This window comes from Globicephala melas, chromosome 20 (assembly GCF_963455315.2).
Source record: "Globicephala melas chromosome 20, mGloMel1.2, whole genome shotgun sequence".
NCBI classification, from domain to species: domain Eukaryota; kingdom Metazoa; phylum Chordata; class Mammalia; order Artiodactyla; family Delphinidae; genus Globicephala; species Globicephala melas.
In genome coordinates this window covers 16,328,083-16,472,261 of record NC_083333.1, presented here as the reverse complement: position 1 = coordinate 16,472,261, position 144,179 = coordinate 16,328,083, and the positions used below count along the sequence as shown (strand labels likewise).

The following is a 144,179-nucleotide window of genomic DNA, read 5'->3' as shown; positions in this document are numbered from 1 at the left end:
GCTTGCATCAGCAGTTCTTTCTTAATGCTATGTACTAGCCCATTGTTTGAATCAGCTATACTTTATTTATCCATCAGACTGTTTCCAATTTGGGGCTAACAGTAAAGTCACTATGATAAGTTCTGTGTGTGTCTTTGGGGACGCAGGCACCCGTCTGTAATGGAGTAGAACTGCTTTTGGACCACCGTCGCAGGAGTAGAATTTCTGGAACATAGTTCAGGTGTGTGCTCAGCCTGAGAAGATCTTGCCAAACATCTTTCCACGGTGGTAGTACCGATTTACACACACACCCACAATGCATTAGAGTTCTGATTGTTATGCATTCTCATCAGCACTTGATATTTTCAGTCTCAGTTTTATTCATTCAGGTGGGCATATAGTAAGATCCCACTGGGGTTTCAGTTTGCATTCCCCTGATGGACGTGATGTAGAGCACGTATTAATGTATTTATTGCCATTTGGGTAGTTCCGTTTGTGCAGTGCACATTTAAGTATCCTGCTCACTTTTCAACTGGATTTTCTTTCTTTTTAAAACTACCTATTTATAGGAGTTGCTCACATATTTTGGATACAGGTCCTTAACTGGTTATGTGCATTGCAAATATTTTGTCCCAATGAAAGTACTTAAATTTAATGAAGTCCAATTTATCCATTTATAAATAATTTTAATTTATTTTTAGAAAATCTTCTTTTACCGTTATTTTTAATATCCTGTTTAAGAAACCTCTGCCTTCTCCAAGAATATGAAGACATTATCATTTTTTTTCTAGAATATTCTATTGAATCCTTTGCTAGTAGCAATAAAGGCAGAACCAGCTACTTACTTAGCTTGGAGGAAGGGGAAAAAAGAAAATAAAGGAGAAAGTGTGCAAACATGGAATAATACCTCAAGATAGTATCTCACTGTAATTTTAGTTATGGGATTTTAGGCGTTTACTCATTCAACTGCATGTTCTCCTCTTTGCACCCAGTCCAATACCAAGCTCAGCTGAATTCAGTTTGTGCTCAAGTTCAGCCTCTGCCCTCCATCCAAAGAAAGAAAAGACAAGAAGAGCAAATATCGCAGATGATCGTGCAGAACTGGGGGAAGCCTTGGACATCATAGCCCAACCAGAGTCTCCCCATGCCTGCTGAGGAAGCACATGAGGCTCACCTGGGGCACACACCTAGTTAGTGGCAGGGCCAGGATTTGATCCCAGGACTCCTGCCCCCCTGTTCACAGACCCTTCCCACATCTCACAGCTTCCTGGAAAACCCAAGGCCTATTTTTTTTTCTTTGTTTTCTTGTTTCATTGGAGTATAGTTGCTTTACAATGTTGTGTTAGCTTCTGCTGTACCATGAAGTGAATCAGCCGTATGTATACCTATATCCCCTCCCTCTTGGACCTCCCTCCCACCTCACTCCCCAATCCCACCCATCTAGGTCATCACGGAGCACCAAGCTGAGCTCCCTGTGCTATACAGCAGGTTCCCACTAGCTATCCATTTGACACATGGTAGTGTATATGTGTCAATCCTAATCTAAAGAACCCGCAGGGGTTTCAGCCGTGAGACTGCTTTACTGTTGACTCGACAAGTAAGCAGAAGACTTATGTGTTTCTTATTCATTTCCTCTATTGAATTATGAACAGCCAACCAGCCAGACATTAAAACAACATAAGCTTGGTGGCAGGAGGGGAAGGGCAGGTGTGGAGAACAGAGGGGAAGAGAAAAAATATTGACATTAGGCGACACTTCAGGGCTTGCGGGTTTAGGACCAATTCTGAAAAGGGATTTAATTCCTTCCAAGCAGCCCGTGTTAGCTCCCCCTTGCTCCCCCTGTTTCCACTAGCTCCAGGCACCAGTAATGAGACTGTGAATATCAGCGAAGCCCTTGCTTCATCTTTTCTTCAGGCAAAAGCATTGATTTAGATCAGAGGTTTCAAACAGGAAGCCTGTGGGCTGGATGAGGCCCATAGATGGGATCGTAGGTATATGTGTTTAACAATTAAGCCAATTTAAAAAAAAAGTTTCACGCTGAAAAAACCAGAGCTTCCAGGGTCTCCTGAAAAGTGAATGTATATGGCAGTACTGGGTGTGCATTGTGACTTGGCAACGACAGGCTTGAGTTGGATTAACTTGCTTTCTGTCCTCCACTGCTTCACTTGTTCACATCACTTGTCTCCTCCGTGGACAGTTGATTTGGGGGCCCTGATTTAAACAATGACACGAATTAGATAGTATTATTTTCTGTTTACAAATACAACATGCCCTGAAATATAAAACAACTTTTAAATTATATTTCTTCACTCTCAGCTGATGCTGGTACTTGTTCCACTGGACCTGGCCACAGCAGAACTCATATAACACACACACACACGCACTACTGGTTAGATCCTTTCGGCCCCTCTTGATCTGCAGCTGGGGTGTCACAGATCCTGGGGTATTTCAGCTTCTAGTCCTGCGCTGGTTGGAATATAGGCATTAAATTCCTCATTGACATCTTCCTGCTACTTCTGAACGCTAAGTGCCTTCAAAAGGCTTTAAAGTGATATGGGCATCTCCCTTTCTCTAACGGAGCCAGTGGGTTCATCAGTGTCACTCTCAGTCTCTACTGGATCTGGCTTTCAGCTTTGACGTCAGCACCAATTTCCCAAAATGACTGAAAAGACTCTTGAAGGGGAACCATGCATGTCACAGCACCATCTCGACCTCAGTCGCGTCCACTTCCCTCTCTCTGGGCAGTGAGATTCACCAGGAAGGAGATGCACCTTGGGTAAAACAAACCACCCCAGAAATAACGATCAGACACTATTACTACAATTTAAAACAAAAACAGTCCTCTACCGTAAAATCCGAAAGGTTCCAAAATTGCATTATTTGAAAACAAACAAATACGCTTTTCTTTTAAGAGAAAGGAATGGTGACCTATTCACTCTCACCCTGAGGGAAAATATATTATTGGAAAGTTTTTACTTTTTTGAACTCGCTCCAGGGATGCGATGAACAAGACTCGATTCTGCGGCTGTATTTCCTGAAGTGTCATTATCCTTCTGCCAGAACAACTAATGGATGGCTGGGAGGAAAGATACAATTTGGAGGCCATTAATTCTGCTTCAAGTCCCAATTCACCAATGCTAAATAGCACTTGAATCCCGGTTCAAGATTTAGAGGCCAGTGGAAGTCAGGCTGGGCTGCTCTTCTTTGGGGCTCACTCTGCAAGGAGGCTGCCTTTTGTTCCACCTCCTCTTGGTCCTGTGCTTGGGGGCAATTAGATGGGTGATGGGGCCTCCTTTGTTCAGCTGACTGGGGCCCTGGGCTGCTTTTTGCCCCGATTTCTGGTGCAGAGGGAGCCCCTGGTGATCTGGTGGTGGTACTTGCTCCACTGAACTGGGCCACAGCAGGACTCATGCTGCCATCTGCTTGCAACACTGCAACAAAAACACAACAAGAGCCTGGTTTTGTCTCCCTCACCGATGCTGCTTGGTCCACTCTGCACTGGAGATGGACCCAGCGAGCCAAAGAGGCTTCACATGAGCTCACCAGCATCATCCCAAACCCAAGGCAGAGCCAGGGACAAGCCCGCAGATAACCCTGCTGGGGTTACAAACACATCAACTTCCGCTTATGATTTATAAACAAGTGGAAATTGTTATGGAACAACAGCTGCTGAGAGGTCAGCCTTCAGCCCACCCCTTGCCTTTCTCTTCTTCCAGGACAGAGGCGCTGCAAGCAGCCCTGGGGAGCAGGGACTCTGCTGGAAAACCAGCTCAAGGTCAAGTGGCCTCCCCTTCCATCAACGCCTTCTAGAAAGTTTGCTCGGCAAAACCCCTGCTTGCCCTACCTCCAGGGTCTCACATCAGACTTGGCCACTTACTCACCACCACGGGCAACTTACTCAGCATCCTTGTGCCTCTGTTGCCTCATCCTCGCACTGCATCTGTTGTGTGCGCTGTGAAGGATGTATTAAAGGGTACGCACACAGCAAAAGCAGGAAATGTTAGCTATCATCAGCAGGCGGGGCGTCCACTCTGACCACAATGGGTGAGTCAGGCTGGAAGCAGGGGATCAAGCAGATACAGGGGACAGAACCCCAGAGTTGGGCTTAAAGCCAGTCCTTGTTTTCCAGGCCCCCACTGAAATCACTGCGAGGTGGATCCACTCCATGACAAGGGGACCTCGGCTAACACGTGGTGGCCCTCAGTGCTTGGTGGAGCTCCACGCGGCTCACATATATTGACTCCTTGCAGATGTCACCAGAAACCTAGGACGTTGTAACTGTTTGTATCGTTATCTCCATTTCTCTGAGGAGGCTAAGGCCTGTGGACATGCCTCCCCAAGGTCACATGGGATCCTAAGGCTGCCCGACTAGCTCGCAGCGTGTGGTCTTACCCCCAGCAGCCTCCACAAGTCAGAGCTAAGGAGGTGGAGAGTCCTAGGGCTAGATGGTCTGTCCTGGGCTCACCCTTCTAGAGCTCCTTGCATCGAACGCCTTCATTTTGCAGAGGAGGAAACTGGGGGTGAAGAGGCGGGTTTGGACGAGGCCGTGTAGTAGGGCAGCCCGAATCAGAGAGGCTTCCCAGAGTCCTGAGTGGGCTGCCAACCAGCCGGTGACGTCAGGCAGCTTAGTGATCTCCAGGTCTCAGCTGGGTATGATCCCACACCTGGGCCTTGCCTCCTGCCTGCCTCACGAGGTGCAGGGAAGACCACCCGGGAGGGCTGGGCCTGGTGAGTGCCCCCTGGATGGTGATGGGGCCACAGTTCTTGCCCAGGTGTATGCAGCCTGGAGGTCTGACCCAAAGACCGACTGCAACTCCAGGATTCTTTTGCGGGCTGCTCACTGCCTGGAGAGCAGAAGCACAGAAGCAAAACCCAGCCAGAGGTCTGGTGAAGTCCAACCTGGACTCCACCTGACATGGTTCCCAGATCCTCAGCGCCCAGGAGGGTCACAGCAGTTGGGGCAGCAAGAAGCAGGCCTGCCTACGTAAGTCGGTGCAGCCGCTGTGGGAGACGGCGTGGAGGTGCTGAAGGAGCTGAAGGTGCAGCTACCATGTGACCCAGCAGCCCCGCCCCTGGGCAGAGGTCCAGACAAAGCTGCAGTTCAAAAGAGCCACGCAGCCCTATGTTCAGAGCAGCCCTATGCACGACAGCGCAGACCTGGAGACCACCTAAATGTCCATCCACAGATGAAAGGGTAAAGGAGATGTGGTGCACAGACACAGTGGAATATTACTCGGCCATGAAAGAATGAAATCATGCCATTTGCAGCCATGTGGATGGAACTAGAGATTATCATACTAAGTGAAGTAAGTCAGGGGCTTCCCTGGTGGCGCAGTGGTTAAGAATCCACCTGCCAATGCAGGGGCACGGGTTCGAGCCCTGGTCCGGGAAGATCCCACATGCCGTGGAGCAACTAAGCCCGTGCGCCACAACTGCTGAGCCTGTGCCCTAGAGCCCCAGAGCCACAACTACTGAGCCCGCGTGCCACAACTACTGAAGCCTGCGCACCTAGAACCTGTGCTCTGCAACAAGAGAAGCCACCGCAGTGAGAAGACCGCGCACCGCAATGAAGAGAAGCCCCCGCTCGCCACAACTAGAGGAAGGAAGCGCGCAGCAACGAAGACCCGACGCAGCCAAAAATAAATAAATTAATTAAAAAGAAAGTAAGTCAGAAAGAGAAAGACAAATACCATATGATATTCCACTTACATGTGGAATCTAAAATATGACACAAAAACTTATCTATGAAACAAGTGGACTCACAGGCAGAGAGAACAGACTTGTGGTTGCCAAGGGGGAGGGGTGGGGGGAGGGATGGATTGGGAGTATGGGGTTAGGAGATGAAAACTATTATATATAGAATGGATAAACAACAAGGTCGTACTGTATTCAGTATACAGTATTGAACTATAGTCAATACCCTGTGATAAACCATAATGGAAAAGAATATGAAAAAGAATGTATATATATGTATAACTGAATCACTTTGCTGTACATCAGGAATTCACACAACATAGTAAATCAACTGTACTTCAATTAAAAAAAAAAAAAAGAGGGCCTGCCTGTAGGAGGAGCATTCACAGGGGGCGAAGTCCTGAGTCCAAGCCCTGCCCCTCACCCCTTGGTGCCCAGGCTCTGCCCCAGAGAAATCAGTGAACCTATAGGCATTCTCCCACCTGCTTTTCCCAGATCCAGGGATTGGGGTTAAACTGGTCCTCATAGTTAGTTACCAGATGTCCATTCTCTAAGGCTCAGTTCATCTCAGTGTTCATTGCCAGGTATTAGAGACACACAGATGCACACAGAGAACTTAGAGAGGAGAAGCCTGGAAGGTACCCAATGACCACGCATGGGGGGTGGGAGGAGTTTAAGAGAGCTATGTGGGAATTCCGAGAAGGGTTTGGTTAACACGATTTGGGGAAAGGGGGGGTGACACCCAGCCAAGTGCTGAGCGCTTTGTGTATGAAAGCGCATTTCATCCTTAAAGCATTCTCAGAGACAAACACAGTTAATTTCACACAGAGAGCTTAAATGACTAAAGACACATACTCAAAAGGGTCAGAGTTAGAAGTTGGAACCTAAGTCTCTCTTGAAGCAAAAGTCCAAAACCTTGCTACTATAACACATTGCTCCTCGGCATTTAGGGAGCACCTGCTGTGTACCAGGTAGCCTGCAAAGGATTTTATCACCTTATTTAATCCTCCAAGAACCCTTTGGAGACAGATGTTATTTGTCCAGATTTCTAGTAAAAGGAGGCTTAAGTAACTTGCCCAAGGTCCCATAATAAGTAAGTACAAGGGCAAGGTTTGAACTCGACGTTGTTGAGCTCCAAAACCTGTGCCCCTTTTACTGCACTTTAGTTTTTCCCTTTCTCGTTTTTTCTATAATTTTTAAATGAAACATTCCCAAATTTGATCAGGAGTTTAATAATGCGTTGCCATCTTTGCAAATGAGCATATTCCTCACCGTCACTACCAGACCTTTTCTTCTTACCTTAGGGACCAAATACTACCTCTCTGGCCCTGCACAGCTGCCGGATCACATCACTTCCCGTGGTGTAAGACTTCTACGTCAAGTAGCATGCGGTGCTGTGACCTTTGCATACCTATCGCATAAGTACCCGCTCCAGTCCAGAGTGACCACGTGTAATCCTTCCTTCCACCTGTGTCTGGCATCGCATCAGTTTACAGATCCCTGACTTTCAAAGGCAGCTCTTCCCTTTCCATATACGCTCTCAAGTGCAGGGAACTCTCTCAAATTCTATCTCTGGTTTAAATCTCACCTTTAACCTCGGGGCCCAGATACATGACTTCCTAAAGAGCAGCAGAGGAGATAAATCAGGATGAAATAGGACAGCATCCTAACTGAAATATATAGAATGTATAATGGGGAGTATAAAGAATTAACTGGTTTAATGATTTTTCTGCTAAGATTATGGAAGGGTGACCAAGAATATATACCCTGTCATCCTGAGTGCAGGAAGAAGCTTCCGAGCCTTCTCTCTAAAGGCGGCACTTCCTTGTCAAAGGAGACATTTTTCATACAAAACCCACGGCCTCTGCATAGTTGCTGCCTTCTTTTCGTTGTTTCTTGAGCCCTCTGTTGTTCTTGCATTATGAGAACTCTCTCCTTTGGCTGACGGCTCTCGCGCTAATCTCTTTTTCTTTGTCCACTCCAACCCAGAAGGTGATGGAGCAGCAGGGCAGCAACAAACAGGTGGAAAGGCATGCAGGTCAGTCCAGGAATAATCAAACTGGCCCTGCTCCTCAGATAGGGTGACCAACTTGTCCCAGTTTTCCCGGGGACTTTCTCAGTTTTAGAATTGAAAGTCCCACTTCCTGGGAAACCCCACAGTCTCGGACAAATCAGGATGGTTGGTCACCCTATCTAAGATGAGAATAAAAACGGGTACGGGGGCTTCCCTGGTGGCGCAGTGGTTGAGAGTCCGCCTGCCAATGCAGGGGACACGGGTTCGTGCCCCGGTCTGGGAGGATCCCACATGCCGCGGAGCGGCTGGGCCCGTGCGCCATGGCCGCTGAGCCTGCGCGTCCGGAGCCTGTGCTCCGCAACGGGAGAGGCCACAATAGTGAGAGGCCTGCGTACTGCAAAACAAACAAACAAACAAAAAAACATGTACGGGTGTAAAATTACTGTAAAAAACGAAAAATTTTCCTAGAGTTTCTTTTCTTTGGAACTAAGGAGACTTTCTAGAGATGACAGTCCCCTGGCAGATGTCTTAAAAACACATTACTGAGCCCACCCCAGAGTTTCTGCTCAGGATGTCAGGGTGGAGCGGAGAATCTGCATTTCTGGCAAGTTCCCAGGTGATGCTGATGATGCTGGTCCGGGGACCACACTTTGAGAACCACCGCTTTCCAGTTTATGGGCCTTCCCTCCAGGAAGTGCAGGATTCCTCCGACTGTGGTCACACTGGAACCATCTTGCCACTAGGCCTGACCCTGTACATGCCCATTGAGCCATTTTATTCTTGCTAAAGTCTTTATTGTGCAGACAGAGAGAGTGAGTGCCAGACCAGCGACGTTGCCACCGTTGATTAATGAGTCCCCTGCAGCCCTTGAGCCTTCGGGGGACCCTGGCATGCAGCTTTTGCCCTCAGAGCCCTGCATTTGGGGGAGAGAAATAAGAGGTCTCTTTAGAAAGCCCCCGGGGTGAAGGCTTGGAGGGGCTGGGCGAAGCTACAGATCTCTGGAGAAAGACCAACCTGACCCTCTCCAAACCCACAACAAAACCTTTTCTTGAGTGATTAGACCCAGAGAACGGTGATTTGTTAAAGCCCTGGGTTCACTGCTTTTGTGTCCTGGGCCTAGGACATCTGGCAGGAGCCAGAGAGCCCTCTGATAGCGGGCTTGAGCCCCCATTCTCATCCACTGGACTGTGCATCATTGAAACACTGGCCACTCATTCTCATGCTAATCCGTGAACTCGGAGAGCAGATGTGAAACATTTGGTTCTGTTCTTGTTCACTTGTAAAGAACTAATGCAACTTTTTTAAAAGGGAAGGGCAGAGCTGGGCTGAGAGAGGGGTGAAGGCGAAGGGGGAGAGAGAAAAGGAGGGGACTGGGGTGAATTCCAGAAAGAAAGAAAAGTTTACTTGAATGACTTTCTCTCTTGGTGGGCAAAGCGCCGCAGCTTATGCAAACTCCAGCCAAATCGATATAAGACAGGAAATGCAAATTAATATTAAAGTTGTGGGACACCTCCAACTTGCAAAGTAGACAATATTTGTAGGATGCAAAGGCAGAAAGGCATAGAAGGTTCTCCCCAGTAAGCTCCCGTGAGTCTTTTTCTCTCTGTTTTGTGCAAAAGCTTTATCTTCTGGGGCATGGAAACTTTATTCCAGCTCCTAAAGATGTGCTTGACAAACTTGTGGCACACTTTATTTTATAGTTAGCATGCCGTTTGAAAATTGAGGTAAGTTTAAGGGGAAGCTGGTAGTTGTTCAAAGGAATATATCTGTATTTCTATATGCATTTCCTTTTATCTCTGTTGATAGAAAAATACATATAGATTTATAGAGCGAGGGACAGATATATAACTTCTAAAGCTGTCAGGCATTTAATACTGTTACTCCTATGTGGTTCATTTGATTAAAGTGCCTATATTATTGATTACATTGTAAATCTGTTAATGACAGCATTGATTCAGTGGAATATCTAGATTTGTTTCCTACACTATCATCAGGAAAATTCTTACGGAGGAAGACTTATGATACATTTGCTGATGGCGGACTGTCCCTCTTGCCCAGGATTTGTGGCCTATTTAATGCGTGCCACAGGCCCAGGCTGACATCGGCAAAGCATGCCAACTCGAAGTTGTTCACAGCTGTCACCCAAATATCCTCTCCGTGCCACCAGCTAGCATCACTCACTTTAACAGTTCTGCCGTGTCAATAGCCTCTATGTGCTAAGTGACCAGACTGCCACCTTCCACGTTGGCACCTTTCAAGAAGTCTCTGAAATTAGAGTTGTGCAGACTTCCTCAGTGGTGAGAATAACCCCTTCCCTCGGGGTACATGCTTGTTATTCAAAGGACTTTCTGGGCCCTCCACTAGAGACCCTTATTTAGTAGTGAGGGCAGGCAGGGCTTCCAGCACACCTAACAAGGGTCCCACGGGAGTCTGGCCAGCAGAAAACTCTGGGTCACATTGCCCAAAAGAGTGTGTTTGTGACAGTTTTGGTGTGAGCTGGGGTCTCACATATAACCTGAGCTGCATGCCTTCTGCCCCTTCTCTGGTGATGCGGTCCACCTTTGCCGTTCAGGTGTTGCGGGGACCACCTTTGACCTTTAACACCTTGACATGCTTGTTTCACTTTACTGCCATTACCTGGAGTCCTTGGCTACTTGCCTCCTGGTACCTGGTACTCGGTTCTCTCCCCTGTAGGTGGCTCCCTGTGTAGGAGGACGGGCACAGGGACACTGGGTGATTAAGTCCCTTCAGATTCTGCTCACCTCCCGGAGAGCAGCTTGGGATCCTGGTGAAACAGCTCTTTTCAGTTTTGCCACCCAGAGAGACCCTGAGAAGGGGCTGATTTGATCACAACGTGACACTGATGTCAGGGCCACCACCTCGTGACTGCCCTGTCCCTGAGTTGTCGTTCCTTCTGTCACTAACCGCGCCCGTTTCCATACCTGTAAACTAGATAACACACGCACATGCACACGCACACCCTTGCCAAAATTCTCAAACGTATTTGTAATAGCCCTACCTGTAGGTGAGGCCCAGGTACTTCTCGTAGGGCTGCTGGGCTCATCCAAATTAGAGGCTGTGAGGAGGCACCTGTTCAGGTGACCCGAAGCATCCACATAACAGATACAGAGGCTCCTCTTTCCTGAGCGCGAGGAAGGTCTCAAAGGACGGCATCGCAAACTGCACCGGCTACTGCGGGCAACGCGGCCACGGTACCACGCGCCACACCTTTAAAAAGAGTCGTCATTTCTTCTGGTTCGTTTCATCATCTCTGCCCACGTTTATCGCCACCTTGATGCTGTTACTTGTGCCGTTCCCCTTGCCTGGAAGTTCTCTCCTGTCCTTCCACCTACCCAAACTGTAAGCATTAAAAAAAGGAATCCTCTCCTCAGGCTTCTGATTCTTCCAGCCTTCAGTGAGCAACTTCTTCTCTGAATTTCTAATCCTGCGTGATCTTTTTTTTTTTTTTTTTTTTTACAACATTTAAAGTGGGATTTATTTGATGAATTGCATGAAGCTTTCAGAACATTTGCTGCAACTCAAGTAGAAGGAGGCAAGTGTTCACATAATATGTTAACCTGTAGTCAAGAAAGACATTTCAGCTAAAGTATGTCAGTCCCCCAATCTGAAATCACTTAAACGTCACTGATATAGTATTTGGAAGAATTTCTGTATACAAGATTTTTCAGACTGACATATAGTACTCAGTGCTTCAAGGGCTAGGTAAAATTAATTCTCTTTTGTTCAACAGTGCCTCCTTTCCACTAGATAAAGTTTGGTCTCCAGTCCCACTATCCAGTGCCTGCCTCACATTGAGTCGTACTTCACTGGACCACATAAAGTGTTTACATTATAAAAGGCTTCTAGATCACTTGGTTCAAGTGTAATAGCTGCTTTCATTAATGTCGCAGGAGCAAGGGAACTCTCTCCAATAATTCTCAGGTTGATACGTTTGATTTTCCAAGTATTCTCCACAAAAGGGCAGTGGATGAGTCCAAAAATCTGTTCAAAAATGCCCCAACAGGTGTTCCCTCGGTGGACAGTCCCAGCAAACTCTAACCATAATGAGACCATGGGGAGAAGTGCATTTCAGTCCATGGGAATTTAGGTTGGGACTGAGAAAAAGTTATTCTTCATTCACTAGTGACAGCAGACGAAGTCTCACAATTTCTGCTCCATGGTGGTCTATCACATTTTGTTTCAGATGTGTGGTAATAGAACCTAAGCTTGACGTCATGCCAGAAGTGCTGTGGCCCCCATTCTTCTTGACGTGGTCCCAGAATAGCATTCTGAGAATTAAGAAGTGCAGAGCACCAGTGACAGAATTCTGCGCCTAATCGACGAAAATCAAACTTTTCAGCTTTTCTATCTTCTTCCTCCTGCTGTTCAGAGAGTCTCATGTCCTCTGTCTCAACTGGCCCTGCCACTTCCTTCAGTTTCAGTTGTGACTGCTCTTTCTAGTAATCCTTCGCATGCTGAATAAGGTTGTGTTTTTCAGTAGCTGGAGGTAGAATAACCCACTGTGTCGCCAAGTACTTAAATATGATTTCTCGGTGGACTGTTTTACGCCTCAAAAGTTCTTCTGCACCTTGACTGTACACTAATATTTCACGAATGGCATCTTGGTGGTCCTCAGGCTGCACCAGGCGGTTGGTGATGGTATCGCATAGGGCCATGATCTCGTCGTTGTCCAATAGGCCGAGCAGGTTACGACAGCCCTCCATCTCTGGGTAGCTGAGCCCCGACTTCTCAACCCCCAGAAAGGGGGGGAGAGGATGCCAATAACGTTGCCCCCTTAGGCCCACCAGGCTGGCACCTTGGCAACAGATCCCCTAATCCTGCGTGATCTTTATTGCACAGTTTGCATTTGACTGCATGTTGCTTGTGTCATTAAATATCATTTCAATTATACATTTTCATTAGATCCATGAACATTATAAATTCCATTTTGGCATTCCTTTGGCCAAATTCTCTTTCTTTGATGGGTACTTATTTTCTTCCTTTTATTGTTAATGAGCTTTTCTAGTGCCTGCCTTCTGTTCTAACTAGATGGTCAGTTAGTATATCAGTCGGAAAAGACCTACTGAACACCCACCACGTGCTGGCGAAATGTGTTCAAGGCAGATTTATTTTCACTGTCATGGAGCTCACAGTCTCCCAGTTCCCTCCAGCAAGAAACCCCTATTTCCTCAAAGAGAATTACATGTTTTAAAGTCCTTTATTCCTGCTGTGGAGATACCCTCGCAAACAAGATATAAAGCACCCATCCCATAAGTTTGGCTACAAGAGGTTCCCATTGTCATGTCTAAAAGTAAGTAAAAGGGAATAATAGCAATTACATATTTACCATTTTTTGAGCAATTTCTGTGAGTCAGGCACTCTATAAAGCCTTTCATATGTATTAACTCATTTATTGCTCACATCAACTCAATCATGATAGACAATCACATTACTGTTATCTTCATGGCACAGAAAAGGAAACTGAAGCCAGGAGAGATTAGGTAACTTGTCCAAGATCAGGCAGCTGACAGATGGTGGAATCAGGGTTAACTCCAGAACTCAGCACAATATAAATGTTAGTTACTCTTTCATATAATCCCTCAGTCCCTCGTCTGTAAAATGGGGATGTTAGGTTTGATCTGATGTATCCCAGTTTATTTCTGTAACGGGTGTATGATCAGAAATTCATCTGTGTATAAATTCCAAGGATCTTTTAATGATAAATTTTACTGAATTAAGAGTGTCTACACTTAGTGGTTGAGTATTAGATACGACTCCACCATGATTCAAATGTACATGAAGGTATGATTTATACCTATTTTCCTTCTGTCAGCAGTCCTTCATTATGTCAGTTTGGTGATGTGAATTTAATGGAGTTAAACTGCAGCTGCTCAAAATTGTGTGACTAATGACACTGCACTTCAGTTATAATTGGTACTTGATCCAAGGATGCTAGAGGTACACCTGGCAAGGTTAGTTCTACAAAAGGACCAGCGGGGCTGGTGGCAAATGCTTGCTCTCCTGTGAAGTCATGTGTGTTGGCCAAATTGATAGAGAGCATTTGCTAACAAGCCTTCTGGGGCACACCGTTAGCCCCCAGATCACTGCAAGTGCAGTGGAGTGGGAAGATCACAGCCAGGCAGATCTGCAATGCATCCCCACTGACACCTGTTCAGCTTTCAGAGCCTGGCCCAGCACCTAAGATCCTGTAGGAGAGCTGTAAGGTTTAGACTTGATACAGATAAAACATCTAGCATAAAGCTAGTATTTTGGACTTGCCAGCCTCTATGATCATATGAGCCAATTCCAATAAATAAATAAATAAGATATATGGAGAGAGATGCATGTAGAGATGCATGTATGTATATGTGTATTGGGTTGTGATAAAAAAATGTATTTTTTACTCTAGGTCAAGGTCAAAAACTGTTTTAAAAGTACTGCCTTAGGTCTTATCATGACCAATAATTGCACTATCTCCAAAAGCCTTGTAACATCACATCTTATTTCTCTAGTCACTCACCTCAGATCCACTGGTTTTACCATTTCTCACTGTTTGATACACACTCACACCTTCCCTGTTCTCCCACTCAGCTTAGGTTCTGTCGTTTTCATACAGTCCCTCCCTTAACTCCCTTTTCTTCTTTGACTTCAGAGTATTTGTTTGACACACTCCACCTTGGTTCGTCCCTAATCTTGACGTATTTCAGCCTGGACACAGGCAACAAACTGCACATGACTCAAGAAAATACAACTGTGCTGATTTGTTGTACTTTAAGTTCATGGCCACAAGTGCCAGGTGGGCTGCTGTGCTACATTTCTGGATAAAGTCACTCTCCTGCTCTTAGGCAGTACAGTTTCACACCCTTGTGTTTGTTTTCAATCTCAGGCAAACTCTATCCACAAGGAGGCAAAGACACCTGTTTTCATTTTGTTATGTAGCTAAAGATTCCGTGATAAAGAGTGTATTTTTCTTCTAAGACTTAGTAAAAGTCTCATGAAAGGTTTTAATTAACTGGGTTTGGGTCATTGGCCTGGTTGTGAACAAATCACTATGGCCAAGTTCTGGCTTTTGTGTCCACGCCTGTAAATCAGGCTGGATCCAGGCTTCCCAGGCCACATGGGCTAAGAATGAGGGAGTGCTCGCTCCCCCAAAGAGATGTTTTGGCTCGCCCGTGTAAAATGAGACAGGAGTCTTGTGTATGAGGTTGTATATGAGGTTCATAACACAATGCCGAACCCATAGCAAGTAAGCATTAGCTCAATACAGACGGCACATAGAAAAGCTTTGGGATGCAGACAAAGTTCTACTTAGATAAAATCTATAACCCTAAAAACTTCCATCACTGAACAACAAAAAAATGAAAATAAATAAAATATGATCTCTCTTCTTGCTCAAGATTCTAGAACAGAACCACAAAATGCATCTAAGGAAAGAAGAAAAAAGGAAATAAACTTACAAGCAAAAATCAATGAATCAGAAAATAGAAAATGGTAGTTTTACTTCTCAGTTTTTTGTTTTTGAACAAAATAAATAAACGTACATAACTCTGGCAAGCTTAATTAAAAAAATAAAGGAGAGGCTAAAACACAAGTGTACTAAATAAGAATTAGAATCATGAAGTAAACAGATCCAATATTTTAAAAATTATAATTGAACACTATACACAATTTGAACACTGATGAATAGAATGATTTTAGCATGTTTTATGTTTATTAAGCAAATATTATACAAGTGAAACACGACCGTATTGTCATAGAAAGAAATCAAACAATTAAGTACAGCAAAACCAAGAAATCCCCTTTTCCATATCTCTTGAACTCGTCTTCTTAAAGATAACCACCGTCAAGAGTTGAGTGTTCATTGTTTTCCCCCACTGAGGCCTATACATATGTGTGTATTTATGTCTTCGGTGTCATATGGGAAAATCTACATGTGAGATAATATTATCCATGCTGCTCTGGAACTTCCTTTTTCACTTAAGCAAATGAGTTGATGGTAAATCTAGTGTTGACATGTGGATCTGCCTCATCCAATTTTACAGCTTCAGCGTGTTCCTTGGGAGGGTAGCCTTTTAAATTACTTAACCACGTCTCTGTTGATGGACATTTAGGATGTTAGAAACTTTGCTTTTATCAACAACATGGAAATTGAGCATCTCTGCATCTTTGGGCACAAGTACAAGCATTTCTTTAGCATAAATTCCTGGAAGAATTTATCATTTCTAGTTTGATAGAGGGTGGCAACTCACCTTCCTAAAAGTCAACACCAATATACTTTTCGCATTACTCTTTTAGATTTTTTTTTTTTTTTGCTCATTCTTGAAAATCTTTTCTATCATCAGTGTTTTTACTCTGCCAATTGGATGAGGCCACCCAGCAATATATCTCATGCTTTCACTGCTCCCCAGTAATTTCTATTACTTATTGATCAGAAGAGTCAAAAGATAAAGCTCCCTCCTCAGTTTTCATCTCTCCAGACTTGGGAATATTAGTAAAATTTCTCAGGTTTATGTCTCTTCACCAGAATGGTTTCTAGGGATTGAAACAGACGTAGGAGCAGAATCAAGTTTATCCCCAGCTCTGCTCAAATTGAATTAGGTCTCCTCTCTTTCTTTCCTTCCTCCCTCCCTCCCTCCCTCCCTCCCTTCCTTCTTTCCTGATACATTTTGTAATGGGAGAGAGGTAGCTTGTTTCTTAATTTTTACTCATTTCTTTAGGTATTGGCAAAGAGGTTTTCTGTGAAGAAATTTCAGTCTTAAGGCAGAAGTCGAGCTGATTCTTTTCTATGAATGCAGTGGTCTCTTGCTCATCACTGACAATAGTAATTTTACTTATTGAAAAGCGTTTTTGCTTCTTCTCTTTGCAGTTTTACCTGTGGATATTGTTCCTTCTTTTAATGCAGTTAAGTATCGATCTTTCCTGGTGGTTCAAAGCAGGTTGACCAAATGTTATTACTAATGTTTGACTATTTTGTAACCTACAAAAACAGTGAATTCATATTTTGCAAGTCTCGTAAGACCCTCTGTTTCTCTGCCTATGCTTTTCTATGTTGTTTGGTCACCGATAGGGTTACCGGGTGGGGTGGGCTGGCCCCTTGTGAACCAGAACCTCTGAGGGCTTCCCACTGCCGAGCCACACCGCAAGCGGGAGGGGCAGAGGGCGGAGGTTGAGCACTGCTTCCCATTTCATCACCCTGAGGAACTGCTCCTCCACTTTTCATACCCACCTGTTGACTGTGGCATTGAGACTACACGGGACCACGCTCATCTCTGCGACAGCGTCTCCTACAGCAGGGGTCCCCAACCCCTGCCCTGGGCCGTGCAAATGAAGCTTCATCTGCCGCTCCCCATCGCTCCCATTACCGCCTGAACCCATCTCCTCCCAACCACCGCCCCCCCAGCCGCTCCCCTCCGCCCGACACCGCCCCCCACCCCCACCCCAGACGGTGGAAAAATTGTCTTCCACAAAACGGGTTCCTGGTGCCAAAAAGGCTGGGGACCGCTGCCCTACAGCATGTTGGGTAGCACTTGGTTCCCTGTATCTACTCTATTCTTCTGTCTTGCTTTCATGCATTCTGCAACATTTCTGGTCTACTTGTTACACTTGTTACACTTTTTCCTTTATTTTCCTCCCCGTAAGGTAATGAGCATGCTCACTTTACTATATTGATCTAAATTCTCATGAATGATTTTAAGGAATAATTACTGACTCAAGAAATGTTAGAAAATCTGAATATAAAAACCATGATTTTTTTGAAATTGTTGATGAATATCCTTCCCCATTAGGGCTCCAGATCTGAATTGCTTTATGGATAATTTTTATATTACTCTCATATAAATTATTTATACTCTTGCCGAACACGGAAAAAATGTAGAATTTCTCATGTCCTTTTAGAAAGCCAGATTAATCATAATAAAAACACCTGACCAAAATTGAATACAATAAAAGTTTAGCCTTTTGAATGAATATAGATACAAGCATCCCAAATAAAATCTTAGCAAAACACATACGATGGCAAAATAAAATAGTAACAACAGTACAACATTACCAAGGAGGTGAATATGAGTACACTTCAACATTAACACAAATTGACGTAACATAAAATATTACATCACAGAAAACAAACCAAAAAGAACAGGTATCTCAGTATCTGTAAAAGGCCTTACACAAAATCTCATTTATAATTAAAGTGTATTTTTATATTAGAAATGAAGTTAGCTAATTCTTTAATAAGATGAAGACTCCATAGTGGAAAAAAGAACAAACGTCATACTTAAAGGTAAAATACAGAATTATTCCATAAATAGCATAAACAGAAGAAGGACATCTGATATTTTATCATCACTTTTGCATTATTTTTATAGTTCTAGCCAATGCAATGTGGCAAGAAAAATGAATGAGTTAGACTTTTTGGAAAGAGGATTTAAAATTTTTGTCAACTAGAGATTAAATAATTGTCTAACTGAAAAACATTGAAACTAGTAAGAGTATCCATTATGGGTGCCAGTTATTGAATATATGTGGGAAAGGTAATAACTTGCTTATATATCAAGGAAAAATCATGAAAAATATCTTGCGGAAAGATTCATTTACAAAACAATCATACATTTAACTCATACAGGAATAACCATAACAAAAGATGCAGGAATTTTATGAAGACAATGAAAAATTCTTCCTGTGGTCATGCAATATAATTCAATAGAACAGACTAATGGTGATGATGTAGCATAAGGCATACCATGTTCTTGGAAGGGACTATATTGTATTATATTATATTATATATACCTGAATTTCCCCTCAAGAAATCAGTAAATGAAATTAAAGTCCAGTAAAAATATAAACAGCATATTTTGGGGGGTAATTGATCTAATAAACTTAAATTTCTAGGAAAATAAAGGTGTGAGAATAGTCAAGACACTTTGGAATGGTAGTTTAGGGTTTGGAGTCTCAAAGTGATGGTACATAGTAAGTACTATCATGATAGTGTGGTCCTGAAAGTAACAGATGAATAGAACAAAATAAAATGTCCCAGGACAGATTCAAGTACGTATCAAGCTAAATATAAGAGAAACATGTCATTTCAAGTCAGCAAGGAAAGAATAGGTATTAGGAAAACTAGTTCATCATTTGGGGTGGGGGGGAAACATTGAATGGTTACCTTACAACACATAGAGAAATTGTTTACGTAAGAAACGTACTCAGAATAGCCCTTTCTTGGTAACTTTCCCTGGTCTCATTCATAATCTCTTGAGATGTTTAGTACACTGGATTGAATTCTCCTGTTTGTAAAGGAAAAAAAGAGACCTAATCATATACAAAGAAGGAACTTTTTTTTTTTTTGTGGTACGTGGGCCTCTCACTGTTGTGGCCTCTCCCGTTGCAGAGCACAGGCTCCAGACACGCAGGCTCAGCCGCTCCGCAGCATGCGGGATCCTCCCGGACCTGGGCCCGAACCCGTGTCCCCTGCATTGGCAGGTGGACTCTCAACCACTGTGCCACCAGGGAAGCCCCGGAACTATTTTTTAAAATCAATATATATCCATGTCTAAAACCGTTATTTTTTTCCTGGGCAAATGGGTCTATAAAAATCACATTCCTATATAGTCTAGGATTTGAATTATTCCAAATCCTTTAAAAGAGCGAGAGCCGTGTCAGAAGCTAAGCTGTAAAAAGCTCGGAGGTGAGCTTGGGCTTTTAGTGTTTAATTAGTAAAGATAAGCATTATCCTTGCAGCCCCAGCTACTATTATGCCAGTAGTTGAAGGGCAGAATGCTAAAGAGAAGGGACGATCAGATGGATAAAATGACCAAGTCAGTATGCAGGAAAATGTCAGCAGTGATGAACCTTGCGGTCTTGCCCTCAGTTGCCTAATAATATATCTGGAAAAGGTATATGATTGTCGAGAAATAATAATCAGAACTAAAAAGGAAAGTAACAACCTTTGTTGAAAGAGGTGCTGTGCATGGGTGTGTCAAGGCATGCCTTATACGTTCTGGTGAGTTAACTAAGCCTGGGGGGTCTATGCCTACTTCAGAGAGTATAATGAGCACACAGATCTCCAACTGGAAATCAGGTGTGCACAAAGTAACCGTCTCCTGCTTCTGAAGCTGGGTTTCCATTTTTAGCGCCTGTTTTCACAGTAGCAGAAATGTAATCTCAGTGCATTCTGGGGACCCTCAGGGTCTCCCCCTCCCTCCCCCTGCCCCCAGTCCTGCTCTCACTCCATATCTCTGGTTTGGTCTTAGAGATGCCAAGATATCATAGGGAGTCTGGGTTTCGGCCGTTGTTACCCATCCACTGGGCATCTGATGAGCTGTACTTTGTCCTTCCTGTCCTTGGTCACCAGCCCACGCCTATCACGGTTGCGTCATGCCTTGTTCCTGATCCCCAGGCTTCTCCAGACCCTGCTCCGTCTCAGCTGACTGATTCTTCTTCCATGCCTCTGGAGTTTTGAGGGGCCCCTAGGGAGTTGTTGCTGGTGCTTTCTAAGGAATCCACAGCCCTTCTCCTCTTCTGCTCTCTCTCTTTGAGGCTTGCCGCTTCCCTGGGTGCTCCCTGGGGACCGAGGCACAAGGCTCCTTTGCTCTCAAATTCCCTTGGCTCATCTAGGGGGTCGATGTCTCTCCTCCAGCTCCTGCCTTGGGAGGGGGACAGATAGGAAGCACCAGGCTGTCGCTCTCCTACTTTCCCTCTGACTCATACCTCCTTCTCCTGTAACATAAGGAAAGCTTAAAAATCTCTAGAGGTGGAGAACCAAGGAAACTCACTCTGACTCCCCTTATCCTTCAGGTCCATTATTTATGCCCCACATCCTTCTAAAGTTCACCTAAAATATAAACTCAATTTTGGCCTACTACCATAAAAAGTATGTGATATCTTTTAAATAAAAGAAATACCAATATTATAATAAACCAAAGAAAAAATTATGGACTCAGCATTCCTCTACTCTCAGAAGAGAAACTGAGAATAAATAAAAAATAACCGTATAGCCCTCCTTGAATCAACTTTTAGCTATTATTTATTTAAATAGGTCCTGCTTTTTAACTAACAGTTCTTATTTCTTCCTGCTTAACTTACATTGTAGCCTGGAGATTTTGAGAACTGAGTGGTCAGTCTACTGAAAATGTCCCTTGATCCTTTTGCATGCTAATTCACTTCTTAATAAGGTGTATCTCAAAACCTGCACCCATTTCTTTCATATGTCAGAGAATCTGAAAGAATTGACTCAGGACAGAAGCAAGACGCATGAGAAAATCTCTGTGTAATTATCAAGCTTTCCATTTATTTTTGGCTAAATCAATAATTGATGAAAATTACCCTTTGTCAAGACCTTAGTTAAAGCCCTATCCCTCGGGGGAGGTGGGTCCCGGGAGAAATAATAGAACAAAGAAAAGTCCAGATACTTGGTGAAATGTCCCCTACCTGGTCTCTAAGGAAAACAAACCCTCGCTATTTGTAGTTGAGTCCCCTGTGCGTTCAGAAAACATTTGTCCTTCGAGGTTCCTGACAACAGCAAGCCTTTGTAAAGTTTAGGGTTACATTTCTTGATACGTGTTCCTGAGAACAAGGAATATTACTGGATAGGGCATGGGTAGTGGGAGTCCGTGGTCCAAAAGCCTTGGAAAACATTGGATTAAGCAAAATTTAACTGGTATCTTTACTGAAAAGTCATTTCAGAGACTGTAACATGCTAATGTTTATAAGGAATGCTCAAGAGAGGGTAGTCTTTCCAATTTATTCTATCACAGAATACTTTGCTACGGAACATTTCCCAGGATTAGGGCTATATCTGGGGAAACTCGGGCCTCTTCCAGCATTAGAAATGGCAAGCAAAGACTTGAGCATCCACTCAGAGTGAGACCTAGTAGGAACGGCTCCAGCACCCAGCACAGTGTCTGGCCTTCAGGGGATATCACTAGTCTCTCTCTCTCATCATCCTTTCTTGTCCAAACTACAAAGACTATTATTGATCACCAACAGTGGTAAGAACACTTTTTAATATTGTCTTGTAATTCTGTTTATTTTGTTTCTCGGTCTGGAACTACCACCATGCTCGTCTCCATCTGCAAAACTCTTACTCCTTCTTCTACAAGGTCCTTCTTAAACTCCACTTACTTTGGGAATTCTTGGTGATCTATTTTATTGGAACTCTTAATGACTCACAGGATAGCCATTAATACATATTAATCAACATGTCACCTGAGATTGAGAAAACCATTTTGCCCCCCCCCCCCCACATGAGATGAGTAAGGATCATAATGATCAGAATAGTCACTGGGACCTCTTGTCAAGTCTGCTTCATCCTTTGGTGAGAACGGTCTTGTGTCCAGTGCTGTATCTTCAGTTCTGACAGTGACTTGATTCACCTCCAACTCCCACTTGGCCATTTGACTGCTACCTACTCAGCTCCATTTCTCCAGTCCTACTCGCGGGTCCCCGAGTCAGTTTAGAGCATTCACCAGCATGCCCAACTGCAAAGATAGACGAAAAAAGCTGACTAGCAAACACACGCCAGGCCAGCTGGAGAAGGACCCATTCAGTGGCGATACTTGGAATGGCTTCTGAGTATTCTTTCATCTGCGACATCTGCCCTATCACAGATTTTATGTTTCTTTGTAAGATATTTTAGATTTTCTCTATTTGTACCCTCTGCTAACATTACAGTTTGGGACTTTATGATTTCATGGCTCACGTCTAACTCTGGACTCTCCACTGGGTTGTCTACATCCAAGCTTTTCTAACCAATCCAGCATTCAGCTCGCAGAGTAATTTTCTAAAATGTTACCTTCACTCTTCCTGGACTGAGCACAAGAAATCAGCCGCTCGAATTTGAAGTCTGAAGATCGCAGACCCTAACATTTTTGTCTCTTAAGTTAAAAGAGAGAGCACTGAAACACTTCCTTACGGCTGAAATAAGTATAAATGAAGATTTGGTCACAGGGCATTACTCAACATTTATTGTCTGTGTCTTGCAGCAGACACCTTAGTGCTTATTCCTTGTGACCTAAAATATCATGTCCCCCCACCCCAGTCAGTTCCTTAAGACCCATGTTGAAATCCAGCCCCTCCACCAAATCTCCCTCCTTATTTCTAGCTAATTATCAGGACTCCTGCTTTCTTCTCTAGTCTTGTTTTTGTGCTGATTCTAGTCCCCCCAGTGCCTTCCCCAGGCCAGCCCACACTTGGTTCACACTGAACACAAGCGGTTTACACTGCACGATGCTCCCTCCCATCTCTTGGCTTCTAGGTGGTGCTCTCTCAGACTGGGATGCCCAGCCCCCAATCCTCTAGGTTCATTAGTTCATCAACAGATCTTCACCAGGCATCTCCTTGCACCAACTAATATGCTAGATGTTCCAGGTGTGCTACTGAGGAGTGGTTCCTGGCTCCTTGGAGTACTCAGCTTCTAACGGGGAAACACAGACATAACCACACACCTGTAACATTGCAAACCCTCATCAAGTCTGTAAGGAAACTGCCGGGAACTTTGAGAATCTGTACCAGGAGACATGATCAAACCAGGGACAGGGGATGCAGAGGGAAGGCATCCTTAAAGATGTGTACAGCTGACATCTGAGGGATGAAGAGGGTGTACATTCTGGGTCGAAACACCATGTGCTTTGGGACAGGAAGGGACAGGGCACATCCCGGAGCTGGATGTGAATCCGGTGAGTGGGCAGCACACCTGTGTTCAGTTGAACACAGTGTGATTTTGCATTCTCAAGAGTGTGTGTACGTTTTGTCTCATTAAGATCATAAGCTCCTAAAACAAGGAATGGGGCAGTGGAGCGCCGTAGCGTTGTTCCCGAGATATGTCAGTCTTCTGGGGGAAGGGTGGCAGTATGAAAGGTCCAGTGAAGCACCCAAAATTCTTTGAGGAGAACCATTCATGAATCCATGCACATCAACACCAGACACTCCTCTCACCAAAAACAACATCCTCATTCGTGCCGTCCAGCATGGGAGCCACTAGCTCTTGTGGTGACTGAACATTTGACATGTGGCCCATCCCTGTAAAGCAGTGCTGAGAGTGTAAAACACACACTGGATTTTGAAGACGTGGTGTGAAAAGAAAGAACATAATGACCTCAGGAATTTTATATTGACTGCATGGTAAAATCACAGTTTTAGGTATGTTGGCTGTATTAGTAAATTAATTTCACCTGCTTTCTACCGTTTTTAAGGTGGCTACTAGACATTTTAAATGACCTGTGAGGCTTGTGTTCATGGCTTCTATTTTATTTCTAATGTACAGAGCTGCCCTAGAGCTAGATACGGTGTGAGTGGTCCTTAGAACCCTGTCTCCTTCATAGTGTGGGTGTTTAATACCCACATAAAGGAAATACCTGTGCTGGGAACGTGAAAGCAAAACGCATAATATCCTACCGTGTTGGAGCTAGAAGGGAACTTGGCGACCACCATTTTCCAGATGGGAAAACCCAAGCATGTTTGTCAACATTTATGGGATTGCGTATACTTTCAGAATAACTTTAAAACTGCCTTTTTTTTTTTTTTGGTCTCACTTTTGCAAGTCAGACTGAAATACCAAGAGACAAACTAGAATATATTAAAGCTCAAGTTAGTATTAAACCTCAACTAGATTTCTGATGTCCAATTTTAGGACACAAAGAGGCCTTAAAGCTTGGCAGGATTTACTGTTCATCCTTGTACAAGGCCATTGCTCTGCGGCAGTGGAACCTAACAAGCTCTTCACTAGTTTACATAAAAGGCCATTGCTCTGCGGCAGTGGAACCTAACAAGCTCTTCACTAGTTCACATAAAAGACCATTGCTCTACGGCAATGGAACCTAACAAGCTCTTCACTAGTTCACATAAAAGGCCATTGCTCTGCGGCAGTGGAACCTAACAAGCTCTTCACTAGTTTACATAAAAGGCCATTGCTCTGCGGCAGTGGAACCTAACAAGCTCTTCACTAGTTTACAGAATAGGTTGGGACTGGCACTTCATAAACAGAAAATCATGTCCAGTCCTGGGTATTTATCCAACCGGCACAAACACAGCGATTCTACCCAGGCACCGAGTCAGAACCACCAGGTCCCCTTTGGAAGGTTAAAAAGGACTTCAATTCCACGTCAGATAGAGCACAGGAAGCAGAAGTTTCCCCTGTGAGTTTCCTGCATCCCTAGCTCTGCTGCCGCTGCCAGCCCTGGTCAGCAACCGCAGTGCGCCCCGAAAGCAGCCTGCACAGCTTGCAAGGGTGGGTACGAAGAGGTCAGGCTACCGCCCACATTGCGGGGCGTCCTGCCGAGACGAGGAAGCCAAGAAATCAGGAACAAATCGGACTGGAATTAAAAACCACCTCATGCAGGTTCCACGGGCCACCTCCCTCCATTAAACAGCAAGGCGATTTGTATCCCTTCCTGACCTGCTCTCCGAGGAGGGCAGGGAGAGGATATAGGGTCGGGGGAGGCCAGAGAAAGAGGAAACCGCTTAGGAAAGGACGTATAACTCCTTTAGCTTGGCGAGCGGGCGCGCGCGCGCGCACACACACACACACACACACACACACACACACACACACACACACTGTAAGCAACACTAAAAAAATCCCTCAAAAACTGGGCATATGGATTTGGAATTGTACCTGATATAATTTTTTAAATCTTAATTTCTCCCCTTATTTATTGGCTCATTTCCTAAGAGGTTGCTCCTTTCCAGGTGCTGGGGAACTCTGATCATCCTAAACGAATACAAAGGAAAACAATCAGATGAAAAAACAAAAAACACCAAAAACTGCTGCGGGGAGAAAAGGCTTTGCTTCGGAGCCGGCAGTGGACAGCAGAGTAGGTGGAAGGCGAAGCCGCAGCGGAGGAATTCGGTTAGTCCAGGACAAATGGGGGCGTGGCGCGCGGCTTGGTCCCGGGAACCTCCGCCAACAAAACTTCTGAAGGTTCGCGGAGGGGGCGGGGGGCGGGGCAGAGCGGGGGAAGGATGTAGCGACTCCGGAGGGAGGGAACCGGGGCTCTCGGAGGGGTCAGGGCTGCGAAGGGCAGAGCGGCGTCGCAGAGGTTTGGGAACCCCTGATCCAGCGAGCGGCTGGCTGGGTGGAAGTCAGGTCCCCGGGGATCCGGCTGCCCTGGCTGTCAGACGCCCCAGGAGCCGCCGCAGACCCGGCAGCGCTCCGAGGGGGCGAGGCCGCCGGCTGTGGTTGGCGGGGAGGGGTGGGCGGAGTGGGGAAGGGGCGTCGCCCCTGTCGCCCCCGCCCTCTCCGATGTCATTGGGCGGCCGCCTCGGGGTCCGCGCCACCTTTTCGCCGTCACACCCCGCCCTCCCCGCTGCGCTCGTTCGGGGGCCTGTCCGGCCCTGGCCGTTGACGTCACCTCCAAGTTTGCTGCCCTCGGAGCCCCACGTGTGGCTGCAGCGACGGCCCGGGAGGCGGCGAGCGCAGTGGCCACGGCTGCTGACAGGTCCCGCGCAGCCCGGCTCGTCCACGCCGCTCCCAGGTGGGGCCCGAGAGCCGCCGGAGCGGCTGGGTGCGCACCAAGAGGGTCGGACGGCTCGGCGCGGGTCCTCTGGCTCCCGCTCGGGTAGAGGGACTCGGGGGACCTCGCCCCGGGGCCGAGAGCGCGCGCCCAGGCGGGCCGGGGACCGAGGAAGCGGTGGCTGGGAGGCACAGTCCCCGCCGCGGTCTGCAGCGCACGGAGCTCAGCGGCCTCGGAGCCGCACGTCCCCTCACCGGGGCCGAGCGAGGGATGCACGATCGCTGAGCTGGGACTCCCGCCGAGAGGCCGTTTCGGCCCGGGTTTGAGACGCACGCCTTCGCCACCGCCGCCGACACCCCCATTCCGGCGACTCTCGGGGACCGGGGGCGCCGAGCGCGGCCCCGGGCTCAGGACTTGGGCGATTCTCAGACTATGGTTTCTTAAGCACGGCACCACGTCCCCCTTCCCGCCCCCTCGACCGGAGGCTGGGATCCAGCGCGGGGCTCCGGGGGCTCCGTCTCCCCGAGGAGCCTCGGCTGCCGCCGCCCGGGCAGCTCGCACGGCCGCAGGGGCGCAGGGCGATGTGGCCTCCGGCCAGCGCGCCGGCCCCCCCGGAGGATGCCACGGCACCTGGCGAAGTCCCGGCCTAGCATGGCCAGCGCGCTGCCCGACGTCGCCTCCGGCTAGGATGGCCCCTCCGGCCCCGGCCGGCTCCCACCCCACCTCGACCGAGCCGCTGTCCCGCAGCATCTTCCGGAAGTTCTTGCTGATGCTCTGCTCCCTGCTCACATCCCTCTACGTCTTCTACTGCCTGGCCGAGCGCTGCCAGACCCTGTCGGGCCCCGTCGTGGGGCGGTCGGGCGGTGGCAAGGAGGCGGGGGCCCCGGGTCGCGGCGTCCTGGCGGGAGGCGCGGGGGAGCCGGTGGCGTGGCCCGCGGTCGCGCGAAGGAAGCGCCTCCTGCAAGTGCAGCCGTGGCCGAGGCGCCGGCCGCCCGCGCTGCGGGACGACGGCGAGGTGGCGGCCTGGGAAGAGGAGACCCCTGGCCTGGCGGGGAGTCCCGGCGGCTCCGGGGCCGGGAGCAGCGTGGCCGAGACGCCGCCGGGGACCCTGGCCCTGCTGCTGGACGAAGGCAGCAAGCAGCTGCCGCAGGCCATCATCATCGGCGTGAAGAAGGGCGGCACGCGGGCGCTGCTCGAGTTCCTGCGCGTGCACCCCGACGTGCGCGCCGTGGGCGCCGAGCCCCACTTCTTCGACCGCAGCTACGACAAGGGCCTCGCCTGGTACCGGTGAGCTGGGGCCGGACAAGGCGGGCAGGCGGGGGCGGCCAGAGCCCGGGGTAGGGGCTTGAGGAGCCCGTGGTGACGCCCACCCAGTTCATCGCCTTCCCCGGTTTCATGCAGAGGGCAGAGGGTCATCGGTAGTTGTCCTTAAGATGAGGGGTTTCCTTCCCCACCCTGCCTTCTCCCGGGGAAGAGGGAGCGGGTCGGAGGGAAATTTTGGCCTTGCAGATTTTGTCTTTAGTTCTTGGAATTCCCTTTTCCCCAAATAACCAATCTCATCATTTTCTCCTGCTTTGTGAAAGTTGCCCTGTGCGTAGCTAAAGAGAGAAAAAAAAAAGAAACATGTGTCTTCCAAGTTAGAAACCTGTTCACCAATTACTAGATACGTGACCTAGTGGATCCCTTTCCCAAGGAAGCCTGTTTTTATTTCTTCTTCATCTTCTGGGCGATTCCCTGCGGTTAACGCAGGCTTTGCCATCGCCTGTTTATTTATTTACCTTAACTCTTTGCCTAATTGTCCTAGGTAGTAAGTAATATAGACACTGAGTTAAAGTGTCAAGAACTAGACTCTAGGTTTTGGGGAGATATATGTGAGAGCAGCGTGCTTTAAAGATGGCTTCGTTGGCAATAACTTTTGTTTGGGGCTAGGAATGACTTCGTATAAAATGCTTTCTGTATTTGTAGGGAAGAGTACCTTTTGATTCTGGACTGGCAGAAACTTTTCTAAAGATCTCCAAACAATTCCCTTTAAAAATGAGGTAGACAAAATTTTTTGAAAGGAAGAAACGTGGGGAAAAACAGAGATCCTGGTTACATTGTGAAAAACCCTCCTAATACAGTGTAGGAAACAAGTCTGATTTAGGTCTTAATCTTAAACTTACCAGTCTTCTCAAATTCAAACCACCTTTAATAATAGAATAAGCCAAACTCTAATAAATCTTAGTGTCACCTGGATTTTGTTTGCCATAAAATATTGGCCTTTTTTTCTTTCCTCTGAGTATATGGAAAAATAGGCCAGAATTTTCCATTTTATAAAGTTTTATCTTGTTCATTAAATTTGCAATCTCCTTGTTATCTTGACTGAAATCATAGGACAAAAGTTACAATACCATTTAAATATATTTCAAAAGCCCACTCAATTAACCATTCATCCCCAAAAGAGAAATGGATGTGATTTGACAAGTTTATTTACTCGAGGGTCAAGCACAGGAAGCAAATTTACAGTAACCCAACTCATGAGAAAACATTTGGTCCTAAAAGTCGAACTAGAACATTAAACATGTTTAAAACAGTAACTTTCCATTTGTTGGAGAGGAAGACAAAACCACCTTCCCTTACTATAGAATATAGATCATTTAAAATCATCAGCCACCTAAAAAATCCCCTTGTGTTTCTGTCATTTATGTTGTATCCTCTGGGAAGTTCTTATAAAAATGACCTGTTGAATCTGGAAACAACAGGTCCTTCTTCTTAGCACAAAGGCAGCTCTGTTTTTTCCATCAAGGACACAAGAAAGAAGTGATTAAAGACCCCTAAAACTCTTATCTATAGCAGTTTGCATTGTATGTGGCCTGGTACAGGGCTATAAGTGAACACATTTCAAGCCGACTGCCCAAAAACATCTAAGACAATGTTGGACTCAGAGGTGCTATTAAATATGGTGAAACATTTAGTACTAAAACCCTTTATTTTCATTTTGCTATATAGCCTTTATTTCCACAAAGTAGGACTGTTTCTTCCTCTTCCAGAAATGAGTATTTGGGGGCACAGTATATCCACAGAGCTGGATCTTATTTTCCGTTGACCTTTCTGAGCTTGTGCAAGAGAAGGAAGGTTTCAAGGTAACTAGAAACACAAGTATTTAAAAAAAAATAAAAGGAAAGGAAAAAAAGAAGAAAAAGTCATGAACTTTGAGGCTGCTGTCTCGTTTGGAAACTGGAGGCATGCTATAAAGTAAATATCTCCTTGGACTGTTTACTTCGGTAGAGGAGTTTTATAAAGCAGTTTATGGTGGTTACAAAAATAACTGCACAGTAGACTTCATGGTTTGGTGAATTTAATTTTCCAAGTGTTGGAGCAGTGTCTTTGTTTTACCATTTGCAGTGGTCTTTTATTGGACGCATAAATTTAAGTTTAAATCAATTACATGGAAAACTATTTAAGAAGTCCAACCTATGGGGCCTGGATTATGAGATTATTTAATGAAACTTTGCTACAGTTCTCTTTCATCTCGGCCCTGAACTTGGAGTTAGATGTTTGTGAAAAAGACTGAAGACTTACTTACCAATGACAAAAAATCACACAGAATGCCATTTAACTATTAGGCACGTTTTAGCTGCTTGTGTTTAGCCAGTATTTTAGGTAAAGGGATTCGGTAAGACCTTCTTGAGTCAGCCCCAAAATTGTAATATAGGGTTTCTAACACACATTTATGACCAGACACGCACACACACACACGAACAGAAAGAAAACCCTAGTATTTGAACCCTGAAGTGAATTATAGAAGAGAAAAAAATTTGTACAATATTTTTTACAATAATTAAAAAAAAAATTTGTACAATATTTTCTCTCATTGACATGGGAGAATCATGATGTCTAGCCTTGTTTTTTCGCCCAGTGAAAATTCTCTCAATTTGTCGTAATAGTTTGTTGTGGCAGCGCCCCCTACCGTCCTGACAATGGGACAGATCTGTTGCTGCTGCGAAGTTGGGAGAAAATCTCTTGGAAACTGAGTTTGAGAGTTAAAAATGGCCGTTGTTAGGATGTGTCAATAAATTTCTCTCTCTGGGAAAAAAATTAAAAGTACTTTATAAACTACATCCCAAGAACAGTGTAATCAATGGTTTCTTCGTTTGGACAAATGTGTAGTAAAGGCCAAGAAAACGAATTTATTTAAAATCTCTAAAAAGGAAGTTATTCTTATTGATTTAAAAATGTCCTAATATTACTCTAAAATAAATGAAATAAATGAACATTTTAATATGCCGGGAAATTTGTTGATGATAATTTAGGACGCTTCAGTGGACTTTTCCGGATATGAAACTCCGCTCTGATGCGGTTTAAAAAAACATTCCACATTACTTAATTTAGCTGACATGATATCAGGACAACAAATGTCTGTGGCTTGCGTGTCACAGGAAAGCAATCCTTCACTGTGAGCGGTCTCCATTTCCATCGGATGTGTGATGGGTTCCTCAAGAAAAGGGGGGAATTGTTTCATTACCTTCAGAACTTTGAGATCTTTTCTGGAAGTTAAGACCAAATGCGTGTGCTGTGGTTCAAGAGCAGGTGACCTTGGAATTCTAAAAGAAGCCCCCTCCCCTACTCTGCCTGTATATCTGCACCAGCTGGAGGCCATGGTTATTTTTCTCCTAAGACAAAAGATAACTGTTTATAAAGTACTTAAAGATATGTGTGTGCTTATATATACTATGTACATATATATATATTTATATATGTATATGAATATAAACGTTTGGATTCTGTAACACTTCAGTCTTTTATTTGGGGACAAGATAGTAAGCGTTCATCATCTAATCTCCTGTGCTAGCACGTATCTTTCCTATATTTTGACTCATTTTCTTTAGTGAGACTGGGTGATTTCCCCAGAGAAGAATGTCGCTAAACTTATTTTACTCTGTAGCATCCAGAAAGATCAAAGATTACTCAGCTTGCAGTTTAGGAGTTGGTCCTTTCCGTGGCTTCATCAGAATGTGAAGTTTTCTGGCCCTTCCTGATCACTGCCTTGTTTATCAAGTCCACGGGAGAGGCAGGCTGAGCAGAGGCACTTCCGGTTCCTATCGGGGGTGATCGGCATCTTGGAGCAGCTGGGAGCAGCTGCAGAGTACCTCCGTGCGTACTTTCCCACCCTCCTGAGCCACCAGCCCTTCTACATGAAGGGTTGGAAGTGAAATTCGAGCCAAGGGAGTCTGGCCACCCATGCAAGGTCCTGGGGACTGACATCCAAAGGGGCTCTGTGTCCAAAGGGGCTCTGTGTCCTCAGAGGGAAGCCAAGGACCTTGGAAGGGATAAGAGGTGGGGGGGGCGGATCGTGGAGAAGCAGCTTTGGGCCCTGAGTCTAGGGTACATGTCTGTGGTGGGGGGAGGGGAGGGCCCAATTTCTTTCATGCATTTGCTCCCTGGAGCCCTCAGTGACTGGACACTCTCCATCAACTGTGAGGTTGCAAAGAACCCCTTTGAGAAGCTACAAGCTGCCATTTTGTTTGCCCCGGGTTCATCTCCCCAGTAGACCAACCCAGCAGGACCAGTCCAACAGTCTCATTTCTGTGTGTGTGTGTGGCGCACGAGGTTCACGCATGAACCCATACACACATGTATGCAAGAGCAGGTACCCAGTAGGTGGGGAAAGTGATAGAATTGATCACAGAAAAGTTATTTAGTGGTTGGGGAACTTCTGAGCAGCATCAGACACCCAGGGGGAGCAAGGTCTAGGATTATTTAGTCCAGGCATTAAAAACAACAATAGCAAAACCATGTTTGGTGTAGCCTGGAACTGGAATACCTTGTGTGAGTGATTATGCCCTTGTAGTGATGAGGTTTATCAGGTGCTGATGTAGTGTGTGTGGAATGCATGGCCAAGTTGGAGCGAAAGCCCTCCACAATATTGGAATCTTCTGCCTTCCCCTTAAAAAAAATCAAGAAACGCTCTGGCCCAAATATTTGTCTCATAGAATTTCTGTTGATTGGCCCAGAAAGAGTACGTGCCAAATCTGTATTCTGGAGGGGTCATGAGAACAAAATAAGCCTGTGCAATTAATGGCAACAGGGGCTGACCTTACACAGACCAGATGCTCACATCATAGTAGGAGAGTGTCACGGAGCAAACAGACTGACTTGGTATAAACAGCAAAGGCCTGCTATCTCTACGGGATGCATTTGAAGGACTGCACATCACCATTACCATCAGCCACATTGCTGCGCTGGGTTGGGAACTTGATAGACGTAGCGATTTCCCTCAGGGGCACGTCTTCCTCCCCCAAGGAACAGGAACGGGGCTGATAAAGAGCATCCTTTCTCCGTGTGCTTCCCAATGATATTAGACTCGAAGCTTTTAGAAAGTTTGTTTTTCCTTAAGTGATGAATCATAATTGTGGAAATGAGGTTTCTTATTAAAACATATGCCTTTGATGTGTTACCAGGGGAAATTGCACCTAAGTAATATTTTAGCTCCCTAGTCTTTGCATTTTTAAGAATGTCTTAAAAATGTTCGGAAGCACTTTAGAATCCTTGCTCATTTGATACAGTTTAAAAAATCTATTTGGAGGGGGAATATTGATATAGTTAATAAATAAACTTGAGTGAAATGAACTTATGTGAAAGCAGAACGTAGAAACTGAGGAAATGCTGAGTTCAGAGAATTGAAACGTCTTCCCAGCTGCTTGCCTCCAATGATGCAACTGCTGATTTTATATATCACTCATGTGGTCATGACCCTTACGCCTCTAACATTTACATTTATTCTGTGATTCCTTGAAAGCTGGATTCCAGAAGTTCAGATTTGCTCAGTTTCAGAAGCTGTCAGATGGCAGTAAATGTGAAAAAGAAAAGGGGAACTGCTTAGTAAGAAGGAAGTTTAGTACTTGCAGTTAGTTTAGTACTTGTGATATTCTCACAAAGGTTAAAAAAAGAAAATCCTCTTCCTGGTCTCTTTTGAGAGCAGCCACTTTGAATGTGACCTGTAGCGCCACCTAGTGGGAGGGAGAGTCAGCAAGGAACTCAAAAGGGTGGACTTTGAAAACCTCATCATGATCAGAGTATATTTGGTCTCACTTTAAAAAAAAAAAGTCATCCTGGGTAGCACTTACAGCCCCTCTGCCTGAGCCGGCTCTTTCAGGCAGGGTGGTTATCCTTTGGAGAGAAATAGAAAAGACCTGCCTTGACAATAAACCTGAAAAAGAAGAGAGAAGTGATTAGGAGATTTATATTAGGAATGTGCGTGCCTGAAAGGAATGCCATATGCCCAGATTAGTTTTGTTAGTGTGTTTTGCCTCTGTTTCTGAAAGCCAGCTTCACGTGAAAACACTCCCAGATGATTTTATTTCAACATCAGTAATGCAGTCTTATTTCTATCCCCGCGTGGTATAGGCTCCGGAAGAGGGTCCCAGGGTTCTTAACAGGCAGCACCCAGAAGCCTGTTTAACCCTTAACACACCTGAGATAAACTTTGGGAAGGTCCACCACGTGGGACAGTTTTATAGGAAGGTGTTTTCGGAGTTCCAACGGGAGACTGTTTCCTGTGACTTTGGTCCAGGGCCTGGCGAGGGGGGGTGAGCAGGTACGCACTACTATATATAGGATAGATCACCAGCAGGGACCTACTGTAGAGCACAGGGAACTCTACTCAATATTCTGTGATAACCTATAAGGGAGAAGAATCTGAAAAGATTAGATAGATATGTGTTTACATCTGAATCACTTTGCTGTACACCTGAAACTAATATAACATTGTAAATCAACTATAATTCAATTTAAAAAAAAAAAGTAAGGAAGGGGGAAAGGGGAACATGGGAACGCTATGGTGGAGGAACCTGGCGGACCCCGCTGAACCAAGTGCTGAGGGTGACGTTCCCTAGTTGCCGTGTTGAGATCTTGTATCCCCTGGTGTAAGGCAGGGAGGAGGGCTTCACCTGTGGGGTTTTCTTCCCCTAAATCCTTGACCCCCATCTATCATGAGAAAACGTTAGACCAACATGAGTGGACGGTACAGCCGCAGAATACCTGACCAGCATTCTTCACAAATGGCGAGATCATGAATGACAAAATAAGACCGATAAACTGTCACCCTGGGAGGGGAAAAAAGAGGCTAATTGCTAATGCATAAATACAGTCTGGTACCGTCGACGGGATCCTGGCGCATAAAAAGGGCATTGGTGGAAAACTGAGGAACTGTGACGGATGTGTGTGGTTTAGTTCACAGTGTCACACCAAGGTTGATTTCTTGGTTTTGATCCTTTACCAGGGTTATGGAAGATGACAACCTCAGGGGAAACTGTCTGGCTGAAGGGGTCTCTGAGATTTTTCTGTACTGCTTTTTTTTTTTTTTTTTTTAACAGTTTTCTTGTCTAGAATGATTCCAAAACCAAAGGGAAAAGAAGACCATTAACAAAGAAGGCAGAGAGTGTGAGGGGTCATCCCGAAACTCTCCACCCAGCCAGCCCTTGACTCCTCTCCTCCCCAAGGCCCCCAGCACCAGCCCGCTGGCTCCCTCCACGCCAGCACCTGTTGCTCGAGGCATGCTGACCTCCCCCTCAGCTTATTGCATAATACCATTGGCTCAGGGCCCCCCTCCTACTCTCTTGTCTCTGAAACACGGACAGAGACTGTTTTGTCTTTCTTTCTCTTCTTTGTGGTTGGCAAGTGTCAAGTCGAGAAGGTATAAAAAGTCACCCAGCCCTGACTGAATCCCTCTCTGCCTGGAGAGAAAACACTTTGACGGCGGTGGCAAGTTCTTGAGAACACAGAGAACTGAAGTAGGGGTCAGAGGAAAATCTGACGTGGGCATCTGGCTTTTTTGCCTCCAGTGTAGGAGGGGCAGTTGTCAGGGCTGGGGAAGCAGGGGAAGCTGGCGATGCGCTGACGCGATGGGGCCGTGCCTGGGGACACTCCTTACAGCTAAGATGACAACACAGTCTGGGTCTTCTGGGTCAGCTTAAATGTTCTACCTGCTTACTTGCCCTTGTGCTTTAACCTTTGGTTTAGACCCTGGCTTACGGGATCTGCCACGGGAACGAAGCGGACCTGGAGCAATCACGGGGTTGAAGGAGAGGGTGGAAGGGAGAACATCCAACCTCCAGAGCGCTGGCGGACAGGACCTGGGCATCCTGGGGGCTCTTCCTGCTGCAGCAGCTAGGCCTGGGACGCCAGCATTATCAGTCTCAGAGTCCCTGTCCAGGTAGCGTGCTGGCATTTTCGGCCTCTGTTGTGCATCAGAGGCTCGGGTTTAATAGAGTCATGACAGTCTGCCTCAAAACATTTCCTTTGCTAGTTTTAAGAACTGTCAAAATTAAAATCAGGGCTTCCCTGGTGGCGCAGTGGTTGAGAGTCCGCCTGCCGATGCCAGGGACACGGGTTCGTGCCCCGGTCCGGGAAGATCCCACATGCCGCGGAGCGGCTGGGCCCGTGAGCCATGGCCGCTGAGCCTGCGCGTCCGGAGCCTGTGCTCCGCAACGGGAGAGGCCCCAACAGTGAGAGGCCCGCGTACCGCAGAAAAAAAAAAAAAAAAAAAATTAAAATCTTATTTTTACTTAAGTAAAACAAAACAATACCTGGTACGTCTTGAGACTCAGAGAAATTAACAGTACTTCCTCTTAATCGTTGGCTCACTTACCTTGGTCGCATCTGTCTTATGAACCTGTATCGTGCAAAGGACAGGCTACTAAATGCTTATGTAGATAAAAATAATTTCCGTGATTTAATGCCATTCTGGGCTTGTTGTTTGACATTTTTCCATCTTAGTTGGTATAATGCTTTTCTTCATGCATGTTGAAACTTTTTAAAAATAGCAAAATATTTGAACCCTGCAAAGTACATTTGACGAAATCTGTCATTTTAGTTTCTGTTTCATTTATTTTCACTCTAATTTTTGTTATTGCTTTCCTTCTTCTAACTGTGGGCTTGGATTGCTCTTCTTTTTCTGGTTCCTTAATGGGTAGAGTTAGGTTGCTTATTTGAGATTTTCTTTTTGTTTAATGTAGGCATTTGTCACTGTGAACCTCCCTCTTAGAACTGCTTTTGCTGCATCCCATAGGTTTTGGTGTGTTCGGATTCCATTTTCGTTTGTCTCAAGATATTTTCTGATTTACTTTTTGATTTCTTCTTTGGCTCATTGGTTTTAAGTAGGATGTTGTTCAACATCCACATATTTGTGAATTTTCCAGTTTTCGGCTTGTTACTGATTTCTAGCTTCATACCATTGTGTTCAGAAAAGATACTTGATATGATCTCCGTCTTCTTAAATGTGTTAAGACTAGATTCGTGGCCAAGCATATGATCCACCCTGGAGAACGTTCTGTATGCATCCTGCTGCTGTTGTATGGAATGTTCTGTATACGTCTGTTAGGTCTATCCGGTCCTAACTATTGAGCATATAGTTCAAATCCAATGTTTCCTCACTGGTTTCCTGTCTGAATGATCTATCTGTCATTTTAGATGTAAGGTAATAATAGCTGCATCTGTTGAGCCCACACTGGGTGTTGCTAGATTTTGCTGCATGACCTGCTGCATGTAGTCTGGATACTTTTTTAATATGACTAATATCATTAGGTAGGTCCTATTATTTACTACTTTTATAGCTCAAGAAACTGGGGCTCAAAAAGATGAAGTAACTTGCCCAGGGTCATATAGTCAAGTAAATAGTAGAACTAGTGCTGAATCCAAGTCCACCCACCTTATGCCAGTGCTTCACCGCTGGGAAGCATCACGTTCTCAGATGGAATTGCCCGTGTGTGGTTCCTGCCTAGCTATCCAGCCATCAGTGGCTCAAAGATGCTAGGGATTGAAAGCCTGTCCCATGTGATAGAAGGACTTGGACATGTTTGATTCTGGGCCTTAGACGTTTAGTTAAAAACTAGGCAACATATCAACATAGAGTTGACAAAGCGAATTTTTAAGTCTTTAAATATCCTTGTGAGTATATTGGCCTATCTGGAATAACTAAAACCACCTCTACTTTTTGTGTAATTCTTTTTTTTTTTTAAGAAATAATATAATCTGATCACAGAGCTCATCCTATTGATCATATCAGAAATCCTGAGCCTTTCAATTGATTTTTCACCCACCCACTGAAAAATAATCACCGTGAAAAGAACCTCTTTGTTTAGTGGTCCAAATGAGGAAGTTTCCTCCTTCTAAATGGCTGCATGGGGAAGCCAAGATATTGTCAGAGACATATGAGAAGGTGGCTGGCTGCTCCTGGAAGTGGGGCAAGGTGAGTTGGTGGTTGTACCCATTCCCTGGTGTCTTCAACTTTGTAGGAAACCCCCAACCAGCCATGGCCGAGTCATGCCAAAGTCCATCTTTCTCACTCTTTTCTGTATTTGCCCTTTATTTTTTAACTTTTTATTTTATATTGGAGTATAGCCAATTAACAATGTTGTGATAGGTTCAGGTGCACAGCAAAGTGACTCAGTCATCCACATGTACTTGCACTTTCTGATAGACACTCTTTTTCTTTAGAAATGTTAATATTCCCAATCAGGCCATAGCCCAATTTTTAGCCCCAGGCACTCTTCTATCTTCATTATTACTGTTATTAATAATTTTTATCTAATTATCCTGCCAACTGGTCATTAATAATGCCAAGCTCTTTACTGTACTGGTCGGATCATTGCCAAATAAGGCATGGTTGTTGATTTGAACTTTTCTGGCTCTAACCAGACAGAATCATAAACCGTAAAGGAAGTTGGAATTAGAAAGTATCTCAGAGATTGTCTTCTGCCTATGAGAAAACGGTGCCTTGCCCAAGGTTAAGCTAAAAGACAAGAGCTTAGAGCTTCCATTTTTCAGGGTAAAATTCTGGAGACTACAATTGGGAAACCATTGCATGCTCTAAATTACATAAATATCATTTTGGAGGATTTGTATCGATGGCAGAATTATTCCAGAGAATGGAACAATTGATAGCATTATTCTTTCTCCTCCCAGAACTGGTGAATTAAAGTATTGAATTGAATTTGGTCAGTGATCAATTCATCTTTAAATTGGTGGTTTTCATCTCGGATGTTTTCCCCAGTATTTTGGTGCTTATGGACTTTGGAACCCAGCTAGCACGATTGGCCTGTGGATCCTTGTAAGTAATTTGTGTTTTACGGTTGTTACCTGATTGTAAAAGATTAGTGGGAGAAATCCAACTACAGACAGAAAAAAAGTTTGCTTTTTCTCTCTCGAGTGTTCAGAGTAGGAAGTAATCAATCAAATTATGGGAATAAAATTCGTTTTCCCTTTTTCAGAGTTCTTACTTGGATTAGAGCTCTCCTTTCAATAGGAAATATCAAAGTTGCCAGGCTGGTTTGAATGACAAATTCAAAAGTGGTGTGTTTGTTACGGTCGTAAATCTTTGCAGATTCTCCTTAAGCTCAGGTATTTAAAAAGGGAACTGAATTAAGCCGCAACGAAAGTTACATTCCCAGGGCTAACTGCTGCGCCCCTGGTCACCTTTCTTAACTGAAGCCATGTTTGCTTGCAATCGATGTTTTGAAAAGTTCTGGCGGTAAGAAAAGGCTGCAGTGATGAAGTGATTTCGTTTTACAAACAAAGCTTTTGAGTAAACAAAAACTGGCATCTGGGTTTTTTCTTAATTTTCTGGTGGACTTTAATTATTGTAGTTTCTTTCATCAAATGTTGTGGGTTCTTCTTAAAGAAATAAAGGCCGCTTGTTTTTCTTTCTAATGAGGCCTTTCTGTTTCTTCTTGGTGTAGGAGGACTTGAGATTACAACAGTATCTGTTAAAAAGGCTTTCCCCAAAGCCAGAGGGTCTACTAGAATGCCTTGCTAGGGTTTAATGATGGAAAGAAAACACATTGGATCTGTTCTATATTTATATGGGGCGGGGGGAGTTCATGGGGAGCTAATGCTTGTGATGAAAATTCTTGGGATTTTCAGGTGCATTTGCCCTGTGGCAGAGGGTGGCAAGTTGGAAGCAGACATTGGAGAAACCACTTCTCAGCTCCAGCTGACAGTTACCAAGAAAGAAAGTAGACTCATGATTGCCCTGCCCTCTGATTTTTCTAAAGAATCTCGGGATACTGATTTTTTAAAAAACATATTGAGAAATAATTAACATATTAAAAACCAAAACTAACACAAACCAAAATTCTGCATAGAGGGAGTAAATCAATTTCATCTGGAGGAGAGGGGCTGCTAGTTTATAACCTTTGGCTTACAGTGAAGATCAGAGTTAGCAACAAAAAGCTGGTGTGTATTAAGAGATTTTCAAACTGTGAATCCCAAGACATTAGTGTATAATAAAACCAATTACTATTTTTTTAATGGAAGGGGCTATAACAGGATAAAATAAGAGAGCGAATCCCAGGTAGTAAGCTGGGCAGATATTATCTTGACAAGCTTGGTTCAGGTATGTACATACATAAATAGATCAGTGTGTGCTGAAAGATTGGATGTAAACGTAATTGTTATTAGTGGATTTCAATAGAAAAAAGTTTGAAAAACACTGGCGGGTGTGAGCAGAAGTCCTGTGTGAAGAGACTAAAGTGAACGTGCTTCAGGGTCCCTCGAGAAACTAACCTTGGTCTTTTTCAACTTTGTATCTCTGGGCCCTGGAACTGTACCTGTCACAGAAGAGATTCACTCTTTGTTTAATAAAAAAAAATGATGCCTTAGGCCATGGCTCAGTGATTTTTTTCTGGAAAGGGCCAATAGTAAATGTTTTAGGTTTCGTGGGTCATATGGTCTCCGTCACAGCTATTCAACTCTGCTTTTTAGCAGGAAAGCAGCCTTAGACAATATGTAAATGAATGGGTGTGGCTATGTTCCAATAAAAAACGTTGTTGACCAAAACAGGCCTTTGGCTCACTGGCCTGGTTTGCAGACTTCTAGGATAGGCTAAAAGCTTCAGATATGTCCCTGGACCTTCCCTTACTTTACTTAGCATGTGAGTATCCACCACGAACATTCATGGGAGGTGCTGAGGGTGTAGCTGAGGGACCCCTATGCGAGGTGCCGCTCAGAAATAACAGCTCCTCGAGGCTGGATGAAGCTAGAAGTGTCCATCCCAGGCAGTGACCAGTGGGAACTTTTTGAAATATGCAGACTTGTTCAGCAGGTGGCATTCCATGTAAAGGTGATTCCTATGCTCAATGACAAAAGTTCTACTTTGGAAGAGACATCATATAAGCACAAATCGGCAGTCTTTGGTCATTGTTTTTACAAAAGCTTAATAATGCATTTTGCGGATTCCTTGACTTTGTCTCGAGTACCTGTTTAGTTTACAAAGAGCTTCCCCTGCTTCTCCATTCTTCCGTCTGTCTTTTGGACGCTTGGGCATCCTGTGATGGGGTCACCTGACCTCTGTCCTGAGAAGCAATCCCACCCAGCAGTTTCAGCCAACAGTCTGAGTTTGCAGCTGAAGAGTGAGGTCTCACGTTGGGATCAAAGTGTCAGAAAAGATTTTTGAGACCATTCAGTAACATGTTTAGGGAGTTTGGACTTTATTCTAGATCAGCGTTGCCCAAAAGAAATGTAACGGGAACCGCATATGTCCTTTTAAATGTTCTGGTAACTTCTTTAAAAAAGTAGGAATGGGGCTTCCTTCGTGGCGCAGTGGTTGAGAGTCCGCCTGCCGATGCAGGGGACACAGGTTCGTGCCCCGGTCCGGAAAGATCCCACATGCCGCGGAGCGGCTGGGCCCGTGAGCCATGGCCGCTGAGCCTGCGTGTCCGGAGCCTGTTGCTCCGCAACGGGAGAGGCCACAGCAGTGAGAGGCCCGCGTACCGCAAAAAAAAAAAAAAAAAAAAAAAAAGTAGTAATGAAGAGGCAATGTTCATTCTAATAATATTTTGATTGAAGCCAAGTTGTCTGAAATATTATAATTTCACCATGTAATCAACAATAAAACATTATCAACGAGACATTTTGCATTTTTCGTCCAAAATCTTCCAAATCTCATACGTATTTTGTTTTATTTTATTTTTTTAACACTTTATTTTATTTTTATTTTTTGGCCGTGCCACACAGCATGTGGGATCTTAGTTCCCTGACCAGGGTTCGAACCTGTGCCCCCTGCCTTGGAAGCATGGAGTCTTAAGCACTGGATCGCCAGGGAAGTCCCTCATATGCATTTTATGCTTGCGGCATTTCTCAATTCCGAGTACCCACATTTCGAGTATTCAGTAGCTCCCTGAGGCCAGTGGCTACCATATTGGGTAATTACGGCTCTTGAGGCAGGGCCGGGGAGGGGTTTTGAAGGCTTTCCATAGAGAGCTGATTCCGTAGACGTCCTCTGATTCTGCCCAGGAAACCCAGTCCGAGGTGGCATGGGAAGGGCGGGGATGCACACCAAGCCCCTGGTTGTTGAGTCTCAAGGACAGAGATGGAGGCTTGAACTAGAACAGGGCCATGGCCATGGGAAGTGGTGGGAAGGAGATTTGCTGGACGTTTTGGTGGAAGGAATCATAAAACTTTGTGTGGGATGCTAGCAAGGAGGAAAGGGGGAGAAACTGGAGAAGACTGGAAGATTTCCAGCTCAGGGATATTTATGATTAACTGTGACTGTCATAGGGAGGGACACAGAAGGAGTTAACAGGTACCAAGGGGAACAGACAACTTTGTTTTGGCACATGAAGCGGATGGAGCCTCAAGGTGGGCTGGAGCACACAAATAAGGTCAGGCTTGGGACCCCCGTAGGCCTGGTGGCTGAGGCCGTGCCAGCGTCACTGTAGCCGAGATACGAAACTGTGCAGCAAGGACACAGGGGAGGAAGGGAAGGGCAGGAGCAGGAAGACATGGTTATGTTCTTGCCCCAAAGAAGGACCGTTTCTACAGTTTATGCTGTGCACATGCAAGTGTTTAGAGGGAAAGGTACTGATGTTTGCTTTGAAACACATTCAGAAGGATGAGATGAATTGATGGATGGGTAGACGGATGTGTAGATATGTGATAATAAAAGTGCAGAAAAATCCCTATTTAGAATCTAGTTGGTGGGTAGATGGGTGTTTGGTTGTACAATTCTTACCAATTTTTGCCACGTTTAAAATTTTCATAAGAAAATGTTGGCAGTAGCAGGGAGGAGACGTTTTCAAGGTCAGTGGTATGAAATGCTACAGAAGGTGTGAATAGAGGTCCGAGACCAAAGAATGTTTGTCTCATCAACTAGGAAGTTATTGGTGACCCTGAGACCAGGTGGGCTATGGCGTGTGACAAAGCAGGCAGTGTGTTGATGGGTAAAAGAAAGCTACTCGGAAGAGGCAGAGAGTGTGATGAACTTCATCCATGTGTCTGCCTGATCTTTGCTGTCTCCCTCTTTTTCCTGGATTGAGTTGGCCAGTGGGGTCCTCCTGCTTGCTTTATGACCATTATGGCTGGTCATCCGTGTACATAAAACTTCCCTATATAGAAAGGAGGTTTTTACAGTGTGTTTAGTACGTTTCTGTCCTGGTTACTGCATTTGTGTGTCCTGTTTTCTGCGTGGATGTCGTTACTTAGGCCTGGTGGCTTGATCAGCAGTTCCTTTATCACAAGGTCTTAGGAAAAAGCCTTTTTTTTTAAATTGCAGACTGTGCTCTTTGGCTGGATGCTTAAAACTTCCTGCGTTAGTTACTGAGCACAAGTAGCATCTGATAGACCTGTTTAAGTTTCTTGAACATTCTGGTGAAAGTGTAGTGGCTAACTTTCAAGGTAGTGCTGTACCAGCCTATTCTAAACTCCATTGCAAGGCCGGGCAGCAAAAGAAACTTGCTTTAAGAATCTCCGTCTTTTTGAAAACTCACTTGAAAATTCCCTGAAAGAATGAGGACTTGTGAATGCTTTGTGTTTTCTCTCACCAACACTGAAATTTAAAGTTTCAACCATGGATATTCTTTCACTGGTGACATCTTTTTTTTTTTTAAGATTGATTTTTATTTATTTGTTTATTTATTGAGGCTGCACCGGGTCTTAGTTGCGGCACGAGAGCTCTTAGTTACGGCATGTGTGCGGGATCTAGTTAGTTCCCCTACCAGGGATCGAAGCTGGGCCCCTGCACTGGGAGTGCGGAGTCCCACCCACTGGACCACCAGGGAAGTCCCCATTGGTGACATCTTATTTCTTCTCTAGGAATACCAAATTGAAGACATTCTTTGTAATGCTTCTAATATTTTCCTTTCTTTTCCCTGGAAATTCTGCTGCTGCTGAGAAAGCATTAAAAAAAAAAAAAGAAAAAAAGGAAAAACCTGAGAAAACCAAACCAACTTATTCCTACTGTCTGACTCACAGATCTATTGCTTATGGGGGGAAAAAATTGTTTTTGTAGTGTTTGTTTCTCATTTAAGTCAATGGCAGTCATTTCTCTCTGATTCATAGAGGCTCTTCGGGAAAGGACGTGAAGGACATTTCAAGTTGAAAATTGCTTAAAATAAGGGGACTCGCGTACCTAAAGTTCAGAAACTATTTTCATGGCATCTCTCTAGGTTTAGTCTTGGAGTATTGCAAATAATTCATCTATTTCACCATGATGGTCCTTTCTAGTCCACTCAGAAATTGAGGGTGGACCTTTAAACAGCCTGGTGGTGAGATTTGGAAAGTATAAGGGAGGAGGGAAGAGGGGGGTGAGACGTCCAGAGAACCGAGGAACTCAAAAGCTCGAGGGTTTAAGTGTAAACAAATGACTGCATGAAATCTTCACTCATCTAATATCCTGATTAAAATGAAGCAGGCCACCGTGTCGCCCTTTGCATTTGTGTGACAGAACTGGAGAACTTTTCATTGCGTGGCCAGAGGGCTGCATAATTGCAGCAGTGGCGAAAATAGAAAACTAGAAGGGGAAAAGAAAGAGAAGCACTGCTGAGCTAATGCTTCAGAGGCCACCAGTAAAGGGGCCCAGAGACCCACGAGGAGGGGCGTGGGGTGGGCAAGCGGGTTCAGACCTGGCTCGGATCTGGCGCTCTTGATGTTTTCGGTAGATACCTCTGGGGACTTCTGTGAGTCCTGAAATTCTCAGATGTGGAAATGTTCGCACCTGCCCCTCCTTGTGTGTCTCCCCGTCCACAATCCTTCCTGTGGCCATCGGCTTCCAGTAAAGGTCCTCATCATTCTGTCCACTTGATCTTTCTCGAAAAAGAGCATCTCCCCACATTCGCGGAGACTGAACGGCTATGTGCCTTCACAGGAATTCACATCATCTGCGTCTACAAAATTAACGCGTGTCTGAACCTTGTGAACTGTGCAGTCTGCTTACGTATCATCAGTGTGTCTGCTGGGGGTTACTATCTACGACAAACAGAGGATTTCAGAAAAATATGACAGTATTTCAAATATAGTTTCTTTAATAGATTATCGATTTCTTGGGGAGAGGAAACAGGAAAATCATGAGTCACATGATACAATGTATGAACAGGGGTATGCAGATGTAAAAGATGATTATTATGAAATACTTGGAAATCTGTTGGATGTGAAATGTCTCATTCCGTGGCCAATCCCCTGATGGTTCATCAAACTACATCAAGGGTTAGATATTTTATATATATATATATATATATATATACATATATATATATGGGTTCTTTTATTGACATATAGTTGATTTACAATGTTGTGTTAGTTTCTGCTGCACAGCACAGTGACTCAGTTATACATATGTATACACTCTTTTTCCTATGCTTTTCCGTTATGGTTTATCCCAGGACATTGAATTTAGTTCCCTGTGCTCTACAGCAGGACCTCGTGTGTCCGTTCAGATAGATTATATTTTGACTCTCTTCTTTCAGGCGTTGTTTCCCCTTCCTTCATAAAAGAAAGCAAATAAATAATAGTTTATTTAAACAGCTCCATTAGTACATTGGCTTGAACATGGGATGTATGTGTACCTATTGTCATGATCTGCAGCACAGTTTTAAAGGTTTGGGTGAAATCGTTGCCCTTCAAAACAGTAAGCTCTTGAAATTGCATAATAACTAAATATGTAAACAATTTCAGTGTATTGATTTGGGCGTCTGATTTCTGAGTGCCTCTTATCAGAATTTTGTAGAATGCTAGCTCCGTTTTGAAAGCGTGGGCAAAATCATTTTCCTTAAATAAAGAAAATTCTTTTCCTTACTCCCAAGGCCTTAAAAATCTGAACTGTTGAACCCAGCTTTGAGTAATGATGTGCTATACTTTGCCAAATGAGTCGTTTCCCCTTTTATCACATCCATCAGAAAAAGGAAGTGTTCTGTTGGACAAACTGTGTCCCAGAAAGGCCTTTTTGTGCGTGTGTTTGTTTGCTTAAGTCAAGGTAAGTTTAAAATCAGAGGAAAATTTCATATTGTTCTCAGGTGATATTTACAAGTTTGAGTCTGTGGGTTGTATTCTGTCGGCACAGAAATGCTAAGACAGTAGTTAAAGGAAAGAGGAATCCGTAATCAGAGGAAAGTAATGTAGACTGTTTAATAGTGTATGTTCACATAACAGTGATGGAAATAAGACAGATTTGCAGTTTTTTTTAAGACACAGCCACAACAAAATGTAAAATGTATCATAAACAGTTTTTGAAAACTTGAACTATTTAGGCTCAGAACAGTGTGACCGTATTTACTTTTATGATATTCAATTCCTGTTTGAGTTTCACGGACTTTGTACTAAATCTCAATTCTCTCGGCACTGAACTTGCTTGTTCTCACCCCCAAATAAATTATCTAATTATTAAGAAATAAGTACACTATCATAAAATCTCATTATTAGCATTAGAAATGACCTCCAGGTCATCTGGCCCAATACTTATCTGACAGACCAAAGTATATTAAATGAGTCCCATAGCTGCTCTAGTCAACAAATAATCTTCTGATATGTCTTCAAACACTGACGTAACCTGACTTATTTGAAGGGTAAACTATTTAGTCAGTTCTTGGCTTCTTTTGCCTACTGGTTGCCAAGCAGAATCTCATCTGTTTATTCTTTATTCACGTGACTAGTTGTTTTGAGAGAGTGCAGAGGGTGTAGGCCACTTTAGAAAGAGGATTTCAGTAGCTCATATTCACGTTTATTTATTTATTAGAAAGATGATACAGCAGTTCTGCTAGAGTGATTGTTTCGAACACGTTGAGTTTGTTCCAGTGGAATTCATAGTTTAGGAAAGCGTTTGCATATACTGCCAGTTTTAGATTTGTACGTTTGTAGCTCGTGTACATTTTCATCAGCAAGAAACACTAGATGAATGCAGAAAACTGCACTCAGCTGAAGTGAGCCGTGTAAGAACACACACACGTGCACACATTTGCACGCATGTGCCTCAACTGTCCACCAGCCACCTCAGCTCAGAGCCAGTTCTGAGTTACATTCATCTACATCTGCTGAACAGTCCCATTTTTGATAACCTGCTTTCCACCACTTCGCAATAACTCCCAAGCTGCAACGCTCCCAACGCGCGATTCCACTAGAAAACTTTAGGGCTTTTTCAAGGTCAAGTGTCATGTGTTTATGAATCACTTAACCAGTTGAAGTGTGAAAACTGGGGTACTGTTATTACTAGGTTCCTACCTTTCAAAAAATGTGCCACGGATAGATTTTGAGAGTGTTGTAGCTTAAGTCCATTTTCCCCATAAGCTCTGTGGTTTTTATTGTGTGATTTTATGTAGTGGAGGGATTTTAGGAATGCATACGTTGGAGTTGTAGCACAGCTGACTGGATACCATTACAGAAAATGTAGCAAATGCAGTACAGACAAGCCTTGTAACCAATGTGATGTATTTCCTCTCAGGCCTTTTACTGTGTGTCACATATTTTTTAAATTTGTTAATCTAATTAGGCTCAGGGCACATGTACAATTTGTTAGAAATTTTATCATTGAGGAATATCATATAAACATTTTCTAACTATATTGTTAGACCTTTTATAAATATTGTAATGACTTCTAAATCCCCTTTTAAGAATGTATCATAATTTACTGATCATTTGGGCTTTAGGCACTTTTTAATTTGGGGCTCTTATTCACAGTGCTTTGATGCATATCTTTGTAACGCGTTTTTTTATGTTGAATGCAAGTTGTTTGGAATGCTCTGCCAGAAATAGAGTCACAAGGTCAGAGGCTGTGAATATTTGATACCTATCGCTGAATTGATTTCCAGAAGGCTTGTGTGAATTTCTACTCCCAGCAGTATTGTACAGGTAGAAGTGTGATCAAGTTTCTCTGTTTCTGGGGTTCTAAAACAACAGAGAGACAATTTCATTGGACTGGGAAAATGTGAGCCCTGTATCCACAGAATCAGCTGCTCTGCTGCTCACATGTTGCCTCTGCTGGCTCTTGCCTTGTCCTTAGCACCCTGGCTTCTTTTAAACCTCCTTCTAAAATGTCCAGATGTGTTGGTTTTCTAATCCTTTCAAGGAATGTCCACAATACAGAGGTCCAACTGTCCATCTCCTAGGAAGGAAAGTGTCACAGTGTGATCTGGAAACTGGAGACGTACTCCTGAACCCACCAGGTGATGACTTGATTTGGGACAAGTCTGTTCCCCTTGGTAGGACCTCAGTTTTGTTTTCTTAAAAACTGGGTTTGACTCAGTGTTTTCTGAACATATTTGGTCATCTTTAGAGATGTGTTCTCAAGGAATCGTAGAGGTGAGGAAGACACGGTGAGGGGGTGAGGTGAAGAGAGATAAAGGCGGGTGAAAAAAAATCTATCCAGCAGCATTCTGTTACTTAGGAGAACACTAATCTTCAAAACAGCATTTTGTTATGAAATATTTCAGTACATAGTAAAGTTGAAAGACTTTTGCAGTAAACACCCATCTGCTCACTACCTCGAGTCTGTTCTTAGAATTTTATTGTGCTCATTTTATCACATAGTTTTCCATCGATGTGTCCTCTGTGCACTGTGGACTCTCTTCTGTTTGCACGGTCCCTTAGGGCATGGTGACTCTCCTCAGACACCACAGGGCCCTGGGAAGGTTGGGGTAAGTTGCCAGTTAGTCACTGAGACCACTGGAGTCAGCAGATTGGTACCCAGCGCCATCTTGGATGTCCTCTGAGGGAGAGTTTCTTCCTGCAGCTTCACAGAAAAGAGCTTTTGCTGAAATGATGCATCAACTGCACAATATAAAATATAAGAATAAGGAGACTGAATATAAAAAGGCACAGGATCTGTAGATCCAAATGAGCAGAGTTCATCAAAGCAGTCTCCAGTGGAGGCTATATGCCTCCTTCAGTGTTGCCATCACCCAGAGTATTTGGGGGGATTTTTTCTTTTGGAATTCCCCTCAGGACTATACAGCTCATAAGAAAACTGGCTTTCTTGCTCGGAACAGACAGACGCAGGTTAGACTAGTGACGCTACTCCTCCAAGCCACCCTTCGTCCCCCTTTCTCCCTCTAATCCCAGCTGTGGCTACTGTTCTCAGCACCCATGAGCTTGTGCGGGCTGAGTTCCCTGTGTTTGCAGACATCTAAGGAGAGAGCTTTCATGACAGCAAGCTTCTCTTGTCTCTCTGTGACGCTGAGCAGCTCGCCACCAAATAAACGCTTGTGCTTGTTTCTTTCTCTGTAAAATATGGCCAAGAATTTTCACCAGGCTCAAGTGGGAGGGTGGTTGTGATGAAAAAAAAATGAGATACTTAGGAACCCCAAGCTCCTGTAAATACATGAAAAACACATGGGGTAAAATGATTTTAAGTATCATTTTATGATATTGAAATAAAAGTCATAAGGAAAAAAAAAAAGACTGAAAGGAGATCCAGTAAAATGCCAGCATGCTAGAATTAGGGACCAGCGATAATTTCCTCTTCCTGTTTTCCAAAATTGTTTATACGGTGGTACTCCCTTTATCATGAAAAAGTGTATTAGGACTAAGCATCTGTTGTTCTCATCATTTTAGGACAAAAAGCAAGAAATGACTTTTGTAGTAGGTAGTGGAAGAAGGAAGCAATCCGTCATTTGGGGGAGAAACTGAAATCTCGCAGAAACGAACCTTCTTTGCCTACGAGTAGTACTGACTGCTGATCTATACCTTCTGTAGCCTAAGAACATTTGTTTACTTTGCATCCCTGGATAACAGCTGGGGTCTCACAAATGTGTGGAGAAGATTTGACTGTCAATGATTCTAGAAGATTTTATCACTTGGAGCTGTGAGAAGACTTTGAGAGGTTAGATTAACCGTTGGCTAACCTGCGAACTCCTGTCTTCCGCACTGTGCCACTTCCCAGGCGGGATTAGTGGCACCCGGAACAGAATTCCCAGGGCCCAGCTTCCGTGAGCAGGAAGGTGGGAGGAGCGAGGGACAGCTCAAGCCCCGTTTTAGGTTTTTAAGCAGAGAATGCGAACACCAGCGAGGTCGCGAGGGCAGGCGTCCTGGAAGTTCTTGGGTGCGCTCTTCAGAAGTTCTGTTTTGCCCTTTTCTTCCCCCCACTGTCTTTCCCAAGGGAAAGGGATCTGCATCAGAATTTTACTTCCAGTCTAGTTTCCTGCATTAAAATTTCAGAGGCTGCTAGTTGTGAGAAATGGACATCTTAAAAATCATGGCTGGTTGTGCAGAGAAAGAGGAACCGGAAGAGTTGGCAGGACGCAGCCTGGGAACAGGAGTGATGACTCATCGAATTCATTCTTGGGTCCTCTGTGAGCATCAGGCTTTGGGCAGGTGTTGCATTTCAGGGTCGTCTCCTTCGGAGGGCTCCTGTGCTGTATGCATCTGCCGTGTGTTCCTGCACTGCACGGAGATGCTGTACGCTTAGCCTCTCCGCTCGTGAGATGTGGGACTAATATAGCCTCACCATGAGAACCTTTATTTATCTCAGAAACACTTCCAGTGATGAGAAGGACTGAGCTGGGGAAAGATATGATCCCCTTCCCACCTCCCTCGGCCACTAACAATAAACACACAGGAATGTTGCAGAAAATATAACAACCACCACAACAAAAACAAGTACCCCCAGCCAGAGTCCAAAGGCAGGGAATTCTCCCGCCAGAGCAATGCAGGCCGAGGCTGTGGTACCCACAGAGGATGCCCAGGAGGGAGGGCCCGCAGGCGGAAGGCCGGGGTTCTGGGATGCGGCCTGTGTTTGCCAGGAGAGACAAAACGGTGGCCCCTACATCTGCCAAATGCCATGACAAACGCCCTGCGCTCTGTCCTCGTGGCTCACCTGTCAAGCTCAGAAGAATGTGGCCAGGAGGCTTGCCTTCTCGATAGGTTTTTGGACAAAAGAAAAAATCACCCACAAAAACTTAAAACCGCAGTTCTGTATGTTGGCATGTGGTCTGAGTTTATACTTCCTGTGAAGTATAAACTGAGAAGTATAAACTGTGATTTCACACACTGAGAAATCAACGTAAAAACTGGTCTCAGGGCCATTGAAACCCCTGGTATCTTTGGCAGACAAAAAAAAAAAAAACTGCTTTGGGTTTTTTATAACTTGGTTCCCAGGAGAATTCCCCAGAATGAGCAGCCGGGATGGAGGATGAGGCCACCATTAGCAATTTCAATCAGTTGAGAAAAGAAATCAACCATGAGTGAGAAACAGGGGACTCAGCAAACCCCAGAAAGACCTCAGAGACACAGCACTCTGAAAGGTGTTTACAACTCGTTTTAAATTATTAGAGAAATTTTAAAATATATAAAAGTCACAATGAAAAATTACAACAGCATAAAAAAGATTTGGAAAAGAACCAAAGAGAATGTGAAAGGAACAGTAGAGTTGAAATTAAAAACTCAATGGATAGGCTAAGCTGCAGATTAAAATAGCAGAAACAAACTTAGTAATAACTAAGAGATCAGTCTGATAGGTTTACCAAACAGCAGAACCAAGCAGCTGGAAAATATTAATAACTAAAAGGTTTGATGAAATTACCAAAGAGATAAAGAGGCAGAGGACTAGAAGAGGGTGGTTTCTAGGCACAGAGAATAGACTAACTAGGTCCAAGGTACATTTAGTAAGACATCCAGAGAAGAGAACGTGGAGAACTTTCAGATAAATAAAGAGTTGACTACACACAGGCTTTCACTGAAACAACTACTAAATGATATACGTTAGCAAGAAAGACTGAATCCGTAAGGAAAGCACGTAGAGCCAAGAATTGGGTAAACATGCTCTAGTACATCTAAATGAGCAAGGACTATAAAATTAATAAAAGTCATAAATTCGTTGGATTATTAATGAGAATGAGGTGAAGGGTAGTGTTGATAGTGAGAAGGAGAGTGATATTCACTTTAGATTTTCTTAAGTTAACCATCATGCAAACCATTTGCATGTAGCCACTAAAAGAATAAAAATAACTTCAAACTGGAGCGATGGTAAAACAGTATAAATAAACTCAGTCAACCCAATAGAAGTCAACAAAGTAGCAAAAAAACCCCCCATAGAATAGGAACAAGAAAACATAGGAATAGACGTAGAATCTAGAAAGCATCAAATAAGATGGCAGAAAAGAAGTCCAGATTTATAAGTAATCAAAATAAATGTAAATGGATTAAACTCAGACATTGAAAGATTCTCGGATTGGATAATTTTCTCAGAAACATAAGTCTCTGTCAGAAAGAACCTGGATCTTTGGAGAAAATTTCTACTCCTTTCAAACTTCCGCAGTACACCGCACGCACTTCTAGTATCTTCTACACCAAGGCATTAAAATACATGTCGCTGTGCACAGGCTGAATAAAGATCAGTGTGTAGAAAAAATATCATTAACATGTGTCCTGAGGTGCCGCTGATGGAAGAATGGCTTTTCTTGGATTAACATTAAAAGTTTCCTAAAATCAAACCTAAACTCTATAGTTTCCTACAGAGCAGTGGTAATGCAGCTTTTTGGTCAGGGCGACCCGTCCACATGTTTCATTGTGTACCAGTACATTGGGCCATGCATTCAACAGTGATTGAGAAAAACTGTACGCCCAGCACCAGTGCTAATAGTTGCAATTTTGTGATTTTTCACTTGCCCTCTCTCAGTTGATGAAAAGCATTTTAAGAGTTCAGAGACATCTGCTCAAGACAGGAAGGAGCTCCAGCCATGTTCTTTGGGGACACATTTCCATAGCCAGAAAGAGAGAGGGCAGAGCCTCGAGTCCGGCATGGGGAACCCGTGTCTTGGAGGAAGGTCATTTTGTGATGCTTTGCTGAGCCAAACGCCTTTGTATTAGTGATTCCTAGAGGTAGAGCTTGAAAGAACCTTCTGAGTTTCCAACCCGCCAAGCTGCTATAGACATGAACAAGCTAAATGCTCCCTGCGCTGGGATCGGCAGATGAGCTGGACATCTGTGCCATTCACAGTTTGCCCAGATTCTGACTTCTAGATTACCTACACAGTTCCTCCTCCGGTTGCCCTGGTTCCAGCTGACGTAACGTCCTCCTGCATCGCGATCCGAACACAACACTGGTACCAGCACACAGACCCTTCAGGTGCCTCAGAGAGCAGAGAATTCGCCATCCTGTTTCAGTAGCGTCGGTGCCCTTCTAACCCCTCCACTTCCCTGGGCCCCACCGTTAGTGTCTTTCAGTACCATTGCCCCCCTGAACAGATGACCTGTGATCTCACTTTTCCCAGGGTTCTGGTGGCCCGTCCGAAAGGTTCATCACTTACTTTCCGAATGGGATCCATGCATTCCTGGAGGGAGGAGGGTCTGGTACTCGTTTGGGGAAGATGGGTTCCCCTTCCCCTGCCTTCCGTCTGCACTGTACATCACAGGTTGTATCTTTCCCACGTCCAGTGCAGCCCTGAGGATCTCGGGGGTCTTGTCGTGGGTCGCATGGGGTTGATTTGACTCCTTTACCCCTACCAAGCGAGCAGCAACAGCGGGCCCACCGAGCTTCGCAGGCTGTGTACCCACTCCTCATACACAATGCCCTTGTAGAAGAAGCTCAGGCCTTCCAGGCAGCCGAAGTTAGACAAAAACCACCTTTTCTGTGAGCTCAAATACAGTCCTGTCGTAGTGAATCTAGGGTGGCTTGCGGCCGCAGGGCACGTCGGCTGGCTTCATAAAGCCTGGGTCCTGGAGCCCAGCTGGCTGCCTTGATGTTTGACTCTGGATGGAGTTTGGCCCATGGAAGTGTTGCCAGCAGTTTCCATCGATGTAGAAAAACAGGACTTACAGCCCATAAATTCTCTGCCTGACCGGGGCTGGGGTGTAGGGCGGCGATGGAGGGGCCTGGGGGGAGGATGGTAAAACACTTCCTTCGGGGTCATGTTTCTCCAGTTTTTGAATCTGTCTTTCACACTGGACATTTTTATAGGGCCATTTGATCCCAGGATGTAAGAGAGATCAGAGGGGGTGGCAGGGGGCGGCAATGTCAGGAATCGGATAGGGTTACGGTCCGTGAGTCCCCGGCCACCACACTGGTGACAGGATGTGCAGTGCTCACAGAAGGGCTTGGGGTGTCCGTCAGAGGCAGCTGGGTCTGTCCCTGCCTTCTGCAGAGGGAGTTACCCTGGACTCCTCCGGGCCAGGTCTGTGTCTGACGCATCTACTGGCACGCGGTACGCCTGCAGGCGGCTGGGCACCCCCTGTAACAGCGAAGGGTCTTTCTTTCACTTTAACATTTGCTTCCCGTTGCTTTTGTTCACTGAAAGGATACTGTCTCTGTATACATAACGGCCTGCCTCGGGGCACCCTGTCCTTCTGCCTGAATGTTAAACTAAAGTGCCTTTGTTCAGGGACACATCTGGACCCTGTCCACCTGTGGATGGCTGCAAGGAAGAAGAAATTAACATATCCCCTCCCTGAGGCTGGCCATTCCAGGGGGTATTTGCAAAACGTATGGCCTTTTTACTTTACTTCCTCATCTCCTTCCCCTCTCTGTGCTATAAAAGAAACTGGCATCCAAACCCCCTGAAGGTCGTTTTTCGGAGACGCTAGTCTGCCATCTTCTCTGTCTGCGGGCCAGTCACCTCACCTCCGATTCATTGGCCTGTCGTGTGGCCAGCAGAGCTGGAGACACAGCCAAAGACACTGCTGGTCTCAGCCACGCAGGACAGGGCTGGAAGGCCTTGGGTGGAGGGAAAGGGGGCGGAGTCCGATCCGTAGTCGGTTCCCATTTTTAGGTTTTTGGAGACAGGCTGAACAGACTGCTGGTTGGTCTCTGCTTGAGGAGCCAGCTGTCCATAAGGGTGGACCTTGCACCCTGCTTTGGCAAGTGTGGGGTCCTCCTGCCGCCGAGCTCGCCAGCGCAGTGAGAACCCCATCACAGCCAAAAGCTTATCCGCGGAAGCTGCCTTCGGCACAGACCAGCACACAGCATTGCCACTTTGCTTCGGGAGCCTCCTCTTGTCAGCCCTGTGATGGGGACCTTCGCTCTTGCAAAATGCACAGCGTTCTGGGTGCTTCTGTGAGCGAAGGGCTGCTGCCTGCTGCTGGGCCCAGCTACTGGTGGGATTCCTCGGTGCCTCGAGCTCGCTGGGAGGTCTGTGGCCAGTGCGTTTAGGGATGCTTCTGGGCTGGCAGCATCTCAGGGAGAATGCCTGGGAGAGAGTCAGCAGTGGGGAGAGAAAAAATGCAGACTAGCATTACCTCCTAAGACGAGAAACTTCCCACTTGTGGGAAGTGGACAAAAGTGCCTGGCTGCAGCTAATGTCCAGGCTGCCGTTCCTCCAGGGCACTGGGTCCTGGGGCTGGCCACTTTCTAGCACCCCCTGGGGAGCTGGTACTACTGATGCCCCGGCTCTCCCATCTAATTGGTCTGAGCTGGACGCCAAAGCATCTGGGCGTCCTGTAAACGGTCCCAGGATGATTCTAATGTGCGTGAAGGGTGGGGCTTCTGTTTGGATGTGTTAGTTACAGAAATGAGGGAGAGGGAAACATGTGTTTCTGGTCTTCTGCGACTCTTCTACAGCCACATCCCCCCACAGGCTGAGCATTTAAGTTCTCTTGCTTTGCTGGATGACACTGCTGGAATTTGTCTGAATTTCACCAACCTTTTCTCAGCCGGTGAACTTGAGGAATGCCACTTTAATTTCCCAAACTTTGGTGTATTTATCATTTAAAAGAAGAAAACATTGAAAAGAGTTCTCTTGAAGTGCTGAGTACTTTAGTTCAAAATCAGTTTCTCTATTTGATACCTATATTGCAGTTTACTTTGAGTGAAATAGAGTTGTGGTATTGAATCATTTAGAGAGATTTATCCTTTGAGCAATGGAGCTATATTGTTCTGCCCTGGAAGAGGTCAGCTCACTTTAGCATAAGCATAATCAGCAAAGGTATCCAGACTAATGGAGACCTTATGTTCTAAACCAAAAATCGAGACACATGTTATGACCAAAAAAGAAAAAAAAAAAAAAGCCTTAATGTTAAACGTCCTGAGCGTGGCAACTGTATTCTGATTATTTAGGAGAATGACTTTTGTTCTTAGGAGATATATGTGGAAGCATCTAGGGATGAGGTGTCACTATGCCTGCAACTAACTCTGTTATAGTTCATCAAAAGAATGTATACATTTGCACACACAGGAGCACATGTGGCAAAAACCAAAAACAGTTGGTGATTCTAGGTGAAGAATTTAATGGGCAATTCACTCCGACTATTGTTGTAACTCTCCTAGAACTCTGACGTTTTTCAAAATAAAAGCTTATGGAATCAAAGAATTGACTAAAAATAAGTCGGTGGCCCAACTATAAATGAACTCCTTGAGAAATGAATATTGTCAATTGCACAACCTAAACAAAATCAAAATCTATATTTGCCTGTTGTTCTTCAGTTTCCTCAGTTATTTTAAGGCTGGTGTGTGCTGACATTCTGTGCCTAGAACGTGTCTAAGGAAATGCTGGTCCCTGTCAGCTGTTCACTGGAGCTATCTACTGTAACAGTGTGTTCATTTCCAGAATTTTATAAAGGGGAAGGATACCTAAACATAATAAATTGCTTAAAACCTTTCTGCATATACTATAGCTATATAGAGATATGGATAATATATATGTTAATCTCTCTTTAGCTGTAAGTGTAGTCCAGAAGTAAAGTTTGGATATACAGTTGTTTGAGTTCCTAGATATTTGGGGGAGGGACCGTCCACTAATATGAAATGACCTTCCCCAGCTTTGCTCGGTGCTGGTACTCAGCTGAGGGGCTGGGGTGCTGAAACAAAGATGCTCACGGCTGGTGATGCCACACTGAGCATCCTGCCCCAGGGCTGCAGCACCCAAGGATGGGGCGCTTTTCTACATCTGCATCAAGGTGCCATATGGGCAACAAAGAGGTTTTGACTGTTACCATTATTCAGTGCATTTGCCCTTAAACTCTGATTTATTTGGTGTCGCTCTCCTACTTAATTTGTTTATTCATTGTTGCTTGTTCAAGTTCTTTGCCTTAATTTTACTTTTTAAAACCATTTGATGCCACCTTGTTTTAGGTATGTCTCTTCAGAGCAAATCGTTGCTGGGTTTTTTACAATACGTGTAACAGTCTGATAGGCTGAACCCACTTTTGTTCATTGATGAACAAATGCATGAATGAACATTCATTCATGTATCTGTTCATATAAGCATATCGTATGTTTGGACAAACGATCATCCCATTTCATGCGTTTTGTTGTCATTGTTACTTATTTTTAAACTTTTCTTTTTCTACAGACTTTTTTTTTTTTTTTTTAAAGAAGATGTTGGGGGTAGGAGTTTATTAATTAATTTATTTATTTTTGCTGTGTTGGGTCTTCGTTTCTGTGCGAGGGCTTTCTCCAGTTGTGGCAAGCGGGAGCCACTCGTCATCGCTGTGCGCGGGCCTCTCAACTATCGCGGCCTCTCTTGTCGCGGAGCACATGCTCCAGACGCGCAGGCTCAGTAGTTGTGGCTCACGGCCCTAGTTGCTCCGCGGCATGTGGGATCCTCCCAGAGCAGGGCTCGAACCCATGTCCCCTGCATTAGCAGGCAGATTCTCAACCACTGCGCCACCAGGGAAGCCCAGACTATGTTTTTTTATTAACTTGGCTGAAGTTTATCGTATTCTTACTTCTGCTAATTTTATCATTAATTTTTTAAAAATTGAAACTATATTTCTCTTATAATGAGAATATGGAGAGAAAAAGTACCGATTTACTTTCTGAAAGATGAACTGATATTCTTGCTTTTATTTCCTGCAACACTTTTTCCACCCTGTCCCATTTTTTGTTTTAATAATACTGGTAATAGCTAATATTAATTCAGAATCCATATGTTCTAGGCTCTAGGATGAGAGATTTGTAATTGTTGTTTCACATAATTGTTACAGTTATCCTTGGAGGCAGGTATCACTGTGAACCTTGTAAGACAAAGGGAGAAACTGATTCAGAGAGGTGCTGCAATTTTCCTAAAGTCACACAGCCATTAGGTGCTGGAGTCAGGCTCGGAACACAGATCAGTGTAATCCCCGAACTCAGACCTCAAACTGCTAATATTATATCCCCTGGCATCTTATTATTACTTTTCATTAACCTTGTCATTTTTTCAAGAGCTATTTTTGACCTTGGCATTTTATAAACTTCTTTATGACAATGATTTAGACTTCTGTATTTAGCTTACTTGATGATAAAGCCTTTTATTCTCTGATCTCTCCTTTATTCAGTTATTTTTTAAAGGACATATACAATGTCAAGCATAGAAATAATACAGTTGATCTCTCATGTACCAGACCTGACCTTTTTCCATATTTGCTTCAGACATAGGTAGAGATGGATATAGATGTTTTTCAAAGATATAAACTGGTGTCGTTTCATGTCAGTTTCCTTGTGTCCCTGTTTGATTCCAGCCCCTATACTCTGTCCCTTGTGGTAATCTTTTTTTAAAATCATTCAGTTGTATATTTTTATTTTTATTACTGACGCATACCATAAATAACTGCTCTCTTTTGTTTTTAAAATTTATGTAAGATATTTGAACATTTTATTTCCATTTATCCATGTATTCCTTGTAGTACTTTAATATTTCAGCATTTCATTATGATTCTTTGCATGTCCAATATAAAAAAAAATCTTCTCTTAAATGAAATCTTGGTAAATGTTAGCTTTCCTGAGTCATAGATATTTCCCCCCCCCAAATTCCGCAGAAGCTGATTTCTGGTTTTATGGTATTTCATGCTGTGAAAGAGATGCCTTAGGCAACTGTTGTCTTGCTTTTAGGTAACTTGTATGATTCTGTCTTTATTCTTAAAATTCAAACTGTTTACCTGGGTACATCACATGTTTGTCCCTTTTCAGTAGTCGTCCTTGTCCATGGTAAACCCTTACTGTCTCAAGATTCAGGGTCATGAGAGCTTCATCTGGAGCAGCCCATCCCCACATCGTGAAGCCCTGGTCTCTGTTTGCCCTTCCCCCTTTTCTGTCCTTTTCTCTCCACAACTTTTCTCTGCAGCCTAAGAGGACACAGAGTCACCTTTGTCCTCCACAGTGATGATGAACTTTTCTACCTTTGTATTTTTCGTGTCTTTTAATGATTGTCCTGTTTCCCTTCCCATTTCTGTTACCTTTCAACCCACTCCTTTTTGTAACTTTTTTTTTTTTTTATCGAAATATAGTGGATTTACAATGTTGTGTTTCTGCTGTACAGCAAAGTTCCATTATGGTTTATTATAGGAGATTGGATCTAGTTCCCTGTGCTCTGCAGTAGGACCTCGTTGTTTACCCATTCTATATATAATAGTTTGCATCTGCTAATCCCAAACTCCCAATCCATCCCTCTCCCACCCTCTCCCCCTTGGCAACCACAAGTCTGTTCTGTACGTCTGTGAGTCTGTTTCTGTTTTGTAGGTAAGTTCATTTGTGTCATATTTTAGATTCCATATGTAAGTAATATCATATGGTATTTGTCTTTGTCTGACTTACTTCACTTAGTGTGATAATCTCTAGGTCCATCCATGTTGCTGCAAATGGCATTATTTCATTCTTTTTTATGGCTGAATAGTATTCCATTGTATATGTGTACCACATCTTCCTTATCCATTCCTCTGTCGACGGACTTTTAGGATACTTGGCTATCGCGAGTGGCGCTGCTGTGAACGTAGGGGTGCACGCATCTTTTTGAATTAGAGTTTTGTCCAGATTGATGCCCAGGAGTGGGATTGCCGGATTGTACGGCAACTCTTTTCATCCACTCGCTCTTTCTGAGCCTCTCTTTATCCTTACTATTTCACAATTTATCTCTGTTTCCGTAAGGTCCATATTTAAGTTTTGTGGGCATATTGGGCTAATACCTCTTAAAATTTACTTCGGGTTTTGTTTATTTGTTGTAAATTTTTTTTTCTTCCCAAAATGTACCTTTGTAGTCCCTTTCTATTTAGGGCTTTGTTCCTTTAACTTTGTGGCTTCTCTTTCTAGAACTGATGTCTGTTGTTATCTGCTGACTTATACTTGAACGCTCAAGGTTTTATTCAGGCTTTTCATTTGCGTGAAAAATAAGAGTGTGTGAATCACCCCAGATAAACAGGAGGTTCAGCTAATGAAAAATCCAGTCTCATTAAGTGATTCAGCAACTGTGAGCCGGAGGGGAGAGGTGGCGTCTCACAGGCCCTGCCAGGGAAACGTTCCAGCCTGTCCCCCAGCCCCTGTTCATTTTGTGACCCTGCTGAGCTGCGTGGCTGCTTCTGACGTGGGCTTTGGCTTCTCGGGACTTTGCTGTTTTTGTCTGTTTTCAGCAGAAGCATGCTCACGCGGTTTGCCTACAAGGAGGTCACTTACGAGGACATCGCATAGTTTAGTTTACAGATAAGAAGGCACGGAGGGCGGACAGATGCTGGAGGGAGGTGACATCTGTTGCGGGGACAGCGTCTTTCCCCACCTCAGCAGGTCTGGAAAACCTCGATGAACTTTTTCCTCTTCCTGCTTGAAAAACAAAGCCTTTGCCTCCTCTCTCTTTTGGAAGAAGGCTGAGTGCGCTGCTAACTAGGTCGCCCTCATAGGGTCGGGTCATGACAGTCCCTGAATCACTGGCACTCAGCGCGGAAGGCTGTGCTCCGGTCAGGGCTGTGCAGTGACCCCTGAGCGCCCGGCAGGTGGCCGCATCCCAGGGACATCAGTGCCACGTGGGGCCTTGAGCAGTCAGATGGCGGCTCTGGTCACGGCTGTGTCTGGAAAAACTTCGCGGATTTGCCATTCCCCTTGGAGCACTTTTATTTCTCATTCTTATGTTTTAATAAGCCTGGTGCATTGCTAATTTACTATTAAAATTGGAGCCAGTAGAGCAGTAACTGGCGATTGCCGCTTTGAGAACTTCGAATCTCCCTGCTGCTTTGCTGCAGGCCGTGGAGGGCTCCAGGCCGCTTCAACTGCTGGACTTGGGCCGTGGGCTTTGCAGCTGGACCTGCGAGGCTCTGAGCCTCAGTCCTGCCTGGAGCACAGGCTGGCAACTCGATAGAAGCTCTCAGAAACAAAGCAAAAGAAAACAAACAAGCAAGAAAACCCCAAGGAATAAACGTGCGATCTGTTGAATGGATAAGATGTCTCGTTTATGTGGCAGGAAGTGTCCCCAACGCTGGTTAATTTACCGAGAAGGTTCTTTTTTGTTTGAATCTCTGATTTTCCTTGGGGTCTCCAGCCCCCATACTTGCTGGCGATCATATCAGAGGCTCCGTTTCCTTATCTCAGTGTCTACCTTCCGTTGTAGATTCCTGCCTGGAGTTTTCGTAGGAAAATTATTAGATCATCCCTTGCTCTGAAGTCTCTATCTGTAAGGGCTTCCAAAAGAGTAAGATTCCTCCTGGGTATCATTTTAAGGGAAATTTGATAAAGATGTGAGGGGTTAGGCCAAGATGGTTACAGTTTTAAAAGGAAGTACCTGAAAGGGTAAGGGGAGGAGGTTAGGGATGATGAACTTAAAAAGTATATATATTTTGGGAAATCAACACTATTTCATGTGCCTGGGAAAAACGCCAGAGCGTTCAGAAAGTAGTGTGTCAGCCGGCCAGGGGCACTTCAGGCGAAACACCCCTTTTTTAAAGCAAGGAGTGCTGTGGATGGCAACTTGATTGGTGAGGCATCATCTCAGAGATGTTTAGGGAGATCTGAACTGCTGTTTAGAATTTCAGTACCTGGATCGTTTCTTTAGAACGTCATCTGATCTGGACAAGTCGTGAGGACCCTGAAGGAACCACAGGTAGAAAAGATCTTTGTTTTTTTCAATGAAGAGAGAAAACATAGTATCATCAGCAGAGAAATTCGTATCAGCGCACTTGGAACCTGCAGTGATGCCTCAGGACGGCTCCTGCCGTGAGAGCTGCTGCTTCCCGCAGGTGGCTTCTCTTGCACGGGGTCCAGGAGGTGCTCTCCCGGGTTTCCACCCACCCGCTACACCTGCTCAGGCAGCATCAAGTTTCCCGTCGTGTGAACTCACAGCACCCCAACTCTCTCCTGTCTCCCCACCCCTGCACGCTTAGTGTCCACGTGGAGCTGGAGGGGGCACTGGCACCTGTCTCTACTCAGCCTTGAAGACACAAGCCAACCCCTTGTTCATAGGGCTCTGGATTTCGTGTGTGCCTTTGGGCCACAGTGATGCTTACTGAGTTGACTCTGCTCCGTGGGAAGCAAGAAAAAAGGAATTTAAATTAAATTGATCATAGTTAGGGAGATTGGAATTGACATGTACACACTGCTATATTTAAAATGGATAACCAGGGGACTTCCCTAGTGGTGCAGTGGTTAAGAATCCGCCTGCCAATGCAGGGGACATGGGTTCGAGCCCTGGTGGGGGAACATCCACATGCCGCAGAGCAACTAAGCCCATGCGCTACAACTGCTGAGCCTGCGCTCTAGAGCCCGCAAGCCACAACTGCTGAAGTCCACGTGCCCAGACCCCGTGCTCCGCAACAAGGGAAACCACCGCAATGAGAAGCCCGCGCACCGCAACAAAGAGTAGCCCCTGCTCACCACAGCTAGAGAAAGCCGGAGCGCAGCAATGAAGAACCAATGCAGCCAAAAATAAATAAGTAAATAAATTTATATATTAAAAAAAAAGGATAACCAACAAGGATCTACTGTATAGCACAGGGAACTCTGCTCAATATTATGTAACAACCTAAACGGGAAAAGAATTTGAAAAAGAACAGATACATGTATATATATAAATGAATCACTTTGCTGTACACCTGAAGCTATCACAACATTGTTAATCAGCAATACTCCCATATAAAATAAAAAGTTTTTTTAAAAAGTTACTTAATCATGGAAAAAGCCAGCAAGCCTTAGTCCCAGGGGAACCAAATGTCCAAATGACACCAAAAGGCCACCTCTCTAAGCAATCGATTGCAATCCTCTCCCTGCTAAAGGGGAAGCAGTATTAGTCAGTAACCAAATAATCTGAACGGGGTTACTGAAGGTTCCGATTATTTGCTTTTGCTGCAGAAAGATTAGACATGGGAAGCTCTTTACCCTACTCTGCAGCTTCCATTCCCCCTTCTCAAGTTCAAGGGCTGGAGAAGAGGCTGGAAGAGGGAATGTTTTATTTATTTATTTATTTATTTATTTATTTTAAAATTTTTATATATTTTTAACATCTTTATTAGAGTATAATTGCTTTACCATGGTGTGTTAGTTTCTGCTTTATAACAAAGTGAATCAGTTATACATATACATATGTTCCCATATCTCTTCCCTCTTGCATCTCCCTCCCTCCCACCCTCCCTATCCCACCCCTCTAGGTGGGCACAAAGCACCGAACTGATCTCCCTGTGCTATGCAGCTGCTTCCCACTAGCTATCTACCTTACGTTTGGTAGTGTATATATGTCCATGCCACTCTCTCACTTTGTCACAGCTTACCCTTCCCTCTCCCCGTGTCCTCAAGTCCATTCTCCAGTAGGTCTGTGTCTTTATTCCTGTCTTACCCCTAGGTTCTTCATGACATTTTTTTTTCTTCTTAAATTCCATATATATGTGTTAGTATACGGTATTTGTTTTTCTCTTTCTGACTTACTTCACTCTGTATGACAGACTCTAGGTCCATCCACCTCACTACAAATAACTCAATTTCGTTTCTTTTTATGGCTGAGTAATATTCCATTGTATATATGTGCCACATCTTCTTTATCCATTCATCTGTTGATGGACACTTAGGTTGCTTCCATCTCCTGGCTATTGTAAATAGAGCTGCAATGAACATTTTGGTACATGACTCTTTTTGAATTTTGGTTTTCTCAGGATATATGCCCAGTAGTGGGATTGCTGGGTCGTATGGTAGTTTTATTTGTAGTTTTTTACCTTTCTTTGCCTTAATTTGCACTTGAAAAAGTCCCCCAGACCTGCCAGAAAAGTTACTAACAGATGCAGTACTGAATCATCATGATGCTGAAGGTAGATGGGGACACTGCCTCTCCAGCCAGTGGGCAGAGTTTTGGAGACAAACACATTTCAGTACAGATGGGAACTCTTTGTACAAATAAAATTACAAATGAGGTGACAGAGCCAAAGCCATCCACCTAAGAAGAGGCAGAAAGAACCCCCTTCCCACCCTCCCCACATCCCCTTTCCGTACACCCTTGAGGATGCTGTCACAGGGAGGCTGTATCGATCAGTGTCGCAATCGTATTTTGCCCTGACGTACCTTGGCACTTGGATTGTAAGTACCGTGGTCAGCCAAGGGAAAATTAAAGTGTTCAAAACCAAAACCAGCAGTTGCCGGTCAGACAGCCATAAACTCAGGCCTAAATCAAATCAGTTAAGTGCCTGTCAGTCGGATAAGACAGAACTTTCTTCACTTTCACAAAGCGTACAGCTTAGTTGAATAAAGTAGACTCAGCCCTACAAAGCTGAATAGTAATTCTTGGGTTAAATCATATATGAAAAGCAGAAAAGGAAATGCAGGAGGCAAAGAGGTCGTTACGAGAAAGTTCATGAAGGAGATGATTGGATCTTAATGGAGAGGGTTTGGTAAAGAGTGAAAATTCAAGAATGGGAAAAAGTTTAAGCACAGCATCAAGACAGAAGTGAATAGTGAAGATAGAAGTGAAGTTTGTTTGTTTGTTTTTCAGAGACAGAAATTCATCAAAGCATGGAAAATAGTTGGAGCCTGAGAGCGAAGGGCGCTGGCTCAGGAGTTTAGAGTTATCTGTGGTCCTCTGAACAGGGCAGGGTGAGACAAGCTGTTCTATAGGACAGTTCGTTGGTGCTGTGTGCATGGTAGAGGGTGGAAACCTATCAAATTAGGAGAGGACGCTGCTGGAGCAAATAAACGGTGATCCTGCCTTTATTTAAAAGGTTGCTCCTTTGTTTGTGATCGATATTTTTTGCATCAGTTCTGATTTCTTAAAATATTGCATTAACATCTTATTTATCTTGATGACTGAATTTTTTGTGCCCCCTTAAATTGCATACCAGAGGAAAATCTCTCACTCATGTCACCCTAGTCCTGTCTTTGAATAAATCCCCCGATCTGAGCTTCTCTGTAAACAAAAGTTGAGAGTAAGGACCAGCTACCGTCAGAAAAGGACCAATGGATGTGGTTCACTGTGAGGAATCAGTGTTAGGGGCATCCCCTGAGGCCATAAGATGGTTGGATGGTGATTCATCTGGTACTTTTTAAGTTATTGGGCTGGATGCTCTGGGTGAGGCAGACAGATCAGGAGACGGTCACGTCCAGGACCGGGGTCTCTTCCATGACCTCACGGACACGGTGATGCAGCTCCAGGTCCAGGATCCACATTCACGTTCATCCGTGTCCGGAGCACAGGTGGCTTATTTCAGAGGCCACGTGACCACGGAAACTGGGCCCATTGGAGTGGGATAGAAAACATGAAAACTTCTTTTGTGAGGAGAGATGCTTAGCCCCCAAGACTAGAAAGGAAAGAAAAGCTTTCTGGGGTGGTGACGGCAAACCAAGGGGAGAGAAAAATCCAGAAATGAAAGCCTGATGATAAGCAAACCCTGGGATGGGTTACTGGGGGAATTGCTCCCTGGAGCGAGCAGAGGGTCGATGTCTCCATGCCTTGTCCCCGCCCCCTCATGCCACTCTCGTTACCTGGACACTCTCTGGTGTCACTAAGATTATCCTCGTTTCTACGTCCATGGATTCAACCAGCCGAGGATCAGGTAATACTTACTGAAAAAGATCTTCAAGAACCCCACAGTTCAAACCTGTGCTGTTCAAGGGCCAACTGTATACAGACGCAGGCAGGAGGTTGCAGATGAAGATTCATCTGATAGTTTTTAAGTGTTTGTGCTGGATGCTCTGGGTGAGGCCGACATGAGCATACCTCGGAAATACTGTGGGTTTGGTTCCAGACCATCACAATAAAGCGAGTATTGCAATAAAGCAAGTCGTGTGGATTTTTTGGCACATAAAAGTTATGTTTACATTGTACCGTGGTCTATTAAGTGTGCAACAGCATTATGTCTAAAAAGCAACGTACATACCTTACTTAAAAAATACTTTATTGCTAAAAATGCTAACCAGCATCTGAGCCTTCAGCAAATGATAATCTTTTTGCGACAGTAACATCAAAGATCACTGATCACAGAACACCCTAAAAATGTAATAATAATGAAAAAGTTTGAAATACTGTGGGGATTACAAAAGTGTAACACAGACACTTGAAGTGAGCAGATGCTCTTGGGAAAACGGCGCCGTTAGGCTTGCCTGAGGAAGAGTCGCCACAGACCTTCAACTTGTAAAAAGTGCAAATCGGTGAAGCGCAATAAAGCTTCGTAGATACAATAAAATGAGGTGTGCCTGATGGCCCGAAAAACGTGGTGATGGTGATGATTAGTTTTTCCCATTCATATCGTGCTTCACTAATAGTCTTTTTTGATTCTCACAACAATGGTACTTGCTCTAAAAAAAGATCTTGGAAACTGAGATGAAGAGATGTTATGCAGCTTGCCAAGATCATGATCTGGTTAGTGGTCAACTTTGATGAGAGGTCTCCTTAGTCCTACTTATACCACTTGAAGTCATCATAGACTCATAGTAGTCTGACATTCTACATGATGCTTCAGAATCCTGACAGATGATTGTTTTGTGAAGGGATCTCACTTCTCTTTGTATACAGCTCATTCTTCTTTTGAATAGCTTTAGCCACTAAAACTTCTTTTTTATAATTGAGCCCAAATCTTTAGCTTTATAATTCTAGCAGATTCTGAATTTCCTCCTAGGTACACAGAGAAAAAAATTAGATTCTCTGTGTAGCAGCCCCTCACATAAAGACAGTCCTACTGTCTCCTGGAAACTAATCTTTATGCTGATTTCCAGGTCTTGAGGTTATATGGTACTGTATTAGTCTGCTAGGACTGCCGTAATAAAATACCACAGGCTAGGTGGCTTAAATAAGAGAAATTAATTTTCTCACAGTTTGGGAGGCTGCAAGGCCAAGATCAAGGTATCAGCAGGGCTGGTTTCTCGTAAGACCTCTTTCCTGGCTGCAGATGGCTACCTTTTCTCTGTGTCCTCAAGGGGCCTTTCCTCTGCACGTGCATCCCTGTTGTCTCTGTCTCGTCTTATGAGGACACCAGTCCTTTTAGATTAAGGCTCACCCTTATGACTACATTTAACCTTAATTACTTCCTTAAAGGTCCTGTTTCTGAATGCAGTCACTTAGGGGTTAAAGCTTCAACACACAGACTTTAAGGAGACGCACTGAGCGCATAAACAGGTACAGTTAGGTCAAGGTTTTCATTTCTTCAGCATACTTCATTACATGTACCGAAAACAGAGAAAACCAGCACCATCCACAGATGGAAGAAGGCCTGCACCTCCCTCATTTGAACAGCCTTCGGAATTCGTGTGCACCGAACGAGTGCCGTGTCACCAGCCAACAGAGAGCCGTCTGGCCGTGATGCTCGAAGACTCAACCTAAATCAACGTTGAAAATAATCAAGCTTAGGATTCCACTGAGAGAGGAGAGTTCTCCCGGAGCACGAGTCTCTTGGAACTGGCTGTTCTGTTATAGCACAGGATGTAAAATCGGAAGAATCAGCCTCTCAAATCTCAAAGAAACCGGACTCAGGCCTTGATTCCTTATAATATGTTTGGGAAGGTGGAGAGGGTAATTATACACACCGGCCCTTCCATTCCCAACATGTATACCAGGAGTGAGTGAGACAGTGATGAATTACCCAGGGTGAGGTTAGAATAATTTAATAAGAAGAGGTGGAAATGTGGTCTTTAATTCCTAACCTTTTGAGCTGTGGCTAAAACCCATTAATAGAACATGGATTAAGAAGTCCAGAGTGAGATCACTCAGCATCTCCCCCAGCAGTGCATCACACTGGCACTTGGGTCAGAATTAACACCTGAGAATTCTTTCAAACTCTATGGCTGGATCTTTGTTTTATTTTTATTTTCTCCTGGCGTGATTTCTTTTGTCGTCTTAGGCTCTTTAGCCCGGAGATAGGAAATGTTGGGCATCCGTTCAACACTCATTCAGACTACAGGGTAGAGCTATAAAGGAGGCCTTTGGGGATAGGCAGGGTCAGTCTGAATAGTTCATATCGTAGGTTTCAGTAGAAAAAAGTTCTTTTGCAGCATCGGTAGGGAGAATTACATCACAATATTTAAGTAGATTTAGCAAGATGTACAAATCCACATGTGTTTCTTTAAGCAGTAGTTTTCAAATACTTGGTGACCTTAGAACTCTTGGTTCAACTGAAATTTTACACTGAGGTAAAATAGAACAGTACTGGTAAGAGCAAGGTGCTCTGCCTGAAGAACGGATGTGAAGTCGCAGAGACCCAACGGAGACGAACGCCAGGATCTTCCAAGAAGACAGATCGAATGCCTTTTCTCTGGGAGGTTCTCATTCTGCAGTGAATTTCTCCTGGACCACAGAGCATGTGGGAGTGGAAGCTGACCGTTAAGTAGTAAATCACACCTCTCCTTAAGTTTTGAAAACTATTTTGAAAATGATATATGGTCTTCCAACATAAATGTAGAGATTGAAAGAATCAGATTTTCCCCACAACAGGAGCTTTTAAAACTCTTTGACTCTTTAAAGCAAACTGCTGAAACAAGGTATATTTTATCAATTGACCATGCATTTTTTAATCCATCAAATCTATGGTGTTGAAGATGGCAGGGACCCTAGAAATTGAAATCAAATGAGATAACGACATAAAAGTGCTTTGTAACCTGTAAAACACTTTGCAAGAATAAGTGTTGATGATGATGTTTACTCCTTTTCTTTAACATTCCTTTGATGACCAGCCACTGAACCCCTTAACTGGAGCTCAGAGAATGGAAAAATATCTTGCCCGATGTTGAGAAGCTAGTCGGTGACACAGATAACACTAGAACAGTATGGATTGTTGCCTGAGGACGATTTGATCTATCAGAAAAGCTCGGTAATCAGAGGCAATCAGAAATTTAAAAGAAACCATTTACTTTCTTTGTACAAAATTGCATTTCATCTCTACCGGAGATGTATCGCAAGGAGCTAATTTCTGCTGGAACTCTAAAGATGAGTCTGTCAGTCTCACCAGCAAGGCTCAGATGTTTTCGTGGAGGGAATTTGGGTTTATTTACCTGAGCCCAGACTCGGGAGCAGGGCAGGTACCCTTTCTTTATAGCTCTTCTGTGGTAAGTTTGGAACGTGTAGAGTGGAATCTCATCTTATATGATTTGTGCTGAGCTCTTGATATCAGTGAGCTACAAAATCAAAATGGTCTCTGGAAAAAAAAAAAAAAATGGTCTCTGAGAATCCTTTAGACCCATAGAAGCCCAAAGACAAATCATATATTATTTTTCTTCCTGGACATTTGGCTGAGATATTCTTTTTCCTGTGTTGTTGGAAGCCAAGGTCTCTTTTGAACTAAGCAGGGCAGCATAAATATATTATACATTTCGTTCTCTTTCTTTTTAAAATTTTATTGGCGTGTAGTTGATTTACAATGTTGTGTTAGCTTCAGGTGTACAGCAGAGTGATTCAGTTATACATATACATGTATCCATTCTTTTTTTTTTTAAACCTCATCAGTCTGTTTATTCATAGCACTCTTACAAACTTGTCGTTTTATTTATATTTTTTTGAATTTTATTTTATTTAGTGTTTTATACAGCAGGTTCTTATTAGTTATCCATTCTATACATATTATTGTATATATGTCAATCCCAGTCTCCCAATTTTCCATTCTTTTTTAGAATGTTTCATTCTCTTTGAGAGTGATTAGTTGAGTACGTTGAGGAATTGCATGGGATCTGATTCCACTATACAAGTTTCCTACTTTATCCACAAGTTGACTCCTAGTGATAGGACTGATGTGTAACTCAAATAAACTTGAAATGAGGATATAAGAGCAAATATGCTGCGTTGTTTAAGGGAAAAGGTGTTCTTTGGCAATGCGTCTAACCTGTGAAGTGAAATCATAGAGAATGACCACAAATTCCCCCAACTGACCTTTAGTACCCTCCCCTAAGCTAGGACCTCGGACTAGAAGAACACTGGGGGTTGGTCTGGGGTTGTTTCCAACAATGGCCACAGACAGTTCCTCCCATCCATATTTGTTCATCCATTTCTCCCATCAAGAGGTGGAATCTAATTATTTCTTCTCCCCTTGCATCTGAGCTGGCCATGTGACTTGCAGGGGCCAGTAGAGGGAGGCAGAAGTGATGCCATGCCAGTTCCAGGCTTAGCCATGCAAGGAGCTGACAGCTTCTGCTTTTGCTCTCTTGGCGCCCTGAGCCGCCGTACAAGGAGTCCAACCCTGCTGGAGAAAGAGGCTAGCCAGCCCCCAGCTCTTCGGTCTCTGCAGCTGAGGACCCAGACGTGTGATGGAAGCTATGTTGGTCATTCTAGCCCCAGCTGAGCTCCAAGATGAATAAAGCTAAATGAGTCCAAATGACATCACGTAGAGCAGAAGAACCACTTAGCTAAGCCCTTCCTAAAACACAAAATGCTTTGCGTCACTCTAAGCATCGAGTGCTTTGTTAAGCAGCAGTAGCGAGCTGAGACAACTGGCCGGGAGATTGCTGATGGACTCTGGTTGATAGACGTTTCCCTTCCTCCTGATAGACTCTTCTGCTCTTTTGTCTTCTGATGCTGCCCAGACTCTAGGTGAAGAAAAGCGAAACAAAAACAAAACATCTGGGACTTCTCAGTGTTAGACCCTGCAGAACTTCCCTTCCACCCAAATGGGGCTGAAGGATGGGGCTGGAGGACCTGGCCCCAGTGTCCTGATGTGACTCCCAGCTTTGTAGGAGTGGTCACCAGTGCGGGTCACGGTTTTATGAATTTCACATTCCATGTTATTTTACTGGTGCTTGGTGTTCAATTCTCATGGCAAAGGAAGACAGTGACAGGTGACACACTTTCTTTCTTTCTTAAGAAAGAAATTTCTTTCTTTCTTAAGACTACAAACCCTCAGGGAGAAGGGGGTAGTGATAAGGACCAGAAATGGGAAATTAGACACTTATAAGGTAAGGTGGTAGGGGGATGAATTTCAAGGAAAAGAAAGTGCTACCATCAAAATATCAAGAGACAACTTCGGTGGACTCGGAAAATGGTGAGTCCACGTCTCCTGGGCTACTCAGTGGCCAATCCAGGTGGTTGGAGGTGAATCACTGAGCCATTTCAGGGAACAGTAAAAAAAAGTTTGATAAACAACAAAAGGGTGGAATCACCGTCTGTAAACACAAAGGGTGACTTAGCTATGCAGTACCACAGTGAGCTTCATTGCATGAAATTGTTGCTGGTTGTCCGACGATTAAGTGGTTAGACATGTCACTTCTGTTGGATAGAAAAACACTATAAAATTTATGTGTCACTTGAAATACACAAATGTAGCACTTACAGGCCAAACAGATATTTTTTGGTAGAAAACACTCTTTAAACCTTGGCAGGGCAAAGCAATCTGCTAAGGAACGTTTATTGCATTTGTTGAAAACTCAGTTAAATTTGGCGATGTCACCTAAGTAAACACTGAAGTCCAGATTTTCATGTTACTGAAATATTGATGGCATAGAGTGGAGGCTGAAGAAATAGAGGATTCTTATTACTTTCAGTACCTCGGGATAACCTTCTACCTGTGAACCACAGGAGAATGCTTTCCCGCTGTCTCGTCTCCTCCCCGCCCCCCATCCCTGTCTGGTACAAGAGGCATCTCTACCCTCAGTTGACAAGTGTCTGGTGGAAGTTTTATAAGATTTTTCAGCGAGGCATAAGTCGTCTTTAATACTTGAAAGGGAATTGAAGGGAAGGATTCAATTACTCATGTGAAAAATGAACCTTCCACCCAAGGTTTGGCCACTGCTGGTGTGCTTGTTTTAAAGCTGAATTATAGGTGCAATACGTTTGCCAGAGACACGGGCATTAATTTTTCTCAAACCGTTCAAGATGCGGAGGACAGAAGCGGGGGGAGCAGAGAGAAAATGAGATAGTAAGAGTTTCACGCTGATTTATTCACCTTTGTGCAAAGTAATGGGGACAGGCAGGGGACCACTCCAGGAGCTGTGGAGGGAAGGATTGCAGGGCAGCCGGCCAAACAGAAAGTCATATATTGTTGTTCTTAGATGATATAATGTTGCTTTATTTCTCTAGCTGCTTTATAAAAATACATACGCATAAAATATGCCACCGATGCAGCCATATGAGGGCCGTGCTATTTATCCAGGAAGCAATTGTATCCCTAACCTGCCTGTCTGTTAGCTCATTCTTTTAATAAAGTTAAACTGGGTGTGTGCAGAGCAGAGTGGAGTCTGTGATTCCAGTACGTTCGAGTCGGGCAGTGCCGAGAGATTGGTTCACAGCCCACCCTGGGCAGATGGATGGATGGGTGGATAGACAGATGGATGGATGGATGGACAGACAGATGGATGGATGGATGGATGGACAGATGAGTGAACGGATGGATGAATGGACAGATGAATGAACGGATGGATGGGTGGGTTCTTGGGGCACAAAGTTGCTGCCACATGTCTGTGTAGGTGAGCTGTCCCATGGACTTCAGGTGTGGTGACTGTGTCCAGATGGGAGGAGCACTGGACCAGGGATCTGGGGAGTTCTCCCTCAGTCAGTAATTAGCTCCGTGCAGGACCAGGTGCGTACCTTACGGGGCGCAATGCAGAGTGAAAATGGAGGGGTCCTTGTTCAAAAGTTACTGCGAATTTTTAGGTGCAGCAGCAGAGCACTGAGCAGAGAGTGGAGCCCTTCTGAGCGGGCACCCTGTGGGGTGGTGGGTCTGATGCCCGCAAAGCCCATCCCGACCCGGTGACGAGTCTGAGACGAGAAGCTTTTGCTCATCTTGAGGTTTTGGTTTTCATGCCTTGAATGGTTTGGACGTGATTGTCAGCTTTCACCTTGGCCGGGGGGAGCGTCGGTGGGATCAGTTAGCAACACTATTATTAAGTAGGATCTTCTCTCGAAGAAGAGAAGAAATTCAAACCTTAAGTCCGAAGGACCTCTCCCTATTCTGTTCTGCAAACCATGCATCTGTGCAGAGAGGTCTGTGGACCCTCGTGGGTACCCAGGAGGTGGGGAGCAGAAAGCTTGTGGCCGTTGTCTTGTAGAGCAAAGGAGAACTTAAGTTAAAAAAGAATGTATTTTCTCATATCTACAAAATGAAACCAAGTCCATTCAGTTGCATTAAAAATTAGCCTAAAAGTTAGCCTAAAAAATTAGTTTTTTTTTAGAAAACAACTTAAACCTCTTTTTTTGTCCCTAAGCAGAAGTTTTAAAAACTAGCATAAGCTGATTTATCTTGGAATAGACTTTGCAGCCGACTTTGGCAGGTTTATCTATTTGGAAAGAGACCTTGAAACCCGAGCGCCTTCTTTAAAGCTTGCGCTCTGAAGTTGAACTTCTGGGTTATTGACAAATGAGAATGGGATGAGGTATAAGTTTTCTGGCTTGAACCATGAAAGGGTCACTGAACCTGAGCGTACAGGTTTGGTGTGTGAGCTCCGAGGAACAGCACTCTGCACGCCGCAGCCGCACGGTGGGTGACTCTGTGGTTCTCTGCTTCTTTAGAGAAGGTTCTGGAGTCAGAAAAACATGCTGATATTTCTGGTTTTGGTCTTGATGAGAGAATCTAAAATACTTCTGTAGATCTGTTCTTTTCTGCCTTTTCATGCCCCAGAGAATAGATAGTGGGTCAGTACATTCATTTATTAGCATAGCGAAAGCAATTTGACATCAGCGTGCCATTTCGTATGAATGAGTGTGTTTCTGACCTAAAGTTGTTTTGCTTTTTTTTTTTTTTTTTGTAAGAGCAGAAACCTAATTTGGAAGAAGCCCTGCAATGCAGTTGGCCTGCTTTTTACAGGTTTTTCATTTCACTTTCTATTCGTCCACTTAATAAATACAGTTGACCTTTGTTATTCACAGATTTGTGTTTGTGAATTCGCCTACTTGCTAAAATTTATTTGCAATCCCCCAATTTTCACTTGCAGCGCTTTCGGGGTCATTTTTGGACACGGGCAGAGCACAGAAAACTTAAGTCGCCCTGTGTGTGTGTTCCCACCTGAGATCACAAAAAAGCAACGCCTTGCCCTCCTGTTTCAGCTCAGACTGTGAACAGATGTCCTTCTGGGGATCTGTTTAGTGCCATGCTTTTCTCATTTTCGTGCTTTTTGTTGGTGATTTCACTCTTTAAAGTGGCCCCGAAGCGTAGAACTGAAGTGCTGTCCAGTGTTCCTGAGGCTGCGAGGTGCCCTATGGAGAAAATCCGTGTGTTAGATGAGCTTCGTTCAGGTCTGAGTTAGAGCATGGCTGGCTGCAAGCTCAACATTAATGAATCAACAGGATATATTAAGTGAGGTGTCTTTAAACAGAAACACACATAAGACAAGGCGATGTACTGATTGATTGATGAAAATGTTGTGACCAGAGGCTCATGGGAGCCTAACCCTGCGTTTCCCCTAGGAGCATGAATCAGTATTCTCTGATTCAGTGTTTGCGGGACATTGTAAAGTGCCTGGAATAAGGAGAATAGACTGTGTGGTTGAGAGCCCACCTGTTCAGGGGAAGGATGCAAAGTGCAGTAGAACACATCGCATCCTCAAGGAGTGTTTAATGACAGTACTGACCATTCGTGACTCCTCATTGCAAGTACCTTAAATATATCATCTTTAGACTCTCTCAGCAGCACTGCAGAGAGGGCATTAAACCATTTATAGGAGCAAAGGCTCCGGCTGGTACAGCTACGAAGTGGCACTCACAGATGTCACTGAAAATAACCTGTTACGTCTCCTCCATTTTCATCATGAGTCAAAGCAAATACGCCACCCTGTTGCTTACTAGTTGCAAGTATTTCTCGGGCATGTTCAATGCCATCACGGTTATAAGAACACGGAATCTGCCTCCGGCATACGCTGCTTTTCGATGTTCTTATCCTCTGCTGCCCAGATGTCCCAAATCCCACACTTTTGTCCGAGGACCGTGGAGAATGGTGGTCTTTCCCCATCTTGAGTATCCCATCATCAGAGAGCCAAGAATCCCTTAATTCTCTCGTGAAGTCTGGCTCTCCAGATTCCTTTTCTCCCTTGATCTCTACTTTGTTCCCCTTCTGTTCTGACCCCTCAGGCTTTGGATTCTCCCAGAAATCTCACTTTCGCACCACCTTGCCTCTGTCTCCTCGGTGCCAGGACTTCTCCTTGCTCCGGAAGTGTAGCCTTCTTGTCCTGATTTGGGGAGCTGTGGCTTCTTCTTCTGGAACTTGCTTCTGACCCCCGACAGCCTCAGGACCATGCCTTTGCCAAGTTGAAGTCTGAACTTCTGAGCGCTCCGTTTGGTCTTTGTTTTGTTCCTCTGAGAACTACAAGAGTCCATGTTGGTCCCCCTGTTACAGGACAACCAGGTCTTTTGCAAATATGACTGTAAGTGAACACATGGGCAGGGAACACTTGAGCTTGCACGGAGATCTCTCGCACGCAGGAGCCCATCTTCGGCTGCCCCTACTCTGTCCTGGAGAGCAGTGGCCGGAGAAGTCAGTCGCTCACTGGTGAGCTGGGGCTCCTCCGCCACAGAGGGGGCTGTGTCAACTCATCTGGCTGCACGGCTGATTGTGTTTGCAGAGAGGCTTTTCAACTCTAATTACAGCCGCTAATTCAGGCCTGGCCTTCTGATCATTCATCTTTTAAGTGTTCAGCTTCTGAATCCCATTTGGTTCCCTGTCCCCCCTCTTCCCCCCCCTCCCCCCGCTTTCCTCCCAACTCCCCTTGATGTGGTCAGAATAGTTAACTCAGACAATTAGTAAGTGCTGAATCACTGAGTCAGTGAATGAAGCGAGTGTCTGTGTGAGGTATACAGCTTCCTGAGTGGGTCTAATGGAAGCCTAAAGAGATTTTTCACAGATTCATGGGTTTTCAAAGGAGAAATTTGCATATTAATAAGAAGCTGTTCAGACTGATTCGCTTAATGTGTTTGAAGTAAGTATAATTAAATGTCAAGGGAGATATATCATGAAGTAATGGAGCTGAAGCCAATTTATCAAAAATAAGGCCTAGGGAGAGACATTTCAAATAATAAACAGTTCTCCAACCTTCCTTCTTAAGGTGATTTGCTTAGTCTGGGCCAAGATTTACATGTTTTTTGAGACTCGAACAGAGTGGGGTGTGGGGAAGAAGAATGGACATTTTTTTCTCTTGAAGTTTATAACATTCAAGGCGGTCTCTCCTGCCTGAAACATTTTAAGGGAACAAAACCTATTTATTTTTTCACTCCGATATTGGGATGTGGGTAGGACCAACACCCCCACGCCGCCCTCACAAGAGCTGCCACTTGCAAACTCCTGTTCTGATGAGAGGGGATGTCACGCGCGGGGGTAGGTGATCACCCAGGAATTGCACTGATGACGAAAACTGGTTGAAAATGGAAAATGCAACCGTGGGTTCTAGATTTTGAAGGCGAGCTATTTACTAATGAGTGTGTCTGAGGAGTTGGCCATTCTTTGAACAAACTCAATCCATGCTTTGCTTTGAATGCACTTGGGAGAGAAGCCATGATAAAATTACACAGCCGTCTTTTGGTGCTTTCCTCCCTAAGTGTTTGATTGAATGAGTCAAGACATCCAGGCTTGGGCAGTAGATGGATTCTCTCGAATTCTGGACGACACCAAGCTGACCTCGGGAAGAGCTGCCTGACTGGCTCAAGTGGAAACGGGTCTTGATTCTGTTTATCAGAATAGGTGGCCAGTGGGCTCGTTCCTGGGCAGGCTGGAGTGAGCACACACTCACTGGCCCTCCTCAAAGAGATAGGGAAGAGAAGGCCTTGACTCAATGCTCTAAAACCACTGGGTGGAAGAGAGGAAATGCCCACCTCATCCTCATCACATTTACAAAGCTTTAAATGCGTGTCCGCGTGCAACGACTGCACATCGTACCGAGCGTAGCCGCTGGCGAGTTCAAGCAGAGGAAGCCATGATTCAGGGATATAAGCTGTTTGAGCACCATTTAAATTTTGGTGGGTAGCAGTTGCCTCCAAGTTCCACAAAGCAAGCTCCCCTTGAGGATCATTGAGAATAATCTGTTTTGTCCTATATCTGAACAGATGTGTTACTTAGAGTCTTTTAAAGTTGCTTAATGTGACCCACTGCCTTTGTAACAGCACTGCCGATCTGGGGTTCAAGTCCCAACACTCCTTCTTACCCCCAGGTAACTTGGGACAAGTTGTTGAATCTCTGCACACTTCAGTTTCGCCATCCGGGAAGGTGGAGACCATAGAGATAGTGTATGTGAACTATCTTGTTATTATTGTTGTGATTTTTGTCATTTGACCCATGACCTCATGAAGCCATCATTTCTGGACCCATCATTTGTAAACATCCTTTGCACTTAAAGTGACTGGAGACATTGGACCCGGCCATTTCCTCTTATTTTCAAAGCCGAAAATAAGAGCTGTATTTTAGGTGGGATTGTGGATATCTAACCAGGAGAATCCCCTGGGAACTTCATGTTGCATTTATTCAGAGCAATGAAGAGGAGGGCATTTCTTCCCCTGCCATCAAGCCCCTGGTCGTGTCCCTTTTCCTAATGACAGATTTACCTTCCAGTGTGTGCATGTTGATAGACAGATAGATTACAGTTCTGGTTTCAAATGTTCGTACAAACCTCCTGCCACCTCTTAGTCTATAAAAGAATCCGTGCTGAGTGAGTGAGGGAGGGTGGGTGTCCAGAACCCACCTGCTTGAGCCACCCTCTCACCTAGTAGGGTGTCCCTAACACATTTCCAAGAAGCCTGGAGGTTTGTGTTCAGCCTAGTTTGAATGAACAGTTCATTGGCTTGCATTTTCTCTAGCTGTGTGGGACAGATTTGCATTATTTTTTAATAATGTGCAATTTTGATCACATCACCGAAACTTCAGGGGAACACAGGAATATTGCCCTGGGGTCACAAACCCTAAGACAACTCTATACAAACGTTCCTTAATTTTGCAGAATAGGAAGTTCGTTCAATAGATGATTGTTTGGCAGCTCAGCAAACCATAGGCCTGGAGCTTCTCATTTATACCTTCTATGTGTGCTTCCAGCTTAGAGCTTTTCTTTTGACCACAGAAACAGTAAATTTAATATTCCCCATCCCACCTTTCACTGGACCTTCCACACCATGACCGGTTGGAAGGACCATGCACATACCTGGTTGGGAGTGAAACCCCTTTAACTTTACCTTGAGTCCTGAGGCACCAAGTTCAAGAATAAAAGGTGGGATTTTGTGAAAGCGATGGTTTTGTTCACTACTGTCACGTTTCGATAGCAAATGCTTTTGAAATCCTCAAAGTCAGCCTGCAAAATGTATTCCCTATAATGTCACTTCTGTAGTGTCTGTGGGTGTCATGAGGGCAGGAAGATTTTGTGGTCAGATATGAATGGGAAATGGATTCAGCAGACTTAAATGGTGGTCTTTTAAGGGTTTTCTCATGGTGGACTTCTAAGAGCTGTGTTTCTAAGGTTCAATATGACAAGTAAATGGGATTTGTCATGCACAGTGTCTCCCTCATGACAGTGAAAACCCAAAGGACTGTGTGTTCCTTGGAACAAAGTTTGGGAAATGCTGTTTTGTTTTTATTACAGCAAATTGTGATTTATAAAATGAAAACTTTGTTAGGACGGATGAACTTCAGTGTCAGAATTTGATAACGGTCGTAAGGAAGTTATTTTGAGACCCAGGGGGCAGGTCCTTTTTTTCTCCTGAATAACTAAAAAGGGATCGGAGTATTAACTGCCCCTGAAAACACGGGCCTAGAGACTGAATTCTCCCTGATAGATCGGTGTTACGATATGATTGATTTTGCCGTAACGTGGGACAAGCAATTCATTTTCTCCCTGACAAAGAGCTGGTGGTCTTCGTTCAAGGAAGCCACCTACACAGAGGTAAAATATCTTTTTTTTAGGGCTGTCGAAAGTACTGTGCTATGGAATTTCCCGTATTTTATTGCTTTGGGTAGCTCGTTCTTCTCCCAGCATTCCCGGTTCCCTATGTCAGAGTCTACAAACCAGTGGCTGTATGTACGGGGCTTTTGTGACAGCTCTATATCTTGGGTCCCGTGTTTTCCAGCCTTACCTTTCCGGCCCACCCTCCGGCCACCACCGCTGCACACACGGAATACTCCATTTCCAGGCACTGCCCATGGTCCCACGTCCTATATATTTATATCGTTGTGCCTTTGTGCACGCATCCATCCCTCTGCTTGCAAGGCCGATTTTCTTCTTTTTCTACCCACTCATTCTTCAAAGGCGACCTTGAATGCCACTTCCTTCGTGACCGTGCTTTCCCCCGTGGTTGGACTCATGGCATCCTTTCCTGAGTTTTATGCCATTTTGTTTACAGCTCATTCCCCATCACCCTTTGGGTTCTCCTTCTCCGGGAAGCAGATCCTGAGAAGGAGTTAGGTGTATAAAAGATGTCTTGGAGAGAGGCCACCTGTGGAGGAAAAGGGAAGGAATCTGGGTTGGGCAGACCCAGTGTAGACCTGACAGTCTCTGCCAGCCGCAGTGGGAGACCCGGAGCAAAGATCAGTCATCAGAGGCGTCCCAACTTGGGCAGACAGGGCTGAGCCCCCAGGCTACCTCCTTGTCCAGGCTTTGACGGAGAGACCCCGGGAGCAGAGCCTGTGCTTCGCAGTAAGATGGACCCTGAGGGCTCAAACAACTGGGACCTGGCAGCTGGTCACACAGCCAGGCAGCAAGGCCTTTCATGAAAGGGGATCAGAGTAGTTCATCTCTGTGTCTTCCATCTTGTTTGCTGCTAATCAGAGTTTTTACTCTTTGACCTACATATACCCAGAATATGAGGACCGGAAAGGGCCTTTAAGGGTCGTGCACTGGAGCCCCTGCATTTTACAGACGAGGAAGTGGAGACACCGTCTTATGACTTCCTTCATTCTAGGGTCCATTCTGAACTGCATCTCAATCAGAATCTACTAGATCAATCCACCCACTCCCATTCCTGTTCCTTCATTCCAGTGACATTCAAGCATCCATTTATCCGGCCGCCCCGGGAGGCACCGCCTTTTCCTGGGGGCTAAGGAAATGAATACTGCTGGACGTCAGGGAAGAAAATGAGGAAATTACTTGTGATATCGGCACTAGGCCCAGTGGTTCAGTTACACATTAAAAAAAACCAAAACAAAACTGTATTGACACTTCAAATATTAGGCTTTTGTGACTTGAAGTCCCCAAACAATTAGAGGTCATAAGGGGAGCTGAACCCACAAAGACACGTGAGCCGCAGCAAGAGCTGGGAGTCTGTGGGCAGCTGTTTGTTTGTAAAAGGAGGAAGATCAGTGACAGAATGGGAGTCGATCGTGGCAGAGTCCCGTCCTATTTGTCAGTTGCTCTTCCTAGAAGCTGCTGGGCTCCGAGGCCTTAGGTGCACTTGTGCTTGGGGGCTGGGGGCTGGGGGCTGTGCACTGGCGGTGGGCACAGCCCCACCTTCCCCTCCCAAGGGGTCTGCCCCACTCCTGGGTGACAATTGCGCCTTAATTACCAAGCCCAAAGCAGGTGATGTCTGTCTCCTTGGTCCTGAGGGCTCTTGATGACTGAACTCCCTCAAAGGAAACACTTTCCACATCAATAATTAAACAGAGCAATTAGGGGAGTTTAAAAAGTATAATTAGGCAGAATCCACTCTGTGTCTCTCGAGCATCCTCTCTCTTTATCGTGCCCCATTCCCTCCCTCCCTACCCCCCAAAGTGTCACTTTGTGGACATAGAAAGCCTTTGTTTCGTATTTTTTTAAAGCCCAGGCAGAAAACGGAAAAAAAAAAACAAGCAGTTGGAAAGGATGGACGTGAGCAGTGGTAGGTGAGGGCAGACCCAGACTGCCGGTCTCAGCTCTCTCTTTACAGCTCCTGGGGCTTGAGGAGTGGAAACGGGCAGGTTGTTTGGGGTGGACACATGCGGAGGGGCAGGAAGTCCCTGGGGATGGGGCCCTGGTCCCCAGAACAGTGAAGCATCCAGCCAGAAGCCCAGTGTGGTGGAGGTTCCCAAAGGGGCCCCCGTGGGAAACCACCTCTGTCCGTGACCTTTCCTTCACTCCCTTCTTGTCCGTCACGTGTCCTCTGGTGAAGGAAATGAATGTGCTCAGGACACTGACCTTAGCCTGCAGTTGGGCAAAACCATCTAACTCAAAGCCTACTTGATAACAAAGTGTTGAACGTCTCCTATAATGGGTTGAGGTGAAAAGCAGAACGGTTGTCTGGGTCCACGCTGGCTGTTAAGCGCATGGGTGGTTCACCCTTGTGATCTCGGGGCTGGCTGGGAACTATGGCTGCCCTGCCCAACATCGTGAGAGGGCATCGTACCTCCTGTCACTCCACTCCCTTGGGGAAAGATCCATATTCAAAATTCCAAGTACGGGGACCTCCCCGGCAGTCCAGTGGTTAGGACTCTGCACTTCTACTGCAGGGGGGCACGAGTTTGATCCCTGGTCGGGGAACTAAGAGCCTGCATGCCACATGGTGTGGCCAAAAAAAAAAAAAAAAATCCAAGTACAGTTTCCACTGAGTGTATATTGCTTTTGCAGGATCTAAAGTTGAAAAATCATAGGCTGAAGCATCATAAATCACAGACCATCTATATCCCTGAAATATATAATCTACTGAAAGACACAAGTCACCAAAACTGTCTGCAGGAAACACGAAGGACATCAGTTATTGAAAGGCAATCCAAAGTAAATTAAAAACAACCAAAGAAAAGCAGACAAAATCTTACTGAGAGAAAACTGTTAGAGGTTTCTCCATGGAAAAGTACGCTCCTCTGTTATCATTATCCAAGGCACGGAAAATACCAGCCTCACCATGGGGAGTTGTGGAGGGCGTACTTTCCTTGGGTAACAGAGGTACACCATGTTGTCCAGTCCACCAGCCCTCACCATCCTTACCCACATCTTTGCAGCATTTGATTTTTGACATTGTTGGTCAGGACTGCTTTTTAAAAGGTTTTCCTCCGTCCCCTGTTTCGTTTTTCATCGACACTACCCTCTTCCTCCCCTGCTTTGTCCCATCAATTGTTATATTCTTTGTTTCAATCACCAGATCCTGTTTCCTTCTCAAGAAACTAACCAGATTCTTTTTGTCTTTTCCTCCTTTTACCCACTTTCTGCACAACTACACGGCCGGATCTTGACATCTTTTTTCTAGAAAGGAACTAATGTCAGAGGAAAGTGGACAAAACTTCTCTTGATCTTCTGCTTGATTCTAGAGTCTCAGATGACTCTACAGTCTTCGATGCTTAACCCTTGAGATCTAGTTCCTCCTCTCTCCTTTATGAACCTGTTGGCTTGTATAATGTCTCACTTTTGACCTTACCTCTTGCCTCTGGTTCCTATCTTGACCCACTTCTGATTCATTTCCAAACACTCAGCATTTCTGCCTCATTCCAGATGTCTATTTCAGCTTGAGAACGTGCTCTACCACCGCCTACAAAACTTCACTTGTGTGTTCTATGGTGATGTGGCCCAAACTAAGAGTAATACGTTCTTCTGTGCTCACTGTTTTTGTTTTTGGTGAATCTATGAAGCTTGACTCATAACAGCTTTGGTTTGTGAAAGATTATTTTACCACTGCATACTTGTTTCAGTTTTTATGTGTTTACGTCAGGCATCCCTAAAGAGCAGATATCATTTCTTGTATGACTTGATATTCACCGACTAACTGTGTGATCTGCCTGCAAAGTTAGACTTAAAGAAACATTGTTTAATGCATGGTCTCCTAAAACAGATGATAAACCCTGAAATGGCAGCGTTTGGATTCACACATTTTCTTTCAGCCCACAGTCAAGACTCCCTAATCTGCTGGATGACCCACAATGTTTTGTTTTGATAATTTTGTAAATCTAGAGTAGAGATAAATCAGCACAATTGTCTTAGTAAGGTAGAAGACAGAGTGCCCATTTGTTGTTGAAATAAAGCCATGTTAAATTAAAAAGAACCCAGTAAAAAACATGCAATAAATTTTTGAAGAAAAGTTAGAGATTTTTAAGTGGGAGACTAATACCCATCTCCTAGCAGAAGCACAGATAAGTAATTGTTTTTGTGAGGGTCAAGATACTCTATCAGTATTTTTCACTTTTTTTGTTTTTTACCATGACCCACGTTATTTACGTGCATATACATACAAACAAAATGTGAAATACATGTTCAAGAAGGAATGCTTTTGGACTTCCCTGGCGGTCCAGTGATTAAGACTCTGCACTTCCAATGCAGGGGGCGCAGGTTCGATCCCTGGTCAGGCAACTAAGATCCCACGTGCCGTGCGGCACAGCCCCAAAATTAAAAATAAATAAATAAAAAATAAATAAATAAAACAAGTGCTTTTCAAAAAAAAAAAAAAGAATTCTTATGTGATGCTGTCTGATAATCTCTATCCTGTCCTATTTTATTGAGCTCTGTTCTTTTGAATGCAGGTGGCAGTCTTCTAAAGCAGTGGTTCTCAGCAGGGGGAGATTTCGCTCCCCCAGGGGATATTTGGCAACGGCTGGAGACACCTTTGTTTGTTGTCCTGCCGCAGGGGCTGGGGGAAGGGTGCTACTGTCATCTCGTGGGTAGAGGCCAGGGGTGCTGCTCACGTGCTACACCCCGGGTAGCCCACCACAAAGAATTATCCATCCTGAAATGTCAGTAGTGTTGAGGCTGAGAAGTGCTGATCTGAAGCTTTGTGCCCTCAGATCTAAAAACACTTCTCTGCCAGGGTTACCAAGAAGGGGGAGCACTGCCCCTAATAACATGCCAAGGTTCTTCCAAGGGGAATAAGAAGTACAGTTTTTGTCTTTAAGGGCACCCCACAGAATAGACCCATTTTTCCTTACTTTAGTGCGTGGCGTACTCTTTCTTCAAGTGTAGGTCAGCTAGTGAGACTTAGGTCTTCAAGGGCACACAGGGCACTTTGAGGTTAAAACACTAATGAATGCTTCTCTAAGCGTCCATGGAAGCTGATTCAGCACTCCGGGTGATTAGCAGGGTCGGGTTAGAGCTAATGAGCTTCGGGTGCCCGTAGTTGGTATTTGAGCTTAGTGGGGCATTAAGACCCAACAGCCCTCAACTTCTTTCTGACCTGCTTGGGCCTCTATTACTTCAAAACCCAAGAGGGAGAAAACTGCTGAAATGGCGGTTTCTTCCCCATCAGGCTAATTACTTCCTTTCCCAAGATGAAGACTATATTTGGAAGGGCTAAGACATCTGAAAGCAGAGGACATCCTGCCCACTGGGGCAAGGAAGCAAAGGCCCTTTTTGTGCCCCTCAAAAGAAACAGGCGCTTAGCAAAGAATCTGAAAGCAGAACCCAAAGTGGAGAGACTTGGAATGTAGTCTGTAGACCAACCCGGCCAAGAAGCAGGTTGTGACTGAAACTCAGAGGCCTGGATTTGGGAAGGGTGCCTCTGCAGACAGCTGCTCCTGCGTAGGAAGGAAAGATGCCAGTGGGACCAGAGCAGTTCAGCAGGATGCGTGTGAAAGATGGAGAATTTGGAAGGAAGCTGATGAAGTTGCTTTGGGTGGAAGGTTTAGGGTGGTCTCACCAAGCCCTCATCAAACTCAGCATACAGGATGCGGTTCTGGTTTTTCTATGAATAAGCGATGCCTTTTATTTATCTAGACGGAAATATGTTACCTGTCCTTCAGCATTCTGAGCTATAATCACTATGGATTGGCTCCACAGACGTGCACTGGTTAGGAAATATTCTAGAGGTTGCTCTGGCCTGCAGTCTTAGACTTCTGTTCCTATTTGGTTAGTAGAATGTTGGGCAAATTATTTTGCATCTCCCAGCCAGGCTTTTGTAATATTTAAATGTGTGGTTGGACTGGTGTCATCTATAAAGCTTTGTTTCCCCTTGAACTTACTATGGATTTAAGAGAATTGGATAATAATAGAACTGGTCTATTACGGCAGATTCTACCTATCTCCACCCAAGCAGAATTAGAAAATAAAAGCATACCACGGAAGGGGAGTTAGTAACGAAGTAAAACTTCCTGATTCTAAGAATTATGGAGAGTGTCAGTAGCAGTGGTATGTAAACCAGCTCTTCCTTCGTTGATCCTTTGCAGGCTTCTTACTGTTAGGAAGGCGGAAGTGGGGAGATGGTGGCAAATGACTGAGTTTGACTTTTACGGTGGGGCACTGACTGTTTCCATTAAGTGGAGGAAGAGACTGAGACAGAAAGTAAGACACTTACGGGTCAGATAATTGTTAGGAAATGGAACCAGATGCTTCTGGTTTAGTCCCCAAACTTGACCCGTTTTTACACCGTTTCCCCATCTTACTACGTCTGCATTCTGTACTTCACACCAGGGGATGGTCCTCTGATATTTTGGATTTTAGTTACTGTAAATGCCTTACAGGCAGTTAACAGTATTTGTTGAAGCTTAATGTGGGGAAGAAAAATCCAACCACATCATAAGAGTCTGTAGTGACTTTCTCTTCTTCTGGACTTGGTCACGTTTAAACAATAGCCGTATCGTCTCCCAGACAGGCGGCATGAAGGAATGAAACAACTATGCACACCAGTAGCCGGTATTTAAAAATATCTCGTTTATTTTCATCATCTGAAAGTCCAAACTAGATCAACCTCAAGGACTTTAAGAGATCATGTAGCAGGTGGCCATTCCTGTGGCGAAAAATAAACTCATTGCATCATCAGCTTCACCATACTGAGCACCTTCAGCTGGTTTGCTTGTGTGTAGAGCATCGTGGGTAGCTCTAACAGTGTCTCATCCTGGCTTTTCCCATTCCTGGGAGACACAACCATTATCTCGATGACCTCACCCCAGGCAGCAGCTACTTGCATGTTCACAAAAGAAAAACGGGCTAAAATAGAGGTTAAGTGGCTCCTTCACTGATGTTCGGACCATCAGTGTTGCAGGCAAGAACCAAAGACGACCATTCGAAACCTTTTGCAAACAAAGCCGGTGCTGTAACCATTTAGACTTCATCTTAAGGCTCTCAGGATTAGGGCCTATTTTCTTATCTACTCTGCTTTTGGCGTTTTAAGAATAAGTGAAAGGAAAATGAATCAAATCAGAAGGTGCAACTCTATTTCTTAGAAGGTACAGCAGTACTTTCGGCGTTGGGAAGTATAAGCTGACCAACAGTTCCATTCCCTAGAGGTCACCACTGTTAGTAGTTTGGTGTGCATCCGTCCAGATTTTTGGTAAGCCAGTATTATACACAAATACATCACATCAGTTATTATGGCTAAAATCATGTTTCATAACATTACCGTGAAACCTCAGAGACATACAGTTGTTTATCTGACAAGGCTACGGGGTTCCTCTGATCCGGGCTGGCCTGAGGTCACAGCTGGCCTTACTCGTGTGTGTGGTCAGCTGTGAGTCAACCAGATGACTGTCCCGATCTCTCCTGGGTCTGCTCTCATGTCCGGGGAATTAGCTGGCCGAAGGCTGATCTCAGGTGGTCTTTGCTGAGATAACTTGGTCACTCAATGTTACTCCAGTTGTCTTCCATCCTCCAGAAGGCTCATCCAGACATGTCCTCACAGAGGTGGCCAGGCACATGAGAGGAACATACAGGAGGTTTTTCAAGCCTCTTCTTGAAATAACTATACACTTGCTAATGCTCATTGACCTAAGCAAGACACATGGCAACTCAGTATCCAGGCATGGGAAGATAGATTCCACCTTCATGATGAAAAAGCTGCTAAGTTCATGGCAAAGGGCCAGGAGAGAGAGAGAGGAATGAAGAATTGGGGCCATCAACACACCCAGCCTAACAGTCAGTGAAACGTAATTAACACACGAGCAGTTTTTTAATTGCCTGTTTTTACAAATATGAGATAGTATTCTATCCTATCATTTTATGGCGTATACAATATTGAAGACCTTTCTTAATCTGAAACAGATATAATTCAATCTTGTTAACCTTGCAAATTGTTCCTTTATATGAATATACCAGCAGTTTTTATCTAGTTCCCTAATATTGAGCATGTAAGTTGTTTTCTGTTTTGGGAACTTTGGGATAGTGCTGCAGTGGACACGTTTGCATAACGGTTTGTGTACTGACACTGATATTCCAGTAAATTGAACCTGTGGGATCCTTCTTACTTTATCTTCCAGCGAGACTGAGCAACTTGTAATCCCCTGAATGTGCCCCCATCTTCTACGCCCCCATGTTTTCATCAAACACTGTTGCTTCTAAAATCCTCCTCCCTCTTCCACTTGACCAATAAGCTACAGTGACACCCAGGAGAAAGTGAACCTGCGTATAGCGTCACTGGTGATTGGCTGCCAGCCTCCCTACCAGACGCCCCCTGCAGTATCTCAGGTTCACAGCGTTGGCAGTTGAATGTCATTCCAGTCTTCACTCAGGCACCGCTGTGCCTGTGAAGCCTTCTCTGAGTTCCTTGGGCAGACCGGTACTCCTTCTCTGAACATCTAAACACTCCCGTTACAGTCATGTTCCCAAACACGTTTGCTGCTACGTCTTTCTGTCAAGAGGGTAAAGCTCTCCGAGAGCAGGGATGTCGTCTTTTGAGCCTCATAGCTCCATTTCCTAATGGGGTGCTTGACCAAAGTAGGTGCTTGACAAAGTTTTGCTAAGTAAGAATCTTACACTTGGGGGTCAAAACTAATGGTAGCCATATCAAAATAATTTAATAGATACTTATTTGTTCAGTGATTCAGTAAATATTTATTGAATATGTGCAGTGAGTTGGATATACTTGAAATGAGAAGCTGGCAAGAAGGTCAGTGTGGCTTCTTGACGTCGGACGGTGTTCTGAGAGAGTCTGATGAAATTTCAGACTTTTCCCTCAGAAAAATAGGTATATGTACTTGTTCCCATTTTTACATACACTTGCAGTGAGTTCTCTACGTCCTGTATTCAGTCTTGGGACCTCGGTTGAGAACCTCTACCTCCAGTTGATAGGAACATGACCCCATGTCAGACTTAGCTCCACGAAGGACAGATTTGGGGGACTTGGGGTTAGAGCATCCGTCATGACCCTTCCCCTGTCATAGGCCTTAATTCTCACTTCATGACAAGTGTGCAAGTGGCCAGAATATGGAATTTTCATATCACTATCTTTATATTTTAGAGACCTTACCTACCCCTAAAATATTTTTGGAGACTCACAGATATATAAAAGGGAAACATCTACCACAAATAGGTCTCAAGACTCATTTGACATTACTTAACCGTAATTCTGTGTAAATACATAGATATGTTCTATTTCTCGGAGGAAAGAGAGTTCAAAAAATCACTGGATAAGAAATATGACTTCTGCATCTTAAAAAACACTTAAAAATAGTATTTTCAGATTAAATGAAACAGCAATATGCCATGCAAAAGAGTAGCCAGAATACAAACTTTTAGGAATAATATCAATAAGACGTGTGCACAACTCGCCTGTACAGGTCTTTACTGAGGATTCATGAGCTGTGGCGAGGCAGAGCTCTTAGGATGCTAAGAGCATAATTCATGAAACCAATGGATAAATCGAACTCCATCAAAATTAAAAACTTCGACTTAGCCAAAGACACTGCTAAAAGAAAGGCAAATACTTCATCGTATCACTCGTGTGCAATCTAAAAAAAGTCTAAATCATAAAACAGAGTAGAAAAGTGGTTACCAGGGGCTGGCGGGGGGTGGGAAAATAGGGAGAGGTTGGTTCAAACTCTCATTTTTAAGATGAATAAAGTCTGAGGATCTAACATATGACTGTAGTTATATGGTGTGACTATAGTTGATAACAGTGTATTGTATAATTGAAATTTGCTAAAAGAGCAGAACTTAAATGTGTTCACCGAGAAAAAAAAAAGAAAAAAATTGAAAAAAAGAAGTTTTCAAATTTAATCTTTACTATTTAGTGCAGTAATCATGAAAAAAAGACAAACTACAGACTTGGCAAATATTTCCAAATACTGTATCCAACAAAGGACTTCTAGCTAGAATATATAAAGGACTTATAAAATTTAATGGTAAGAAAATAACCGAATTTAAAAATGGGCAAAAGGTTTTAACAAACATTTCAAACAAGAGGCAATTAAGCAAATGAAAAGATGTTCAAAAAGATGTTCAGTATCATTAGCCTTTAGGGAGATGTAAATTAAAACCACTATGAGATACCGCTACGTAACTGTCAGAAAGACTAAACCAAAAAATTAAAAACCTGACAGTACTAAGTGCTGACATACACTGGAGCAAATGGAACCCTCATACATTGCTTTGGGAATGCAAATTGGTATAGCTAATCTTTAAAACAGCCTGGCAGCTTCTTATAAAGTGAAATGTCTACTTATCAAATGCCCTGGCAATCCCACGCCTTGTTTAACCGAGAGAAAAACATATTCACACAGAAACCTGTGCCAAAGATCCACAGCAGTTCTGTTCATAATTGTTGAAAAGTGGAACCAACCCAACTATCTTCCAACACGTGGTTGGATAAAGAAGCTGTGGTCCATCCATGCAATGGAAAACTACTCAGCAGTGAGAAGGTGCAAACTGTTGACACATGCAACACTTGAGTGGATCTCAAAGGCATTATGCTGTGTGAAAGAAGCCAGTCTCGAAATGTTATATACTGCAGGATTCCATTGATAAGATATTCTCAAAAAGACAAAATTGTCATGAAAGAAAACCATTCAATGTTTGCCAGGAGTTAGGGGTGAAGAAAGGATACCTTACCTACAAAGTGACAGCACAGTATTGAAGTGATCGAACTGTTTTACATTCTGATTGTCACCATGGTTACACAAATCTAGATATAACTGAATTTCATTGAATCATGCTTTGAAAATGTCAATTTTACTATCTGTTAATTTAAATATAAAATAAAAGCTTTACTGAGGAGTATAAAAGAAAATCTGTATAAATGAAATCCATATCATCTTCTTAGATTGACAGACTCAATATAGAAAAATGTCATTTCTTCCTAAATTAGTCCTTACATTTTGTGAAATCCCAATTCCAATGGAAATGAGGAGAAGAGGACTTGATGAAAATATCTGATAATCCTTTAGTCCATTTGGAAGAAAACATTTAATAAAAAATATTCAAGAATAGGACGGGCAATTTCGTGTTAGATTTAAGACGTTATCATAACATTACAATAATTAAAAGACTGCTTTACTAGTGCCAAAATAAACGTAGAAAAGAATATAAAAACTTAATACACAAAATGAAAGTTACACAGGAATTTGGTATATGAAGTAGGTGGCATATCAGTAATGGATAAAAATCTGTAATTTTTAATAAAGAAAAATATTTAGAAGTCAACCTCAACAATAATTTAAAATGGATTCCAAAATGAATAAAATTAAAATCAAAGATGGATACTTGTTTATTTAATATTTATTAAAGTAAGGACGACCTTAGAAAACACCATGAAGGAAAAGTCACAAAGAAAAAGATCGAGAGATTTAAAAACACTTAAAATATCAAAAACACTATAAACAAAAAGGAAATGAGAAAGGATAAACCAGAATATTTGCTACATAAAAGAAAAGGTATAAATAAATTAATATAAAGGAAATACTTAAAATCTAGGAGGCATCTCAGTAGAAAATAATAGACAAAAATGCATAACCAGGTAGTGTTTTTAAAAGTAGCTTTTCTAATGAATGTCTGAGAAAATGCTCACTAGCTTAAAATGTAAGTATTAAAATATTTAAAAATCATTTCCATGTTTGTTGGAATTAATTATGCAATATCATAATACACAGTATAAATGAATGCATTAGAAGACATTTTAACATACGGAAATAGAATTGAGATATCTAAAGTAACATATTCAAATTCAAAGATAAAGTTTAAAAATCTTTATGGAAGTCCAGTTTGCAGTATGATTCAAAAACCTTTAAAATATACACACCTTCCTTTATACGTCAAGGGAATAATTAAACATGAATGAAAATGTTTAACTTTGGAAACAACCTAAGTATCCAATAATAAGGGATTCACTAAACACTTTACGGTGATTCATATAGTGGGTTACTACACAGTCGTTTAAAATGAAGTCGATGTGCATTTAAGGTCAGGAATTTCCTGTTCCTCAGTGCAGAAAAGCAGTTCAGAATGGTTCACATACAAAACGATCTCATTTCACAAATGTTATAAAGAATTGCATAGAATAGCCTGGATGGATATACTTCAAGATACTACATCCGAGTGTAGAAGAATTTTGGGCTTCTCTGAATTTTCTCATTTTTCTACAATGTGCAGTTTGTGCAATTTTGTGCAATTCTTTTTAACTTGTGCAATTTGTAAATTTAAAAAATTTTTAATTAAAAAAAACTAGTCCTTCTGGAAAGCAGCTGTTTTTCTCCATGATCTCACTCTGCAGCCTATGGTGTTTTGTTTCCTTGAGCTGATAGGAGAGAGATTCCTTCCTGGTCCATCACAGAGATGTAGTGCCAGCACATCTGTGACATCTCTGCCATAGGAGAACCACCTGGTCCCTGTGAATTGCTTCATTTCGAAAGCCCAGTTCCTGGAGGCCCTCAGGCTTGTTTGGAGCCAGAGCCTTGTCTGTCTGCCTTCTATTTCTCTGTGATTTCTTCTCCAAGCCCTGGTACATCCTCTTCTGATCCACCCTTAACGGGTCCCTGGACAAAACTACTCATGGAAGCCCCACATCCCATATGCATCTAAACATTTCAAAAGTGATAAATCAAGCTAATAAACTGTTAAACATAATATATTCTATTTTGACAAATATTCCTTCATGACAACAAAACAAAAAAATGTGCTTAAATCTATTGTTTTTATATGTCTGAAAGTTTTGGCAAAATACCGGAGGGAACTCGATTTGACTGTTATTGCTCTGCTCGGTGTTCTGTGCATGGACCAGTGACGTGTGGGTGAGTAATAAAATGGAAACACACACACATCGTGAGCAATTATCTCTTCTGCAGTACAATTCATTTCTCCTGCTTAATTTCAGCAAAATACTAAATATGTTACCATCAAGATTTTCATAATAATCTTGTTCTGGTGGCAATAATGATCTAAAGCAGGGGTTGGCAAACATTTTCTGAAAAGGCCAAGGTCAGAAACATTTTAGAGTTTGCAGGCCATCTGGTCTCTGTCACAACTGCTTGGCCTGCTGTCCAAGTTCAGAAACAGCCATAGACAATAAGTAAGCAAACAGGCATGGCTGTGTGTCCATAAAACGTTACTGATAAAAAATAGTTGGATTTGACCCATGGGCCACCTGTGTCCCTGTTGCAGGGTTTTCCCCTTCTTGGTGGCACATCTGGCAGCCACGCCGATGGTGTGGGTCTAACGACCCTCACTGGTTGCTCTCCTGAAGTTTGTTTTGTCCGTTTGCCTCATTTCACGATGACGCCATAAATTTGGAGGTTTGTTTTGTGTCACCAGAGTGAGATAATTTTGGAAGTTCTGTTAGTGAGACAGGATGTGGGTCGTTTTCTATTGTTCAAACCCAGGGAGGCTGATGGCAGGGTCCTGATGGCAAAGTTCAGAAAGAACGTCCAGGAAGGCCAGGGCCCCAGACGCTGCGAAATAATAGCTTCACGTCACCTTTCCTGTTTTAAACTTGAAAGACCTATTGATGAGCACCCACTCTGTGTCCAGAACCTAACAACCAACCAACAGACAAAAAAATCAAGGAAACCGAAACAAAAAATGCACCATCCAAATGTAACATTGTCTAAAATGGCAGGGTTTTCCTCATCATGCCCTCGGCCTCTCAGCTGCCTCAGTGTCCTTAGGTTGTGGATCTCGGGCCAGGAAAGCACGGTTCTTCCCTTATCTGCAGCGGCATGTATGCAAAAACCTGATGATTCCAGGCTGATGAGAGGGCCCCATCCACAGTGCCACAGAAGCTGATAGCGCAGCTCTCAGACCAGTCGTTCATAAAATCCCCTGTCAGGAGCCAAGATGCGCTGAGCTGGGGGTGTGCGGGGTCCTGGCTGCAGAGCCGGGACAGCTGCCCGCCAGCCCCGACCCGGGCCCCGCCCACTCTGATGAGGAATTCCACATCCCCTCTGGATTGCTGATCTTAGAACGTGGTTAAAAGTAACAGATAGGATGAAGGACAATCAATTCTCCCTTTAATTAGGGCTCGTATTTAATGCACCTTTCCTGCCTCAGAAGTACCACGAGGGAATTCCCCTGCAGGGATGAACTTTATTTTTTAGGGAGTTGAAACTTCAAGGTGGTCAAACCCTGAGCATGCTGTATTTCTAGAACTGGAGAAGAATTCTGTATCATGGAAAGAACAGTGAACCAGGGCTCAGGAGACCAGAGTGAAGCCAAGCCTCGGGTCCAGCTGGCTGCATGTCTTTTCAGAACTTCCCGCCTTTGTGAAACCACGGGGCTGGGGCGGGGGCTTCTGAGACCCTCCCAGTTCTTGGTGATGCTGCCCCACGGGACAGCCCAGTCTGCCGGCTTCCTTTTCTCCAGCTCATTCTTTTTGTTTTTAGCTTTATTTTATATTGGAGTATAGCTGATTTACAATGTTGTGTTCGTTTCAGGTGTACAGCAAAGTGATTCATATATCTATTCTTTTTTCAAATTCCTTCCCCACATAGGTTATTACAGAGTATTGAGTAGAGTTCCCTGTGCTGTACAGTAGGTCGTTGTCGATTATCTATTTTATGTATAGTAGTGCATATATGTTCCTCCCAAATTGCTAATTTATCCCCCCCACCATGTTTCCCCTTTGGTAACCGTAAGTTTGTTTTCTGTGTCTGAGTCTGTTTCTGCTTTGGAAATAACTTCATCTGTATCATTGTTTCAGATTCCACATGTAAGTGATATCATATGGTATTTGTCTTTGTCTGTCTGACTTACTTTCTCCAGCTCACTCATTCTTGATCTCTTCTCTCTGTCTCTCTGTAATCAATCTCTCTCTCTCTCTCTGTCTCTCTCTCATACACACACACACTTCTAAGGGTTTCTAAATATTTTTCAGGCTGTAGATCCTGACTAATTTAATCACAGTTTATCTCTGTTTTCTGTGGTCATTTTTTATAACTAGATTTGGAAACATTCTTTAAGACATTTCTATTCTAACTGAATTTAGATGTCCCCTCCGTTCCTTGAACATGTGAGCTTCTCATTTCTCTATCTGTGGTTCAGTTGAAATGAAATCTCAGGGTTGCACTTTTCTCAAGCTTGCCTAGATGCCAAGTGTTTGGAATCACTGTGTATCTGAAGATGGTATTTGGATACTACTTTCAATGAAGTAAAAACTGAGCTCAGTCGAAAGGTCTTGTTCTCTTTAATCTTCCGTAAGCTCTGGGCCCTCGTTACTGAAGTCAGGGCCCAGCTCCCCCTCCGTCACCTTCATTCGTCAGCAGCCTAGTTATTATGCTCTTTTGTTCGCCTTTCTATGTGAACACCTGTGAAATACTTTCTTTATCCTCAAATTCTAAAGCATTTTGCTCATACATTTCAGAGTGTAGGTCTCTACCAGGACCAGAACTGGGGTGAGGCATCGGTGGCACACAGGGTGCAGAAGTTGAGGAGATGCTTCCTCTCTGGGTAGTGCAGTGTTGAATTCTTCGCATCTGGGTAGAACAATGATTGTCCCTTTCTAGCTTGAAGCATAAAGAACATCCGACATCCAGAGACAGACCCACCATGGACAAGTGGCGACTTCCTATGTTTTTCTCAGGCTCCGATTTTCTTATAGATTCTGCCGTTATCATTAGCGGGTCTGTGCATTTTAGTGTTTAAGGGGGTGAGGGCTTTCCTTCTGGATGTTCTTTGATAGTTTGTTAGGACTTTGGGAGAAGCTCTCAGTTCCCAAGAGCCAGACACTATGTTAAAACAGAGTTTGGGACGCTGTAAACAAGGTTAGAAATGATATTTTAAATCTTACGAATACATGAGTTTCCCAATGAAGTGAACTTAGAAGGAGAAAATCAGAGGGTGAAGCTATGAGCCTTGTAAGTTCCTGGTCTATTTTTACACTTCCTAAGAGCCCACGAATGAGAAAAATTGTGGAATTGCTTGGGAAACTCTGAGGTCCCACACAAACATCAAGGATTCTTGCTTGAATTTATGATCCCAGATAACCCTTGCCCCTTCCCTTTCAGGGCTGCCCTTCTTTCTGACCTGAGAGATGTGTTTTCTGCCCTTTCACGGGTTACCCCAAATTATCAACCAAGAATTCTTGACTCTTCTCCTCTCAGTGCCAAGGAACATTGTGTTGCTTTCTTGAAATAAGCTTGTTTCCTTTGTCATTAAGCCTGGGGAGGGTGAGAACCACGCCTTTCTGTCCGTTTACTTGATTGTTCAGAGGTTTGGAAGGAACCTGCCGTCAAGGGCACTGGGAAATGTACCTGCCTTTAAGTTTGATGCTTGAATATCTTGACGACAGTTTGCTTATTAGATCTGCACATCCAGATTCGGTCAGTGTGGGAACCGGTTCAAAAACAATACGTCTTCCTCTCCCACAGAAGCCAACTCAAAAAACAATGGAAGGGAGTTTTCTTTCCAGCCTCACAAGGCACGTTTGGTGGGGGGGCAGGGGGGAAGGGTCCCACATAACAGCAGCAGGAAAAGAAATATCGATGTGGCTGGTCCTTGGCCCCAGGGATGCAGGCCCGACAGCACCGGAGTTTGCTTTGCTTCCTCTGCTCCAAGCTCACGCCACCAGGGCCCCCCGGGAACCACCTTCATGCCGTGGCCGTGAAAAGAGCATGTTTCCCTTCGAATTTTCTGCTTTTGCTGGAGGCTTCCAAAAACAGACACATGGTTCTCTTTGGTTGCAGAGACTTTAAAAAAAAAAGAAAACTGTATGTGTACACGGGCCAGATTTATTTATTTCTCAAGGTAAATTACCTTTGCCTTACCATTCAGGTCCTTCTCTTACAGAAGAAAGCCTTTGAAAAACATGTCTATTACCTGTTTGCAAGATTCCAATGATTTATACTCTGAGATGAATAGGGAAGTAGTGCATTTAACATTCCTATGTTTTGACAGAACGTCAAAGATGGCTATACCATCCACCCAGAGACTCTTGCTCATGCTGCCTGGGTGTCTGGGACGGTGAAAGGAGCATGTGCTTTAGAGCAGAATAGACCTGGATTTTCATTCTGTCCCTTTCACTCATCGCTGTGTGTCTTTGGACAACTCACGTTACCTCTCTGAGTCTACTATCTCATCTGAGAAATTATGCCAGTAATTCTAGCTTTTTGCTGTTGTGAGACATAGGAAAGGATACATCAGATCTTGGCCTACGGTAAACGCTTAGTAAGCGTTTACTTCATCATTTGCTTCATCATGTTCTTCCTAAGACACTTGGACTTGAAACCCTGTCTGCCCTGTGTGTGTTATTGGTAACAGGGCCCTATGTGGGAACCTCACCTTCTAGCAGGGACATACATCTTCTTTTGATGTTTTGGGCACAGAGGACGCGTGGGACAGAGATGGGTCTACTTCATCCCTGCCCTCTTAAAGGCAGTGACAGCACTCAGCTGGTGGACTTGCTGGACTTCCTGCTAGCTCCAGGCATGAGGGACGTGGCCAGGACAGCCTTCGTCTGAACCGGCCTGAGCACCTTCCCTAGGCATCTGTCATGGGAGCCGCGTTCTTTCCGACCTCATTGACTTTGAAATCAATTCTGTTGATGCAGAACTGCCCTGCTTAATGCTTTACACAGATCTTCTTTATTTGATTGGTGGAGTCACACTTCAGAACAGAGCAGCAAGTGTGACGCTCTGCAGAACTTTGACAAGTTACTAAGGAGTGAAAGCCCTGAATCTGCATGGGACCTGAGAGGTGGGATGGCCTTTGAGAGGTGGAGGACGGTGGTCTTATTTTGCTTATGAAGAAACCAAGTCCCAGAGAAGTGACGTGACCTGCTCAGGATCACACAGCTTTTAACAGCAGAATCAAGACTGAATCCACATTTCTCTTCCCAGTTTTCAGTGTCCCATAAGACTGTGGTTTCTTCATGGAAATATGTGATCCATCTGAGCCGTATTTTGGGATAAAGCCAATCATGTGTTGTCTTTTGTCTCCATTAGAATTCTCAGGCAGAAATCTTAACTTAAAAAATTAGCCTCGGGCTTCCCTGGTGGCGCAGTGGTTAAGAATCCACCTGCCAGTGCAGGGGACACGGGTTCAAGCCCTGGTCCAGGAAGATCCCACATGCTGCAGAGCAACTAAGCCCGTGCGCCACAACTACTGAGCCTGCGCTCTAGAGCCCGCGTGCCACAGCTACTGAAGTCCGCGTGCTTAGAGCCCGTGCTCCATAACAGAGAAGCCACCGCAATAAGAAGCCCGTGCACCACAACAAAGAGTAGCCCCCGCTCACCGCAACTAGAGAAAGCCCGCGTGCAGCAACTTAGACCCAACGCAGCCAAAAATTTAAATAAATAAATGTATAAAAAAAATTAGCCTCAACTCTACTGAAGGAGAAACTTACATTTTTTCCCCCTTTTTTAAGAGGAAGGGGGCCCTACTTATTCCTTGAAAAGAACTGTTTTGGGTTTTTTTTTAAAGTAAAATTTCTATCATTTTCCACCTCTAAAGGTTTGGGAACACGTTTGAAAACGTGTTCCGTCCATAAGTCAGCTGTGCAGCCTCCTCCGTTCTCCCACCAATGTTCCTCTCGTTCTCACCACCTTTTTCTCTCTCACCATCAGCCCCCAAACCCAGGGTCTTCAGCTCCTCAAGCCTGGATTACAGCGGAGGAGCCTTGCAAAATATCTCACTACCTGCACGATTTTCCTGATCCGTCCGGACTTGTGCTCCGACTCAGATTTAAATCTATCACTGACTCTAATCACACCCTCACACTTGCAGCCTCATTTCATACAGTTCCCCTGTTTCAAACAAATTTCTTCATCTGTGTCCAATTCAGAGTCTGGGCCTTTCAGGCTCTTCACAGCTACCCTCTGGGTGAATTTCACACGTCCTTGGGTTCTCCATCCGTCCAACTGGCTCCATCCAAGTCACCTCGGGCATACCCTTTTCCCATCCCTCTTGTCTGCTGACTTCCTCTCATCCGATGCAACAGAAATAACCTGGCCGTAGGCACTGGGAGGACTTCTGTCACCTTCCATATACTGACTGTGGGAACGTGGACCTGCAGCTTTTCCTCCCTGAATTTCAGCTTCTTCATCAGAAAAATGGAGGGCATAATGCCTATCTTAAGGGAGAAAACCATTGATAAGATGCTTTGCAAGCGTAATATGTTCTTCAGGTATCTCTGCTTGTGTCCACACCTTAGAGACACATCTTCCATGATAACGTGAACCCGGTAGTGCTTATAGCGCTGGGAGAACCTCGTTTGGGACAGAGGCCAGGCAGCTTCTGTTCTGATGCTTACTGGGGGTGCGGGGCAAGAGGTCACTATGAGGACCACTGGTTCCTAGAAATGGGAGCTCAGTTCCTTTGCCTTTATGACCTAAACGTCCACAAACTGGAGATGTAGCTGGTTTAGCAAATGCCCTTGTTTGAAATCCATGTGTTCCTTGGAGAATTATGGAAAATTGGTCCATTTATTTTTTTATAAGTGTCGTAAACTTTTTTTTAACATTTTTATTGGAGTATAATTGCTTTACAATGGTGTGTTAGTTTCTGCTTTATAACAAAGTGAATCAGTTATACATATACGTATGTTCCCATATCTCTTCCCTCTTGCGTCTCCCTCCCTCCCACCCTCCCTATCCCACTCCTCCAGGCGGTCACAAAGCACCGAGCCGATATCCCTGTGCCATGCGGCTGCTTCCCACTAGCTATCTACCTTACGTTTGTTAGTGTGTATGTATATGTCCATGACTCTCTCTTGCCCTGTCACAGCTCACCCTTCCCCCTCCCCATATCCTCAAGTCCGTTCTCCAGTAGGTCTGTGTCTTTATTCCTGTCTTACCCCTAGGTTCTTCATGACATTTTTTTTTCTTCTTAAATTCCATATATATGTGTTAGCATACGGTATTTGTCTTTTTCTTTCTGACTTACTTCACTCTGTATGACAGACTCTAGGTCTATCCACCTCATTACAAATAGCTCAATTTCGTTTCTTTTTATGGCTGAGTAATATTCCATTGTATATATGTGCCACATCTTCTTTATCCATTCGTCCGATCATGGGCACTTAGGTTGTTTCCATCTCCGGGCTATTGTAAATAGAGCTGCAATGAACATTTTGGTACATGACCCTTTTTGAATTTTGGTTTTCTCAGGGTATATTCCCAGTAGTGGGATTGCTGGGTCATATGGTAGTTCTATTCGTAGTTTTTTAAGGAACCTCCATACTGTTCTCCATAGTGGCTGAACCAATTCACATTCCCACCAGCAGTGCAAGAGTGTTCCCTTTTCTCCACACCCTCTCCAGCATTTATTGTTGCTAGATTTTTTGATGATGGCCATTCTGACTGGTGTGAGATGATATCTCATTGTAGTTTTGATTTGCATTTCTCTAATGATTAATGATGTTGAGCATTCTTTCATGTGTTTGTTGGCAGTCTGTATATCTTCTTTGGAGAAATGACTATTTAGGTCTTCTGCCCATTTTTGGATTGGGTTGTTTGTTTTTTTGTTATTGAGCTGCATGAGCTGCTTGTAAATTTTGGAGATTAATCCTTTGTCGGTTGCTTCATTTGCAAATATTTTCTCTCATTCTGAGGGTTGTCTTTTGGTCTTGTTTATGGTTTCCTTTGCTGTGCAAAAGCTTTGAAGTTTCATTAGGTCCCATTTGTTTATTTTTGTTTTTATTTCCATTACTCTAGGAGGTGGGTCAGAAAGGATCTTGCTGTGATTTATGTCATAGAGTGTTCTGCCTATGTTTTCCTCTAAGATTTGATAGTTTCTGGCCTTACATTTAGGTCTTTAATCCATTTTGAGCTTATTTTTGTGTATGGTGTTAGGGAGTGATCTAATCTCATATTTTACATGTACCTGTCCAGTTTTCCCAGCACCACTTATTGAAGAGGCTGTCCTTTCTCCACTGTACATTCCTGCCACCTTTATCAAAGATAAGGTGTCCATATGTACGTGGGTTTACCTCTGGGCTTTCTATCCTGTTCCATTGATCTGCCTTTCTGTTTTTGTGCCAGTACCATACTGTCTTGATTACTGTAGCTTTGTAGTATAGTCTGAAGTCAGGGAGCCTGATTCCTCCAGTTCCTTTTATCGTTCTCAAGATTGCTTTGGCTATTCGGGGTCTTTTGTGTTTCCATACAAATTGCGAAATTTTTTGTTCTAGTTCTGTGAAAAATGCCAGTGGTAGTTTGATAGGGATTGCATTGAATCTATAGATTGCTTTGGGTAGTAGAGTCATTTTCACAATGTTGATTCTTCCAATCCAAGAACATGGTATATCTCTCCATCTATTTGTATCATCTTTAATTTCTTCCTTCAGTGTCTTATAATTTTCTGCATACAGGTCTTTTGTCTCCTTAGGTAGGTTTATTCCTAGATATTTTATTCTTTCCGTTGCAATGGTAAATGGGAGTGTTTTTTGATTTCAGTTGCAGATTTTTCATCATTAGTATATAGGAATGCCAGAGATTTCTGTGCATTAATTTTGTATCCTGCCACTTTACCAAATTCATTGATTAGCTCTAGTAGTTTTCTGGTAGCATCTTTAGGATTCTCTATGTATAGGATCATGTCATCTGCAAACAGTGACAGCTTTACTTCTTCTTTTCCGATTTGGATTCCTTTTATTTCCTTTTCTTCTCTGATTGCTGTGGCTAAAACTTCCAGAACTATGTTGAATCAGAGTGGTGAGAGTGGACAACCTTGTCTTGTTCCTGATCTTAGTGGAAATGCTTTCAGTTTTTCACCATTGAGGATGATGTTGGCTGTGGGCTTGTCATATATGGCCTTTGTTATGTTGAGGAAAGTTCCCTCTATGCCTACTTTCTCTAGGGTTTTTATCATAAATGGGTGTTGAATTTTGTCAAAAGCTTTCTCTGCATCTATTGAGATGATCATATGGTTTTTCTCCTTCAATTTGTTAATATGGTTTATCACATTGATAGGTTTGCGTATATTGAAGAATCCTTGCATTCCTGAAATAAACCCCACTTGATCATGGTGTATGATCCTTTTAATGTGCTGTTGGATTCTGTTTGCTAGTATTTTGTTGAGGATTTTTGCATCTATGTTCATCAGTGATATTGGCCTGTAGTTTTCTTTCTTTGTGACATCCTTGTCTGGTTTTGGTATCAGGGTGATGGTGGCCTCGTAGAAGGAATTTGGGAGTGTTCCTCCCTCTGCTATATTTTGGAAGAGTTTGAGGAGGATAGGTGTTAGCTCTTCTCTAAATGTTTGATAGAATTCGCCTGTGCAGCCATCTGGTCCTGGGCTTTTGTTTGTTGGAAGTTTTTTAATCACAGTTTCAATTTCAGTGCTTGTGATTGGTCTGTTCATATTTTCTATTTCTTCCTGATTCAGTCTTGGCAGGTTGTGCATTTCAAAGAATTTGTCCATTTCATCCAGATTGTCCATTTTATTGGCATAGAGTTGCTTGTAGTAATCTCTCATGATCTTTTTTATTTCTGCAGTGTCAGTTGTTACCTCTCCTTTTTCATTTCTAATTCTATTGATTTGAGTCTTCTCCCTTTTTTTCTTGATGAGTCTGGCTAGTGGTTTATCTATTTTGTTTATCTTCTCAAAGAACCAGCTTTTAGTTTTATGGATCTTTGCTATTGTTTCCTTCATTTCTTTTTCATTTATTTCTGATCTGATTTTTATGATTTCTTTCCTTCTGCTAGCTTTGGGGTTTTTTTGTTCTTCTTTCTCTAATTGCTTGAGGTGCAAGGTTAGGTTGTTTATTCGAGATGTTTCCTGCTTCTTAAGGTGGGCTTGTATTGCTATAAACTTCCCCCTTAGAACTGCTTTTGCTGCATCCCATAGGTTTTGGGTCGTTGTGTCTCCACTGTCATTTGTTTCTAGGTATTTTTTTATTTCCTCTTTGATTTCTTCAGTGATCACTTCATTATTAAGTAGTGTATTGTTTAGCCTCCATGTGTTTATATTTTTTACAGATCTTTTCCCGTAATTGATATCTAGTCTCATGGCGTTGTGGTCAGAAAAGATACTTGATACAATTTCAATTTTCTTAAATTTACCAAGGCTTGATTTGTGACCCAAGATATGATCTATCCTGGAGAATGTTCCTTGAGCACTTGAGAAAAATGTGTATTCTGTTGTTTTTGGATGGAGTGTCCTATAAATATCAATTAAGTCCATCTTGTTTAGTGTATCTAACTTAAAGCTTGTGTTTCCTTATTTATTTTCATTTTGGATGATCTGTCCATGGGTGAAAGTGGGGTGTTTAAGTCCCCTATTATGAATGTGTTACTGTCGATTTCCCCTTTTATGGCTGTTAGTATTTGCCTTATGTATTGAGGTGCTCCTATGTTGGGTGCATAAATATTTACAATTGTTATATCTTCTTCTTGGATCGAGCCCTTGATCATTATGTAGTGTCCTTGTCTCTTTTCATAGTCCTTATTTTAATGTCTATTTTGTCTGATATGAGAATTGCTACTCCAGCTTTCTTTTGTTTTCCGTTTGCATGGAATATCTTTTTCCATCCCCTTACTTTCAGTCTGTATGTGTCTCTAGGTCTGAAGTGGGTCTCTTGTAGACAGCATATGTAAGGGTCTTGTTTTTGTATCCATTCAGCCAATCTGTGTCTTTTGGTGGGAGCATTTAGTCTATTTACATTTGAGGTGATTATCGATATGTATGTTCCTATTCCCATTTTCTAAATTGTTTCGGGTTCGTTATTATAGGTCTTTTCCTTCTCTTGTGTTTCTTGCCTAGAGAATATCCTTTAGCATTTGTTGTAAAGCTGGTTTGGTGGTGCTGAACTCTCTCAGCTTTTGCTTGTCTGTAAAGGTTTTAATTTCTCCATCAAATCTGAATGAGATGCTTGCTGGGTAGAGTAGTCTTGGCTGCAGGTTTTTCTCCTTCTTCACTTTCAATATGTCCTGCCAGTCCCTTCTGGCTTGTACGGTTTCTGCTGAGAGATCAGCTGTTAACCTTATGGGGATTCCCTTGTGTGTTATTTGTTGTTTTTCCCTTGCTGCTTTTAATATGCTTTCTTTGCATTTAATTTTTGATAGTTTGATTAATATGTGTCTTGTCGTATTTCTCCTTGGATTTATCCTGTATGGGACTCTCTGTGCTTCCTGGACTTGATTAACTATTTCCTTTCCCATATTAGGGAAGTTTTCAACTATAATCTCTTCAAATATTTTCTCAGTCCCTTTCTTTTTCTCTTCTTCTTCTGGAACCCCTATAATTCGAATGTTGGTGCGTTTAATGTTGTCCCAGAGGTCTCTGAGACTGTCCTCAGTTCTTTTCATTCTTTTTTCTTTATTCTGCTCTGCAGTAGTTATTTCCACTATTTTATCTTCCAGGTCACTTATCCTTTCTTCTGCCTCAGTTATTCTGCTATTGATCCCATCTAGAGTACTTTTAATTTCATTTATTGTGTTGTTCATTGTTGCTTGTTTCATCTTTATTTCTTCTAGGTCCTTGTTAACTGTTTCTTGCATTTTGTCCATTCTATTTCCAAGATTTCGGATCATCCTTACTGTCATTATTCTCAATTCTTTTTCAGGTAGACTGCCTATTTCCTCTTCATTTGTTAGGTCTGGTGCATTTTTATCTTGCTCCTTCATCTGCTGTGTGTTTTTCTGTCTTCTCATTTTGCTTATCTTACTGTGTTTGGGGTCTCCTTTTTGCAGACTGCAGGTTCGTAGTTCCCGCTGTTTTTGATGTCTGTCTCCAGTGGCTAAGGTTGGTTCAGTGGGTTGTGTAGGCTTCCTGGTGGAGGGGACTAGTGCCTGTGTTGTGGTGGATGAGGCTGGATCTTGTCTCTCTAGTGGGCAGGTTCACGTCTGGTGGTGTGTTTTGGGGTGTCTGTGGCCTTATTATGATTTTAGGCAGCCTCTCTGCTAATGGGTGGGGTTGTGTTCCTGTTTTGCTAGTTGTTTGGCATAGGTTGTCCAGCACTGTGGCTTGCTGGTCGTTGAGTGAAGCTGGGTGCTGGTGTTAAGATGGAGATCTCTGGGAGATTTTCGCCGTTTGATATTATGTGGAGCTGGGAGGTCTTTTGTTGACCAGTGTCCTGAAGTTGGTTCTCCTACCTCAGAGGCACAGCACTAACTCCTGGCTGGAGCACCAAGAGCCTTTCATCCACACGGCTCAGAATAAAAGGGAGAAAAAGTAGAGGGAAGTAGTAGAAGTATGAGGAAAGAAAGAAGGAAAGGAGGGAAGGAAGGAAGGAAGAAAAAAAGAAAGAAGCAAAGGCGGCAAGAAGGAAAGGAGGGAGGGAGGGAGGGAGGAAGGAGGGAAAGAAGGAAAAAAGACAGAAAGAAGATACAGTAAAAATAAATTATAATAAAGTTATTGAATTAAAAAATTCTTATTTAGAAAAAAAACAAGGGATGGATAGAACCTTAGGACAAATGTTGGAAGCAAAGCTATACAGACAAAATCTTACACAGAAGCATACACATACACCCTCACTAAAAGACGTAAACGGGGAAAAATCATAAATCTTGCTGTCAGAGACCACCTCCTCAATTTGGGATGATTCGTTGTCTAAAGGAGGGAAGGAAGGAAGGAAAGAAAGAAAGAACGAAGGTAAAGTATAATAACGTTATTAAAATTAATTATTAAGAAAAAAATTTTAAAAAAAACCATGGACGGATAGAACCCTAGGACAAATGGTGGAAGCAAGACTATACAGACAAGATCTCACACAGAAGCGTACACATACACACTCACAAAAAGGAAAAGGGAAAAAATCATAGATCTTGCTCCTAAAGTCCACCTCCTTAATTTGGGATGATTGGTTGTCTATTCAGGTATTCCACAGATGCAGCGTACATCACGTTGATTGTGGCGCTTTAATCCGCTGCTCCTGAGGCTGCTGGGAGAGATTTCCCTTTCTCTTCTTTGTTCTCACAGCTCCTGGGGCTCAGCTTTGGATTTGGCCCCGCCTCTGCATGTAGGTCGCTGGAGGGCGTCTGTTTTTTGCTCAGACAGGACGGGGTTAAAGGAGCCGCTGATTCGGGGGCTCTGGCACACTCAGGCCGGCGGGGAGGGAGGCGCACGGAGTGCGGGGCGGGCCTGCGGAGGCAAAGGCCGGCGTGACTTTGCACCAGCCTGAGGCCCGCTGTGCGTTCTCCCGGGGAAGTTGTCCCTGGATCCCGGGAACCTGGCAGTGGCGGGCTGCACAGGCTCCACGGAAGAGGGGTGTGGATCGTGACCTGTGCTCGCACACAGGCCCCTTGGTGGAGGCAGCAGCAGCCTTAGCGTCTCCCGCCCGTCTCTGGGGTTCGCGCTTTTAGCCGTGGCTCGCGCTCGTCTCTGGGGTTTGCGCTTTTAGCTGCGGTTCGCGCCCGTCTCTGGAGCTCCCTTAAGCAGCGCTCTTAAACCCCTCTCCTCGCGCACCAGGAAACAAGGAGGGAAGAAAAAGTCTCTTGCCTCTTCGGCAGGTGCAGACTTTTCCCCGCACTCCCTCCCGGCTAGCCGTGGTGCACTAACCCCTTCAGGCTATGTTCAAGCCGCCAACCCCAGTCCTCTCCCTGCGCTCCATCCGAAACCGAAACCCGAGCCTCAGAGCCTCAGCTCGCAGCCCCGCCCGCCCCTGCGGGTGAGCAGACAAGCCTCTCAGGCTGGTGAGTGCCGGTCAGCACCGATCCTCTGTGCGGGAATCTCCCCGCTTTGCTCTCCGCACCCGTTGCTGTGCTCTCCTCCGCGGCTTCGAAGCTCCCCCCTCCGCCTCCCGCAGTCTCTGCCCGCGAAGGGGCTTCCTAGTGTGTGGAAACTTCTCCTCCTTCACAGCTCCCTCCCACTGGTGCAGGTCCCGTCCCCATCCTTTTGTCTCTGTTTATTCTTTTTTCTTTTGCCCTACCCAGGTACGTGGGGAGTTTCTTGCCTTTTGGGAGGTCTGAGGTCTTCTGCCAGCCTTCAGTAGGTGTTCTGTAGGAGTTGTTCCACGTGTAGATGTATTTCTGGTGTATCTGTGGGGAGGAAGGTGATCTGCACGTCTTACTCTTCCGCCATCTTCAAGGTCCCCCCTCCCTTGCTGCTTTTAATATGCTTTCTTTGTATTTAATTTTTGACAGTTTGATTAATATGTGTCTTGGTGTGTTTCTCCTTGGATTTATCCTGTATGGGACTCTCTGTGCTTACTGGACTTGATTAACTGTTTCCTTTCCCATATTAGGGAAGTTTTCAACTATAATCTCTTCAAATATTTTCTCAGTCCCTTTCTTTTTCTCTTCTTCTTCTGGGACCCCTATAATTCGAATGTTGGTGTGTTTAATGTTGTCCCAGAGGTCTCTGAGACTGTCCTCGGTTCTTTTCATTCTCTTTTCTTTATTCTGCTCTGCAGTAGTTATTTCCACTATTTTATCTTCCAGGTCACTTATCCGTTCTTCTGCCTCAGTTATTCTGCTATTGATCCCATCTAGAGTATTTTTCATTTATTGTGTTGTTCATCATTGTTTGTTTCATCTTTAGTTCTTCCAGGTCCTTGTTAAATGTTTCTTGCATTTTGTCCATTCTATTTCCAAGATTTTGGATCATCTTTACTATCATTATTCTGAATTCTTTTTCAGGTAGACTGCCTATTTCCTCTTCATTTGTTTGGTCTGGTGGGTTTTTATCTTGCTCCTTCATCTGCTGTGTGTTTCTCTGTCTTCTCATTTTGCTTATCTTACTGTGTTTGGGGTCTCCTTTTTGCAGGCTGCAGGTTCGTAGTTCCCGTTGTTTGTGGTGTCTGTCTCCAGTGGCTAAGGTTGGTTCAGTGGGTTGTGTAGGCTTCCTGGTGGAGGGGACTAGTGCCTGTGTTCTGGTGGATGAGGCTGGATCTTGTCTTTCTGGTGGGCAGGTTCACGTCTGGTGGTGTGTTTTGGGGTGTCTGTGGCCTTATTATGATTTTAGGCAGCCTCTCTGCTAATGGGTGGGGTGGTGTTCCTGTCTTGCTAGTAGTTTGGCATAGGATGTCCAGTTCTGTAGCTTGCTGGTCATAGAGTGAATCTGGGTGCTGGCGTTGAGATGGAGATCTCTGGGAGATTTTCGCCGTTTGATATTATGTGGAGCTGGGAGGTCTCTTTTGGACCAGTGTCCTGCAGTTGGCTCTCCCAACCTCAGAGGCACAGCACTGACTCCTGGCTGCAGCACCAAGAGCCTTTCATCCACACAGCTCAGAATAAAAGGGAGGAAAAGTAGAGAGAAAGAATTAGTAGAAGTAGGAAGAAAGAAAGAGAGAGAGAGAGAGAAAGAGAGGAAGAAAGATAGAAAAAGAGAGAGGGAAAGGAAGGAAGGAAAGGAAAGGAAGCAGGAAAGAAGAAAAGGAAAGGAAAGAAAGGAGGGAGGGAGGGAGGAAGGAGAAAAGAAAGAAAGAAGATACAGTAAAATAAAATAAAGTATAATAAAGTTATTAAAAAATATTTAGGAAAAAAAAGGGACGGATAGAACCTTAGGACAAATGGTGGAAGCAAAGCTATACCGACAGAAGCATACACATACACCCTCACAAAAAGAGGTAAAGGGGAAAAAATCCTAAATCTTGCTCCCAAAGTCCACCTCCTCAATTTGGGATGATTCGTTGTCTATTCAGGTATTCCACAGATGCAGGTACATCAAGCTGATTGTAGAGCTTTAATCCGCTGCTCCTGAGGCTGCTGGGAGAGATTTCCCTTTCTCTTCTTTGTTCTCACAGCTCCTGGGTCTCAGCTTTGGATTTGGCCCCGCCTCTGCATGTAGGTCGCTGGAGGGCGTCTGTTTTTCGCTCAGACAGGACGGGGTTAAAGGATCCGCTGATTCGGGGTCTCTGGCTCACTCAGGCCGGGGGGAGGGAGGGGTACGGATGCGGGGCGAGCCTGCGGTGGCAGAGGCCGACGGGACGTTGCACCAGCCTGAGGTCCGCCGTGCGTTCTCCCGGGGAAGTTGTCCCTGGATCCCGGGAACCTGGCAGTGGCGGGCTGCACAGGCTCCCCAGAAGGGGGGTGTGGAGAGTGACCTGTGCTGGCACACAGGCCCCTTGGTGGCGGCAGCAGCAGCCTTAGCGTCTCCCGCCCGTCTCTGGGGTTCGCGCTTTTAGCCGCGGCTTGCGCCTGACTCTGGGGTCCGCGCTTTTAGCCGTGGCTCGCGCCCGTCTCTGGAGCTCCCTTAAGCAGTGCTCTTAAACCCCTCTCCTCGCACACCAGGAAATAAAGAGGGAAGAAAAAGTCTCTTGCCACTTCGGCAGCTCCAGACCTTTTCCCGGACTCCCTCCCGGCCAGCCGTGGCGCACTAACCCCCTTTAGGCTGTGTTCACGCCACCAACCCCAGTCCTCTCCCTGCGCTCCGACCGAAGCCCAAGCCTCAACTCCCAGCCCCGCCCGCCCCAGCGGGGGAGCAGACAAGCCTCTCAGGCTGGTGAGTGCTGGTCGGCACCCATCCTCTGTGCGGGAATCTCCCCGCTTTGCCCTCCGCTCCCCTGTTGCTGTGCTCGCCTCCGTGGCTCCGAAGCTCCCCCCTCCGCCTCCCGCAGTCTCTGCCCGCGAAGGGGCTTCCTAGTGTGTGGAAACCTTTCCTCCTTCACAGCTCCCTCCCACTGGTGCAGGTCCCGTCCCGATTCTTTTGTCTCTGTTTTTTTTCTTTTGCCCTACCCAGGTACGTGGGGAGTTTCTTGCCTTTTGGGAGGTCTGAGGTCTTCTGCCAGCATTCAGTAGGTGTTCTGTAGGAGTTGCTCCACATGTAGATGTATTTCTGGTGTATCTGTGGAGGGGAAGGTGATCTCCGCGTCTTACTCTTCCGCCATCTTCCCCTCCGCCCTCTGTAAGTGTCGTAAACTTTTTATTGAAGTATAGCACCATTCAGAAAAGGACACAGATCCTGGCATACAACTCGGTGACTTTTCACAAGGTGGATACACTTGTGAAACCAGCACCCAGGTCCTGCACTGGGATATTCCTGACTTTCCAGAAGCCCCCTGTGGCCCCGTTTGGTCACTAAGCGCCCTCCTCCACAAAGGCAACAGCTGTCCTGACATCTAACACTACAGGTGGGTTTTGCCCCTGAGAAGCCAAGCTCATCTCTCCCACCAGAACCAGCCAGCCTCTGTCCTTCCAGAGAATTCGGCTTTGCCAGCTCACAGCTCGCACATCAGCCTCCTTACCATCCGGACCTCCTCAGCAGGAGGCCTCAAGCAAGCATGTGTGTGGACGTCCCAGGAACACGCCCGGGGGTCTCTGATCTCCCCTGGACCCGAGTTATCTGGACGGAATGGGGTTCTCCCGACTGCTGGGAATTCTGCACACTGGGCGTCACTTTCTTAAGAGCAGTGCTTGGGTGTGTTCCTTGTAGAAATTGTCGTGCTGACACTTCGTTACAATTCAGATTTCCCAAGCTCTTGGCTTGATTTTTCTGGCGAGATTGGAAAGGTTATGAGTAGCACGTGGTCACCCTGCTGGTAGTTAAAAAATCAGAAGCACTGTAAACAAAAAGGAAATGAGAAATGACACAGGCCACAAACATTTCTGATCTCAGCTCCATAAAATCTCATCATGATTATACTCCCCTTTGGTCTTGCAAGAGGAAAGCAAGGCCACCATCTTCTTCAGGTACCTCATGCTAGTGTTTAATTACCTGCAAAGCCAAAAAGATTCATTTGTCTAATTCAAGTCTATCGATGCAATTTGAAGTCTTTGCCCTCTGGGTGAGTTCTCTTTTTAATAAATCAGGGTAAAACAGACATAATATTTACCATCTCAACCATTCTTACGTGTCCAGGTCAACAGCGGTAAGTACATTTACGGTGCTGAGCAGTCACTCTTCAGAACTCTTTTCATCTGGAAAAACTAAAACTCTGTCCCCATCAAATACGAACTCCTCGTCCCCCCACCCCCAGGCCCTGGCGATCACTATCTTACTTTCCGTCTCTGTGGATTCGACTCCTCTAGAGACCTCATACAAGTGGAATCACACAATCTGTGTCCTTCTGTGTCTGGCTTACTTCACTCAGCATAAAGTCCTCAAGGTTCATCCACGTTGCAGCAGGTGTCAGAATCCTGTTCCTTTTTTAGGGCTGAATACTACTCCACTGCATGGAGAGATCACATTTGCCTGCCCATCCAGCCCTCTATGAATATTTGTGTTGCTTCTACTTTTTGGCTATGGAGAATTCCTTTTGTTCTTTGGGGACAAAGAACAAATGTGTGGGACACACCTGCTAATAATCCTTCATTTGCTTGTAAAACTCTTTCTTCTCCTTGTCATCTTCAGGAGAAAACAAGTAAGCGTCTCTAGTTTTTCTTTATTATTCTAGTTTCTACCCATTTCTCCTCTCCTATACTTACTATAAATGTCTCCAAATTCTTTTCACTATGGAGAAGTGAATGGAATAGCCAATACTGTTTGCCTGGAAATTAAGGCGTCCTAGGACCTCCCCTTCCCATTGTTCAGTGGAATTTCTCACCCTCCGCCCCAGCTTGTCCTTAGACAAACCTCAAATGTCTTCTCATTGCGTACACCTTTCTGCTCCCCTCGCATGCCTGGTGTTTCTGCAAAGCTCTCATCGTACTGGGATGGCTCTTTCATCGCCCATCCCAGGCCGAGCCCTTGCACAGAGCAGAGTCACAGTACATGCCTCACTCTGGTAAGGAAGGAAGATTTCTAAGTTTGCCTAAACACCTCGAAATACGATATTCCAAAGTACATGTGCATTTTGTTTTATGTGATAGAGGATCTCCTTTCTGAACGTTAAAATTCAAATTGCAGTAAGAAAATGAATGTAGAATTTAAAAGGGAGATTGCTCTTTAAAGAATTCTGTTGTGAATCCTTTTACCAAACAACTGTGCTCTTCAATGTAAGCCTCACTGAGGATTTATTTACACTTGTACGTCTTTGTTTTTGAGGAAAGTAGACTGCAGAGAGTTCATAGTTAACCCGACTCCCCATCCCAATGGGGATGCTAAACCCGTCAGCTTTCCTCATCCTGTAGATGACAGTAATTAATGTGTTTTTCCTCTGAAATCCTATTTTAGCTGCTTCCTCTTCAAACTCCTCCTATTTTGGATAGCTCTTTTTCCTACCCTACTGAGATAATTTAAAATATGGTTTCTTTTTTCAGAAATATTGGTAATAGTTCCTCTGGAATGGCACATTCTGCAGCTCTAATCTCTGCTGAAAGGCTACTGGGGAGTCTGTGCTTTTCCCCAGGGCCAGAGGGCAGGAAGGCTGAGATTACCAACCAGTAGCTCCCACGTGAAGTATGTTATCTCTATTTTACTGGCCGAAATATGAGGTCGAGTGGTTAAAAGTCAGAGATGATAGGGAAGGAGGCAAGAATGCTGACTTTAAAAAAAATCACCAGATACTCCTTCTTGCAGTTTCAGTGATGCCTGATGCTTGCTTTTACAGTCCAAAACTTTTTCACACCTTTGAGCCAATTTTCTTCACTGAGATAGTCCAACAGTTTCTGGATAGATCTTCTGGCTCATCTTATAAAAGTGTAACTAAACTTCCAAAGTAGGTTGGTCTAGCCTATTTCTCAATTCCATGAAGGGAATATATATATATAGTGCGTATGTATATGTATATACAGTGGTGAAATCTGTGAATTCATGTCACGCAGTGGCTCCAGCATTGCGTCGGCAGTAAAGACAGTCTGTGTCTCCCTTGTGTCAACACTGACCTCCCTGGTCTTTGCTTTATCCTACCCAGACCTTCAGGCATTTTTAAGAAATGGGGAATGGGCACACATTAAAAGTTCTTTTGAAAAAGGAATTGCAGATTTTTAAAACAACAAAGAAAAAAGCAACAGAAATGAGATATCTAATTATCATTTCCCCCTCCAAAAAAAAGTAAAGATAACTTGACTGAAATATCAAAGAAGGCAAAAGTGTGAGAAAACGTGCGTCATTAAACTAACACAGCACCAGTGGCTTATGGCCACAACTGTTGAGGAATCTGTGCCGGGCGTAATGCAGATGGGCACCAGAGTGTTTATGAACCAGTTGATATTATGTCTGAGATAAACTTCAAAATAATTCATTTAGAAAAATATTAATTGCCAAAATTGACACAAGATGAGGCAGAGTATTACAAAAAACAATAACCACAGAAGAAACTGAAAAGATACTTGAAGATTCTAATCCCTTTCTTACCCTCTACCCCAAAAGTACCAGTATTAGGTGGCTTTGTAGATGACCCATCAAATTTTGAAGGAATAGAAAATTATTTTGCTATTGAAACTTCTTTAGGATATAGAAGAATATGAAACATTTCTCATTTTATTTGTGGAATAATTCATGTTCTCAGAATTGATTAAGCTACTGATCAAAAGAAAAACTACAGGAACATCTCATTAATGCATATGGATGACAAATCCAAAGCAAAATAATGATGAATCAAGTCTAGGACTATATTGAAAGAATAATATACCATGATCAAATAGGGTTTACTCCAGGAATAAAAGTGAATCTAATATTAGGGTACTTACCAGTTTGGATCAGTGGATCAAAGGACAAAATACATTGTGTCATTGCAGTAAATCTCCCAAATACATTTATCTAATACTGACTTGAACAATGTCTATTTCTTATAAAACTTGGAATTAGCAAGACGGTGCCTTAAAATTAGAAAAAATATATATATGTATTTCATATATATAATAAATAGTGGCGTTAATGGCAGTACACTTTTGGAAGGATAAATAGGTTTTATCTCTCCTACTCACAGTTTTGGACTGGCTTCGAGACCCATCACTTCTCAGCAGGAACGCATGCTTGAGCTAGGTAGCAATCTCCGCTCCATCAAGACTCCAACAGGATTTCTTTTTCCCACAGGACAAAGTGATTCTAACATTCATCTGGAAGAATAAACAGACAAGAATCATTAAGAACGTTTTGAACAACAGAGTCAGAATTTACTTTGATATACATGAAAATATACCATAATGTGATAACTGGGCCAATGGAAAGAGGAACCAAGATACTCAGACTACTGGAAGGATGGCATTTGAAATTATTAGATAAAAGATGGATTATTTCATGTCTTGTTACAGTAAAATTCAGGAATTATAAAGAGAAGTATTTTGTGTACTATGCAATGGTATTATGTTGACTGTTAACTGCTTTGTTAGAAAACTACAGAAAGGGCTCAGGGTATTTTAACACCATCCCATAGTCATACAATTGGGTTTATTACACTATCCTAATTCACCTAAAGAATTAGATCAAGGTTATTTTCTTACAGCCTTGTGGGTTGATAATTATAAAAAATAAAAATTACACAGCGCGTATTCTATGCCAGGCACTTTTCTAAGCTGTTGAGGTATATGAATACATTTAATCATCACAACAACCGTAGGAGATCGGTAGTGTTATTATTTCCCATTAAGTACATCCGCGAGGAGCCAGGGGTGCACCGACTTCTCCGCGATCACGGTCACACATCTAGTAAGCGGAGCAGTTAGTACCTCAACTCAGGCTCCGGGTCTGTAAGACCCTCCCTCTGCTGGGAAGGAGCTCGCGGTGGCAATCAGGGGAAGGAGCTCAGTTTTCAGGCCCTAACGTGCCTTTCTGCTCCGCGCAGGGACCTGATGCCGAGGACCCTGGAGGGGCAGATCACCATGGAGAAGACGCCCAGCTACTTCGTGACGCGCGAGGCGCCTGCGCGCATCTCGGCCATGTCCAAGGACACCAAGCTCCTGGTGGTGGTGCGGGACCCGGTGACCAGGGCCGTCTCGGACTACACGCAGACGCTGTCCAAGCGGCCCGACATCCCCAGCTTCGAGAGCCTGGCCTTCAGGAACCGGACGGCGGGCCTCGTGGACCGGGCGTGGAGCGCCATCCAGATCGGCCTGTACGCCGAGCACCTGGAGCGCTGGCTGCGCCACTTCCCCGCCCGCCAGCTGCTCTTCGTGAGCGGCGAGCGGCTGGTGCGCGACCCGGCCGGCGAGCTGGGCCGCGTGCAGGACTTCCTGGGCCTCAAGCGCATCATCTCCGACAAGCACTTCTACTTCAACCAGACCAAGGGCTTCCCCTGCCTCAAGAAGGCCGAGGGCAGCGGCCGCCCTCACTGCCTGGGCAAGACCAAGGGCAGACCCCACCCCGAGATCGACGGCCAGGTCCTGCGGCGGCTGCGTGACTTCTACCGGCCGTTCAACCGCAAGTTCTACCAGATGACGGGCCACGACTTCGGCTGGGACGGATAACCTTATAATTTAAAAAGAAAAAAAAAATATCAGAAGATAATATATTTTTTTACCAATCGGTAGAGAAGAGGCAGTTTAATATTTGCGCTGCTGATATTTCAGTATTTTTTTCCCATGAATGTTGTTAAAGAGATTGTTCTCGAGATTGTTCTCGCCTCCGCCCTCACCGTCATGTACAACTGTGCGCGCAAACATCTGGAGAAACAAAAAAGGAAACGTGCACGCATCTAACTAAATTCTCTCCATTTTCACTTCATGTTTTATAGGCACAGTTATGAAGTATGAGCATCAGCTGCCGTGAAAACTTTTAAGAAACTCCTGAGGGTATAGCTCGTGCTCTCTCTCCTTTTTTAACAAAGCCCGGATAAGATTGATGTCTACCCTTATGTTTTTCTCCCTTTAGTTTTTCTCCTGTGCCACTTTTTCTTAACCCCTTTCCCAGTTAGTGATTCTGTATGTTTGCACATCACTTCCCAGTTACCACAGTGCTTTCAAATACAGTATCTTTCTTGATCCTTATTCTCAGATGTGATATAGTAACATAATACATGGAGATTATTACCCCCGTTTTACAGATAAGGAAACTGAGTCTCAGGGAGCTTAAGTGATGTGTCCTAAGGCCAGATGGCGGACTATGGACAAAACCTTACCTTCCACTTGTTCCCTATTTTGTGCCACTTTTTCCAGTGAGAATGGGAAAGGCACAGACAGCCTTTAGAAATGGTTAGCTAGTTTGGGGACCAACAGAGAGGGTTTCCTGTTGCTTTCTAAGTTCTAGGCTAGCCTCTATGGCACTCAGACACCTTACACAGTTGTACTCAAGGAAACCACTCTGTCTTGAACACAACATCTTTTAAGAGCCAATCTTGGGTTGTTAAAGCACCCTAAGACATGGATATCTCGACTCAATTGAAGTTGAGAGAAATTATTGGATCCTTGTATGGAGAACAAGATGGCCAGTCACACTAGGAGTACAAGGTGTGGTAGGAGAAGAATTTACCTATTCTTGTTTTGACTGTATTTTCCTTTTTTTCTTAAAGAAAAACCCACTTCAGTAAGAGCTTACAAATATGAATCTCATTTTACAAACCTCTTTTTTAACAAAGAAAATCTGCCTCTCTTTGTAGTATCTTATTTCTAAACTTGCAGCTAGTACTAAAAAAAGGTCAATCAACATCTCATTTACAAGGCCCCAATTTTTCATGGGTGGAGGGAGGGCTGTCACTTTGTCACTTTATTTTTCCCCATTTCCTCTTTGTACCAGTTATAACCTCATATTCGTTAATATTTGGAAAACAAGAAGTGCAGATATGGGTAAAGTGGTGATTTTTCCTCTTCTCCCATCTGTTTCTGCCTGTTCCCCATTTAGATAGCTCAAATAAATCAATAGTTTATTAAGAGTATTCCTCTCCTCTCTGAGTGGGCATTAACGAGATTAGCATTAATGGGAATTAAATTGGTTTAGAGAAGAGCACATATGCACAAACTATATAAAACATTCATAATTAGTCTGTCAGCAACATTTTTATTACAGGTTTAAACCCAAGAGGAAAATGTCTCCAATCTCATGGAAATTTTCCATATCTGCTAAAATGTAAAGGACCAGACACTCCAGTATTCTAAAAGAATATTCTTCTCCAGTGTTGTCAATCAAAAGAAACTAAAGTTGTTTTAAAATATGCAGTTTCATTGTGCATTTGACATAGATGCTGCATCGGGTGAAGTAAATATTTCTTGAGACGTCTAACACGGGATTAAAATGAAGGAAAAAAGTTTAAGTTTCTAGCTATTCTATCATTGCTCTAAATCTCTGGATTTATTAATTCTCTTTTACGGGGGTTAGGTAAACCCCCAATCCAGGCCCCCTTTCCCGGCCGACAGCCTTCCCTTCTAGGCCCTCAGTTCCCCGACGCTACAGCCTGTTTTTTTGTTCTACTTGAATCATCACTACCAGCAACAAGAAACGCATTTTAAACTCTTTTCGTCTTTTCTCTTAACTCACGTTTGTGCTTCTGACTCCCTAACAAGCATGTGCCGGACCTTCTGCGAAGGTGGCTTTTGCACAAGGACACAAGTGCATCTGACAACTGTATTCAGCAACCTTCATCTTTTTGTGTTAAGAAATAATAAAAGAACAGAATTGAGTGCAAAGAACCTCTTCTTGCATGTAGATTTTTTGTTTGGTCGTATGATTTTTAAAATGAATGACTACAGAGCATTCCAGGAAAGCCTTCTAACTTCTAAGATTTCATAAGAGTGGTAGAGGTTTTAGATCCCAGCCAAGTGTATAAAGATCTTGGGTCAGTGTTACCTCAGAACAGGAATTTTCCATTTCTGCCTTTATGTGGTACTTCCTCTTGTTGTACACGGACTTGGCCTCGGATTTCTTTCGTCCATTTGGCTACATCAGATCCTAGGCTGTGCTCTTGATTTGAACATTGTAATCATCCTTCCTCCAAGCTCACTCCTCTTAGAGAACAACCAGAGGTCTACAGCTTCATTCTGAATCGTTTGCTTCTGAGGCCACACCTATAGTGTATAAATTCTTCCAGTAACTAAGAAATTTTAAGGGAAATTAATTTTGTCCTATTAACTATAGATTAATAAGCTTCTAGAGAACAGATATTTATTATTCCAGAAGTATTAATCCCACTCTAATTTTCTTATTTTCAAAAATCCTGAAAGTTAGAATAAACCTGAATGGTAATGCAGATTAAATCCCCATTTGGCATTTGAGTCCTTTCTTTAGCTGGTTATGCAGGGGTTTAAAACATTGATGTGTCTCTAAATTAACTCTTGATTTTACAGTGTAAAGAGGATACGTTTCTTCTAAACACCTGCATCCTGTTCTGTCAGCTGAGACCTGCCAAATGTTACCCATGAAGATAACCAACATTTAATATGTGAATAAATGTGTCTATAAAGCGATAATAGCTTATATTAATGTAGCAGATTGCCCTAAGTACATCTTCCCCCCTTAAACCAACACCTACTCTCCACTTACATTCCACCGTACAGATGAAAAAACTAACACTTAAGACAGTGGCTCTCAACGAAAAGCAGTTTTTCATTCCAAGTGATGTCTGGAGCTATTTGGGGGTCCCAAGCATGGTGGATTATAGATGCCATCTAATAATGTACATGAGAGCCTTCATAACAAAGTATTATCACACCCAAAATGTGTGATAATTCTTTGTTATCACACATAGATATCAGCACCTCAGTGGTGCTGAGGTTTCCAGTTGACGAAGAAGTACACCAGTTACAGCTAGTCTGTGTCCAAACCAGGTCTAAAAACCAGACTTTAATTAAGGTTTGGCTAGTAATTCTTTCACTCACCACTCTAGGTTTTCTCTTGAAAACCTTTCCTTCTCTAACTCTGTAAGTGACTCCACTATAGAACTAGATCAGTGTTTAAGGGTGTGCTTTGTCAAGAGAAGTACTAAAGAGAAGCATCGCTGAGCTGGGCTTTTTACAACTGAGATACAGGAGCAGCTTGTAACAAATGGATCACTGCATTTCTGGGAAGTGGAATCAGTCAGCTTCGGGTGGAAAAATGTCATTCTGATAAAACATTTCTGAAGTCTTTTTCAAGTTCAAGTCTTGCAGCTTCAGTTTGCCTCCATGAGAGTGCCATGACAGTATTTCTTGTCACCTGACACAGCAAGTGTCGAGAAACAGAAGTAAATGGCTCGACTTCTGTAAACCAGCTAAATCCAGATAGATGTGCTATGGTTTACAATTGGCCCTGAATGGCTGAATAATAGCAAAGGAAGATGAATTCTTACTGCCACATTTTCTAGAAACCCCAGGTCTTTGTATGGGCCCACCACAGAATCAAGGAAGAGACAATCGTATGGTTCCCCAAATTAAGAAAATATGGCTCACCGTCCAGTGAAAGTCTTAGTGTAGAAATAAAAACACCCACCTGTTCTCCTACTGCATCCTGTAATCACTGAGGAAGAAGGGGACTTTAAAAACCCAAACATCAAGAAACATCAGCGCTACTGTAGAATTTATGGTCTTTGAAATATCTTCATCGACGTGAAGACAGATTTGCATTCAGAGCCTCAATTATATGGTGAAAACCATGGACAGGGAAAGTACAGACCTGTTTGTCACATCATGAAATTGTGGAATGGCAGGTCTTTCGTTTAAAGCTTAAAGAAATGAATTTTGGAAAATTACAAGGCAGTGCAACCTCAAATACAGAGTAATAAAATAATGGATTTTCGTTACGTCAGGAGGAAATAAAACTGAAAATAGAAATTGCTTCTAATATATGAATCCATTGTGGGACATTTAGGATATTTAGTTAGTATGTTTCAGGCTATAATCCTAATTATCTAGTTAAATTTCCAACAGTTGGTTGTGTTCTTTTAATAGCTATAGGCTCAACATCTTAATTCTCCTCTAATTCTACTGTCAAAATAAAAAGTAACAATACAGAGGGATCATACATTCTGTTGTGAGTCCTTTTCATCCCCCAGTTCCTGGGTCTGATATTCTAGGTATATTCGAAGGATCACGTATGATGAGAAATGGCATCCTTTGTTAGCTCCTCCTGGCTGGTACACGATGAGGCCAGATTCCTAGGTTGGCGCTAACTGATAACTCCTCAGGGGCATTCAGGTTACTGTCTGGTCTAGACGTCGTCCAACTATGGTCCACGTCCCCAAAGTCACTTTATAGTAATCATAAAGTGTTTACCATCCTTGGGGGCTTGTTTTCATCACAAAGAGAAGTGATGTGACTTCTCTTTCCCCTCCTACCTCCTAGATCCCCGCTTCCTTCACTTCTCAAGTAACTTCTCCCCCCCATCCTGCCTGTGTCCACTGCTCCCTTGTGTCCTTACGGGCTTAACCCTACTGGTCTAAGTTCTGCCCTCTCATCAGAAGCACCATACTTGATGGTGTCCACTTCACCCTTCAGATTCGTGGGGAAAACCTTGTGGTCCACCTGGGGCAACTGCTCTGAGCTTCAGCTCTACGGAAAGTAGTCTGTTTATCTGATGTAGACACCCAGACAGATGCAGGTCAGATGAGTTTCATTTTCCCAGAGAATACTTACATTAGGAAAACAGGGCCCAAAGGAAGATGGATGAAACAGAGGTGAAAGTTGTGGGCACATTTTTGACTGGAGCTGGAGGTGTTCTTGGAACCTCCCAGGTTCCCAGGGCCCTGCCCTTCATCCCTGACCTGAAGAACCAGGGTCAGCAACTTGGCATTCCACTCCTGAAAGGTTGTCTGCCTCTGGTCTGGGCAATGGCATTTTCCTCCCACCTGTTTTCCCACAAAGCCTTATCTAAGCTCCGATTTCTTTATTTCAAGCCTGCAACAGCTGGTCAACTAGGGAACAGTAGGAAGCAAGAAAATTTTGCAGTCATTTCACTGCAGTTTTTCAGAGGGAACAGAGTTCCTGATGAGTTACTATCAACTGATACCTTCAGAGCAAAACATAGTTCTTGTTTCAGACCACTTGATCTTACCCCTTAAACCCCAGATCAGTTGTACTTTGTCATGAAAAGTCCAAGTAAATATTCTAGAATAATAATAACTTACCTTTATATAGAATGAGTCAAAGCACTTTTATACTGTATTTAGGCCTGAACAGTTTTTTTCTTCTTTTTCTTTCTAAATTAAAAAAAAAAAAAGTTTAGGCTATTACAGCTCTTCAGCATTTCCAGCGAACTCCACATTTCCCCTCAACTGAACAACTTACAAATACCTTTTCACCCCTTTCTTCCCACCCTTCTTACTTCCATATCATCTTTCTTCTAGGTGACCTTTTACCCTGCAATACTTTCTTGTATCAAAATCTTTATGCCAAACGTCATCTTGCATCTTTATTTTTTGGGTTCCTGCCTTTCTTTTCAATGAGACTCTTAGTTGTCACTTTTCCCTTTTTGTAACCATCTGGCCCCAGAACGATACCTTGTTTTCATTTCCCAACTTGGCCTTGATTCTCCCTTCTTTGATCTACTTTACCTTTTCTTAGAGTGTGCCTTTTCATTTTCGGAAAAGTCCTCTTTAGAGAAAAATCCCCTTCCCACTAGCGTCTGAGCGTCTGGAATTGAGAACTTTCTTGGGGATGTAGCTTTCTGATCCCTTCTTACCCACTAAGATGCAAAATCACCGAACGGCATTGGCTCCCAACTGTGAAATGATTGTGTTGAACACGTTTAGCTCTTCCTCCGTCTAGCTGTAAATAATGAGCTCTTTTTCAGACTCTTTGGCCTCTGCTATTTGAGTAAAAAGTTCCGTATGAGCTGAATGATAAACTCTGCTAGCCTGAGCCATATATAATGAATACACGGAAAAATTGGAAGCAGATCTCTTTTGACCAGCATCATCCTGTGTCCTAAGTTAAGCTGCAAATCTCCCGTGTGATAACAATGCCCAGAGTCTGTTTCCCTCATCAGTCCTTCGATGTGTGTCTCTAGCTCTCTCGCCAGTCTGCTCCCTGCTTGTTCAGGCCCATTTATTCCTACGACATTTTCATCATTTAATTGACTGGCTCCAGTTTCTCTAGCCTGATCGTCATCCTTTTTACTGTCCTCTCCTTTATTTCTACTCTGGCCACTGTGATGTCTGCTATGTGTCTAGAACTGTGCTGAGTCTGCCTTTGCCTGACCCTTCCTAAGCAGCCCTTCTCATTTCCTACATTACTTAAATTTTTTTTCTCCACTCACTGTTTGAGGCCAGGGATAGAGCCGTAATGATAAATAATATGATTATATAGTCATTAGATTTATCTCACACTTCAAAGTTAAATATGCCTTGAAAAGAAACCATGACCTGCCCACTCCATCCATTTTCTTAACCCTAGCTTCCTTTAAAAAAGAAAAAAAAAAAAAAAAGATGTTTCATTTCATCAGCTTTTTCTGTGCCTTAAAGATGAAACCCCATGTCCTGTGGATTATTTTGTGAACAGTCTTGATTTGACCAGAAATGATGAACTCTTGCATGAATCATTCAGTACCACTAAACCTCAATTTTCTCATTTATTTTAAAAAATGCACAGGATAAACTGTACTGTCAAGCTCAGTCCAACTGAAATGTCTGGAGACATTTTATGGTTGGAGCTGTCACAATTATTTTTCTTCTGTCTCTTAAAATGCTTATCATTAAATCAGTTGCTTTACCTATTTCCCATAGGCCACTAAAAACTGTGACCAAAATTTGCTTTTATTAATAAGAATCAGTGCTTGCTGGCCACCAAACCTTTCCTTCCTCTATCACTTAGCTGCATTTGTCAATGTCGGAGGAGTGATGACTGCCCTTGAATTGTGTGTTTCTTCCTATTTTCTCTGCAATCCTGGCATTCTCACTCCTTGACTGTAAGGCCGTTATCTTTTCTGGATTCTGAAAAAAACAATTCTGTTTAAAAAAAATGGTCCTAAATTACCAATGGCATTTTTTATGGAACTAGAGCAAAAAATCTTAAAATTTGTATGGAGACACAAAAGACCCCGAATAGCCAAAGCAGTCTTGAGGGAAAAAAACGGAGCTGGAGGAATCAGACTCCCTGACTTCAGTCTATCCTACAAAGCTACAGTAATCAAGACAATATGGTACTGGCACAAAAACAGAAACATAGATCCATGGAACAAGATAGAAAGCCCAGAGATAAACCCACGCACCTATGGTCAACTAATCTATGACAAAGGAGGCAAGGATATACAATGGAGAAAAGACAGTCTCTTCAATAAGTGGTGATGGGAAAACTGGAGAGCTATATGTAAAAGAATGAAATTAGAACACTCCCTAACACCATACACAAAAGTAAACTCAAAATCAATTAGAGACCTAAATGTAAGACCAGACACTATAAAACTCTTAGAGGAAAACATAGGAAGAACACTCCCTGACATAAATCACAGCAAGATCTTTTTTGATCCACCTCCTAGAATAAGGGAAATAAAAACAAAAATAAACAAATGGGACCTAATGAAACTTAAAAGCTTTTGCACCGCAAAGGAAACCATAAACAAGACGAAAAGACAACCCTCAGAACGGGAGAAAATATTTGCAAACGAATCAACGGACAAAGGATTAATCTCCAAAATATATAAACAGCACATGCAGCTCAATATTAAAAAAACAAACAACCCAATCCAAAAATGGGCAGAAGACCTAAATAGACATTTCTCCTAAGAAGACATACAGATGGCCAAGAGGCACATGAAAAGATGCTCAACATCACTAATTATTAGAGAAATGCAAATCAAAACTACAATAAGGTATTACCTCACACCAGTTAGAATGGGCATCATCAGAAAATCTACAAACAACAAATGCTGGAGAGGGTGTGGAGAAAAGGGAACCCTCCTACACTGTTGGTGGGAATGTAAATTGATAACAGCCACTATGGAGAACAGTATGGAGGTTCCTTAAAAAACTAAAAATAGAATTACCATATGACCCAGCAATCCCAATACTGGGCATATACCCAGAGAAAACCATAATTCAAAAAGACACATGCACCCCAATGTTCACTGCAGCACTATTTACAATAGCCAGGTCATGGAAGCAACCATTGTAAATGTCCATTGACAGACGAATGGATAAAGAAGATGTGGTACATATATACAATGGAATATTACTCAGCCATAAAAAGGAACGATATTGGGTCATTTGTAGAGACGTGGATGGATCTAGAGACTGTCATACAGAGTGAAGTAAGTCAGAAAAACAAATACCGTATATTAACGCATATATGTGGAACCTAGAAAAATGTTACAGATGAACCGGTTTGCAGGGCAGAAATTGAGACACAGATGTAGAGAACAAACGTATGGACACCAAGCGGGGAAAGCTGCGGGGGGAAGGAGGGGTGGGATGAATTGGGCGATTGGGATTGACATGTATACACTGATGTGTATTAAATTGATGACTAATAAGAATCTGCTGTATAAAAAACTAAATAAAATAAAATTTAAAAAAATTTTTAAAAAAAGGTCCTTAATAACAGTTTCTACTTTGGGACTATCTTCATCCATCCATTTTGGGTCTTTAATTTACAGACTACCTCCCACCTTGAACGATAAAATATAGCCATAAAGAAACTCATTCATGCTTGTGTTAACCATATCCTTCATCATCACTTTGATCTGGCCCAGACAGACCATGCTTTTCCTTTGACATATGCTATTTTCCATGGATTTTTTATACTCTGGCTTTTCCCACCTCCTGCACCATTCATTCCCTGCTTGCAAAGGAAGAAGATAGAACCTCACTCTGTGAATCCTTTACTACTGAGAAAATGCACCATTGACAACCATTTGGAAATGGGGACCATACTTCTTGCCTCTTGATCAACAATACAAATGCCTTCTGAGTCTAGGGTTTGCCCAAAGATTATCCTCAAGGGACCAGAAAAGGCACTATCCATTGTGCCTGAGGGCCTCATAATTAAATCCAGTTGGCATGGATTTGTGGGAATTTACTTAGTTTCCAAGGATCTTTTGAACTCTTTTTAAAAGGGTCCTTAAAAAAATTTTTTTTTGGTAAAGCACACGTAAAATCTACCATCTTAACCATGCAGTATATAATCCGGTGGCGTTAAATACATTCACAATGTTGTCCTGTAACAGTCACCACCAACCACCTCCAAAACTTCATCCTCCCAAACAGAAACTCTGTACCCATTAAACAATAACTCCCCATCCCCTTCCGCCAGCCCAGGCTGTGTCTATCCTGTTTTCTGTCTCCGTAAATTTGACTCCCCTATACGTACCTCATGGTAGAATCATATAATATTTGTCCTTTTGTGTCTGAGCTATTTCACTTACAATGTCTCTAAGGATCCTTCCACATTGTGATGATCCTTTATTTTTAAGGATAAATAATATTCCATTGCATATATATATATATATAAAATTTCATTTATTCATCCATCTTTTGAAGGACCCTTGGGCTGTTTCCACCTTTTGTGAATGATGCTGCTATGAACATGGGTGTACAAGTATCTGCGAAAGTCTCTGCTTTCAATTCTGTTAAGCATATACCTCAGAGTGGATTCCTGAATCACAGGGTAGTTCTGTGCTTAACTCTTTGAGGACCTGCCAGACATTTCCATAGCTGCTGCACCATCTTAAATTCCCACCAGCAAAGCATGAAATTTCGAATTTGTCCACATCCTCTCCAACAGGTGTTATTTTCTGTTTGATTTTTATTTTATTTGAATTGTTTTGATAATAGCGATCCTAATAGATGTGGGGGGAAAAGGATGCCTTTTTTCTATTCTTATTCCTTAGCTCAAAATCTTTGTTTCTGGCCCTTTCCTCCTTCTTGTCGTTCTTCTTGGGGCTTTTAATTTTTTTTATTTTTTAAATACATAGACTTGTTTCTCATTTTCCTTGCCCTTTCCTGACCTTTTCACCCCTCTCCGTCCCTCAGATGAAATCAGCTTCCCCCTTTTCGTTCCACAACAAGAACCAACTCATCCTCTGTTTTCTTCCACGGCTTCCTCTGCTTCTTCCCAACATTCCACATCCCAGAGACCCTCCTGATCATCTATCCTGCAAGCACATGGCGGCTTCATCTGGATGGATCCTGATTCCCCCAGCTTGTCTGGCTTTTCCGTTCTGGGCTCTGGAAGGCGACCAAACGGTACCTCCTTCTTGTCCTCCCAGTAGCATGGGGCCAGGGCACACAGTCAGCCACAGGCACACGGCCTTCCCCGAAACCACGTTCAAATTCACCTTGATCTGAAGTGCTGCAAGGCTCTTGCTTTATTCCCCAGCTCCCCTTCCTCATTCTCATCATCTGCTCCCGGCTGGCAGCTGTAACTTACAGGAGAGGCTGATGGAGCCGTGTGAGAGACAAGGACAGCCCAGTGCAATGGAGACCATCCTCTCAGCTCCATTTGAAAGGAATGATGACGATGTATTTTAATTTTAACTGGCAGTGCCAGATCACCTCACATCCTTCTTAAGCCCGTCTGAGCTTATTTTCTAAGTCTTTAATCCCGAGGGTCTGTGTAAATTATTAGTTAAGAGCATGGATATTTGATTTGAATTCTAGATTTATTACTTTCTAAATGTATTAATTTATGAAGACCCTGGGAAACATACTTAAGCTCTCTGTGCCCCAGTTTTCTAACCTGTGAAGAAAGGATGACAATAATAGCACTTAAAGCACTGACTTGACATGAGGGTTGAGTTGTTATGTGAGGCGCTGAGATCCATGCCTGGCGCACAGCAAATAGGATGTAAGTTTCAGCCTTTCTGTTTGCTACTGTTTAGGAGTATTACAGACCCCCTCTCTTGCTTTTAGGAAATGACTGTTTGCATGAACACGTTTACATACAGGTGCATCCCTATCTTCCTATGCATTTCCAGGTCTTTTTGCACAGAGATTATGCAATTTGGGATAATTGCACTCCATTTTAAGGTTTTTTTACCCTGAAATTAGAAGACTGCTCTTACACTGGAAGTTTCCAAATCCCAGAGATGGAAGGAGCGGGGAGTAGCGTAAACCCACTGATGGAGTCTGTGTTTGTGACCCCTCAGTCACCTCCCCCGCCTCTATTTTGCAGAAACAAGTCATGGGCAGGAGGGAGACCACTTAGGCTTGCCCACTGTAAGTCATCCTACAGAGAGCAAACCCGTGGGGTTACTTGGTGGAGTGACCTGTGGGTCTCCCCAGGGCAGGGCCGGAGCAGCCCCCATAGCCTCATGTCCCACTCTCTTGTGACTTTACAGAAATTCCTAGGGCTCCTAGAGTCTCACTTTACTCCTCAGGAAGTAGAATAGATGGTTTTGAAGGTTCCCACCAGCTCTAAACAAGGATAAATGCACGTTTTGTCAAACCTGAAAAGATGACCGCTTGGCTAACCCTGATGATGACACATTTTAATTGTGGCCACTTTAAAGTTTGCCCAAGACTTTTGACACCAAAGGCTGACTTTTTTCTTGGGAGTCAGAGCCCCTGAAGGTGGATATTTTCATGTTCATCACCGAGTATCCCTCATAGCCCCTAAGTTCAATGGTTCTTCTTCAGTAATACCTTTGCAACTACATGGCAGAGTATTTTCTTTATTTTAAGAATTATTATCACCGGCCCAGTGATCCAGCAGATTTCGTACTAGTCTACACCACACCCCACTTCTGCAATCATCTGGTATGGAGACAACGTAAATTCACATTTTCTGTTTTTATTAGAAGAGGAAGAAAGATGATGGTTCGGAAGTTTAAAATGGTGATAAGTTCAGGGAAAAAAGCCTAATGAGAGATGACTCATATACTGGCAAGGGTGTTGTTCAACCTCTTCGACTATAAACTAGGTTAATAAAACTGGGATGCTGTGTCTATCAGACTGTTTTGAGGTCATGGAATTAATTCACGATTACAGTTGCAAAACCTCAATATGACAAAAATGCTCTTTAGCAGCACTTCTATAAGATGAAGATATTTACCAGGAAATAGGACTTAGATGCTATGAAATAAAACTTTACAAGTCTCCCGGCCTTAGAGACTAGGGCTATTAGCATTTTATATATCTATCAAATTGGTTAAACAGTTTTAGCTTCCCTGACTTTCTGAAATTAAAAGTTGGAATTTTTCAAGGGTACATCTGGGTTTCCTATGGATTTCTGCAAACATATTAAGGTTCATAAAAAAACAAGCAAATTCATAGTTTCCCTTCATGGTTTGGTTCCGTTAAGCCAATTGTACATGTTTGTTTATTTTCTTCCCCCTGGAGAGCAAAGGCAACTGAAAGGAGACCATTGGTGGTCGTGGATGTTGATTTGATGCAATTTATTTTCTCATGTTTGTTGAAGTAGAAATTAGATTTACATATATGCTGTATTAAGGGGGCACTCTGTTTGAAGTTCCAAGTTGTTTGGTCGTATTTGATGGCAATTAACTTTAAAAAAAAAAAGCCTTTCAAAGCTCCTTTAAAGTATTTTTCTCTGACAATTATCAAAAAGGTAGCTTTTATGTGCTTTAAGTCTTTAAATTTCTTTTTTAGTACTGCAAATTTTACCCCATCTGAGACAACTGACCGTTTCCTGTCTCTGAGGAAATATAATTTCTTCTTCTGTTTTCAGTCCATCATTCTTGATCAGTTCTTACAAAAGCTGCTAAGGTCTTTTATTCAAAATGGTTCTCTGCGAATTTTCTTAATTCTTTAACTTTTCTACTCTAGTAATTCAAACTAGACACTGTTTAATGTATTAATTACATTTAATGTATTAAGACTCGCTGTGACAAAATTACAAAAAGGAAAGTTAGAGGCAATAGTAACAAATTTAAAATTTAAGCTTAAGGGAATTCCCTGGCAGTCCCCTACTTCCACTGCGGGGGGCACGGGTTCGATCCCTGGTCAGGGAACTAAGATCCCGCATGCCATGGGGTGAGGCCAAAAAAAAAAAAAAATTAAGTTTAAAATTGGAAAATCCCATTTTAAATGTATTTATTAAATTTGCACCACTGCGCCAGGTTTTCTATCTCTTTCTATGTAACATAAAATATGTATGTTTTCTGTGATAAAGGTTTAAGGAGTTTAAAACATCTGTCTTCACACATTTTGTTGGCCATTTTCTGTTCCGTGTTATTTCTGTTTTAAAAAAAAATTGTGTTTGTGTTTTATATTGTATGTAATAAACGGCACCCATCTCATACGATACAGGGTCTGTTGCTGTCATTCACTGGTGCTTCCTTATAGGACATTCCTTATTATTTTACACGGAGATTCAAGTAAAGTAATTCTGATTGGGGGCCAGTAGCTGGTGAAACTCTTCTTTGAATCTCCAGCCTCACCACCGTGGACCGTCCGTCAGGTTATAATGGTATTTGACCCAAACCTCCCAGGACGGATGGGATTGTTGCTGGTGGTGTGAAGGCATGAGAAAACACGGTGCCGCCACAGAGAAGCGTCTCAGGATACATAAGTTAATGAATTGATTTACTGTTTCAGGTCCCTATGGAAGGGCCAACGGAGATACAACGGCACCACTGTGGGGATGGTCTTAACCCCTCATCCACTCCCGCCTGTACCCACAGAAGATGCCATTCTTTCATCTTAGTGCTCTGATGTACTGAACCCCGATTCCCCTGAGAATCCTCCCCAGCCACATGCTTTGGGAACCTCCTACCAAGTGACTGAAGCCCCTGCATGTGATAACCCTATTTGCCATCCCTGCTCTAGAATTCAGGGAATGAACTCTAGGAATAAAATGGAAAAGTGAGGCTTGGAAGGGAAGATGGACAAGATCCCCAGGGTCTCGAATGATAACTTACTCTTTTATAGTATGTCCAACTTAATCACATTTCAGCTTCCCAGACCTACAGCTGAAATACAGGCGCCCAGAAGATATCTGGGTTCCCAGAGATCGCAGAGTCAGACGACAGTGTTTTCAATTTGCTTCACTTTCCTTTGTTAATAGGGGTATTAATGACATCAGATCTGTAGAACTGTTTTAAAGATTCAATAAAGTTGCGTGCATCAGGTTCTGAGAGCAGGGCTTGGCCAGTGACAGGTACTTGATAAACGTGAGCTGTCACTGCCATTAACATCACTCAGGACCAAGCAGCTCCCCTCCTAGTGAGGTCTGGGAGGCGCCTCTGACCACCAACACGGCCTCTCTTGTGTGGGCTGGGAGGAACCCCACCCCTGCTCTAGGGACAAGCCATGTGAAGGAAGTGGCAAGCTTGCTTCCCTCTAAGCTCACCACGTCACGTCAGAGTGGATACGTCTGCAGGGTCTACAGCATTGTGTGAATCGCAATAAACTTCCCCAAGGCAACCCGATCCCGGCCCCTCACTGCGCTTCCCGTTAACTTTTACTTCACCTCCGAAAGACCTTCACAGGAAATGTGGTTTTAAAGTGTTGGAGGAATTTGTCAGCAGGGAGCTCTTTAGTTACAGAACTCAGGAGAAGTAACCAGGGCAGGAAGTACATCTGTTCCACAGCACCAGGCTGCCCCGGTGGGTACGCACCTCTCCAGCTCAGGGGAACTCTGCACACCCGCATCCCGTATAACCGCCGTCTGCCCCAATAAATCCCGCACCTACTGCTAGTTAAAACCAGCGGCATCCTGGGATGGAATGCTCGATTCACTAGCCACTGATGAGGCTGGGAATCCAAAGACCTGTCCTCTCTTTCCTGCTTCATTACATTCAAGAGCAATTAAGAAAAGCTATGTTGTCATCACACGCCTGGCAGTAAATGCCATGTCAGTGGGTGAAGCTGTAGCCTTGAAGCAAAAAAGGGTCAGCCACACTACACATCTTCAGGATGAAGCTAACGAAGGTCACTGTCACAGGCTTTCTTGCCTGTGTCTCTCTTTTACTGTCTGAAAATAAAAAAGGATGGACACACTGACCTCTTTCCAACAGAGCAATGGAAGTCGGACCCAGCTGGCCCTCAGGGACCTTCTTCTTGCACAATGGATCATGCTTTATAGTTGAGATTCTTAAAGGAAAGTTGCTCTTCAACCTGACGTATGGCTCAGCGGCCAGGAGTCTGCCGACAGGCATGAGAGGCCTCCCAGATTTATGAAGTGTTCTGAGATTCCAACTTCCATTCCAGGCCTGGTGGGCACATAAATTCCTTCTCCCTGTGCGTCTGGGTGATGCCCTGTAGCATTCTGAAGGGCTGTAATGGGGAAGGTGGGATGACATTAAAGAATTCGGCAAATCACAGGGTCTTTTTTTGCCTGTGCTCCAAGCAAAAAACATTTGAAAAGGAATGAAAAAAGAAATACCTCAGTGAAATCAGTGATTCCAATGATTGCCACTGAAAAACATTCTGCTTCAATCCTAATTATATCCACAACCCACACGACCTTTTTCATGAAAAATAGAAGATACATTAAATTTTAAAGCTTTCTAACAGCTTAGGATTTCAAAGACAGCCATGCAATTTGATCATTTCCCAACCCCCTGGACCCAAATCCAGGAATTCAATATGATTGGCCAGAGGCATAAACAAAGGCACAGCACTGTCAATTAAATGTTAACTGCCATGCAGAAAATCTCAGTTAATTTTCAATTTCATTTAATCGTGGAATTCAACAAGATCTTTGGAGTTAACCATGGTAGCTTCCTGAAGACCTAGACAAAGCCCCCAAGTGGTCAACCTCGTCCTTCTCTCTAGTGGTCACATCCTTATCTCCTTGACCTTCTAAGGGAACAGAGGAGAAGACCCCTTCGACCCCTCTTATTCTATTAACTATTTGGAGGTAAAGAGAAATCCTAGATGGACTGACTCTCCATGAGGAAACAAGGGTTCTTGACTTTATTCTTGTGACTTCAAACTCTATCCATTGGCACATTAATGAAATTTTATTTTCTTTGTAAGGAGTGGAAAGAAGAGAGCCTAGTACTTCTAGAAGTTGTTGGATGCCAGTAACAATTCCATACTTGATTCAGTCCTGGCTTTGACTTCCGGATGTCAATTCAGACCTGGCTTTGTGGACTCTGTAATTTGCCTAATGCCACTGGAATGACTTTCAAACTCATCTCACCTTCCCCACCTTCCCTGTTTCCTAGCACACTATGCCCCCAGCCACGACCTCTTCAGCCCACCGGCCACTGAAGCTGCCTGTTCTTCTCTTGTTCCTTGTGACTTACCTGGGAACCCAGTACAGAGAGCATGAGGCATTCACATTCAAGAACTGGGGCTCCAGATGTGGGGGGGAAGGAATGAATACCGTTGTGTTGTGTAGCATAACTGGGCTCAGCTCAAGGGTCGGAATGAGACACTCTTCCCGATGTTACTGCAAACCACCTGTGATGTGAGGGCAGATGGGTTTAATCCAACTCATAGAGCCAGAATGTAGAACAAAGAAAGCCCTAGCTCTGGCAGGAGGAAGGGTGAAAGTGTGCAGGGATTTAGTGCATGCCAAACTCACTGTGATGGGGGAATGACGAGGGTCAGGTGAGAGAAAGCAAAGAACCAAAGGAGATAAGACACTGTGAAAAGAGCATCACCCAATGGGGCTTGGGAAGAGATGAGGGCATCCAGGTTGTGAGACATGAGCTGACTTGGTCTGTAAGGCTCTACTCCTTAACTCCTGGTTTATTTCAGAAAGATGTTCTCCCCAGCCGGACATCGCTCAAACAATCCCTGAAGTTCCTGGTGGATGGAATGACTAATCCACAATCCATGGGCAGGACTGCGCATATCCTGCCCAAATGAGTAAATCAGGAAGTTGCATTTTTTCTCACTCTGTCTACACAATTGTAAATTCTTCAGAAATTCTATCCGTGGGGCAGGGGTGGGAGCGAGAGGAGGACCCCAAAGCTCATTGTTATTGCTCCCTTCCCATCTTGTATCCATACACACGCACACCTGCCTCCCGACCTCTTGTAAATTAACTATGCACATCTATAGATTTGGTTTTTAAAAAAAATACTTAGGAGATTATGTGAAGAATAGGGATTAGTTACTGTTTCCTTCAAAATACTAACTTTGGACCAAGGGGAAGTTCAGGAAGAAGATACTCCTATTCTCATTCTCCCTATTACTGGAGAACGATGTTTTTAAAAAAACCAAACCAAAACAAAACGCTTTTCCCGTTTTATCGATATGTGACATATAACTCTATTAGTTTAAGGTATATAACACAATGATTTGATAAATGTATATAATGCGAAATGATTGCCACAATAAGTCTAGTTAACATCCATCACCTCGAATTGTTACACATTTTTTTCTCGTGATGAGAACTTTTAAGATCTACTCTTAGCAACTTTCAAATAGACGATACAGTACTGTTAGCCAGAGTCACCGTGCCATACATTACAGCCCCAGGACTTATTTATCTTAGAACTGGGAGAACGGCAGGTATTTTTGAAGAAAGCTGGACTGAGATGGTAGGTCTGCAGGAGAGAGAGCAAATTCTGAATGGGGAAGAAGGAAAATGTAGATCGAGTGAAGTCCTCTCATGAGCTGTATACGTGAACTGGTTTAAAAAAGGGGTGGGGGAGGGTAGACAGATTATCTTGGAATAAAATCAGCCTCAGAATAGAACATGTGTTGGGCTGGTGAGCAGCAGTGGAGTCTGGGGCCCAGATCTCACTCTCCTAACTCGACACCAGCACAAAATGAAGCATTCTTTAAAGTTTTGTTGCAAAACCTGTTATAGATGTTGGTGGTGACCTAAAAGTGTTTAAAAAAAAAAAAGATCGGGCTGCTTTAAAAGGAAATGTGTTCTCCCAGGAAGGAGGTAAAGACGGGGAATTCTTTATGTTCCCGTTATAGGACACCTGGCGGGCGGATGCGCTCCCCTTCCGTCTCCCCCTGACCCCCGGGGGCGCGGCCCGGCGTGGGGAGGGAAGGAAGGGCGAGCAGGGAGGTCTAGAGCAGTTCAGGAGACCTCGTGGGAGCATAGAGGCTCCAGAAAGCCCTCCAGGGGTGACCTGGATAGAAAACATCTAAAAGCCCTTATTGTCCACAGCCTAAAAGGGGCTGCATTAACAATTTCTCTTCTAAGCAGCAGGGAAGGCACCGCTACAGCTCGATCCCAGAGGCACAAACATGTCCGGCTCCGTTCTGGGTGTTCAAGGGTGAGCAAACTTCCATCTGAGAGCCACGAAGGTCAACAGTCAAGAGGAGTTGATAGGAATCCCTGGCTAACACTTATTGCTTGCTTATCATGGGTTAGGTATTATTCTAAGTTCACGTGCGGGTTCACTTAGTGTTGTCAGTAAGCTCCACGTTCGTTTATGGAAGAGGAAACCGAGGCCTGGGGTAGCTAAGGGCTAGTTGAAGTTTTCGAAGGAGGCAGGCGATGGAGGGCGCGACACACTAGACAGTCTGGCTCCAGAGCCTCTGACCCCACTGCTCCGCCACCTCTGCCTTCTGACAGGTCCATCATCGCAGAGGGCTTTGTACTTGAGCGTTTCAAAGTGAAATGAGTCATGTTGGGAAAGCATTTCTAAGCCGTTCCTATAGACGCCGTGTTGGATGGCGCCGTGTTTTACGTCACTTTTGGCAGCCACCCCGTGATGAATCTATTCCATTTCTTTCATAAGAAAAATTTTCATAAGGAAAAACAGAAAGAAAAATTTAATGAGCGAATCCTATTATCTCCTCCTTCTTCAGGGATTCATCCCGGCTTCACATGGTCGTAGGGACCATCTTTCCCCGTGGCAGATACCCAGGGCCTGGCAGGCTGTCCGGGCAGAGCTAACTTACCTCCAGAGCTAGTGTCATACGGCTCCCGTATCCTTTTCATTGATGTCAGATGTCACATGCGTTGTCATCTTTTAATGAGTATGGCATCCTGATCAGGAGAAGTTTCAATGTCAGATTGTTTCTGGATGGATCAGCGAAAAGGATCCTGTTTCTCTCATGTTCCTGGCTTCACCCTATCACCACAGTCATCTTCCAGAAACTCCCTCCTGGTCAAAAAATTTCATTAATTCACTATTTGCCTTGCCATAGTCTGTCTGTATTTTTTTTCCTGATGTTATTTTCTGTGATTCCTTCCTTCATTTCCTGCTCCCCAGTTTACAGTCCATGCCTGCCTGACTCTGATACACTGGCTCATGCTTTCTGGAATGTTCTCCTGTTGTCCTTCCCTCCTAATTTCTCTGCAGGTCGTCATATTGTGAGCCTTTCAAGGCCCAGTTGCAGCGCTGTGTCTTTAATAATCCCTTTTCCAATCACTCTAATCACTCTAAGCTACCCCACCCTTCTCCAAGCCCTTCGTGACACCTGACAATTTCTTTGTTGTTCTTTGTATACTAGCTATTTATATACTAAACTTATATTCCTAGATTGCAGTTTCCTTAAGCGCAGGACTGGTTTCACTCCGGGACAGAAATCGAGGCAGACCCGGGCACTGTGATGAGGACACAAGGGAAGGCCAGGGTCCAGCTGTTATGGCACCAGACAGGCTCCTCATTTCACTGGAAGAACAGCTTCTCCCCCTCCACAGAGAAAGACTGAGGGCGAAGGACTCACCTTGTCTGTGTTTACATTTATATGTTTTTCCCGATTGGACCATTTTGCCACCACGCTGTACAACTGCCCCTACAGGAGGTGTTCATCAGAGATCACCCTAGACGCTCCACACACAGTTGCTTTGAACCAAGCACTAATCCTTAAGTGAATCAGTGGTGATCAGGGAAGTCCAGTTGGCTTTGTGAAAGTTTACTTTAGCCATAGCAGCTTATACAGAAAATTCCTAGCGAGGGTCGTTTTTCTTCAAAGGTGTTAGATTCCTTCTCTTGCCCAGCACAATAGAATCTGCTTTCCATCAAGGCTGCATGAACAAGTCATGGTTCCCAGTTTTGCATTTCTCTATATTGTGGCCAAACATAAGCAGGATGTCGAGGATCAAAACACGAGGGTTTGGCCTGTCCCCACTGCCTGTTCAACATCTTGAATGGCTAATGAATGACTCTTCTGACCTGTTTAGTCTTAGGCTGGAGCTTAAAGTACATTATGTCTGCTAGCTTGGGCTACAGCCAGTCATTCCTGCCCCCTCCATAGCTCGGATCGAGAGCTCTTTTACTGCCTGGGCTGGCTTGAAGAATACAGGTCAATCAGAAGTTCCTGGGCCTGTACCCATCACACAGCTTTGTACAACCAACCAACAGGCCCACGCACCAGTGGTGTGCTGGAACTGACCCCTACTGGCTCACTAGAGCCAACAGCTTGCATCTCTTCCCAGCTGCATGGACACCACATTCAGTGATGTCATGCTGGTACCTTGAACTCAACCATGGTGAGAGTATTTATACTGTGGAAATTGGCAAACGCTACAAATATGGTCTTTCTTTCCCCCTTCCTTCCTTCTTTCTTTCCTTCCTTCTTTCTTTCTCTTTCTTTCCTTTCTTTCTTTCTCTTTCTTTCTCTCTTTCTTTTCTTCTTTCCTTCCTTTTTTTTTTTTTTTCCTGAGGGAGCTGGTTTACCAAATGCCCCTGAAGCAAGCCCATCACTACTCCTAATGACAAATATAAGACAGAATACCTGCCCACAGGGACATTATCCCATTTCTCCTAACACAGAAAACATATCCTGTCTCTTTGAGGCCAAGTCCATATGAGGAAGCTGAGGCACACAGCTGATTGCCCCAAGGGAAAGAGCACTAAATGGAATCCCAGAATCACCTAGATTGGCATCCTTAGTTCCACCCAGGTCTGGCCTTAAGGTACCAAATTTTTCTGCCCCAAAGAGTCAGATGAACCTAAGCCAGATGGGGGGGGGGTGAAAGTCAAATGGACTGATTAACTTTTTTGAAAGGATAAATGAAGTCAATAAATGTTTAGAATAGAAAGAGCTGCTTCCACTCCAGCCTCTAGTACATTTCCACATCACACTGGCCCTAATGGGGAGTGACAGCTGATGAAAGCTGCTATTCATGGTCATCTGAAACAGCTTTTCCTCCCAGATGAAATTCGGTGTGGCGTGAGTCTAAACACGCAGACCGAAGGCTGGGCGAATGTATTCCCCAGGTCCCCGAGGGCTGGCAGAGGCCACTCTGTTTGCGAAGGGGGCTTCCTGACTGGGCATCAGACAGGCCCAGTGTAAACAATAGGGGTCTTTGTGCCCCCCTATGCTCAGGCCCGAGAGAGTGGTCCTGGCCCTAGACTCTGCCCATCTCAGGCCCTCCTCTTTGTTTATAATCAGCAGCAGGCACTCAGGGTGGCTTGAAGTTTGGTGACTAGTATTTGCTACCACCATATGGAACAAAGCCCGGATTTATCCTCACTGCCTTCCAGGTGAACTGTGTCCCTGCAGGGAGCAATGTCGGGGTGGGCAACACGATGCTTCAATTCTGAGATGGCTATTCTGCCTTCTTGCCTGGAAGAACCAAGAGCACATGCACGTCTAGCAAAAGGACTTCTTGTACGGAGTACAGGGATGCTGGGCTATCCCAGCAAACTGTAGGACTGATCTACAAGCCTAAGGCAAGCAAAGACCCCTTGGAACAAGAAGCCATGGCTTCTACTCCATGTCTTGCCATCTGACACTGACATGAAGTTACAAACATATGGTTTCCATCAAAACAGAGTTGGCAATACTCCATCAGCCTCAGGGAGCCAGGACTTAGAAACCAGGGCAGCTAGTAGCTTAGGAGCGAGAAAGCTGGGCACTTGGAAGGCCTCTGGGCATCTGGGCCAGGAGGGAAGTCCTTTTGGAAGAACCAGTACACAAACCCCACGAGGGTGAGCACTGGGCAGAGTGACAAGATCAAGAGTCTAGGGTTGAAAGAAATCTTATTTAGTCCCATAACTTCTGCCTCTATCCTGAGTCACCTGTCAAGATGGTCCCCCTTCTTTCTTGCTCTGAGGTTAACTACCAAAAAGATGGCTGCAGGGCCCAGCAAAGAGAGATGAAGCATATTGTGCATCATGCTGGCAAAATCAGGCCCTCGAGCTAAGTGAACCAGAGCAAAACATCAATGTTTCTCTCTTTGTGTTTCCTGACTCCTGCCCCAGCCCCAAGACCCCTGGGGAATGAACACCAATCTCAGGCCACAAACTCGCCTTTCAAGACATTACCTTATTATCTCTAGCTGATCCTATTTTCTCTTTTAAGATCCTGTGCCACTGGGTGGGACAATTTTTTCTATTCCTTTCTATCCCCAGGAACCTAAAACGATGTATAGAAACTCAAGAAACAAGTCATTGAATGTGTGAATTTGGGGATTCTCCCAATTCCTATAGCATTTTGTATTTCAGTTTCTTGCCAAGTGCCAAGGCAGAGGGGTGTGTGTGTGTGTGTGTGTGTGTGTGTGTGTGTGTGTGTGTGTGTGTGTGTGTGTGTGTGTGTGTGTGTGTGTGTGTGTGTGTGTGTGTGTGTGTGTGTGTGTGTGTGTGTGTGTGTGTGTGTGTGTGTTTTGAGGATGGAGTGTCTGTCCCTCCGTTGCTGTTGGTCAGAGCTGGCATTCATTGTCTTATCTTTCCTTGGTCCCAACATTTCTCCAGTTACCTGACCATTCAGCCTGCTGCTTCATCCTCCTTGCCCCAGACAAAAGGCCTCTTCATACACACCTGTTTAGCTCCCACTCAGCCTTTTCTGTGTTTCTCTGGCAGAGGGGAGAGGGGTGCAAGGCAGACATTCAGCCATTCTCTGGTGCCATTCTTGAGACTAAAGACTCTGAGTCCTTGAGACACACCTCACGGCCATTTCTACTCTACAGCTCCAGCGTTCTGCTGAGCACCAGAGGGCAGGGTTTTTATCTCCCCAGGCTCCACAGGGAAGAGACGCAGATGTCGCGGCCTTACTTCTCCAGCTTACCTGGCACGATTACCCTGCTGACCTGCCTGAGGACCAGGTGAGCCTCTAACTTCCTTTCTCTCTTCTAATGAACCTCTCTCCTCCCAGCCTTTGAAATCTGCCCAATACACAGGCAGGATAACTCAGCTGTTTATCTACCTCTCATTTCAGGGAGATATATGAAAACATCTGCTGGACCATGTATGCTCTTGAAACTCCTAATTTTGAGGTCCTTGTGACTTAAAATTCTTTTTCTAGTAGACCACTGTTCCTGCCAGGAGTTTCCAGAATCAATTTTGATCCAAAGCTGACTCAGTTCTTCTTCCTTTTGGCACAGCTGCTGACATATCCCTGTCCTGATACACCGAAGTGGAATGTTCTATCTGTCCTGGGGAGAGGAAGTCACACAGTAAAAGAGGAGAACCTTCGTCTGGTATTTCAAAATCTCATCCTGCGTTATCTGCTGCTTTCGATCAGATGGATGCAACAAGCTTCCTAAAGTTAATTGTCTGTCCTGAAGCTGCTACTCCTGTGACCCCAAGGGTCCCTCAGGTACATTTAGGGCAAGTGACATATATTAGCTATGTTGTGAGAATGAAGGAGACTGAAAAATTAGGATCCTGCCAAAAAGTTTGGACAGAAAGGAAATAGGCTGTTTATCTGCTGTCTTTCTGATGGGAGCGTCTTACAACGTACAATGGCACATTTTACTGAGGAACACCGGCAGGGTCTCCCGGCTGTCCGTCGTCTTTGCATATTATGGTACTTAAAACCAATAGGGAGGGGGCTTAGATCCAAGAGATATTTTGCATTTTTCCAAGGTGTGTGGATTTCAGGGTCTTGTCCCAGAGGTGGGGAAAGGAAATGCAGAGGTTTCTGCCAGATTTCCTTTCTCTTAGAGCTTCGGAGCGGTTCAGCATAAATAACCAAGGTTTCGCCCTGTATTTCAAACCCCTTACATGTCATTTATTACTGTTGCTGTCTTGCACTGTCGGGACATCCATCCTGTGCCTTGATGGCCAAGAAAAGGACTTAAGTGTCTCACCAAGGAGTTGTCCAAGTGTGTCAACAAGACTTTTTTGCCCTGATATTCCAGAGCAGGTGGGATATGGCTCTCAAGACACATGTGGGTGTGTGTGTGTGTGACTGAGTGTGAGTGTATGTGGTGATTATACCTTGATGGCAGGAAAATCACTCTTTCCAATCCTCCCAGAATCTCCTCAACACTACTTGACATTTTTCACTTCATCAACAGAAAGGCTGAATGCATCTGATTTATTTGATCTAACAAGAATATGCAATAAATAAATATATATATATATACACACACATACATAGAAAGTATAAAGTAAAATTTCAACCATTTGTATTGTTGTATGAATTCATTTTTCAGAAAATTCCCTTAATGTACAATAGACATTATACACTAGGTAGCACGGATGAGAAAGCTGAAGCCAAGGGAATGGAATTACTTATCCAAAATCTTCCGCTAGTTAAAGGCAGCAGACTGACTTCCATGGAAATTCTTTTCCCACTTTATGAGTTTAATCAGATTTCTGGTAGCCGGAATAATGGGAGCTAATAGAATAAGGATTTTAATATGGCTTTTACATGAGAGCCAAGAATGAATCTGAGTGGTGAGAGTTCTAATTTGGGTGCAAAGGTTAAGGCTGTAGAAAATGCCAGAAGGAAGCTTGAAGCCACTGGCTACCAGGAGGTGCTAGAGGGGTTATGTAAAGAGGAGTGTGGGTGGGGAAATAGCAGAGATAAATTTTTGTGGGTTTTTTATTCAACAGTTATTTCAACTATGTTAGTTACACTCCAGGCATTTGTGATGGGAATACAAAGATGAATAAAACATGACCAAGTAAAATTCAGATGTAGCAGCGTATGCATGTTTCACCCATCTTTTACAAAGTTCAACTTGATTTTTACTGTTTTCCTTGCTTCACTAGAAGGTTTCATCTGTCTTACTGGGGGCTGGGGCTTAAGAAGGAGGATCAATTCCTGCCCCACAGAGAGCGGGGACTTGGAAAGTAAAGCAGTTGTGTGTGTGTGTGTTAATGGTTTAGGTAGGATAAGACAGATGGAATATTTATCTATTTCTGATATGCCACCAAAAAAAGAAAAGAAAAGAAGGCTATTGTGTGGCAGATGCAGATGTGTGGGCAGGAACCCAGAGGAGAGGGGAAGAGTGGGAAAAGGTGAGGAAGAAACCGAGGGTGAGGGTGAGGGTGAGGGTGATGTTTAGTTTTAGGGTTAGGGCTCTATGAGCAGACCCTACAATGGAATTTTAAGTAGGAGAGGTTTGCTGGGGCAAATGCTGTTTCTCTTTCTATAAAGGCGAGGTGAAGCAAAATTTATTGAGGATAATAGTCTTCAGATCCGAATGCAAGTGTGACATTTATGAAAGGAATTAGGAAGGGAAGGAAGAGCCTCAAACTGCAGTGCAGCCCGGAGAAGGTCCTCGGATGGGGAGTCCTAGAGCAGAGGCTGCCCATTACAGGGGCTCCACATTGGTAAGAAATGGCTTTCTTTGAGCCCCTCTCCTGCCCCTGGCCACTATACTCCTTCCTCGGTCGGAAGCAGCCTGGGAAGAGGATGGCCTTGGCACACATGCCACAGTGGATCCAAGGTGTGGCAGCTGAAGGCCGTCAGTCCCCCGCTCTCCACTTAGCAGGCTCCCCCAAATCACCTGAGCCATGCACCTCCATGGAGACCACATCTGCTGGTCCTCAAGCCAGGAGTGGGGCCCAAGCATAGACTATCCCCTGGAGGGCCTGGGTGAGGAATCCAAGGGCTGCTCTTGCTTGTGGACGCTGCTCAAGTGCTTCAAAGCTGTGTTGGATGAGAGGCTGTGCTAGGCAGCCACCCAAACCTCACCTGAGGGGAACTTCCCACCCTCTGCACCAAGAAAGCCCTTGACGAATCCAAGAAGGAGTGGAGATGTACATATATGTGTATACATGCATACATAATGTAGGTGTACATAAATATGTATGCATGTATAACTGGGTCACTTGGCTGTAGAGCAGAAAGGAACACAACACTGCAAATCAACTATATTCCAATAAATGTTTTTTAAAATAAAAGATAAAGAAAGCCCTTGACAGGTGTCTGGAAGAGGAGTAATTCCTGGCCCACGTGACGTACCTTCCCCTAGTCTCCTACTAAGTGAGCACAGCAGTCGGGCGGCCGCTGTATATGCACTGGGGGATGAATGAACTCCCTGGAGAGCTCACACAGTAGGCTGTGGACAACCCCATTTCAGCTCTTCACACTTTCCACATAGACCTGGGAAACCAGGTTCTCTGATCTGACAATGGGATGTGATGGATGTAGAGTTAAGCTGAAGGAAAGTCAGTTTAAAATACCTTTAAATACCTTTGAGAATCATGCCCTCACTAAGGTTAGGGTAAGCAGTGATGCCTGAGAAGATGTCTGCTCCCAGGGTTTAATTAATGATGTAGTGACGCAGTAGTTCTGTCCTGGGCGTAGAGAGAGGGCATGAGATTCCTGGTGAATGAATGCACTCCCGATATGCATCTGTCACAGCTCCTGGGTTTCTGAGTACAGGGCACCATGGGGATCGGATGAAAAGCGTATATGGTCAACTAGAAATCCTTTATCAAATGCACAGGTTACCACAGCGCCACGTGCTTCGTGAGAGTACATCCACCACCATCAAAAAGAAAATTACATGTTTTAGAGTAATAACAGCAGTCAGGCCGTGTGCACTCAAAAAGCTATACTTGGAGACAGAGAGTTCTGAATAAATAACTGATGATTCTGTCTGCTGAATGCACAGTGGATTTTTTTGCATCATAAATAAATGAGCAACCTTTTATTTATCCAGCGAGACCTTCCTGAGTGCATGTGGAACATCATTCTTGTATCATCGTGTTCATTTACGGGCTAACCAGCTGTTTGCGCTCTGTGGGACGGTGAAATGGTTCATACAAATGAAAAGAGCAAATAAGCGTCAGCCACAGGTACTGCGAGGGCCTTGATCTGATGATGTTTTATGGCATTTTCTTAAACTTCGCACGAAGAAACATGGAACGTTGTTTCCTGGAAGATGGGTTTTGTGTATCTGTATTGGGAGTAGCAATGTTTTGTGAAGTTCTCACTTTGAGCGTGGGCTGCAAATGCAGGACTCAAGAAGTGCATCGTTTCCTCCTGGGCATTCTGCTTGCCACCACTGGGTGACAAGTTTTGCTTTGCTGCAGCTCTATGGGCCACACAACGAAGCTCATGCTTCAGTATCGGGGAATTAGATTTTCCAATCAATTAAATAAAATAGCATTCAAGGATTCAGTCAAGCAAATTGTAGCGGTTTGAAAACAGTCCTGTGAGTTTTTGATTCTCTTGTCCCGGAGAGATAGGGTCCACATCCCCTCTGTTGAATCTGGCCAACCTTCATGATGGGTCAGTCCACAGGCTATGGTGGAAGTGATGCCACGTGACTCTGGAGGCTGTCATATGAGAGGTACAGCTTCACCTGGTACCCTGGGCACTCAAGCTCTAAACAGCCGGACACAAAGTCCTTCCCCTGGGAGGACACCATGTCATGAGGAAGCTCAAGGCAGCCCATGTGGGGAAAACACATGGAGAAGCTCTTTAGACTAAACCAAGACAGAGAGATGCCTGGCCAGTTCCTGTTTGACTGAAATGAGAGACCTCAAGCCAAGACTGCCTATTTGAACCTTCTCCAAATTCCTAACCCACAGACACTGCCAGAGATAATAAAATGTTTACTCTTATTTTAAGCCACCAAGTTTTGGAGTGGCTTGTTAGGCAGCAGTAGAGGACAGGAATACAAATGAATCTAAATGCACAGAGAATTATAGACATAGAAATTACTCACCAACTTATTTTAACTTAATTATCATCTACTGCACAGACCTTGTTCACGATTATCCATGCCATGGTGCATGAATGACAGCACTCACCTGGGATTTTGTTTTGTTTTGTTTTCTTCCAGTTTTATTGATATATAATTGACAGAGAGCACTGTGTAAGTTTAAGGTGTCCAGCATAGCAATTTGCTTTACATACATCACGAAGTGACTATCACGGTAAATTTAATGATCATCCATCATCAAATACAGGTGCAAAATTAAAGAAGTAGAAAAAACAAGTTTTTCTTGTGATATAAACTCTTAGGATTTACTCTCCCTTAACAAATTTCATATATAATGCATAGCAGTGTTAATTATATTTATCATGTTGTACGTTATATCCCTAGTACTTATTTATCTTATAACTGGAAGTTTGTACCTTTTAAAAAAATTTTTTTTTTATTGGAGTATAGTTGATATACCATTGTATATGTTGTGTTAGTTTCAGGTGTACAGCAAAGTGAATCAGTTATACATATACATCTATCCCACTCTTTTTTAGATTCTTTTCCCATGTATCGCCTGGGATTTTGACGCTTCACCATGTGTCAGGGTTTATAGCAGTCTTTTTTTTTTTTTTTTTTTTTTTTTTGCAGCGTAAGGCCTTCACAGAGTCTTTTCAGAGACTTCTTCAAGCCTATAAGAAAGTGTGCATTTTCCTTTCTAATTTCCCTGCTTGCTATTCCTGTATCCCTGTAAGACGTAGAAATTGCAATCTTTCCCCTTCAATCATGTGCCCTCCTTCACCAGTATTCTAACTGGTAACTATATTATGTACTAGATTAATTTAATTACTTAAGAAAGAATCCCTCCATATCCATCCAGCATTATATTAAAAGGGTTATACACCATGACCAAGTGGGACTTATCCCAGGAAAGCAACGGTGGTTCAGTATAGGAAAATCAACCAAAGTAATAAGCATATTAGTAGAAAGGAGGGGAAAAAAGCAAACGATCTTCTCAATTGATGCAGAATAACCTTTGACAAAATCCAACAATTTTTCATGATAAAAACACTCAAAGAATTAGGAAAAGAAGAAACCTTCCTCCACCTGGTAAAGGGCACTTACGAAAAAAACACATTTAACGTCATACTCAATGGTGAAAGACTGAAAGCTTTTCCTCCGAGATCGGGAGTAAGACAAGCAAGTCCATTGTGTCCACCTCTTTTCAACATAGTACTAGGAGTTCTAGTCAGAGCAATCAGGCAAGCAAAAGAAATAAAAGCATCCAAACTGGAAGGCAGAAGTACAGCTATTCACAGATGCCATGATGTTATAGACAGAAAATCCTAGAGAACCTATTTTTAAAAACCCATTACAGCTAATAAACTAATTGAGCAAAGTCATAGGATATAAGATTAACATGCAAAAATCAGTTGGATTTCTATATCCTAGCAATGAACAATCCAGAAAGGAAATTAAGAAAATGATTTCATTTACAATAGCATCAAAAGAATAAAATACTTGGAAATGAATTTAAGGAAGACATAGATACTGAAATTGACAAGACACGCTGAAAGAAGTTAAAAAAGACCTAAATAATTGGAAAAACATCCCTGTTTATGGATTGCAAGACCATATTATTAAGATGGTAATAGATCCAAGGCAGTCTATAGATTCAATGCAATTCCTATCAAAATCCCCATGGCTTTTTTTTTTTTGCAGAAATGAAAAACCAATCCTAAAACTCATATGGAGTTGCAAGGGATCATAAATATCCAAAATAGTCTTGAAAAATAATAAAACTGGAGGACTCACACTTCCTTATTTAAAAATTGATACAATCCTCATCATTCTCCAAGGCCTCTAAGGTGCTTTTCATCTGGCATCTTTGATTACCATCCTAGAAGTGGTCTCCCCACCTATATCCTCAGGTACTCTGAACCTTTCCTAGAGCCTCCGTCAAGTTTTACCTACTTTTATGATCACTTGTGTACATGTCTTTTTATCTATCAGGCCAGGGTGTAGCGTAGTATGAAATTCAAGGTCCCAGCATGACTTGGCATTAAGCAGTATATATCCCTGCAAACAACACAACTTCTCTCTGAGCCCTAGTTCCCTCAACTTAATGCTGGTAAAATGGTGCTACATTACTGGTTCCAAGGCAGGAGGTATATCAGAATTACCTGTGTTGCCATGATTCTATGAAAACCGACCGAATCAGAACCTTCAAGGTGGCGTGAAGTCCTGGCATGGGCATCTTATAAGCTTTTCAGGTGCTTCTAGAACATGCCCCTGGATCCCAGGAACCAGAGATCTTGCCTGTCTTGGCTTATTGCCATCTCTTTAGTTTTCTAGAGGGAAGCAAAGCTCGGCACATAGTGGTGACCCAGTATTTATATGAATGAATTAATAAATGATCCCTAAGGCCCCTTCCATCACAAGTATTTATGTCTCTCACCTTGTTCATGTATATATCCTCAAGGTGCTTAAACATAGTGTCTTGGCTGTATTAGGTGATGATTGAGTATCTGTTGAATTGAACTAAAGTCAGAGAGTTAATCTGAGGCACAGAAGCAGAATTCTGGGAATCCATCAGATGACAGCAGAAACTTTTCCACTCCATCTGTAAGAGAGACACTGTGGAGGCATAAAAATCCTCCACTGAATGTTTTTGGAGATGTTTTTTAAAGAAAGTGTTTTAGTGC

The 144,179-nt window shown here is 43.8% G+C and overlaps 1 protein-coding gene and 1 pseudogene across 1 annotated transcript; one reads left to right on the top strand and one right to left on the bottom strand.

The window, feature by feature from the left end:
* Positions 1 to 11,399: 11,399 nt before the first annotated feature.
* On the bottom strand, positions 11,400 to 16,954 carry LOC115856179 (uncharacterized protein C3orf38 homolog pseudogene; annotated as a pseudogene).
* A 9,864-nt stretch (positions 16,955 to 26,818) lies between these two features.
* Positions 26,819 to 113,442, top strand: HS3ST3A1 (heparan sulfate-glucosamine 3-sulfotransferase 3A1). Its single transcript, XM_030861377.2, has 2 exons — positions 26,819 to 27,417; positions 112,821 to 113,442. Exons 1-2 carry the CDS (start codon positions 26,819 to 26,821, stop codon positions 113,440 to 113,442), a joined length of 1,221 nt encoding a protein of 406 aa, XP_030717237.1.
* Positions 113,443 to 144,179: the final 30,737 nt, after the last annotated feature.

Bases quoted from the DNA above. Each gene is read 5' to 3' on its own strand.
- HS3ST3A1 (XM_030861377.2), top strand. From the start codon at position 26,819: ATGGCCCCTCCGGCCCCGGCCGGCTCCCACCCCACCTCGACCGAGCCG. The intron at 27,418-112,820 runs GTGAGCTGGGGC...TGCTCCGCGCAG, and splicing joins AAGGGCCTCGCCTGGTACCG to GGACCTGATGCCGAGGACCC.